The sequence below is a fragment of the Trachinotus anak genome, unplaced genomic scaffold (assembly GCF_046630095.1).
Source record: "Trachinotus anak isolate AG129_WGS33_773 ecotype Australia unplaced genomic scaffold, CSIRO_AGI_Tana_v1 ptg000013l, whole genome shotgun sequence".
In the NCBI taxonomy this organism is placed as follows: Eukaryota; Metazoa; Chordata; class Actinopteri; order Carangiformes; family Carangidae; genus Trachinotus; species Trachinotus anak.
This window is the reverse complement of record NW_027273864.1, coordinates 22,668,332-22,812,510: the sequence shown is the minus strand read 5'-3', so window position 1 is coordinate 22,812,510 and position 144,179 is coordinate 22,668,332. Positions and strand designations below refer to the sequence as shown.

General features: G+C 40.2%; 9 protein-coding genes, 1 long non-coding RNA gene and 1 other non-coding gene across 15 annotated transcripts in view; 7 read left to right on the top strand and 4 right to left on the bottom strand.

Moving 5' to 3' along the window:
- Positions 1-11,430, bottom strand: part of slc12a5a (solute carrier family 12 member 5a) — a 154,350-nt gene extending 142,920 nt beyond the window's left edge. For both annotated transcript variants that reach the window (XM_071494612.1, XM_071494613.1), the window contains exon 1: positions 10,733-11,430. In XM_071494612.1, the coding sequence (XP_071350713.1) occupies positions 10,733-10,892 (160 nt within the window). In that variant the 5' untranslated portion in view covers positions 10,893-11,430. The remainder of the gene's footprint in view (positions 1-10,732) is intronic.
- Positions 11,431-12,875: 1,445 nt separating this feature from the next.
- On the bottom strand, positions 12,876-18,382 carry LOC139630848 (uncharacterized). Its single transcript, XM_071494621.1, has 6 exons — positions 18,224-18,382; positions 17,866-18,014; positions 17,667-17,740; positions 17,244-17,342; positions 15,602-15,700; positions 12,876-15,384 (listed from the first exon to the last, which is right to left on the bottom strand). Exons 1-6 carry the CDS (start codon positions 18,329-18,331, stop codon positions 15,209-15,211), a joined length of 705 nt encoding a protein of 234 aa, XP_071350722.1. The 5' UTR covers positions 18,332-18,382; the 3' UTR covers positions 12,876-15,208.
- Positions 18,383-22,057: 3,675 nt separating this feature from the next.
- On the top strand, positions 22,058-23,937 carry LOC139630839 (adenosine receptor A1-like). Its single transcript, XM_071494603.1, has 2 exons — positions 22,058-22,404; positions 22,711-23,937. Exons 1-2 carry the CDS (start codon positions 22,076-22,078, stop codon positions 23,282-23,284), a joined length of 903 nt encoding a protein of 300 aa, XP_071350704.1. The 5' UTR covers positions 22,058-22,075; the 3' UTR covers positions 23,285-23,937.
- A 4,928-nt stretch (positions 23,938-28,865) lies between these two features.
- On the top strand, positions 28,866-30,239 carry LOC139630838 (adenosine receptor A1-like). Its single transcript, XM_071494602.1, has 2 exons — positions 28,866-29,278; positions 29,585-30,239. Exons 1-2 carry the CDS (start codon positions 28,950-28,952, stop codon positions 30,237-30,239), a joined length of 984 nt encoding a protein of 327 aa, XP_071350703.1. The 5' UTR covers positions 28,866-28,949.
- Positions 30,240-30,655: 416 nt separating this feature from the next.
- On the bottom strand, positions 30,656-35,289 carry LOC139630841 (uncharacterized). 2 transcript variants are annotated; one of them, XR_011693230.1, is made up of 5 exons: positions 35,052-35,289; positions 33,669-33,797; positions 33,343-33,535; positions 33,143-33,259; positions 30,656-32,867 (listed from the first exon to the last, which is right to left on the bottom strand). It is a non-coding gene; the product is annotated as an uncharacterized lncRNA (long non-coding RNA). The 2 variants fall into 2 exon arrangements; XR_011693229.1 differs by having other exon boundaries at positions 30,656-33,259.
- nat8l2 (N-acetyltransferase 8-like 2) lies at positions 35,052-39,142 on the top strand. Of its 2 annotated transcripts, none has more exons than XM_071494604.1 (2): positions 35,052-35,343; positions 37,729-39,142. In XM_071494604.1, exons 1-2 carry the CDS (start codon positions 35,149-35,151, stop codon positions 38,410-38,412), a joined length of 879 nt encoding a protein of 292 aa, XP_071350705.1. In that variant the 5' UTR covers positions 35,052-35,148; the 3' UTR covers positions 38,413-39,142. The 2 variants fall into 2 exon arrangements, with proteins under 2 accessions (XP_071350705.1, XP_071350706.1); XM_071494605.1 differs by lacking the exon at positions 35,052-35,343 and adding an exon at positions 35,353-35,493.
- A 29,550-nt stretch (positions 39,143-68,692) lies between these two features.
- cyp24a1 (cytochrome P450, family 24, subfamily A, polypeptide 1) lies at positions 68,693-75,959 on the top strand. The gene is made up of 12 exons (XM_071494590.1): positions 68,693-69,064; positions 69,275-69,465; positions 69,594-69,687; positions 69,781-69,874; positions 70,433-70,524; positions 70,911-71,022; positions 72,558-72,703; positions 73,446-73,612; positions 74,291-74,369; positions 74,710-74,907; positions 75,034-75,145; positions 75,475-75,959. The coding sequence occupies exons 1-11, from the start codon at positions 68,807-68,809 to the stop codon at positions 75,142-75,144; spliced, it is 1,542 nt and encodes a 513-aa protein (XP_071350691.1). The 5' UTR covers positions 68,693-68,806; the 3' UTR covers position 75,145; positions 75,475-75,959.
- Positions 75,960-79,242: 3,283 nt separating this feature from the next.
- trnat-ugu (transfer RNA threonine (anticodon UGU)) lies at positions 79,243-79,315 on the bottom strand. Its single transcript has one exon. It is a non-coding gene; the product is annotated as a tRNA-Thr (tRNA).
- A 1,788-nt stretch (positions 79,316-81,103) lies between these two features.
- LOC139630975 (nuclear factor of activated T-cells, cytoplasmic 2) lies at positions 81,104-91,841 on the top strand. The gene is made up of 10 exons (XM_071494880.1): positions 81,104-81,602; positions 82,355-83,336; positions 83,536-83,707; positions 84,298-84,500; positions 85,039-85,211; positions 85,627-85,767; positions 87,338-87,393; positions 87,703-87,835; positions 89,062-89,685; positions 91,302-91,841. Exons 1-10 carry the CDS (start codon positions 81,476-81,478, stop codon positions 91,346-91,348), a joined length of 2,658 nt encoding a protein of 885 aa, XP_071350981.1. The 5' UTR covers positions 81,104-81,475; the 3' UTR covers positions 91,349-91,841.
- A 907-nt stretch (positions 91,842-92,748) lies between these two features.
- Positions 92,749-96,342, top strand: manbal (mannosidase beta like). Its single transcript, XM_071493741.1, has 3 exons — positions 92,749-92,916; positions 93,905-94,099; positions 95,878-96,342. Exons 2-3 carry the CDS (start codon positions 93,950-93,952, stop codon positions 95,986-95,988), a joined length of 261 nt encoding a protein of 86 aa, XP_071349842.1. The 5' UTR covers positions 92,749-92,916; positions 93,905-93,949; the 3' UTR covers positions 95,989-96,342.
- Positions 96,343-97,925: 1,583 nt separating this feature from the next.
- On the top strand, positions 97,926-121,166 carry LOC139630370 (proto-oncogene tyrosine-protein kinase Src-like). 2 transcript variants are annotated; one of them, XM_071493737.1, is made up of 13 exons: positions 97,932-98,071; positions 107,223-107,504; positions 109,522-109,621; positions 110,712-110,729; positions 111,786-111,884; positions 112,155-112,258; positions 114,853-115,002; positions 115,127-115,282; positions 115,761-115,940; positions 116,838-116,914; positions 117,043-117,196; positions 117,440-117,571; positions 118,125-121,166. In XM_071493737.1, the coding sequence occupies exons 2-13, from the start codon at positions 107,231-107,233 to the stop codon at positions 118,331-118,333; spliced, it is 1,653 nt and encodes a 550-aa protein (XP_071349838.1). In that variant the 5' UTR covers positions 97,932-98,071; positions 107,223-107,230; the 3' UTR covers positions 118,334-121,166. The 2 variants fall into 2 exon arrangements, with proteins under 2 accessions (XP_071349841.1, XP_071349838.1); XM_071493740.1 differs by lacking the exon at positions 110,712-110,729 and having other exon boundaries at positions 97,926-98,071.
- The last annotated feature ends 23,013 nt before the right edge of the window (positions 121,167-144,179 follow it).

Below are 144,179 nucleotides of genomic sequence, written 5' to 3'. Positions count from 1 at the left end.
TGTATCTTTTGTTTATCTTCTGAAATTTTAATAAATTTAAATTGTGGCAAAAACTTTTTATGACTGAAAAATATTATTTTGTCTGCTGTAAAAATATATATATATATCTATATGCTTAAATGAACTCAAGTGAACCTTACATTGGAAAGATGGGAATACACAAAAGAAATACAGACCATATTGACCAGTGTTATGTTAATTGCTGTATGCGTCACATAATATTAAATGTTTGGTATTTTACATATACAGCACTGACAAACACATATCACATGGCTAGAACAAAACTGCAACATATACAACACCTACACTGGCAGAAGTAGGCCTTATACCAGCCTGGACTGTATTCATCTATATAAGTGTATTCTACTGGACTTCAACCATTTATGCAAAGTATTCCATGTGGACAATTCCACAGTTTTAACCATTGTTTGTGCACTGAATACATGTACACTTATGTATGCATCTGTTTGAATGCGTAAGTGAGTGTGAGTTCTTTGAATGAGTTATTTGTGCATTGGTGTTGTTTTCCATGTGATTTTGTGAATTTGTTGCTATTCCGTGAAGCATAATTTTGAATAAAATGAATACATGAATAAATAAAAGCCCACTATAACAAATGCAATGTAATAATGTCTTCCATGAGAAGGTAACAAAAATCAAACTCAGAACTTAAAGTGATTAAGGTAATGGAAGAAGCATAACACTAGCAGCAGATGCACTGTTAGGCTCATTTGTGTTATTGCAACCACACTATGCCCCACACAGTCCACCTACTTTTATATTAAAGTGTGTGTGTGACACCAAGCATTGCTACATTCTGTTGAGTTGAGTCGAATACAGCTGTCACATAATTGTACTGCAGTGACTGCAAATAAAAAAAATATTTACTGTACTGACATTTACTATTTACATTTCAACCCTGCAAGGAGCAATATTTTTGATTATCATTAATTGAAATTACTTGCAGTACTGCCGATCCCACTGTGAATCAACATGACGCATTGCAGTTCGAAACAACACAGTGTTTTGGGTAGTGAACCAACAAAACCAAAAAATACCAGTTCATGTAATGGGTTTGTTTTAGCAGCAGTACTTTGCGGAACAATGCCAATTTGATCAAATCATCACAATACACTTTGACTGAAAGTGAATGTATACCGAATACTGAATTGTAGCCCATGCTGGTCTAAGACTACTAATAATGTTGAACAGAGCAGGTGTCTGTACTGACAGACTCCTAATGGCAAGGACTGTTCCAAACACTATTTAACAAACAACCTATGATTCTTCTTTCTTTGGAGAACGGAACTGGGTGTTGTAGTGAGCTGTCAGAAAAGCATACAACCGATTTTTAAACATTAATATCCCAGGTCTCCTTGTAGTGCCCTTGTAACTATAACATAATTGATCTGGGGACTATAAGACAATGAAAGGTATTCAGAAATCCTGTTTCATCCAGGCCTGATCTGCAGTCACCCTCTTGACATTGTGCAGTGGCAGTGGCATGCATGATAATAGTGATGGAGAGTGTGTACCCACAACCAAGCGCAACAAGCTGACAGAGCCTTTGGACTGTGGAAAGAAATGGACTGTGGAACAACTCCAGGGAGGCCCTTCTCCCTCTTGCCTGCTGCAGCACTATGGCAACTAGCCCAGTAGCCGGCCAGCCAAAAAACATTATTAAAATTCACAACACAAAATTCAAATTGAAAGGACATAATTAAAATTCATTTAGCTAGTGGCGCAACTCTTACATCATATATCTTGTTTACAGTTCATCTTTTCAAAACAAAAACTATGCCTCTATGCCAGTCTCAGCCCCAAACTCTTTCCCAGCCAGAGAGAGACAGAGAGGGAGACAGAACAGAGTGTATGCAGCAGTCCTGAGGGACAGGAAGGCCTGGTATGATTTCCGAATACCAGCCCAGCCCCATGGGGATCCATGACCTGCATCTCTGGCCCGCTGCTCTCTGCCTCCACCGCATGCGTAGCTGGAGCGTGTACTGCTCTCCAGATCAGACCAAAATAACACACACACATACACACACACACACACACACACACACACACACACACACACACACACACACACACACACACACACACACACACACACACACACACACACACACACTCTACAGCAGTATGTGTAACTTACATTCTGGTGGCAGTAATATATTCTGGCAAACTACGCCTAATAAATGATCATACTGCCCCATTAAAAATAATCTTGTCCCTCCGTCATGTTCTCCTTAATATCTCCAGAAATGTTGTTGATATAAGCATATTTTTTGGTGGGAAACATTATGGAAAACTTTGCTACACAACCCCACGTTTAGCTGTTAGATGTGAGCAGAAGAGTCCTGAGAGACTCAGCTGCCCACAGATCCTGATGGTGTTGAGCCGAGAGAGGGCGGATCCCACAGGACTAATAAATAAATTCAGAATGATGAAACTAACTGCAACACCAGGATGTGCGTCTGTGACACATGCAACGCAAGAATCAAACGCTCAATAAAGGCAAGTCACTGGGAGGGAAAAGAGAAAGTGTGAAAGACAGAGGGCTGAGATAGACTGCCTTCACAGGAATGAGATAGAGACTAATAATTTCATCCTGCTTAATTCTATTATTTGTATTCTTTAAAGGTAAAATCTTATCGTTTTGTTTTCCTTGCAGGATTTTCTAAAAGAGCCTGACGCACTGAATCGGTGTGGGATATTAATGTTGGTGACTATGTGAGAACACAGTGTAAAGGTTGCAGACCAGCCTGTGTGTCGCACAACGAGCCGCGGTTGCCTAATCTGTGGCCCTGTGATGGATGTGTCATCGTCAGAGTTGCGTGGTAGAGGAAAATGTTCTACCTCTCCCCACTGATGTTTCTTCTCCTCCACTCTCCCCGTTCGTCCCATGTTAGTGTCAATGAGGACTGCCCTGCAGCTTGCCTGCATGTGAGGAGGATTTTGTCACTTTCTATCAGTTGGTCCCGTTCCTGTTCCCTCACCACACACACACACACACACACACACACACACACGCACACACACACCTCCCCCTGTTTGCAGACAGAGTTACGTAACAGCACAAGGATTTCTAGGCTAAGGGAGGTTTACTACACCCTCTTATGCTGCTACCTTTTTCTCTCTCCCCTCTGTCTTCTCCCTCTCTCTTACGTCTTCTTCTTCCTCCCATCCTCACACACAAGAACACACACACACACACTTTCTCATCACTTGCCATACACTCAACACACACCTTCCATCACGCACATAGCATAGACTGTTGTGTAATTCACTGGGTTCTTGATCCGTCTTCTCATATCAGGTTTTCCTACCACATGATTCTGACTCAAGGGAATATACATAGATGCCGGCAGTCTTGATTAAGAGAAAGGACACAACTGCCCCCTGTTGTCTCAGCAGAGAAACGCACACGTCTGGGTCACTGCAGAGCATTTTTATTTCTCACATTCACCCTTTCCAATTCATATTTTCTTTAACACATTTTGTGCATGCAAGAAGCTACAGTTAAAACTATCTGTTTGTTGTACACTAACATATCTATCTTTAATTTTTTGTCAAGAGGTTTAGGTTTTGACTAAGATATCTCGAGCAACCAGCAGCCACACACACAGCATCAGTCTTGTGTGCCCACCATTAAAACGTTAAATAGGCTGCCCTCTGCTGTCTGCTCAATGTCACCACACCTCTCTGCCGAACCACATAGTGTCCTACCCCTGAAGGAGCCTCTGATCATTTGATTCAATTTAAACAGCTCTTTTGAAAATTAGATAGGGACTGGACATACATAGGTAATGGCGTATAAGTCGTATTGATCTGAACTGTATTGATGGTTCGCCCTTTGATAGAAAAAGGAATAACAGGGTGAGTGATGGTGGAGCAGTTATGGCATTTAATGGCTGGCTAGATTACAAATCAATGGCTCTTCTGAGGGAGAAAAATTCAGCCAGTTAATGGCATTACTGCAGGAGCAGGATAGATGGGAAAGAACACAAAGAAAGGTAAGTGGAAGGTTGAAGATGTCTCCCAGGTCCACTCTAATGTAAATAATACAGACCTTACATGTTGTTTAGGCAGTAACTGGAAAAGAAACCAAGGTAATTGACTTTTTCTACTAAATGAAAATGATGATCAAACAGTACTGCCAGTTTCATATTTGGAAGCTAATAAAGCAAAATGTAATTATAATTATTTAGTGCTTTAATTATTGGTCTTTCAAGATGTTGTCGTCTCACTCACTACCGTCAAAAATGTCTTTCCAGCTGAGCAGCCCCATAGTTTTCATTGTGCATTGCATGGTAATGTCAGTCAACATTAAGCTAATGTAGTATGCAGACATCTGTGTGGACATTTCCAATATCCACACAACATAGTAAAAATACAGATAAATGTGTGGAACTGTGACACAGATGTTAGTCAACAACACTATTACAACTGGGATACCTGATAAAAAGAGGGACCAGGTGCAATGAAAACAGACCAATAGCCTTCATATCCCCGACTCCCACCACTGATACAATATACAAACAAACACACACACATCAGTTAAAAAAAAGACTGCATGTATTCTGTCTTCACAGCTGTGCGTTGGCATTTTGTTATTTCTGAGAGACGGTATAGCTAGTCAAGCGCTAAAGGTTACAAAATCAGGCCTGTAAGTGACAGGCTCCCATGTTCAAATTCCCAGCTCAGCTTTGATAATGTCGTTGGGAAAGATTCGAGACAAGAGCATGCCACCATGAATCTTAAGGAGGGCAATCCTGAGAAAAAAAAAAGAGCAACTTAAACTCTCCTGGTTTTCCTGAGGTGAAGCAATTTTAATCTCATTAAACTGCTAAAAACCTTAAGATGGTGACTGATTACCTTTTTGTTTAGAGCAGCCTATAATTATATAACTGTTGAGCTTATTCTATTGCACCCCGGAGGTGTGTTTGTTTCTCTATGCACACAATAACAACAGGTGGCGGATTAAATATCAAAAACACCTCATGGAAAAGGACTTTAACTCTGCAATAACAATCACTCAGTGTTACAAAAGGTGGCTCATATTGGACTGAATGTCACAATGCCAATTAGATGTAAAACCAGCACTATGATGTTATTTCAAACAACACTAGACAACTCACAGAGTTCTTAAGAAGTCAAATGATCTGGGCCTACGTGATATTTTCAACTGGTGCAATTTGCAGTGAATTTCATTAAATTATTATTTTTGCAGCCCCCTATAAATTTCAACAATAAAATCCAGCTGTTATCCAAACAAAATCACACATCTCAGACCTAATCTATTTTTGTAGAAACAGAATAAACTTAATCTGTAGTTAAATATACACAATTAAGACATGTCCTGTTTCATGACAAGATAAAGTGGCTTTCCGAGGGTTTATAAATATTCCATAAGAACCCTGATCAGGGGGCCACACTCTTCCCTGGAGTGACTTAAACAGCCACCCCACTATATTAATCCTACAACAGGAGTCTTCCTCAATAGGCCTTTGTGACTAAGTATCTGTGTTCACCATCGGACTGCACTGCTACATCAAAGAGGTTGTCTATTATTTATTCATTACTGCACAGGGGCAAAAATGCCTGAATAAACACAAAACAATCCTGTATCTGGTCAGACAACAGCTCATTATCATGGAGGTACAATCCCTGGCAGCTACTGCTGGATATTGTGTCAGTCGAATTTGAGTGAACAATATTAATAATAATAATAGTACATGTAAGTCTGCTGATATTTAATTATCAATGACTCCACAAAAAGGCCAAAACCATTAACCAAAGAATTTATCCTCGTAACAAGTATTGCCTGTGTACAGCCCGATACATCTGTGCCAGAGACCTCCATTGTGGGTCCAAATATGTTAAAAACACATCAACAAGCCAGACAGCTACACTGGGAGCTGTGTTTATTACTACAGTATGAACATGGGCAGTATAGTTTTTTTCTTGAGTCAGTCCCACATACATCATCCTGCTGCAGAAAATATTCCCCTACAAATTCACTATTTACTCCTGTTTAACTAATATTAGCTGAAAACAGTGCTGAAGCTGAAGACAGGCTGTGAAAGTCAGAAAATATTGAAAGATGGACTAAAACATTGTTTGGTTTTGTTGACAACAAGAAACATACAGAATATTGCCGGCCTTATGCACACCACGTCTGCTGCGCTTCACACTGGGTTTGATGAACAAAGGCTACAAAAACAAGATGAAACCACAAAAAGGTGAACACAGAGTAATCCACTGTTTAAATTAGCGTCAAAGGAAATCTATAGGAAATTGCACACTTTTTAATTTTAAAATTGACTGACACATACCGAGTGGCAAAAGTATACAAACATTATGTTCCTCTGGAAGAGAAAAAATACATATATCTGTTTTTGCTGCTATCATGAGATTATTAGGTTGTGTTGTTGTTGCGATTATGACCATTGTTGGCATTATGCTTTGTCATTCTCTTCTGGACTGCATTTGCTTTGAAGGAAAAAGGACATCCTGACACAGATTAAACCTCGGCCAAGTCGGCCCCTCTGCTCATGGACCAAAACACTGAGGATTAATTGGGTTACGGTTATTAACGCTGAATGTCTGTATTTTTAGTTCTAAGCTCCTCTGCTACAGCAGTCAATAAAACTAAACCTCAAGTACATACAAACAGATGCTCATAGACAAATTTTGAACTTGTTTGAGCAATCACGGCTTGGCAGGAAACCGAAACCACAAGAGTCAAGGACGAGGAGTGCATTAATAATAGATAGCGTTATAAAAGAGACCAGCCAAATTCACCCAAAATAGATCAGACATACAGAGGTCTGCTCACTCAAATCAAATCTGCATTTAATTTAGGCAGTTGCACTGAGCAAGGTGAAGGGATTAGGGAGCAGATTAACTCTTGTCTTTTTAGCTGCTCTATTCAAGGTTTTTATTCTAACAATGGATCAAATTACAACATGTAATGTAGAAGGTGTCGCTCTCAGTGACAAATCAACAGATAATTATCACTCGACTCTGCAGTTCCCCTGAGCGCTACAGAATGTCTTGGCCTCTTTTAGCTCACTGTTTTGGATTTACAGCATGAAGCTTTACTGTTTTTCTTTGGTTCATTAACCTCATTTCTAGCCACAAGAGGCAGATATTTTAGTGGGAAAAAGCTTGGATAAACACAGTCTAAACTACCTAAACCAATACCAAACATCAGACAGAGAAAGTTAGTAACTCAGTGCAGCATTTAGCAGCAGACAGATATTTCTCTCAGGAGGTGGTGGAGACTAAGCAGAGCTAAAATATTGGACTTAATGTTGGACCTTCATTCATCATACAGACAGAAATATGAATCCAAATGAATGTTTATGTTGCTCTGTGCCTGCTGGGTGTGTGAATAAACACAGCCAGCGGCTTTCTGTTTGCTAACATGCTCAACATATGAACTTTATACGATTCTTTTCCATTCACAGTTTTTTTTTTTGTTGATTAGTAAGCATTGTCCTTGTCCAATAACCTAATAAAATAAATAATATGGCAATGTTGTGCTCACAGCTCCCTGTATCCAAGTGGCCAAAAAAAAAAACAATTAATGTAGGTTTGAGTAACAATAATTTTTACACAAAAAATCATTGTCAGGTTCAAGCTCCAACTCCAGTTCTCTCCAAAGCAGGACATCGCAGTTTGTCCATTTTTCTGAACTAGAAGCAAAACCGTAAATCAGCATGCCAGGTGTGATTTAATAAAATTTGAGGTTTCTGAATGACATGCAACTTTTAAAGCCTGCCCTACTTCGCCAACAGCTGGGTACTGTATGTAACATCCAGGCAATCTCTGTGGCCGGTTCCACTGAGAAGATATATCTCTTGACACCACTGCAAGGTCAAGGGCAGAGAGGGCACTTGGCAGCCAGACGAGGATCTTCTGTAGCCAGTCATCAACCACACTGGCTGGCTGAGCTGACTGAGCTCACACCTCCCTCTGGATCAATAGAAACAGGATCACGGCTCCAGGCCGGGGGGAAGAATTTAGATATTGCTCCTTTCCAACAGCTAAAATAAGAACAATTCTGAAGGATGCTTTGGTTGACAATGGAATTATTATTACACAGCAGGAAAATGACAACAAATGGCATAATTACATTGATAGAACTGTACACAAACACACCCTCTACATACCCTTTCAAATATTTAGGTATATTTACACAAACCCCCTGTTTCAGCAGAATCAATTCACATGCACACACACACACTGGAAGAATGTTTGTATCTAAATTGGTATACCTATTATTGTGCACTAGAGCTGCAATGATTAGTTGATTAATCAATAAGTCAATCAACAAATAATTTGGATCGTTTCTTTGGGAAAAATGCTTCTCAAATGTGAAGGTTCTGATTCAATTCATCTTGTATGATAGTTAACTGAAAACCTTTGTGTTTTAGACTATTTGTCACATAACACAAGGATATATGTCACTTTCAGCTTAAGGAAATTGTGATTTTTCACTATTGTCATTAACATTTTACTGCCAGAAAATAATTAACCATTTAATCAATAAAGAAAATAACTGCTACTCACAGCCCTTATACACACTTCTATCAAATTTAGAGAAGCAATAAGAAATTTCCTATTAGCTTCACACATATATACCAATTTGATGTTCATCTATGATTTAACTCTGTTCATTTACAACCATTTCAAGCAACAAGGAACCAAAAAAGAAACAGTAACCAAAAAAAATAATAAAATCACACCATCCGAGCAAGAGATTGATTTCATAATAGTACTTGGTCCATGTGAAGTGTTTTTACCTCACTGCAAGACCATTTGCAAGATAACTCTGGTAAAAATGTACTGTGTCACCATGGCAACCAGCAAAGTGGATGCAGATACGGCAATCTCCACAAGGCTGCAGCTCAGTAAGAGCATAGCATATATGAGAGGTAGTCCTTCAATAAAGCGCTCCCCATCTCTCAAGGGAAACACAAGGAGATGGTTACATTTGTTCCTACTGACCCACACAGCCATCTCTCTGTCTAGAGAAATGATTGATACACACTGGGGCAGTCGGGTGGAGAAATGCTGAGGGGGCATTTATATGTCAATTCACCTGCACACGAAGAGAGGGTGGTATGTTGTGAACCTCACAGGCTTTCTGAAGCCACATGAAGCAGTGACAGGGAGTAATTAAAAGCTTTCATTCCTCACCCTAGCGTTAGCTCGTTTAACGGTGGAAATCAGCCAACACTACTGAACCTTGGTGCTGCAAGAATGATGTCAGGACAAGGAGATGAGATGTAATATGTCCAGCGAGAAAGGTAAGTATAATACCATAAAGTGTAAGGACTGAGGAGAGTGATGTAACTTCAGAGAGAGACAGACAGGTAATAAAAACATATGTTGTGACAACTGTTCACATATTTTATAGTGTTTTTTATCAGTCCAACAATGCTGGTCACAGTTTTATCCAGTTAATAAAGAATTAAACTGAATTGAAGTTTAAGGCTACAGTACTCAGTAGACTTCCAAGCACAGCACAGAATATAAGAAGCAGCAAACCTAGAACTGCAATAAAAGCGTTTATGTGAATCTAGGGAGGTAGGCCAGTTAAGATGAAATTTCATTAATATAGCAGCTTTTATAGATTAAGCACAGAATGAAATGTATTGATTCATTTGCAGATAAATCTTTATTTGCACTTGACTGGCCCTGAATGATTGCACTTTTCCTAATGCTAATGACTGGAAATGGTAAAGGCCTTCATTCCTGGCCCAATGGGAATTTCAGCCACCACTTAGTCTGCACTGCTGCATTCAGTTCAGACAATAACTGACAAGGACCTTGATTATTTCAATCAGGCAAGTTGGTGGCAGGATTGAACCACAATTGCACCGGTTCCCAGGAGATATGGCTGGGGGAAATGGACATAATGTAACTGTGGGTTTGACAAGCACTGGAATTGTCCTGTGTTTTATGAACTAAATGGGCCTATGCACTAAACTCAGCTTTGCAAGCTATGATTTCATAAAAGCCACAAGACTTGAATGTACATGACAGTAACATCTCCTTTCTAGCACCAGAAAAGCAAGTAGTTTCCCTGATCTCAAACTATGGCTTCAAGTGGTATGTCAAAGCATATTGATAACATTTCGAATATGATGTTATTATATTATGAATATTTTGACTGCCTGAATATAATAAAAGCATAAAGCCTGTGAATCAGGTGACAAGTAAGGCTAGGGTTAGGTTTTTGAGATGGAGATGAAGAGCATGGCTATCAGTTGTCTGAGGGGTTATAAGGAAATAAAACGATGCCCTTCAGAACAACCACTGATGACAAATACGTTTAAATAGATGCAACAGTAGCAACAACATGCCTGAGTCATACCACATTAACAGCCCATATAAAAACAAAGCAAAGCATAACACACATTGCTTGTCAACATGTGCATGCAACTTCCAATATGTTGCGCCCTGCACCTGTGTAACAATACAAATATTGTACAAAAGAGACATAACAGAAAAGGTACATTTTGTTCGTTTTGCAGTGCCTCTGCTGTTGTCCAAACCGTGCCCTGTGAGGCTATTCAAAATTCAAGTCACACACATCTGTCGGTAGACAATGTGGTGTCACTGAACAGGAGTCAAGCATCAAGACTGCTAGCATATAGCCCACAGCTAACAAACAGCGTTAGGATGAAAGAAGCCGGCGTGAGTGTCTCCCTACCTTTCAGCACCACCACCACCTCGGTACCGGCAGCATCTTCCCCCTCCGCGCCGCCGCTGGTAGCGGGCTCGTCTCCCTCGAACAGCTGGTTCACCTCCCCCTGGATGTCTGAGGGGCGCCGGTCGCCGTCGCTCTTGGAGACGGTGAACCTCTGGCTCATGGTTGTCGCCGGTGAGACAAGCGACGGGTCTTCTTGCCACGGTGCGGGTTGACGTGGACGGACAAAGGCAAGAAAATGCTTTCGCTTCTCTCCCTGTGTTAACCCACCTTCGGTGCCTGTGAAGCTTACCTCCGACCAGGCTGACCTGGGCGGACCACTGCTCTTTGTCGGGTAAATCAGATGTGTAATGCCGGGTGGACCATCTCATCAACCGGTGTCTGCTGGCTGCCGCGCACCTGGGTCCTAGAGCCGATGGTTCACCGTCGAAAGACAACGTAAACACACTTCACTAACCACATAAAAACGCTTCGTGATACTTAACGTAGACACATAAAAACTCATACGGTATTTTTTTTTTTTAATTAAACGTTTGTTTTACATTTTTTATTTATTTTTATTTTAATCGTAGCATTCAAAGCCCCTCTACGTTTCTGAGTCGGCGTTGCTAGGCAACCGCAGTCGCCCAGCCAGCTGCAGTTCACTCGTTAGATTAAGTTGAAGTTGTTTTACTGCAACAACAGTTTAAGTTTCCAAAAGAATGGAGTATAGGAGTTTATTATATTATTTAATTATCACTTCCCATCCACTAATCCTCCAGTAAGGTATCTAAAATCTGTGTTTAAGTACAGTACTTGAGTAAATGTAGGCCTACTTAACCCTATAATGCCAAATGCATCAGATTTGATACAAGCATTTCTGAGGCCTATTGCATCACCTTATGGTAAAAACTTCACTCAAAACCCTCTTGTATCCAATCTGATGCTTGTCTTCCAGCCCCTGGTTGAGACCTTTATCACTACAACAATTCAAACAGCACATGGGACAATCCACCTTCAGATAGTTCCCATCTCACTGCATCAAGGTAAAGAAACTTGCAATTTTCTTTGAATTTTTTAGTAATATTCTAACATGAACACTTAATCTGTTGAAGCAAGTTATAATTACATTTTTTTTTTTGCATTTTAGTATGTAGTAAAATCGTGTATAAAATTTTGAAAAACCTATATGCAAATAATTTTTTGTAAAAAGGGCCAAATAAAGGTTCCAGATTCAAGAAATCAGAATTTTCTGTCCATTATTTCTGGGGTCGGGCATTACAGGGTTAGCCCTCCTGTTATGTTCCGGGTCAAATTGACCCGTTTTAAAGTTTGAAGATCTAGGAAAAATAGTTAAAAGTATTTTTTCAGTATGAAACTTCTTCTGCTTGCCTTAATTAGTGTAATCAACATATAGTATGAAAATGGTTCATCTCACATATTTGTTTATATCAAAATTTAAATGTTATGTTTCAATGTTATGTAAAACTATTGTGTTTCATATGTTGGTCTTTCAAAAGCAATAAAGTGGTGAAACATTTAAAAAAAAGTTTGAACATGCATTTTTTTTTAATGAAAACGAGTGAATTATCCTAATTGAACCATTACCTGTTAGAGGTAAGGAACACCATTGCACTAAATATTGATAGACTAGTTAGTAATGGAGTTAGTAATGAAATATTCACAGTGCTTGTTAGGATTTTTTTGGTTTCGGACATCTTTTGGATAATTAAACATGCACTGGGTCAAACTGACCCGGGAACACCACTGCTGTTCCTGACAAATGAACATAACAGGAGGGTTAATTAAATTCCACCACTGTCAGCACCAGGCTATTCTCTGTAGAATTTGGGTTTACATATTTTCATTTATCATCTGTGCCAAAGTCTAGTTTTAAGGCCTGAATTGTTTTAGTTCGGTGCAAATTTGTGTTTTATGAAATTACTTAAAAAATGTTTTCAGTGTGTTAAGAAATGAACAGTTAGAATAACTCTGACAGGGTCATATTATCTCTAACTATGAGGCTGCCACCAATGATCAATGACGGTTAATTTCTTTCATAATTAATGGATTGTTTAGTGCATAAAATGTCAAAAAATAAATAAATAAAATATAGTGCAAAATGCCCACCATTATCCCCTGAAGGCCAAGTTAACATATTCAAATATCTTCTTTTGTCTCAGCAAAAGTCAAAAACCCAATGTTGAATTTACTCTCACACAAAACAGAGAAGTAGCAAATATTCATTGTACACTGGTTAAAGGTCACATTGGACTCTACATTATCCTTTAAAAGTCATATGGAAAAGATGTCAAACTTTGTCAAAATCTAATTTACAAACTTTTAAGCAAACCCAGCAATTTCTCAGAGGTAATGCTGGCAGTATGTTTTTACACTCAATGTTTTTTTTCACACCTTAAGTATTGTTTTACCAGCTGGTCATTTACAGGAGGAACAACACTTAAACAAGCAGAATCATTTTTCCATAAAAGATTTTGGTAAAAAAAAAAAAAAAAAAAAAACCCAAAAATACCCTCATTTCATCATTGCAATATACCATAAAAATATGATCTATTAAGTTTTGAGAATTTAAAAAAATTGAAATATGCTTGATTCATGTTTAAGGTTTTGCATAGACTTATCCCACCACCTTTAATGAATTCAGTAATCAGAGGGCTGACAGTGGCACAGGGACAACCACTAGAGGGGACTGTGAGATGCCCGATAGGTGCACCACATTTATACAAACTGTGCTGTCACTAAAGGGAAGAAAATATTGGAGTGGCTTACCACTTGTAGTAAGCAGTGTCCTACAAATCCCACCTTCAAGACATGTTTTAAACATTGGCCTTAGTCAAACCAGATCCAGATTCAGAGCTGCAAAATGTATGTCTTTTTATTTTAAATATTTATTTTTTAAATATTTGTGTATTGTTACTTGTAATGTTTTTTTTCCTTATGTTACCTGCCTAGGGAGTACAGATGTAAATTAGCATCTTGAAATTTTTGCTCTAACATTTAGGTAAAACAGTTAATCAATTATAAAAAATTGTTGCCAATTAATTTTCTGTCAATCAACTAATAATTTCAGCTCTAAAGTACTGTTGGTTTCTGTGATGAAGTAATGAAAGTAATGAAACTGCCATGTGTAGTGGGAGACAGTAGGGCCCAACAACAAATTTTGCCGTGGCACCATGCAGGAGGTTAATATGTTTATGTTTCTGCCTCTCATGTATTAGCATACATTCGCATCACAGAGGTAATCATTGGTCTCTGCCAAAGATAATACACAGCTGTTCTGATGGTATTTTCATAATCCTTAAAGACTCTGCTCATCTAATATCAGATTACCTCTGTGACCACAATGTACACTACTGTGTATCATAATAACCAACATTTTGCAGAAAAACAAACCTGGCTACTCATAATTGCTGCATAGATCTTACCAGTAACCCAGAGGGCAGTTAAAATGGCAAGGTCATCTTTCTTCCTCATTACTTTTTCATGATGTCTGAGAACAACCACAAAGAGGTTGACCCCAAGTCTTTTAACGAGGTGCTCATGGTAGATCAGTGTAATGTAGGGAAGGTGTTTTTTTCATTTAATAGTTTGCTCACAGCAGTTAAGCTTTGTGAAAGGTGGTGATTTTCTGACTTTTTTTTGCCTCATTTTCCACCTTTCAGAAATAGCCTAGAAATATTTATTAATGCAGGAAATAGCTTGTAGCCTCTTACTTCATTGTACCCTGTACCCCCATGTTTGAAGTAAACAACTTCGTAGCAACATAACACCTAGAAATGGCTTCTTTGCAATGTGACAGCAGTGGTTGATCATCTTACACTTTTTACTGTTTACACATAATAAATTACAGTTCATAAATTACACTAAAATATTGACACTTTTGAACCAAATTAGCACTATAATGCTTCATCTAGTTGTTCTTAATGCCAGATCGTATCATATGAGCCCTCCTGGCACCTGATGTCAATATAACATCAGAAAGACGTTTGACTCTAACCACTCTAATGTCGGACCAATGTTAAATTTTGGTTGGAAATGAAAATCGGGTTGACATCCAAACCCATGTGACCTTTGGAAGACGTTGGATTTTGGTGACTGAACAACACAGCGTAAAACAAACAACAAAAACAAAATACAAAATATCAACGTAAGCTGTCGTCAGTATTCTACGTCAAATTAAGGTTGGCATTAGACGTTGTCCTAACATTGTATTTTGGTCACCCGACATCACAACCTAGATTCAACCAAATACCAACATCTAATGATGTCAGTGGTCAGCTTCATGCCTGCAAGGAGTCTAATGAAAACACAATTATATGAATTATATGAAAACATATATGAGTTGTATTAAAATGTTAAAATTAAAAGCTATATTTGTGATCAGTTGATTACAATGTCATTTAAAAAACTTGCTCTTTTTCATTGGTTGAGTAGTTATTAGTAATTGGCATGAGTGAATATTTATTATAGTCCTGCCCATCATAAGATATTCCACATTTGCTGAAACCAACCAAAGGCCACCTTGCAGTAATAAAGAAGTCTCTCTAAAATGCAGTTCAGCAGCACACTATCCAGTCTTTGAGAAACCATGTTCCATATTTCTGGAATATCAAAGTCAAAGTCATCATCTTCTAGGGAATTGCAGTTTTCATATTCTGTGCAGGGAACAAAAAATGAACATAACAATTAATAACAACTCCACAATAAATTTAATCACTGTGAACATTGCGCACTGTGGTGCACCAAAGTTGACAATGCAGAGAATAAATGGTAAGAATCACTATCTTGGTACAGCCCCACCCTACTTCCTCTGTTTTCATATACTGACTGGAAAGACACCTTACTTTACACAAACATGCTTCCAAGACTCACCGTGATCTGTGCTGAGGACCTCCGGTTTGTACCAGCCAAGACATTCTGTCTGTGTCGCAAACTCCTTCATCTCAGCAGCAGTGACGGTCTTTCTCCTACCTGTTAAACAGGTGACACATTTGAGATGAGAACCTTGTAATGATATTCTGTCTTGAAATGTCTGCAGTATATAGTATTCACTTTAATCGACACTACTGCACACACAGTATATTTTAATTTAGATAACATGCTATTAAAAGCCTAGAGATAGGTATATCAACAATATACAGTACATAAAAAACTCAAAATTAGTTAACGATATTTTTAGTCATGTTGATGCATGACATGGCTCTGGGATGGGAATGTCAGTCTGCTTGTATGTCCACCACTTTGGTCCAGATTCAACAGCTACTGGATGATTTGCCATGAAATGTTGAACAGACATTGAAATTCTTCTCTGAATGAATCGTACTGACTTTGGTGATCTCCTATAGTGGCTACAACTTATATTTTACAATAACAATGTGACAATGTGAATGGGGTCACTTGCAGTGATGAACCTAAGAATTATCACCTTAATCTGCCGCTCCCCTCAGCTTGACAAAGCCTTATAGTAACTTTCAGCTCGTTGTTTAGGTGTCTGGCCACAACTTTACTTTGTTTGGTTCACTCTTGTTACTCTCATAGGGTTGTTTGTGGAGCCTGTAGCAGCTAAAAGTCCAAGTCCAAATGAAACCTAATGTTGCTCCACAACTGCATGATGTGTAAATAAGGTTTTCTGGCATGGTTGAGATATCAACCTAAAAGGTGGTGATGTGTCAGTGCTGTGTTCACAACTTGTTTCCACTGACCCCAAGTGGCCAAAAAAATTCTGTTAATGCAGGTTTAACTTTTCAAGCAGTGCTATCAGATTGTCTATACTTTTCATGTAGTGTCACCAGCTTGTCTATATCTTTGGTTTATGACTATATACACCTACAAAGCTATCACATTCCCATCAGCCCCAGTACTAGGGCACACTAACACATTAAACTAAGATGGTGAAGACACAGATCAGCTCACAATAGCAACTTGTACTCAGGTCACACTTGTCCACATAATCAATCATGACTCATGCATTTTATGAGTTTTTCGAAGATGAGTAAGGCAGTGAACATTTTTGCAGGAAGGAAGTTTGGATCTTTACAATCCTCTGTAATTCTTTAACGCACCACAGCATGCGTCTGTCAACTACAGGCGTGTGATGCACAACATAGGCTCTTTACACATATTAAGTTGGAAACTCTAGAGACTAGAGAATTGATTTGGACTCTAACTAAAAGATTTTGAGACTTGACCCTAACTTGTGATTTGAAACTCTTGAACATCTCTAGGCGAGCATAGTAAACATTACAGTATACCTGCTTAACACCAGCATGTTAGCATTGTTATTGTGAGCATGTAGTCATTTCGTAGTACAGCCTATACTGTAAGTAAAACACTAAAACCTGTAGAATGCTAGTATTATTTCACTTCATTATGCAGTTAATCTAAGAAATGATAGTGTTATAGTTTCCTCCTGCTTCCTACAGTGTCAGTGACATATTAGGCTATATTTTACTGCATATCAAAATGATTGGGGATACTATTACATTTTCTTATCTCATCCCTCTGTTTTCCTTACTGAGAAGCATCAAAATGGTAAAGGTGTCACCCCCTTTCGTGACGACGCAGTCAGGACAGCCACTTTGCAGCAGCTCAGATAGTTCATCACTAGTGTCATCTGTTGGAAACATAAGAGGAGTGTGGATGGAAATAACACATTAAATGTTTTACATTACAAATATCATGTCATATTTAAATTAACACTTCATCTGCATTAAAATGTTGAAGACAAATATCATTATTCACACACATTTGAAAAAAAAATCCCACAAAAACGTACAAAAAAGTACAACAGCTCTATTTTACATTGTCCTACAAATGATTTATTTTATGATTTTAACACAGCGTAAATGTATCCCAGGTTTAGCACAATCTCTGCATTGTTTTTAATGTCTAAAGCGACACACACACAGTGAACATGGTATATTTAAAAAACTCTTACTATTGTTGTCAGCGTCAAATAAGGTGTTGTTCCCATAGAAAAATGAAGAAGTATCATTATCGCAGTATCCATGCCTGCCAAGGATTTATTGTAGATTTAACAGAACTATACATGACATGGTGATATATGATGCACAAATGCACTGACTCTGTGAAGCATCTTACTTTTAAAGATTGATGGCAGTGAAAAGGTTGCTTACCATTTAGACAAAATGCTAACATTGTACACGTTTGGTGTGTTGCTTGAGGTAATATCCAATGCAATACTAGGTGAAAAAACAGCATTCAACAATCCTGGAAGCAAACAAGTATTCGAGGCCACAGCTATAACGTACCATCTCCCAGAAAACTGAAATAACAGCAGAGGGGAATTTCATTTATTTATGTATTTTGACTTCAATGTTTGGCAGTAACCTGAAACCTTCAATGTGAACTGTTTTTCCATTTTCAGGAAAAAGAAGCGTAGCATAAATAGATTCAGTAGGTTCAATTTAGTTTTGTCTGATAAAGACTGCCACAAAGATTCAGTTTTAATTATGAATGTGGAAGGAGACTCACATCTGGATCTCTGTCCACTGGCTTCAGCAGCTGCTTACATGCCAGCAACGCAGGCTGGCACACTGAGGTGAGACTCAACACAACAACAGCAACACACAAAGTCTTCATTGTGGCTCCGATGCCTCTCTTGTCTCTCTCTGGTCTGTCTTATATTGACACACCGACCAATTATTTTGTGGCTCGTCTATCCACCCCCTGTCTGAGTGGGCACCATGCAGTTATAGTAAACTAAATGTTAACCTTTAGTGCTATGCCAGTCAAATTTAATGTTTGCTCATCAAACACACGGCTGTCCAACACAGTTCTGAAACAGGAGTAAAGGGACATCCAGAAGTCAATGACTGTTTCATGTCTAACAACCATCCAGTAATTGTGATGGTCTCAAGAAATCACTCAAACACCCGATCTAAATAAATCTTTCATGAGTAAACTATCAATTGTCTTCTATTGATATCCTCTGCTGCTCAACCTTTTAAGGGTTTATGGAGGCAAACACCTTTCCCAATTTAGAGTTGTGTACGAATGACATACTTCATTGACTTTGAAGCAAAGAAGAAATTGATCAATGCCCGCTGAAAACAGACATTAAGAAAGTGCATTTTGTCAAATGTTGATCCACTGAGCTGATGTAGTGTCATAGCTGACTGCTTGCTAAGCCTGGACCCCCTTGTCACAGTGCTGCACCTTAAGGTTTCTGTTCTTGCATTACACATATAGATTTACATTGCTAGTGGGGGCTTATATACATCTCACAATTCTTAGTCATTTTTGAAGCAATGGTTAAACTATTTCAGACTGAGGAAGAAAAGCCTGGCTCCCCATTTCAGCCAAGCAACTGTTGCTTGAGCTAATGTGGGCTCTATGAGTTGGTTGGAAACATTGTTTCTGGCTGACTCTTCAGTGTTTCAGCTGACTCCTTTTTAAACTCAGTAACAGGGCTCTTAAAAATGCACTCGGCTACAATATAGGATGCAACTAAAACTCCATGTTAACGTTACATGAGGAAGGGCCTTTGAGATGGGGACTATATCAATTTGTGTGGCAGACCTAATGCTGTATCTCTAGTAAAGTCACCCAAATCTAATAAAGAGCAGGACAGAGCTGCTCCCATTAGGATGGCACCCTGAATACCACATAGTCCACAGGAGACAGGCTTGCACACTGAGGTGAGAGTCAGCACAACAACAGCAACACACTACGTTTTCATCATGTCTGTGATGCCTCTCTGTCTCCTCCTGTCGACTCTCTGAGAGAATACATCACCCACGATGCTGAATGTGAACCCTGAATGTTTGCATTTCCAGCTATGTTTACATAACTATCTGAATGAGTTCTACTGCTGCTTTGAAAGACAATGGGACAGGCCAACCCATGCAACCTCCAGACCACAAGCTTCTCCTCCCTTTACTTTAGCAGGGGCCCTAGCAGGGGCCCTGGCACCTCAACAACTAGCCACATCAGAACCCCCCTCCTCCTCCCCTAACAAAGGAACGTCTCTCTCTATCCTGGAGAGAGATGTCAACAGGCTTTTTAAGAAGCAGAACCCCCGCAAAGCAGCCGGTCCTGACTCTGTCTCTCCATCATCCCTGAAGCACTGTGCTGATCAGCTGTCTCCAGTGTTCACGGACATCTTCAACACCTCACTGGAGACCTGCCACGTGCCAGCCTGCTTCAAATCCTCCACCATCATCCCTGTCCCCAAAAAACCAAGGCCCACAGGACTAAATGACAACAGACCCGTTGCCCTGACCTCTGTGGTCATGAAATCATTTGAGCGCCTTGTCCTGTCCCATCTCAAATCCATCACTGACCCACTCCTGGACCCCCTGCAGTTCGCCTACAGAGCCAACAGGTCTGTAGATGACGCCGTCAACATGGCTCTCCACTTCATTCTCCAGCACCTGGACTCCTCAGGGACCTATGCCAGGATCCTGTTTGTGGACTTCAGCTCTGCCTTCAACACCATCATCCCGGCTCTGCTGCAGGACAAGCTCTCCCAGCTGAGCGTGCCTGACTCCACCTGCAGGTGTATCACCGACTTCCTGTCTGACAGGAGGCAGCACGTGAAGCTAGGAAAGCACGTGTCTGACTCCCAGACCATCAGCACTGGATCCCCGCAAGGCTGCGTTCTTTCTCCTCTGCTCTTCTCCCTGTACACCAACACCTGCACCTCCAGCCATCAGTCTGTCAAGCTCCTGAAGTTTGCAGACGACACCACTCTCATTGGACTCATCTCTGATGGCGATGAGTCTGCCTACAGGTGGGAGACTGACCATCTGGTGACCTGGTGCAGGCAGAACAACCTAGAGCTAAACGCTCTGAAGACAGTGGAGGTGATAGTGGACTTCAGGAAAAACCCAGCCCCACCCACCCCCATCACCCTGTGCGACTCCCCCGTGGCCACTGTGGAGCATTTCCGCTTCTTGGGAACCACCATCACAGAGGATCTCAAGTGGGAGCTAAACATCAGCTCCCTCATCAAGAAAGCTCAGCAGAGGATGTATTTCCTGAGGCAGCTGAAGAAGTTCAACCTGCCAAGGACTATGATGGTGAACTTCTACACCTCCATCATTGAGTCCATCCTCACCTCCTCCATCACCATCTGGTACGCTGCTGCCACGGAGAGGGACAATAACAGACTGCAGCGTATCATCCACTCTGCTGAGAAGGTGATTGGCTGCAATCTTCCATCCCTCCAGGACCTGTACGCCTCAAGGACTCTGAGGCGTGCAGGGAAGATCGTAGCTGACTCCTCCCGCCCTGGACACAAACTCTTTGAGACACTCCCCTCTGGCAGGAGGCAGCGGTCCTTCAGGACCAAAACCTCTCGCCACAAGAACAGCTTCTTCCCGTCTGCTATCAGCCTTATCAACAAGGCTAGAGAGCCCCACTGTCACTGATCCCCCTGATCCCCAATTGCACCAATCACCAGCACAAATTCCTTGTATGTGGAAACATACTTGGCAATAAAACTGATTCTGATTCTGATAACAAACACATTGGCATGCAGGCATTGCAGTTCCCAAACTGGAGGAAAAGAAGTGAGGATCTGATTCACGAAAGAGCATGGTGTGTTCACTCTCACGGTCAGTTCTTCCAAATTTCTTCAAGCAAGACTAATCTCTAATTTCCCAAATTGATACTTCCACTGATTCTAAGGAGGTTTTGAGTGTGTTCATACTGAAAAAGTGACAAAGTGAGGCATATTCAAAACACACAGTATGCATACTAAATGGGATCGATATTTGAGTGTGCTTTTGAGGCATAACTACTATTCTCCACTATGCCATGCCCAAAAGAAATTATGGAGGCACTCCTCACAGATGAAATAAGATAAGTTATGGATGATGGTGAAACAGCTCCCAAAAGCTGTAAGAAATAGATCAGTACATTTTATGATTATGCCATTATGAACATTTTATGTCTGTTTGGGAATTTAGTCAGCTTAATTGCTTTGATTGACATCCAACATTGCACCTGTTGTATCATTTCCAGTTACTTTATTAATTTTTGTATGTTTTTCGGTCAGGAAAGTAAGTACCAAATTTCAGTAACAGTTATTAACAGTCAGAATCACAAAAATATCTGGTCTGATGAATCTTTATTTTTGCTGAGGCCAACACAGAGCAGCCCCTGATCTGCATAAACACAACATGAACTACACCAGTCCAGCTACTTTCAGTGGGTTTCTTTCTGATGTATATATGAAACTTGATTGCGGCTTCCTCTCTTGCGACTCAAACCCCCCCCCCATTTACATACTGCGAGTACTTCCTCAAGTGGATATTCAGACACAGACATTCAGACATACTACACCAGTAACCATCAAACATTAGGCAGTTAGGAGGCACAATGGTTGTGGGTGAAATTATCTACACGTTGGTGGAGGTGCTCATTGCTGTCAGCTGCTGTTTGGGTAATTTTTTGGTTATTCTGGCTCTGTGGACCAGTAAAAGCATTCAGCTGCCCACCTTCTGCCTGATTGTCTCTCTGGCTGTTGCTGACTTTATGGTAGGCTGTGTAGCCATACCGCTGGCTGTGGTGGTGAACGGACGAGTGAAGACTTCATTTCACAGCTGTCTCTTCATCTGCTGTGTGGTCATCCTGTTGACCTTAGTCTCAGTTTTGTGTCTTACGGCTATTGCAGTGGACCGTTACCTCCGGGTGTATATCCCTCTCAGGTGAGATCATTCAGACAACTAATGCTTACTGAGATAAAGTAAAGTTGCACTGATAAGGTGAGGGATTCGGTTTTATCCTATGCTCAATACCTGAAGTGGTGTGAGGTGTTTTGGATGATAAATAAGGCATATAATCAAAGGTTTTACATTTAAACACACTATTTATGTGGTTTGCACTAAATGATATCATTTTTATTCAGATTTGGTTGTACTATTTTAAATCATTTATTTTGTAACAGTGCAGTCAGAAGCACAAATACATAAGTTACTGTTGATTATAACAGTAGTTATTGTTTTTCTCTGTAGGTACAAAAGGACTGTGACACAGAGACATTCATGGCTCGTGGTAGCAGGATGCTGGTTTGTTGCAATACTATTAAGCTTTATTCCCATGCTTGGATGGTACAACCACGAAACCTTGTCTAATTCAGTCAACTCTACCATCGTCTGCCAGTTTATAACTGTGATCCCCATGTCATACCTGGTCTACTTCAGCTTTTTTCTCTGCACTTTGACACCTCTGTTGGTAATGACTGTATTGTACGGCTTTGTATTCTTTACCATACGAGGGAACCTTAGAGAGAAACCAGGCAACGGTGTCCAGCAACAATCTCTGAACTACCTGAGGAAAGAGAAGCAGCTGGCAGGATCTCTGTCCCTGGTATTGGCCCTGTTTGCACTGTGCTGGTTCCCTATCCACATAATGATCTGCATTGTTTACTTTAATGGGACAAATGTTCCAGAGATAGCTTTCTATGTGGGCATCCTGCTTGTTCATGCTAACTCAGCTGTGAACCCTGTTGTGTACGCGTTCAAAATACAAAAGATCAGGACTGCATGCCTGAAGATCTGGAGACGGTATATTGCACGTGCTGAATAAACTCAAGCATCTCACACAAGCCAGACGATAGACAACAATCTCTGCAGTAACATTAACAGTGTGGCCAAAAATGTGTGACAGCACATTTCTTAACAATCCTGTCTTTGAATAATGACTATACAGGCACATTGTTGAATACAAACATTAATACAATATTATCTTCGACTCATCAGTATGTATTTTATTGAGCTGTCTCATGTTTTATTTAAGAAAATCATTTGAAGATAGTTTATCAATTCTTAACCGACATACTGTACTTTTACAGCTTTGGTTAGCAGTGTGACACTTTTATTCTGCAGGGCTCTATTTGCATTTTTGACATATATAAGTATTTACTTCCTATGTGCCATAAACAGTTTGGTGTTCAGTTTTGCCTGCTGTCCATCTTTGAGCTACGCTAGACTATAAATATCTACCTGTATAATGTATTATTTCTATATTAAATGCACAAGATGATTGACATTTTCAGCTAGAAAGTAAAATGGCAAACACATGTACTTTCCAAAAAGTGTTCTATTAAAGATGTAGTTTTGAGTCTCTCAGGAAGTGAGAATGTCTCACACATTTTACCACTTAAATAAAAATACTCATTTGAACTCGGCTTGTACAGATGTTGTTTTAGCCAGAAATTATTGAAAAAAATATTACTTCAACTGATTCATGATCATTTACCTTAATTTCAAACATCTAATATGTGCTGATATGAGCTTATTTTCAAAACAAAAGCAAACTATGCATGTTCAACAATTCCAATAATCTGTCAAAATGTGTCACATTTCTTTACAGCAGCTAATCTGGGACATCTGTTGAAACATAAGAATAGTGTTGGTGGCTGTATTACATTGAAAGATAATCATCAACCACTTTCCGCTTGTGGCTGACTACAACAACACACTGACCTATAAATACTCTCACAAGTCTCTGTTCACTTCTGTACAGCTGCCACATACTGCAGCATTTGCAGACCAATGACCTTCAAAATACATAATTTTTAAATTTTCATTTATGAATATGAAATGTAACAAATAATATTAAAAGATTAGTAACATACATTTCACAATTCAATTTTGTGTTTTCATCTAGGACGTCAAACACTACATGCTTCCAAAATAATAGCATAATCAAATTTTCATAAATACAGTTGAGGATAAAACAATATTCAAAAAGAGTCTCAAAACTTTATGTGGTCAATTCAGTGGTAAACTCCTCCTGTTCTCTTCTATCCTCCCTGTTTTGAGCGCCACTTATTTGTTTGGGCTTATTAAACATTATGCTGTTAAATGAATCATCTAGAACTTGCTTCTTGCTAAAACCGTGAGAAAAAAACTGACATCCACTACTGCAAATTATCAGAAATCACAAGAAGCAAGGTCACTGGTCAGATTAGGATTTCTCAGCCGGCCTTACTTCATCATTTTTGAGTAGAAATTAACCAAATTAAAAGTGGTAGGTAGAAATAATATAAATTTTTCATTAAACATGCAGTTTTGGAAAATCTCAATAAAAACAATAAAAGTATCAGACTATCACTCAAAACCGTAAATGTGATGGGACCCTAACGGCTACTGGGCCCCAGTGCAGTACCATTTAAATGTCATTGATTTAATCATAAATAAGAATGATGTTGAGATGTGTTTAATTTGTCCACCACATTCAAATCATTGAGGGTAGGCTAAACATGTAATGCAATGCAGTTCAACAGCAGCCTCTAAAATAATACAGTTGAATCTTTTGCTGAATGCAGGGGTATGAAATATTGGTCTTTGGTATCAAAAATGTGGGAGGTGCAGCAATTTTAGAAACGTCCTTCTCCCTGTTTTCCTCTGTATTCAGTTAACATTGGAGCCAATGGGGCAGTGGGATACTCCTGTCGCTCAGAGGCCTAGATTCTGACAGAGAAATGATGATGGAAGAGTGAAGTCTATGGCCATGAGGACAAGTTAAACAGAACAGTTTCTCCTCTCTTTTCCCGTTATGTTACTCAGTCCAGCTGTGAATATTCCACCACATACACACTAATGTAAAAATCTGGAAAGGTCCAGAAACATTTATGAAACTTGAACTGTCACTGTGTAAAAACTATGCACGGGATTTAAAAGTTAAATACAACCAAAAATAAAAGAAAGTTTCAAAACATTTTGACTTTCGATTTGAAAGTATGAAGGAGTAGAAGGGTTTGAAAAATGCATGAAAAGTTTTGGAAAACTGAATGTAATCAGACACATGACATGAAAGAAAAGAGGAGTCAAGAGGACCATCTTAACAAAGAGCTGCTGCTCAACCTTTTAAGGGTTTATGGAGGCAAACACCTTTCCCAATTTAGAGTTTTGTACGAATTACATACTTAATTGACTTTGAAGCAAAGAAGAAGTTGATCAATGCCCGCTGAAAACAGACATTAAGAAAGTGCATTTTGTCAAATGTTGATCCACTGAGCTGATGTAGTGTCATAGCTGACTGCTTGCTAAGCCTGGACCCCCTTGTCACAGTGCTGCACCTTAAGGTTTCTGTTCTTGCATTACACATATAGATTTACATTGCAAGTGGGGGCTTATATACATCTCACAATTCTTAGTCATTTTTGAAGCAATGATTAAACTATTTCAGACTGAGGAAGAAAAGCCTGGCTCCCCATTTCAGCCAAGCAACTGTTGCTTGAGCTAATGTGGGCTCTATGAGTTGGTTGGAAACATTGTTTCTGGCTGACTCTTCAGTGTTTCAGCTGACTCCTTTTTAAACTCAGTAACAGGGCTCTTAAAAATGCACTCGGCTACAATATAGGATGCAACTAAAACTCCATGTTAACGTTACATGAGGAAGGGCCTTTGAGATGGGGACTATATCAATTTGTGTGGCAGACCTAATGCTGTATCTCTAGTAAAGTCACCCAAATCTAATAAAGAGCAGGACAGAGCTGCTCCCATTAGGATGGCACCCTGAGTACCACATAGTCCACAGGAGACAGGCTTGCACACTGAGGTGAGAGTCAGCACAACAACAGCAACACACTACGTTTTCATCATGTCTGTGATGCCTCTCTGTCTCCTCCTGTCGACTCTCTGAGAGAATACATCACCCACGATGCCGAATGTGAACCCTGAATGTTTGCATTTCCAGCTATGTTTACATAACTATCTGAATGAGTTCTACTGCTGCTTTGAAAGACAATGGGACAGGCCAACCCATGCAACCTCCAGACCACAAGCTTCTCCTCCCTTTACTTTAGCAGGGGCCCTAGCAGGGGCCCTGGCACCTCAACAACTAGCCACATCAGAACCCCCCTCCTCCTCCCCTAACAAAGGAACGTCTCTCTCTATCCTGGAGAGAGATGTCAACAGGCTTTTTAAGAAGCAGAACCCCCGCAAAGCAGCCGGTCCTGACTCTGTCTCTCCATCATCCCTGAAGCACTGTGCTGATCAGCTGTCTCCAGTGTTCACGGACATCTTCAACACCTCACTGGAGACCTGCCACGTGCCAGCCTGCTTCAAATCCTCCACCATCATCCCTGTCCCCAAAAAACCAAGGCCCACAGGACTAAATGACAACAGACCCGTTGCCCTGACCTCTGTGGTCATGAAATCATTTGAGCGCCTTGTCCTGTCCCATCTCAAATCCATCACTGACCCACTCCTGGACCCCCTGCAGTTCGCCTACAGAGCCAACAGGTCTGTAGATGACGCCGTCAACATGGCTCTCCACTTCATTCTCCAGCACCTGGACTCCTCAGGGACCTATGCCAGGATCCTGTTTGTGGACTTCAGCTCTGCCTTCAACACCATCATCCCGGCTCTGCTGCAGGACAAGCTCTCCCAGCTGAGCGTGCCTGACTCCACCTGCAGGTGTATCACCGACTTCCTGTCTGACAGGAGGCAGCACGTGAAGCTAGGAAAGCACGTGTCTGACTCCCAGACCATCAGCACTGGATCCCCGCAAGGCTGCGTTCTTTCTCCTCTGCTCTTCTCCCTGTACACCAACACCTGCACCTCCAGCCATCAGTCTGTCAAGCTCCTGAAGTTTGCAGACGACACCACTCTCATTGGACTCATCTCTGATGGCGATGAGTCTGCCTACAGGTGGGAGACTGACCATCTGGTGACCTGGTGCAGGCAGAACAACCTAGAGCTAAACGCTCTGAAGACAGTGGAGGTGATAGTGGACTTCAGGAAAAACCCAGCCCCACCCACCCCCATCACCCTGTGCGACTCCCCCGTGGCCACTGTGGAGCATTTCCGCTTCTTGGGAACCACCATCACAGAGGATCTCAAGTGGGAGCTAAACATCAGCTCCCTCATCAAGAAAGCTCAGCAGAGGATGTATTTCCTGAGGCAGCTGAAGAAGTTCAACCTGCCAAGGACTATGATGGTGAACTTCTACACCTCCATCATTGAGTCCATCCTCACCTCCTCCATCACCATCTGGTACGCTGCTGCCACGGAGAGGGACAATAACAGACTGCAGCGTATCATCCACTCTGCTGAGAAGGTGATTGGCTGCAATCTTCCATCCCTCCAGGACCTGTACGCCTCAAGGACTCTGAGGCGTGCAGGGAAGATCGTAGCTGACTCCTCCCGCCCTGGACACAAACTCTTTGAGACACTCCCCTCTGGCAGGAGGCAGCGGTCCTTCAGGACCAAAACCTCTCGCCACAAGAACAGCTTCTTCCCGTCTGCTATCAGCCTTATCAACAAGGCTAGAGAGCCCCACTGTCACTGATCCCCCTGATCCCCAATTGCACCAATCACCAGCACAAATTCCTTGTATGTGGAAACATACTTGGCAATAAAACTGATTCTGATTCTGATAACAAACACATTGGCATGCAGGCATTGCAGTTCCCAAACTGGAGGAAAAGAAGTGAGGATCTGATTCACGAAAGAGCATGGTGTGTTCACTCTCACGGTCAGTTCTTCCAAATTTCTTCAAGCAAGACTAATCTCTAATTTCCCAAATTGATACTTCCACTGATTCTAAGGAGGTTTTGAGTGTGTTCATACTGAAAAAGTGACAAAGTGAGGCATATTCAAAACACACAGTATGCATACTAAATGGGATCGATATTTGAGTGTGCTTTTGAGGCATAACTACTATTCTCCACTATGCCATGCCCAAAAGAAATTATGGAGGCACTCCTCACAGATGAAATAAGATAAGTTATGGATGATGGTGAAACAGCTCCCAAAAGCTGTAAGAAATAGATCAGTACATTTTATGATTATGCCATTATGAACATTTTATGTCTGTTTGGGAATTTAGTCAGCTTAATTGCTTTGATTGACATCCAACATTGCACCTGTTGTATCATTTCCAGTTACTTTATTAATTTTTGTATGTTTTTCGGTCAGGAAAGTAAGTACCAAATTTCAGTAACAGTTATTAACAGTCAGAATCACAAAAATATCTGGTCTGATGAATCTTTATTTTTGCTGAGGCCAACACAGAGCAGCCCCTGATCTGCATAAACACAACATGAACTACACCAGTCCAGCTACTTTCAGTGGGTTTCTTTCTGATGTATATATGAAACTTGATTGCGGCTTCCTCTCTTGCGACTCAAACCCCCCCCCCATTTACATACTGCGAGTACTTCCTCAAGTGGATATTCAGACACAGACATTCAGACATACTACACCAGTAACCATCAAACATTAGGCAGTTAGGAGGCACAATGGTTGTGGGTGAAATTATCTACACGTTGGTGGAGGTGCTCATTGCTGTCAGCTGCTGTTTGGGTAATTTTTTGGTTATTCTGGCTCTGTGGACCAGTAAAAGCATTCAGCTGCCCACCTTCTGCCTGATTGTCTCTCTGGCTGTTGCTGACTTTATGGTTGGCTGTGTAGCCATACCGCTGGCTGTGGTGGTGGATGGACGAGTGAAGACTTCATTTCACAGCTGTCTCTTCATCTGCTGTGTGATCATCCTGTTGACCTTAGTCTCAGTTTTGTGTCTTACGGCTATTGCAGTGGACCGTTACCTCCGGGTGTATATCCCTCTCAGGTGAGATCATTCAGACAACTAATGCGTACTGAGATAAAGTAAAGTTGCACTGATAAGGTGAGGGATTCAGTTTTATCCTATGCTGAATACCTGAAGTGGTGTGAGGTGTTTTGGATGATGAATAAGGCATATAATCAAAGGTTTTACATTTAAACACACTATTTATGTGGTTTGCACTAAATGATATCATTTTTATTCAGATTTGGTTGTACTACTTTAAATCATTTATTTTGTAACAGTGCAGTCAGAAGCACAAATACATAAGTTACTGTTGATTATAACAGTAGTTATTGTTTTTCACTGTAGGTACAAAAGGACTGTGACACAGAGACATTCATGGCTCGTGGTAGCAGGATGCTGGTTTGTTGCAATACCACTAAGCTTTGCCCCCATGCTTGGATGGTACAACCATGAAACCTTGTCTAATTCAGTCAACTCTACCACCGTCTGCCAGTTTATGACTGTGATCCCCATGTCATACCTGGTCTACTTCAACTTTTTTCTCTGCACTTTGACACCTCTGTTGGTAATGACTGTATTGTACGGCTTTGTATTCTTTACCATACGAGGGAACCTTAGAGAGAAACCAGGCAACGGTGTCCAGCAACAATCTCTGAACTACCTGAGGAAAGAGAAGCAGCTGGCAGGATCTCTGTCCCTGGTATTGGCCCTGTTTGCACTGTGCTGGCTCCCTATCCACATAATGAACTGCATTGTTTACTTTAATGGGCCAAATGATGTTCCAGAGATAGCTTTCCATGTGGGCATCCTGCTTGTTCATGCTAACTCAGCTGTGAACCCTGTTGTGTACGCGTTCAAAATACAAAAGATCAGGACTGCATGCCTGAAGATCTGGAGACGGTATATTGCACGTGCTGAAGAAACTCAAGCATCTCACACAATCCAGACGATAGACAACAATCTCTGCAGTAACATTAACAGTGTGGCCAAAAATGTGTGACAGCACATTTCTTAACAATCCTGTCTTTGAATAATGACTACACAGGCACATTGTTGGATACAAACATTAATACAACATTATCTTCGACTCATCAGTATGTATTTTATTGAGCTGTCTCATGTTTTATTTAAGAAAATCATTTGAAGATAGTTTATCAATTCTTAACCGACATACTGTACTTTTACAGCTTTGGTTAGCAGTGTGACACTTTTATTCTGCAGGGCTCTATTTGCATTTTTGACATATTTTAAGTATTTACTTCCTATGTGCCATAAACAGTTTGGTGTTCAGTTTTGCCTGCTGTCCATCTTTGAGCTAAGCTAGACTATAAATATCTACCTGTATAATGTATTATTTCTATATTAAATGCACAAGATGATTGACATTTTCAGCTATTAGTAAAATGGCAAACACATGTACTTCCCAAAAAGTGTTCTATTAAAGATGTAGTTTTGAGTCTCTCAGGAAGTGAGAATGTCTCACACATTTTACCACTTAAATAAAAATACTCATTTGAACTCGGCTTGTACAGATGTTGTTTTAGCCAGAAATTATTGAAAAAAATATTACTTCAACTGATTCATGATCATTTACCTTAATTTCAAACATCTAATATGTACTGATATGAGCTTATTTTCAAAACAAAAGCAAACTATGCATGTTCAACAATTCCAATAATCTGTCAAAATGTGTCATATTTCTTTACAGCAGCTAATCTGGGACATCTGTTGAAACATAAGAATAGTGTTGGTGGCTGTATTACATTAAAAGATAATCATCAACCACTTTCCGCTTGTGGCTGACTACAACAACACACTGACCTATAAATACTCTCACAAGTCTCTGTTCACTTCTGTACAGCTGCCACATACTGCAGCATTTGCAGCCCAGTGCCCTTCAAAATACATAATTTTTAAATTTTCATTTATAAATATGAAATGTAACCAATAATATTAAAAGATTAGTAACATACATTTCACAATTCAATTTTGTGTTTTCATCTAGGACGTCAAACACTACATGCTTCCAAAATAATAGCATAATCAAATTTTCATAAATACAGTTGAGGATAAAACAATATTCAAAAAGAGTCTCAAAACTTTATGCGGTCAATTCAGTGGTAAACTCCTCCTGTTCTCTTCTATCCTCCCTGTTTTGAGCGCCACTTATTTGTTTGGGCTTATTAAACATTATGCTGCTAAATGAATCATCTAGAACTTGCTTCTTGCTAAAACCTTGAGAAAAAAACTGACATCCACTACTGCAAATTATCAGAAATCACAAGAAGCAAGGTCACTGGTCAGATTAGGATTTCTCAGCCGGCCTTACTTCATCATTTTTGAGTAAAAATTAACCAAATTAAAAGTGGTAGGTAGAAATAATATTTAGTTTTCATTAAACATGCAGTTCTGGAAAATCTCAATAAGAACAATAAAAGTATCAAAGACTATCACTCAAAACCGTAAATGTGATGGGCCCCTAACAGCTACTGGGCCCCAGTGCAGTACCATTTAAATGTCATTGGTTTAATCATAAATAAGAATGATGTTGAGACGTGTTCCTTTTATTTTGTCCACCACATTCAAATCATTGAGGGTAGGCTAAACATGTAATGCAATGCAGTTCAACAGCAGCCTCTAAAATAATACAGTTGAATCTTTTGCTGAATGCAGGGGTATGAAATATTGGTCTTTGGTATCAAAAATGTGGGAGGTGCAGCAATTTTAGAAACGTCCTTCTCCCTGTTTTCCTCTGTATTCAGTTAACATTGGAGCCAATGGGGCAGTGGGATACTCCTGTCGCTCAGAGGCCTAGATTCTGACAGAGAAATGATGATGGAAGAGCGAAGTCTATGGCCATGAGGACAAGTTAAACAGAACAGTTTCTCCTCTCTTTTCCCGTTATGTTACTCAGTCCAGCTGTGAATATTCCACCACATACACACTAATGTAAAAATCTGGAAAGGTCCAGAAACATTTCTGAAACTTGAACTGTCACTGTGTAAAAACTATGCACAGGATTTAAAAGTTAAATACAACCAAAAATAAAAGAAAGTTTCAAAACATTTTGACTTTCGATTTGAAAGTATGAAGGAGTAGAAGGGTTTGAAAAATGCATGAAAAGTTTTGGAAAACTGAATGTAATCAGACATGAATGAAAAGAGGAAAATGAAAAATGAAAGAAAGGAGGAGTCAAGAGGACCATCTTAACAAAGAGGAAGTAAGAACAAAAACTTTGACATGAAAAGCTGATCCTGGAAGGCTGAACACAGACATATGATGTATCCAGAATTACTCGTCCATCAGCGCCCGGGCCTCTTCAACTTTCATGTTCAACTGGTTAACCAACCTGGCTTTCATGGCCAACATGGCGACTTCTGCTGCTTTTGTAAACAAATCATCTTCGGGGAGGGAGGATATGAGAGGATGGAGGCAGAGATAATACTGCACTCCCAGTCAAAGTCTGATGTCAGTGCAGTATAATCTGTATAGTCGTATATTCAGAACAGTGAGGTCTGTTGAGGCAGCGTAGAGTCGAGCCTGCTCTCTGTGGGTCTGCGCTGAGGTTGTAGCCTCCCTCTTGGTACATCTCTGCTACTCTGGCCACCGGCAGGTAATGGGGCTAATCCTGCATCCCATCAACCCCCCCCCCCCTCGTTAGAGTCTGTTATGTTCAATGCACTGTTGTACCAGTAAATCGTTTCTTCCCAATCCTGCTTTCAGGTTAATTTAAAAGGTAAAAAAGTAAGATTTAACAAAACAAACAAAAACAGAAACACTAAAAATGCTTCAGCTTCAAATTGACCCTGTCCTAAAAACCAGTATTATCATGAATATTGGACCAGGACTCATCAGGACTCATCACCTTTTTAACTCAAACACTTCATCTGCTTGAAACCTCACCTGACAGACTGACTCCCATATCAAAGGCTCTGGCCACTAAACTCATAAATAGATGTCACCAGCCTCGGCAGCAAGTAGAAGACACTTGAAATCTTTCATCCTGTTTCCTGCATTATGCTTCAAACAGCACAAAAATGTCAGAATACATGAGGTAAGGGTGCAGCCGAGGAATAAAATGCAAAATATATACTGCATGGTACCTCCAGCTCCATGTCCGTCAGTATGTGATGAGGCAGCTGCAGACAGCACAACTGTTCCAAAGCAACAACAGCCTCCAGCTCCCCACGCAGGGCTGCTCTCTCCAGGCGCAACATGGCTGAATCCTGATCCCCCTGCTCATCCTTCTAACAGAATCAAAACCGCTTCATGGTACTGCACCATCCCCAGGTGGACCTGCAGGGAGATCCAGAGTATATTCAACACACAAACCTACTGTCTCAAAAATCAGCGCGCTGCAGCAACAGGTGGGTTCAGACTTTCACAAGACAAGACTCAGTTAGCTGATCATTATGAAAAAAAAAAAAACCTTTCCAAGGCCTAACTGGCCAATCTCCTTCTGCAGCAGAGTGTTGAGATATTCCACCTCAGTGGCCAAACATGATGGTCGGTGGACATGAGCGGGAGATGAATAGCAGACGCACTTCTCCTCTGTCAGCTGGGTAGAAACAGACAGACAGACACATGGAGGAGAAAGTGACCATCTGTTCTTCACCTCAGTGATCTGAAAACAAATCATATGATAAAACTGAAAAAAAATCACACTCCATTTTCAGGGATGTACCAAACCAGAAAAGTCTGCTTGAATCTTAACTAACGCAGATCAGCTTCACTCTGGGGAGTACACACCCCTGTTGGCTTGTCACTCAGAGAGCGCAAGATCATGTAAAGCGCGGGTATAGGAGCACACACACAAAACTATTATGGCGAGAATCATGAGCAAGATGGCAACGCTGTTGAAACAGAGAGAGTGAGTTGAAGTACACAGAGAGAAACTGAGCTCCGTTTCCTCGTACATAACCTGCACTGTGAATCCCATGTTGTTCGCTCAGCTCAAAAGTTCACTGGAAACATCCTGCAGACAAAACTACATACCAGCTATGGAGGTGGTGGAAACCGTGAGGTAACACCGTTCACAATAAAACCAGCCTAAACCCAGACCTGATCTGCAAACTGCTGGACCTCTGCCTAAGTAATTGAAAAAATGAACAAAACTAAACGTTTGTAATTATCAGTTTTACAGACGTCTGCTTTGACCTCTGAACTTCACACCAAATTTCTCAGGAAAAAAAAAAAGCGTCCAAAGTTTAGTCCAAAGTTGAGGAGTTTTTATTTGTTGAATCATGCAGATCACGTGATTGCAAGGTGCCATTTTGGTTATTTAATTTTAAAGGTACATATCATGGATGTATTATAAGACCAGGTCTTATAATACAATCATTTTGATCGCTTTTACAGCAACTATTATGCAATAACATAAAATCATGGTTTCTCTTATACACTGATATTTCATTTGCAATACACAAACGTTTGTATTTGCCCATTTTAGACTCGTTTAAATCGCTCATCAACAGGCACAGACCTCAGCAGCTCACAGGGGCCCGGCTGCCCTCTGCTCTGCGGGGCTGTGGGGACCTCTAGTGACGGGGCCCAAGCGCCGCTCTGGAGCTGAAGCGTCTGCAATGTTCAGTCAACTTAAACATGTTCCTACAATTTAAACATGCATTTTCTTGGATATCATGTACTCAAATATTAAACCATGACAACCATATAGTTTGAATAGTGTGTGTGTGTGTGTGTGTGTGTGTGTGTGTGTGTGTGTTTGCTGCAGGAGCTGAGTACATTTGCCCCCACAACCTGGTAACTTGCTTTTCAACAGGCCACTCCAGGTGCAATATGTTGCAATTGTTACCTTGTGCATAATCCTGCGTGTTTATGAATAAATCACTGGTTTAAGTCCTTCCTATAACAGATCACCACCGAGTCCTTCTGGCTGTGTCAGTGAATGAATGAACCTTAGACCCAACTGCATCCGGTGTCATAGATCATGGAGGCTGGGGTTTCTGGACAACACAGTGTGTTATAGTAGTGGTCACTGCAGACAACGGGTGTTCACTGCCGTTTCCCCAGCACAGACTCTGCAGCGGCTCTATCTCCGACTGCTTCCCCCCCCCTGTACTTCGACCCTGCATAAAAATAACAGGGTAAGTCTTTACAGATCAGGTCGTGGTTCTGTGAACGTCTCCCCGCTGAAGTGAACTTTCAGACAGATGCACCGTGGCTCACTCCAGCCGCGACAGGTGGACTGTGCAGGTCGTCGGCAGGGACCGTTTTCTACGAGTTGCCTCGATAATGTAAGAAAGCGCGTGTTTTCCTTATAATGCGACATTATAACGTAGCTGCGAGACGAAATCATCCGTGCTGCGTTCAAGCCGTGTTACCAGCTGACAGTGTTACAGGCAGGTTTCTGCTGCAGGGTTACCTGCTGGTCTGAGCAAAGTCTTTAAGCAACTATTTATATCACTGTTACTATTTATAGCTGCCGGTTTGAATCAATGTCCCAGCCTGCATTTCAACTTTTATTCAACGTCGAATCAAAGCCATGCACCGAGGTTGAATCAACGTTGAATCAGGTTTCAGTTTTGTTGATTTCACGATGTTATTTCACCGTCTTACTTTTCAATGGTGATTAAACTATGGTGATTACATATCTCGTTTTCAACTGTTACATGCAACAAAGGTAAACATTGACAAAAAAACTAAACAAAACAAAAAAACTAGAAAATCACCAGTGTTACTGCTCCAGGTAATAATTAGTAAATCCTTTCATCCATTTTCTGCTGCTTATCCAGGTACATGACATTATTGGGAACAAAATTATGACAAAATCAATAAATTCATGCACTTGGTAAATATTCTTAAGTAGTATCATTCTTTGCTCCTTTTGACTATGAAACAGGTATTAAACTGCATTCTGTGTGGTAGTGTGTGCCTTAAAAAAAATCTTTAACTTGGTGAACCCTGCAGAAACCCTGTACTGTGGCGACAGTTCAGACTGGGACTGGAGATTGTTTATAACACTGTAAAAGAACTAATGATTGTCAGTTTTCTTGCAGTGTCCATAGTTAATATTTGAAAGATGATCATGTGACAGAAAATCGCTTATGGATGACCTGGTCTTGGCTTTGATCTCTGAGACACTGCAGGGAGCAAAACAGGCGCAACAGATAGTTATACAATGATGATTTGTTTATCCAGCTGGAACTTGTAAATGTTTGATATCTTGATAATTGACTTAAACAAGCTGTAAATTGTCAAATTGTTGCAGATAATGTTTTTTGTCATTCAGATGAGTATATTTGTTTTCAGCTCGACCCTTATTACTTGTACTGGACCACTATCTGCGCACAAAGTCCTTTCCAAACATCTGCCACGTTAATGCACTGAAGTTGTTTCCATTTGCAGATGTTACTCATTAAATGTTACATGTTAAACATCAAGGACACAGTTTGTGAGGCTACAATGACCTCGCTTCAATTTTAAATCTTTATTTCTTTTTCTCAACATTGCCGTATCCCCCAGTTCTCTGTGTGAGGATTCAGGTGAGCAGTTAATCATGGCCGTGGTCACGATATAACTACTTTGTACAGTGTGTGATATGGTTGAAATGAGTATCACAATAGTAAAAGGTTAATGTTTCTGATGTCATTATATTTATGGTGTACAAAGTGGCATAATCATTATAACAATTATGGTAATGCTCAAAGCACCAGCCAAAACTTTTCCCACATATAAACTTGCTCTAAAAACAAGGGAGGAAGTGCTACCTGGATCTGATGGTAATGGCAAAAACCAGACTCTGTTGATGCATGCGTCGAAAAAATACCAGCACAAGACGGAAAAAAAACTAAAGGTGCAAAAAGCCTTTATCAGGGTGGCCACAGAAGACCAACACGTGCTGACCCACACTGGTCTTCCTCAGAGTCAAATAAATCTGAGATCCTATAAGCACACATGTAACTTTCTACTGCAACATCTGGTTCCCTCAACGAATGAACACTCCAATAACTTAATGTGTTAGATTAATTACAGTTAAATGCATTCAGCACATTGGATTTGCTTGGAATCACTAATTTGTGTATCATCAAAATATGAATTCTATAAATAATTATATTGAATTATTGCTTAGCCCCACAACTATATTTTAAGTTGTTAATGCCTAATCAAACATTGTTACTTATACAGCCATGTTTTCAGCCATCTTAAACAGTGATTACACAAATAGACAGATGTGCTAGTTTCTCAATTATGTGGATTTATTGCTTCTCTTTGTCATATATGATAGTAAACTGAATATCTTTGACTCTTTGGGTTTATGACTGATTGTTGGAAACAAGAAATTTGTAGAGACCACCCCAAGCTCTCGGGATCAATTTTGAAGATTTCATAGACAAAAGATTAATTGAGAAAAAAAATCATCAGAGAAAATGATAATGAAAATAATTAGTTGTAGCGTTAACAAGCTTATATTTATGGATTTACCTTAAGTGCAACAAACTTTAATCCTTTTTTTTCTGATTTCCCTCTAGTCCCTCGTGGTCATGAAGCTGGTTATCCGCCGGTACCGTCCTGCAGACAAGGACACAGTGCTCACTCTGTTCAGCATCGGCATCCTGGAGCACATCCGTCCCTGTTTTCACAATGCCATGACCAGGCCTCTCTACCTCGCCATCACCCTGGCGCTGTGTGTTGTTGGCTACCTCCTCGGCTCTTTGATAGGGGCTGTGGTGATACCAGGAGTGTGGGTGGGCGTTGTCTACTACTCCTGCTATGAGCTATATGCCAGCTACGTCAGGGAGCGACTCCGGACAGACATGCAGGACATCCCTGGGAACTATCTGAGCAGGCCGGATGACTGTTTCTGGGTGGCTGAGGCTGAAGTAGATGGGAGGGTGCAGATCATGGGTATGGTGGCTGTGATGGCCAAACAAAGTGGGAAAGAAAAGTACGGCGAACTGTTCAGAATGATCATCTCACCTCTGTGCAGAAGAGTGGGCCTGGGCTTCAGGTTGGCTCAGATTGTGGTTGAATTCTGTAAGGAACAAGGCTTCTCCAAGGTGGTGCTGGAGACCAGCTCCACCCAGACAGCTGCTGTGGCCCTGTACGAGAAACTGGGGTTCTGCCACATTCTCTCACACACCGAAACAGAGGCTCCCCTGTGGGTTGTGACGCTGGCCAATGTCACCGTTTTAAGAATGGAAAAACAATTGTAGGCCTGAAATAACCCCGATCAGCTACTGTGTTGCCACAAACACCTTCATTTCTTATCACCATTAAATTAACTGCGCATTCAAAAGCTTCCCTCATCCCGCTGGCAAATTAGACACAATATATTGTGAGTGCATTGTTATACCATTTATAGAAAATGTGGCCTATGGATATATAATGTCATTGGTCATTATAGCATGGGCTGAAAAAGGCCTTTTTCATAGCAGACATTTTGACTTGTTATGACAGAAATAGCATAGATGTTACAAAGTATACAGACAGGGCTGTGGATTGTAAATTATAAACAGTAGAGGGCACCAATTGTCTAAGTAATGCTGAAGGGCTTTTCTGTGTGCAAATCAATGGTTTCTACAGTACTGCATTCACAATATTTACAGCACATGAGTCATTCAAAGTATCTGTAATATATATGTAAATATTCTAGTAAGTATCAAAGGAAAGTAACTAAAGTACATTTACTCAAATAATTCCATTACATTTAGCTACAGTTGCTGGTTACTTTGCAGATTCAAATTTTACACACAAAATACATGATCGTCTTGTAACATGGTTTCAATCAACAGCACAAAGTAGTTCAAATCAGCTAAGCCATGACCCTGGACACTGTAATGTATCAATAATAACAATCGACTACTGTGTACTTTTACTTGATCCTTGTACATTTTGCTGATAATGTTTTTGGACCTCTACTTCATAAGAATTTTGGATGAAAGATTTTACTTGTCCTTGGGATGTTTTCACATGGTGTTGATAGCCTATTCAAGAAAATGATCTCAATATTTCCCCCACCACTGACCAGCGACAGATGACGCTGTATCATTGATGCAAGTGGTGCGAACAGATTGCAGCTGTCCTAACGGTGAACTTGACGGGACAAACGTTGTCTTTTTATGTTTCACAGCTCACTGGGACATTATGCAGAGGCTGCAGAACCACAATATCATACTGAGTCTTGGTGGCATTTTAGTTTTGTTATATTTTTACTTTTATTTCTAATATAACTTTAAGTGTGGGACAGCAACATGAGGATGTGGCTGAGGTCAGCAAACATCAGAGACAGATTCACAGTTACAGCACATTACACAGGGGTTTGAGCATTATTGCCAGAAACGTATTTTATGATGTGCAAAGGCCCTGCAGGAAATTCCTAATTTTGTAGCTCATAATGTTGTGTTGGGTGGTAACTTTAATAGGCATAGTGTGGGTGCTGTGTTTTTTAAATCACTATGTGTAGAATCTTCATTTAATTTTATAGTATTGTTCACATTATTCTGTTTTTTGTTTGTTTTAAAATGAGACAGTCCTGTTGAAAATTGGTGTGGTCTATTTTGCTTTCAGCCCCTTTAGCCAGGTGCCAGATTTTGGCCAACTGAGTGATTGATGCTCTTCAAAATAAAGTGTCTCATGCTAATTCTTATTGAATATCATAATCAATAAAAAAATCACAGATATAAAAGGGAGCAAATATCTTTCTAGTATGTGAGGTGTGTTGTGTCACACGTGTGCTGCATGTGACACAGCAGTCACCTTAGGTCAGTACTAGAGCTGCCCCGAAGAGCCTTTGTGTGTTTAGTTATTTACTCTCTGTTTGAAGATAAATGCAGAGAAGTTGCATAAACCTGAAGGCTGAACAAAATATCCAAGCCAATTTACTCTGGTGCCACTTGGTGGCAGTAAGGCTACATTTGTATTGAATGAAAAAATATTTACTTTCTTCCATTGTGACATAAATTTTTAATTTAAGAGGTAAGATTGGGTCATATTGGATTTGTTATTTTTAGTTTTAGTTTTTCACTCTGCTATGTTGAAATATTGCAATGCTCTTTTTAAGAGAAGAAAACAACACAATTCCATAATTATGTTTTTCTGACTGTAAGAGGTGATGCTGGAGCTCTTTTGTCATTTTTGAGGCTGCTTAAATTTCAGTCAGTGGGTTGGCATCTTCAAATGAACACAGTTCCTCCAATGAATGTATGAATATTTTCCATGAATTCTGAGACCTTTCAGAGTTAAGGAATGCTGCAATACAGGCAGAAATCAAGACCACAAAAGCAGCAGGAGAAGATTTACGGTAGTGGAATAGAACTGAGTGCAGTTACTCAAGTAGCCTACTGTACTCAGTGTACAGTTTTCAGGTACCTGCATTTTACTTGAGTATTCCCATTTTCTGCCACTTCTATTTTTTACATCTTTGAGTAAAATATTGTACTTCATTCCAGTTCATTTATCTGCAGTGCGTTGCAGAGTAAAATTTTGCATGCAAAACATGTTATTGATTACAATGCATCATTTAAGAATTAACTATCCACCTCAACCGTGTAGCTAAAACATTAAAACGTGTCTCTTTCTTTCTGATGCATAATGTACATTGTTAATGTACATTTATCTTTTAAAGCTTATGTCCTGAGGCACATGTACATAATAATAAATTATTACATTATTATTATAACAATATCAATACAGGCTCTTTTTAATGTACATTATGCATTATACACTCTTCTGATAATAATTCTGTACCTTTAAAAGAAGGTAAATGGATGCAATCCAGACCAAACCCTATTAAGTAGAACTTAAATTTTATTTTAAATTCTTGCTCAGTGGTGGAAAGTAACTCAGTACATGACTTAAATACTTTTTTAAGTAGCCATCTTACTCAGTCTACTCGTTACCTTATAATTTTACTGTTTTATTTTAATCCTCTACATATATTCAACTGCTTTAGTGAATAGTTAATTTTCAAATGATGATTTTTCTAAACAAAACATCAGCTATATGGATCAGTTTAATACATATATTGTATTGTTTTAAGTTAATATATCCAGCAGTAAATAGAATAGTTACAATTAGCCCCATCTAGTCATCTGGTTGGTTTAGGTACATGTAATGCATCAATAATAAATATAGCCCCATAATATAATAATAAAACATTGACAAGGACCAGTGAGTGCTTTTACTTTTGATAGTTCAAGTGCATTTTGCTGCTAATCCTTCTGTACTTCTACTTACAGTGCATCCGGAAAGTATTCACAGCGCTTCACTTTTTCCACATTTTGTTATGTTACAGCCTTATTCCAAAATGGATTAAATTCATTTTTTACCTCAGAATTCTACACACAATACCCCATAATGACAAAGTGGAAAAAGTTTGCGTGAAATTTTTGCAAATTTATTCAAAATAAAAAACAAAAATATAGCATGTACATAAGTATTCACAGCCTTTGTTCAATACTTGGTTGAAGCGCCTTTGGGAGCAATTACAGCCTCAAGTCTTTTTGAGTGTGATGCTACAAGCTTGGCACAACTATGTTTGGGCAGTTTCTCTTGTTCTTCTTTGCAGAACCTCTCAAGCTCCATCAGGTTGGATGAGGAGCGTCGGTGCACAGCCATTTTCAGATCTCTCCAGAGATGTTCAATCGGGTTCAAGTCTGGGCTCTGGCTGGGCCACTCAAGGACAATCACAGAGTTGTCCCGAAGCCACTCCTTTGTTATCTTGGCCGTGTACTTAGGGTCGTTATCCTGTTGGAAGATGAACCTTCGCCCCAGTCCGAGGTCCAGAGCGCTCTGGAGCTGGTTATCATCAAGGATGTCTCTGTACATTGCTGCATTCATCTTTCCCTCAACCCTGACTAGTCTCCCAGTTCCTGCTGCCGGAAAACATCCCCACAGCACGATGCTGCCGCCGCCATGCTTCACTGCAGGGATGGTATTGGCCAGGTGATTAGCGGTGCCTGGTTTCCTCCAGACATGACGCTTGGCATTCATGCCAAAGAGTTCAATCTTTGTTTCATCAGACCAGAGAATTTTGTTTCTCATGGTCTGAGAGTCCTTCAGGTGCCTTTTGGCAAACTCCAGGTGGGCTGTCATGTGCCTTTTACTGAGGAGTGGCTTCCATCTGGCCACTCTACCATACAGGCCTAATTGGCGGAGTGCTGCAGAAATGGTTGTCCTTCTGGAAGGTTCTCCTCTCTCCACACTGGAGCACTGTCAGAGTGACCATGGGGTTCTTGGTCACCTCCCTGACTAAGGCCCTTCTGCCCCGATTGCTCAGATTGGCCGGGTGGGCAGCTCTAGGAAGAGTCCTGGTGGTTCCACACTTCTTCCATTTACGGATGATGGAGGCCACTGTGCTCATTGGGACCTTCAATGCTGCAGGAATTTTTCTGTACCCTTCCCCAGATCTGTGCCTCAATACAATCCTGTCTCGGAGGCTCTGACATGCACTGTCAACTATGGGACCTTATATAGACAGGTGTGTGCCTTTCCAAATCATGTCCAGTCAACTGAATCTACCACAGGTGGACTCCAATCAAGTTGTAGAAACATCTGAAGGATGATCAGTGGGAACAGGAGGCACCTGGGCTCAATTTTGAGTGTCATGGCAAAGGCTGTGAATACTTATATACATGTTATATTTTTGTTTTTTATTATTAATATATTTGCAAAAATTTCAAGCAAACTTTTTCCACTTTGTCATTATGGGGTATTGTGTGTAGAATTTTGAGGTAAAAAATGAATTTAATCCATTTTGGAATAAGGCTGTAACATAACAAAATGTGGAAAAAGTGAAGCGCTGTGAAAACTTTCTGGATGCACTGTCAGTAACATTTTGACTGTAGGACTTACTTCTATACTGTGGCATTGCAACTTTTACAGAAATAAATGATCTGATAAATGTCTTCTGTCACTGCCAAGAGGCTGTTTTCCTAACCTTTGCAGAACATTTACACATCAGATCATTTTTTGGAGAAAACAAGTGACCCACACCTCAAAGCCAGCCACCCACACACACACACACACACACACACACACACACACACACACACACACACATACCTATCCCATGTGTGTTTTTGTGCTGACAGTCAACTCACTCAGCAGGACAGAGGGCTGTTGGCTCCATTGAAACATAACCATGCCACAGTATATTACCTTATTTACTACCATATGGAAAAAATCTGAATGGATCCAATCAGGCTTGTAATAAATGTTTTATCTGTAGTTCCCATTGATTTAATGTTGCTGTTTTGACTTTAAAGGCCCTGTAAACTTATTTTTCGCAATCAGCCTCTTACTATTTATAATGGGATCCTACAAGAACACGTTTTGTTTGACAGTTTTGTTGTTTTGACATGAGGGATTTCTGTGAGCTCTTTTCACAGGTTTGAAGTGAGTAGGGCTCATGTACAGAAACATGATGTCGCATACATCTGCGTACCATCAGGATTACATATATTTTCTGAGTTTGTAAGTGCTACTCTCTTAATAGATAAAAATACCACAAGATGTCTTTTTAAAACGTTATTGTTGTGTGTTAAATCATGAGTTTATAACGCTATAGAGATATAATCAAATAATAATATTTTCAAATGACAATGTGAGAAAGGGTCTCTCAAAGTGATGAAATTATGTGAACTATGATGATGTTGAGAATTCTTTCAAGTATTGAGATAGGTCACTCCTTCACTTCATCTGAACTCCCAGAGCATGGTAATGTCATCCTGAAACATCTCTATGGTCAGGTACCTAAAGATATGATGCCCCCTTGTCATGAAAGAAGTAAAAGTAGTAGTAAATACTGGAAAACTTCACTGCTTACTGCTCACTACATACTCCAGGCCCTATTGGCATATGAATCTTACTTTAACCAGGTCAAGCGCACCGCTCAAAATCTTGCAGGAAGATGGGGAGCACAGTGTGAGTTCATGGCAATTTGCAAAAGAGGAGTGAAACCCTATTTCTTTGCATTTCCTGAATCTGTGTTAAAGTGTATAAATGTATAAAAACAATACACTGTGTTTTTACATGGTGTTATCTGTACTTTTAGATAGCGCCAGGTTGTCTGCCGCCGTCCACTATTTACTGTACAAAGCGCCAAGCTTCTCTCTGCAAGAAAACAATATAGCATGCTGCCATAACTATTCCTTTACTTCAATCCAACATGTCTATGGAAATACAGAAAATAATGCAAAATTATGTTTATTTCCTTAGGAAATGTTTTTCCTGTATTAAAATTTTTAACTAGTTTTATTTGTTTTAGTACATACACTATATTGCCAAAAGTATTCGCTCACCTGCCTTGACTCGCATATGAAATTAAGTGACATCCCATTCTTAATCCATAGGGTTTAATTTGACGTCGGTCCACCCTTTGCAGCTATAACAGCTTCAACTCTTCTGGGAAGGCTGCCCACAAGGTTCAGGAGTGTGTTTATGGGAATTTGTGACCATTCTTCCAGAAGCGCATTTATGAGGTCACACACTGATGTTGGACGAGAAGGCCTGGCTCCCAGTCTCTGCTCTAATTCATCCCAAAGGTGTTCTATTGGGTTGAGGTCAGGACTCTGTGCAGTGGTGCACAGTCCTGTTGGAAGAGGAGGGGGCCATCTCCACACTATTCCCACAAAGTTGGGAGCATGGAATTGTCCAAAATCTCTTGGTATGCTGAAGCATTCACAGTTCCTTTCACTGGAAGTAAGGGGCCAAGCCCAGCTCCTGAAAAACAACCCCACACCATAATCCCCCCTCACCAAACTTTACACTTGGCACAATGCAGTCAGACAAGTACCGTTCTCTTGGCAACCGCCAAACCCAGACTCATCCATCAGATTGCCAGATGGAGAAGCGCGATTCGTCACTCCAGAGAACGCGTCTCCACTGCTCTAGAGTCCAGTGGCGGCGTGCTTTACACCACTGCATCCGACGCTTTGCATTGCACTTGGTGATGTATGGCTTGGATGCAGCTGCTCAGCCATGGAAACCCATTCCATGAAGCTCTCTACGCACTGTTCTTGAGCTGATCTGAAGGCCACATGAAGTTTGGAGGTCTGTAGCGATTGACTCTGCAGAAAGTTGGTGACCTCTGCACACTATGTGCCTCAGCATCCGCTGACCCCGCTCTGTCAGTTTACGTGGCCTACCACTTCGTGGCTGAGTTGCTGTCGTTCCCAATCGCTTCCACTTTGTTATCATACCACTGACAGTTGACTGTGGAATATTTAGGAACGAGGAAATTTCATGACTGTTGCACAGGTGGCATCCTATCACAGTACCACGCTGGAATTCACTGAGCTCCTGAGAGCGACCCATTCTTTCACAAATGTTTGTAGAAACAGTCTGCATGCCTAGGTGCTTGATTTTATACACCTGTGGCCAGGGAGGTGATTGGAACACCTGATTTCAAATATTTGGATGGGTGACTGAATACTTTTGGCAATATAGTGTATTAAAAAAATGTTTAGTCCACTTACTTCACAGAGGCAGAAATCTTCACCTTGATCGACTTTCCACAACCCCATCCTTCACATCCCTGTACCCACAAAACCAACACATGACACTTGTTTTGAGTTCATCTCTACACACATTTCGGGTGAATGACACTTGGCAGCTCTCCAAAGCAAAGAATGTGATTGAGAAACCCAAGGTAAAGTTACTCCTGCCTGTGTTATAACACTTGGCAGTGTTTTTGTGTGCTCTATCTCTCCGTCAAAGGCTTTGAGTTCAACACTTGTGAAAAAGCCAAACAAGATGGCAATACTGAATCTGTGTCAGTTGTTGAAGAGGCTGAGGGCACAAATATCAAGGTTTGTGCTGTTAAAGGCCTTGAGAGTCAACACACAGCATGTGTACACTGTGTGATATTATCTAAAGAGGGGAAAAACTATTTTCACACTGTACTTTTACAGCTGTGTCAGGGATACATCTTGTGATCATGAATAAGAACAACGTCTTTGTATAGCACTTTTAAAAACAAGTTATCTGCATGAAAAAGACAAACAAGCTACAGTTCATTAAATCCTAATGAGGATGGGGAAAAAACATTTAATGGAAAGAAAAACAGGATCACAGAAAAAGTAGCAAGGATAGTAATTTTAATTGTTTATGTTATGTAATGCAAATTAAGTTGCATCACTGTTAAAAATTCCCCAGAAATCTTTGATTTCTCTCATATGAATAAAGATGCATGATGGAGGCCTCTGATAGTCCAGTGAGTTCTATTGAGGAACAATGTTCCTGGAGCGACTTCAAGCAGCACGGTGAAAGCAGGGATGAAGTTTTACATAATAATTAAACCAGTCTGGTCTGGGGACCTCATTATTGCTTCTCTGCTCTTTGCAGATGATTCGCTTCCTTGGGCTTTATCAGACTGTAACCTTTGACATTCACTGGGCTGGAGCAGCCCGGATGATGGTTTTCATTCTGCCAGAAAACAGTGGATTGCTCCCACCAGATTGGGAGCGAGTTGCTGCCCCAAGTGAGGAAAGCCTTGTTCATGAGTGAGGGTAAAATGGAGCGTGAGATAGTAAGAAAGAGCTGAGAAGGATGGAAAAGCTCTTCATTTACCAGTTGATCTATATTCCAACGCTCACCTATGGTCATGAGCTCTGGGTAGAGTCTGAAAGAATGAGATTTCAAATACAATGAGCAAATAGCATCCTCCGCGGGGTGGCTGGTCTTGCCGAGAGGTTTTCTCAGCGTTTTCTTTTTAACAGTGCACGTCTCCCTCAGGCCTCAGTTGTATTGATTTTTGGATTGAGCACCCATCTCTTGAGGGTGCACACAACTATTCTACATGGCAATATTTCAAATAAATGGTTTGAGATATCTGTGTTCAATATGTATATTAGAATTGTAAAACTAGGCTGGGGTGAAAAATAAATGCACTTATGATCAAAATTTTTTTAATTTTTACTGAGAAACTTTAGGCCAAATACAGACTTGCTTTTCTGTAAAATTATAGCAAACAGTTTAATGAACTAAAACCTCAGCAAATAGGTAAGGCAACACTGGAAGATGGAAATGGAGGAAGAAATCCAAATTTATTTGTGCCTCAGTGCCTTTGCTGGATGGCGTGTGGATCAATAATGATGAACCTGTGGGATGTTTAGTTTCAAAGATATTGGGTTTGGGCGTTGCTGTAACATCCCTCTGTGTGTCTTGGAGGTATCTGTGAAGGGTTATGAAATCTTTGACACACCCCTGCTGTTGGCCTTTTTACAGACATTGTCAACTCTCCATGCTAGATGGTCTATAAAAGATGACTAGCATTAAAGAAAGACAAAGATGAAAGCAGAGAAATTAAATGTCTATTATTCTCTGTGGACAAAGAGACTGTATAATTAAAGGCTCAAGTTTATTTTCATCCATGTACCATATATCTGAAATAGACTGTACCTTTATATTTATCTTTAATTTATTTATTTTTGCTGTTGTACCTTTATTGGGCAGTGACAGTGCAGATACAGATAGAGAAAAGGGGGGAGAGAGGGGTATGACATTGAACAAAGGTCCCTGGTTGGATCTGAACCAGGGACATTGCAGTTACACAGTGTGCATCTGAACCAGTGGGTCATGGATCTGAACCATCTAACCTTTATACAGTACTGTTCAAAAGTACAACACTAAAAGTAAAATTCTTACCTAATAGTTTGTATTTATCAGCTAACTCTCAGCTAACTAACAGAAAAACCTAAATCAAATCAATATTCGGTGTGAGCACCCTTTGTCTTTCAAACAGCTCCAGTTCTGTGAGGTACACTTGAGCACAGTTTTTCAAGGTATTTAGCAGGTATCTTGGAGAGCTTGCCACAGTTCTTCTGTCTCTTCATGTGATCCCAGACTGACTCCATGATGTTGACATCAGGGCTCTTTTGGAGTCAGAACATCTGTAACAGGACTCCTTGTTCTTCTTGTCACTGAAGGTAACTCTTTTTGACTCTGGCTGTATGTTGGTGGTTGGTGTCCTGCTGCAGAATGAATTTGAGACCAATCAGACGCCTCTCTGGTAAAACTACTTGATGGGTAAGAATCTAAACATCTAAAGTGCCTAAAACTTTTTGCTCCCAGAATAAGAGCTCCACCTTAGCTTGCATAGTCTCAGTGTTGCATCATCTGAGGTCAAGAGACCAAAAACATACAAGAAAACAACTGTAGGTTCCAGCCTGCCTCATTCAGATGAAATTAGCACAACTCATAAATGAGAAGGTCATGAACTCGTGTTTCTCAGCGTAAGAAACCTTATAGATTTTCATCTGCTGTTTTGATCAATGTAATGCAACTGTTGCATTATCTTACACAACAGACACCCATTTGTGCGTGTGTCCAACAAATGGAACATCTGTATGGTTTCACAACAAGCTGCTAGTCACACTGGCAAAAATCCTCCAATTGCACAAAAAGGGAGAACAAATGCCCAGGTACACACACACACACACGCTAACACACACACTGAAAAACACACACTAATGCACACTGATATGAGCTCACAACTGCCAAAATGTGTAATAGTTATTTGATCAGGTCATGTTGACAGATCAACCCTTTAATGATAAACAGATGGACATCTCCTCTGTGCTCCCCAGGAGGCAGCAGAACGCAGGGCCCTAACTTCCTCTGCAGGCTGTTAATGGAGAACACGGCTCAGGTCAAACAAATAAACAAGCTGCTGGACACGCACAGAAACCTCCCAGCTCTAAGTTTACCATTTGTGTTTTTTTTACCGTAAATGGGCGGCATGAACAAAATGTTTTTCTGACCCTGTGACCTTCTGAGCCAAAGGCTTGATAAGGCATTAGAGGATGTCAGTTTAAAAAAAGGACCATTCAAACAAATTTTACTCAGCTTCTGAGGAGATAACGGACTGTGACTTACTGTAAAAAAAAAAAAAAAAAAAAAAAAGGGTACTTTTCTTTTATGTAAAGGCGACAAAAGAGCTAGACAATACTGTTTTTATGTAGGACATATATTCATGTCCTACATGATTTGCATATTGATGATCGATGCATTTTCTTCAGAAAGTATTGAGACGCCTTAACCTTAACAAGTTGTGGAGATATTTTAAGAAATTTCACGTGAGCTCAGTTTGGAGTACAGTAGCAAACAATATGAAGATGTTTGTAAAGTAATTTTGTTGCATATTTTTCATGACATTTATTTTTTTTTACATTTGCAAATAATTTCAAATATGTGTTTTCACTTTGAAAAAAATCCTTATTGTTTTTATGGGTGACAACAAATATTTTGATGCAATAAAGTGTGAAAAAAAGTTATTTCTATTGTTATTAATAAAATAAAGGCTTCAAAAATGTACTGGTCCTTTTTAAAGAAAAATGAAATATTTTATCATGTAAATAACTGATCTAATCCGCACTTGTCTTGATTGCTTTATGTCTTATGTAAAACACTGAATTGTTGTTAAAGTAAACTTACCTTGTTCTGGTCTTTTTTTTTTGACGATATCAATGTGTGTTCTTTGGCAGCTGAAGTTTTCTCAGTTGTGGTGGACCTTTAGATGTTTATGCTTTTAGCTTAACTCTTAAGCCAACATGGATGAGAGGTCATAAAAGCATACAGAATTAAGTAAAGTTTGACCATTTTCTGTTCCATTGACAACTGAGCAAAGTAAATCTGCTAATGGGGACCATGCGACACAATATAAGACCTGAAATGAAAACTCTTCTGTATAACCTCTTTTCTTCCTGAATTCCTGGTTTTCATTTCTTCTAATCCTGTATAGCAGCAAGAAATGAACTTTTAACTCTTTAACACACTTTGTTTTGTACTGTCAACTACACACTGTAACTCAACACAAATGACAGCAGTTAAATCAGGCCCCACCGAGGCTTAACTTAATGCTGAACAGAGCCAATTAAAATTTTACAGTGCTCTTTTGGAGAAAATGACTTCCGCTACGGTGAAACAATATTTACCACCCAATAAACTGTCACTGATGCATTGTTAAGAGAGACTACACCTCACAACTTTTACGAGAAACTTTTACCAGCAGTTAAACTGCTTGAAATATTCTTCTGATTATAGAAAGCTGAGCCACAGAGATGTGAGACACTGCTCTCTGACTAACAGCCTGTTTTTCTACTTTCTGTCCATAGTCAAAAAAGAGCACAACAAGTTTACAGCGGATCAGAGTCCTCCAGTCTGAGACCTTGAGGAGGTGGTTCAGGGAGAAATCGATACGGTTAAATGAAATACAGTAGCAAAAACAGAGTTAGGAAAGAGGGAGGGAGATGGAGAGAGACACAGAGGAGAGTACAAACACACACACACACATACGCGTTTGTGTTATTACGCAGTGAGGGGTTAATGATCAGATGGGCAGCCTCATCGTGTGTAATAACATCTGTGGAGAGGTCAGTCACTCTGTGGCCCCGCTGGCCCCCGACAATCATCCGACATGGACGCACAGGGAGCCTGTACACACACACGCACGCACACACTGTACACATGTAGTTCATTCATCAACATTTACCAGAAACAAGTAAAAGGGAGTAAATGACACCTATTCCAGCATCTCTCAACCGGCTTCCTGCCTCTTTTAGAGCTGATTTAACATTTTTATTGCTAGTTTACGGCTGACTGTCTCTGCCTCTGCACTCCTTCTGCCTCGGGTCATTGAACACTGTAGTATTAAATGTACCTACAGTTAAGACAAACAAATCATACTGGTTCGTATTTACCAAGATGGTCAGAGTTAACAGTGCTGATGGTTTACAGTCAGTTTAATTCATCAAACCAAACAGTCAATGAGTAAAGCTTTTTTAACCTAAAATGCTTTTACACCTTCTGGCCAGCACACGTTTATTCATTTCATAGTTGGCTAGTAATGTTGAGGGACCAAGGCAAAGTCGGCCAGGCAAAGCTGGCAACTGCCTTGGGGCCCCACGCCACAGTGGACCAAATAACCCCAGGTTTACTCTATATCATCTGGTTCTAGATCATCCGATGAATCGCAAACTTATTCGAAATTTGCTCCACTACCTACAGTAAGGTGGTATCACATCATAGAAGTACCATAAGGGTGTGAACAACAATTATTTTCATTATCACTGTAAAAAATGTTGGAAAACGGTGAAAGTTTTTGATTCACTGTAGCCCATGGTAACATATTTTTATTTGAGAAATACAGAAAAAATAATATTTTGAGTTTAAGATCATAGAAAACCACAAAAAAGCTAAAGCAGATCTTCACATCTGAGAAGATGCATTACATTTTTGGCGTTTGGTTAAAAGTGACTGAAACAATTCAGTAATTAAAATTGTTGTCCATTAATTTTCTGTCACTCATCTGATTGATTAATCAACAAAAACAAATTATTGGGCCCCCACAGAAGTTAATCTGGCCATAAGAGGGACTGAAGCAAAAAAAAATGTTAACATCAAATATTTCAGTATTTTAGCTTGAAAGTTAACACTTAGTGTTTAAATTGTATGATGGAAGTGGGAGCGGATTTGAGAGCATTACTTCCTGCCCACATTCTTCTGTGTATTGTTGGGAGTATTACAGCTAAATGCATTGAGAATGCATTGTGTTGTGACATGATGGCAAAAAAGACTATACTCCTAAGTGTAAATTCAAAAACACAAAGTTGTTGTATTGTGAACGCAGGTGAAAGCTGTTGGTAAGTGTCCAAACAAAACCATTATTTTATGTGATTTACTGGCAGTTATAGTGCTAAAGCAAATCTGTGTTTATAGACTGATTTTAATGAGGGAATAAAGCCCCGTTTGCATTACAGACCTTCCCCCTTAATCCACCACCTGCTTCAAAGTCATTTAAGGACCTATTATAGCTTTTTTGGGAACTTTAAACTGCCACAGATCCTAATCCAGATACTGAATCACAGAAATCTGCAGGAACCAGTTCTGAGGCACATAGCCTGGAGGTTTGCTTTGGGTAATTGTCTTGTTTAAAAATAAATGATGGTACCACTAAGTACAAACCAGATGGGATGGCGTGTCGTGGCAGAATGCTGTGGTAGAGATGCTGGTTAATTGTGCCTTCAATTTTGAATGAATTGCCAACAGCGTTACCGGCAAAACATCCCCACACCATCCCACCTCTACCTCTATGCTTCACAGTGGGAACCACACATGCAGAAACCATCTGTTGTCCTTTTCTGTGTCTCACAAAGAAAAGGCAATTTCAAATTTGGCAATTTCAAATTTGGACTCCTCAGACCAAAGCACTGATTTCCAACATCCATTCCTTGTGTTTCTTGGCCCAAGCAATTCTCTTCTGCTTACTGGCCTCCCTCACTCACTGTTTGGTTTCTTTGCAGTTGACAGTTGAGGCGCTCGGTGAGGTGCTGGTAATTGGCAATTTCTGAGGCTGGTAACTCTGATGAACCATTCCCCTGCAGCAAGTCTTCCTCTCCCGGGACGGTCCTCATGAGAGCTGGTTTCATCACAATGTTTGATGGTTTTTGCAACTGCAGTTGAAGATACATTCAAAGTTCTTGCAGTTTTCCAGATTAACTGACCTTCATTTCTTAAAGTAATGATGATGTCATGTTTCTTTACTTAGTTGAGCAGTTCTTGACATTATTTATTTATTTATTTGGTTCCCCATTAGCCACTACCAAGGTAGCAACTACTTCTCCTGGGTCCACAGGACACAGGACCTAAGATGGATTAGTACAGTTGTCCAATAGGGCTATTTACTGTATACCAACACTACCACAACACAACACAACACAACACAACACAACACAACACAACACAACACAACTGATGGTCTCAAACACATTTAGAGGGCAAGAAATCCCACTAATCCCACTAATTTAAGATAATGCCAATATAGTGCAAAGCTGTCGTCAGGGTAAATGTTGGCTACTTTGAAGAATCTAAAATATGAAAAAATACTTTGTTTTTTTAAACCTTTTTTATTTACTACATAATTCCATGAGTGTTTTTTCATAGTTCTGAATGGGTAGTGTGTCCAAACGGTACTGTACAGGTATGTAGTGGTGGAAAGTAAGCACATTTACTCAAGTAACTGAGTACAGATTTGAGGTACTTGTATTTTGCTTTAGTATTTCCATTTAATGGTACTTCATATTTCTACCCCACTACATATCAGAAGGTAATATTGTACTTTTTACTTCACTAACTTTATCTGAGAGCTCAATTAAGATTTTACAGCAACAAAAACACATGATAAGCTTTTACATTGTGATACAAAATCCTGTTTAAAAACAGCATTTGGGTAGTTAGGGCCCTGTGCCATGTTCCACCAAAGAAAGACTTCTGTTGTAAACTTCTCACATGTGACGACAACTCCACCAGGGCATTAGGTGTCCCTGTTTCTTTCTGTTGTCTTTTTGTTTGGGTGAGGAACGCAGGGAATCAGCCTGATGAGCTACACCTGGGCCCGGTGTGCCCGGCTATCAAAACCCTCCCCATTCTGCAGCCTGGATCATTGCCTGTCTGTTGGTGTTGCTGCATTCCCTGGCAGACCAGATAGCACCTGTGGCCTTTCTTTTCTTTATTGTCATACTTGTTGGTTGACCTAAATCTTATTTTCCCTTTTTGTAAATAAATTATTGAAACGTATCTGCCACCTCGTGTTGTCTCTGCTTTTCTTGTCCACCCACTGAGCCAGGCTCTAACACAGTCTCAGTGTGGTACAGTAACTGAGGTCCAAAGAAGTCAAATCATCCAGTATTTCACAAAAAGCAAAGATTATCTGAGAAAATCTGAGGAAAAAGTACAAATTTGTGTAGCAGTGATTTTTGCTATGACCCTTTGAAGGAGCCTGAACCCTATACTGCTACCCTATAGGACTATACTGCTTAACTGTATATAGTTAAACCAGCATCACCTGGACCAACCACAACAGTTAAATACTACTTATGTATATATATAAAATGTCATACATGATGATTTCTCAGTCACATGGACCGACTACTTTTTACTTTTGATACTTAAAGCATAATTTGTTTGGTGCATGAATGCAGGATTTTTACTTCTAATGGAGTATTTTTACATTGTTGTATTGGTACTTTTACAGGTTAAGTAAATGTTTTGCATACTTTTTCCAGCAATGTGTTGGAGTTTACCCATTCTGCCCCCTCATTAATTCATTTACTCTCGTTAAAAAAGTTACTGAGTGTGTAGAAAACATTGTGGAGCACTGATATAGTGAAAGAATGAAAATAAAAGCTCCTTTTTCCCTCTTTGCTTCCATATAGTCATTTTGTGTTAATGTGGCAAGTGTTGACTTTTGGTGCGTAAGGGGAGGGTGGGAGAGTGGTCTATATACTTTTCTTTGCCTGTAACATAAACAGCAATGGAAATGAACCACAGAAAAGAAAAGAAAATCTATCGCATGTATTATATGTTTGCTGTTTGTTCATGTAACAGACAGATAAAGAGCTGCTGCTCGTATGAACATCGACAAGAAATACGACTCAGACATAGGTGGTCTCTCCCACCTCGGTTTGTAGAGGGTAAGAGGTTTTTCAAAGCAGTACTGCATGTCATCACTGTCACATCTACGCAAATAAGTGTTGAGGCCACCTTGGGCAAAGTGGGTGTTGGTGGTTGGGGGGTCGAGGGGGATATCACTTTCCACCCTGTTGGCACAGGCAAGGTCAACCAGTGCATGTTTTTTAGCTCATTCACTCATTTACCTATCACTACCACCCCTTTCACCCCACACACACACACGCACACACACACACACACACACACACACACACACACACTGAGGTTGCAAGAGTTCAGAGCAGGGTACACAAGGACCCCTCTGAACTCAACAAGTTGGCTCCTTTTGCAAAGAATATCTCACCTTGCACAGCTTGTAACAGAGCAGAGTCTCCGTGCCCTCCTTACCTCATACACACACACACACACACACACACACACACACACACACACACACACACACGTACGTAAAAAACACAGCTTAATATACTGCCATGCTTTCCAAAACAACAGGGTTAGCCCTGCCCATGTGTACTAAACACCATTTTAAAACCCTCTTTTGATCAGACTGGATGACCTCGGGGCTTTGTTGCTCTGCGACATCAACACACAGCGCCGGCACGGCCTGCACCCTGGCACCAAAGCCAGACAGATGTTGTAACAACCAGCGTGAGTGATGAGCTGGTTGAAACCACATCAGACTTTGTAAACACGAGCGAAGATGACAGAAAAACAAGAACATGGAAAAAAACAAGAGGAGAAGGCCTGGGAATGGTGCAGAATAATCACATGTGTAGTCATGCACAAGAAACCTGCACATGTGTTAACACATGCGTGCTTGGTTCTTCTAGATATTACTTTTCAAGCATGTGTGAGCACTTGTGTGTAGCATGTGAAAAACACAGTACAAACATACAAATAGGTGGCAGTGGAAAAATTTGTTCTTTGATTGTTTTTGTGAAGCACTTTTCATGCAAGTACGAAGTCATTTGCAGTGGAAGGGACATGCAATAACAAGATGCAGGGTGTTATAAGAACAAGAGCAAAGAAAAAAAACATACACAAAGATAAAAACATGAAAAGATATCTTTTAAAAACCGATAAAACATTCAAAGAAATAGTAATACCAAGCCAACAATTAAAAAACAAAACAACAAAAAGAGATGTAGAAAAACAACAAAAATATTACATCACAGAATAACAGTATACTTAAAAACAGACATAATTTAAAACTTTGAGAAAGTTACAAACTATAAACTGAGTGATAGGACTCTCATCCAATCTAACTCACTAACAAACAAATATACAATGACAATAGATGAGCCCCACTGATATATCACATAATATTATGTGTGGCTGAACAAAGGGCCATAGCTGTCAGTGGTTTATTTTGTATGCAGCTACTTGTTGCATAATATAGAATAGTTGTTCTTTTACTTTGAAATTTTTTTTAAGTTCGTGTAGTTTAAGATCAACAACCACTACACAGATATTCATGACTGACCAAATAACACTCCACAGAAAACCCAAAACTTCATATTTTAAACCTTCTAATATTACGGACACACATTCTTGTGTTCTAACATCACCATGCTAACATGCTCATAACAACAATGCTAACATGGTATAATGTTCACCGTCTTAGTTTTTCCTGTTAGCAGTCTGTTGGCTACAGACTGTGGCTGATGGGAATAGTTAGTTAGTTAATTTGTTTTGCCGATATTTGGTTTGAGACAAATTAAAAATTCGACTTGAATATGAACAGTTGGGGATCACAAGAATTGATACAATTCATCCTGAGGGGATCATGAATGTTTTGCTTGTACAAACCTTCATGGCAATCAGCCTGGTAAATATTGAGACATCCCCAATGAATAAGTGAAAATCTTGATCTGCTTTTGGTGCTAGATACAAAGTAAGGGGATCATTAAGGAACTGGGAATCATTCTCTGGGTGCAGTGGTTAACACTGCTGCCTCACAGCAAGAAGGTTCTGGGCTCAAACCCCTGGGCCTGGGCCTTTCTGTGTGGGTTCCCTCCGTGTACTTTGGCTTCCTCCCACAGTCCAAAGACATGCACCTTAGGTTAATTGGTGGCTCTACTAAATTACCCGTAGTTGTGTGAGTAAGTGTGTGTGGTGGTTTGTCTCTATATGTCGGCCCTGTGATGGATCAGCTGGGATTGGCTCCAGCCCCCCCCCCCCCCCCCCGCAACCTGGTTCAGATAAGCAGTATAGAAAATGGATGGATGAATCATTCTCTGGAGACCATGAATATCTGTATTCATGGTAATACATATAGTAGCTGTTGAGATATTTCAACCTGGAGCAACCAACATTGCCATCCCCCGTGTATATAAGAACCGGTGCATGTTCTAGCCCAGGTGCAACATCTGAAAGTTCAAATGTAATGCATGTTCCTGGTGGCTACAGTTACTGTATTTAACATATATATAGAACTCAACAGATATAGATATAGAAGTCGATACATTCATATAAGAAGTTGTGAGTAACTGTAGAGGTTAAGCCAGCTTTATACTGGGGGCTCTAAGTCCGACAAGCCGAAACTGACAATCTGACATTCTCACCCTCTTCACTTCATGATGGCCTGCTGTGCACAGATGAGAAAGGCGTCAAAGTTTGTACTCCTCTATCTCTCTTTTTAATTTATTACACAATTATTCGTAGCACTTTTCATTTGAGTTCAATTCTATGATTGTTTTCCTAAAGAGATTGTCTTAAAATGTATGTTGTTATCCCCGTATTTAAAACTATGTCACGTCCTCCCCTCTCCATGATGGCCAGCTTTTCACGCCACCTTCCAGTGATGCTGTTTGGCACAGACAGAAACACCTTTGATTTCCACCATCTTAAGAGCTAGTTGTGATAGACTATAAACCATCCTTAGAATCAGTAATAGGCCCATCAAAGAGAATGTGGAAGAGCTCAACGGAAAGGATTGTTCTTCTTTTGTGATTTAGGAGAGGTCTAAGTGCACCTCCGCCTCATCTTTGAACACCACTTCCTAGGTGGTCTGATCAGGCAAAATTGTAAGTAAACATCATCTATTGACAACAGGAAGGACGTGTACACCTCCCCACTGATCGCTGTTTTTTTTTTTTCTGTTCTCCCTCAAGCCTTTGCCCTGATAAGTACAGTAAATCTGCATGAAAAGCAAACAAAACACTGCCTTGCACGACTCCTCTCTTCAGGAGTAAAAGTAGTTGTAATAACTTGCTGTTCCTTCATCTTTGCCCACATGCGAACACCTACCACACATGAAAAACAAAAACACATTTTTGCACTAAGAGCCTCTGGATGTTAGTGGGAGTCAAGTTTGAGTTACTGCACTGTCTCAACATGCTTGTTTTGATGGCTTTTATCTCCATCTCTGAGTTCCTCCCCTTGTGTTTACTACGTCATTGAGTAATGTAGTTCTTTTTCCCAATGAAACCTAATAATGTTACTGTACGCTCAGGAATGTTTTCCATCCGGTGAGTGGCAGGGTGTGTTCACATCTCTTTGCCTGTCCCCAAAAAGCCCCCGTTTGAGGCTCCACTGTTTGCTCTCTCTCTTTATGAATGAGGAGTAACATGTCACGCAAAAATGAAGGTACAACATTTCGAAGAAGTGTGCGTAAGGCCTCTTCTCCGCAACCCAGTGCTCTGGTTACAGTTGTAACAGATGTTAAATAAGAGCAGAACTGTCCATCATTCAGTAGTAAACAACACTGTCCTACAACAAGGAGGACACTATCCTATCCTATCCTTGACACTGACACCATTTCATCTCTTAGCATGCACACTCTAAATAAAGAGCAATATAACCAAGTAGTTACTCTACTCGTGAGCAGATGGCGGTGGGGAATCAGTCAGCCAGCTCATGTGGAACAAGCTTATTTATATGTGCAGTATGTACAGAGGAGTTATTTGGCATCTAGGCTCTGACCTTGTCACTAAGTAAACAGACTAGGGAGTGACAATAGTATTCTGCCCACTCCAAAATCACATTAGATACAACGCTGATATGCATAGATATATCGACTTGTGCTCGCCCTTACCTTAACCTGACCCCACTTAGTCATCTCTTTGACGCTTAACCATAAATTAACTGGTCTAGCTGCTCTACAGAATTGGACTAGGGAACAGACTTGGACTGAAGACCACCAGTTAAGGCCAGATATTGGACCTCAATACTTTTTGAATACCATCTAAACTGTGTGAAGGTTAAGAATGTTACTACCAGTGAGTGACAACAGGCCAATTGAGTTTCCGTTGAAGCGAACATCACCGAGAATAATGATGTAGATGGGCTGTGTGCAAGACATCAAACAGTAGTTTTGTATTTGTCTGTCGGAAGCTCTGTCACAAATGAGCATTTTTATCCAGTTTTTGAGCATAATTTTCTTGCTGCACTTTTAGATGTTTTATCTATATTATTTATAATATTTTAACAAGGTAAAAGATTTTGTTAAGTTTTATGATTGCTTAGTATATGATCACATTGAAATCTCCCTTTAGACACTTTCCACTTATCTATTTGCTCATAATTTTTTTACCAACAATTAAGGGTGTTCCACAAGGTTCAGTTTTAGGTTCAATTATTTTTACAATTTATATGAATAGTGTTATTTCATTTTTAACTAACAACTTTGCACATTTGCATGCAGGTGATACATTATTGTATTGTATTGCCGACTCTGCTCAGCTGGCTGTAGAAAACCTGCAACGTTCTCTAAACTGTACATAACTTTTAATCCTTTATTCAATGTACATAAAGTTTATGTTGTTGTCTAGAGCAAGACGTAATGGTAGCAAAAAATGGTTCATGTTTCCACCATACAAGGATCCTACATTGTGAGTTACAGAATACAAATACCTTGGTATTTGGATAGATAATAAATTAACTAGGACTGTCAGCATGAACGTGTTAATCTGGATGAGATTAAGGTCCAAGCATAACACGTTATTTTTTAAAATCATGTTAATCATGTGCCGCCAAAGATTCTTTATTTTACACCATCACTGCTGCTGTTACCAAAAGTTTGCAGAGCACTATGTTTTAGAATCTTTGGCTTCTACTATTTATTTTATTTTATTTTATTTTACTTTTTTTCTGTCTTTTTTATGCCTTTTTATTTATAGGCACAGTGAGAGAGAGACATGAAAGTTGGGGAGAGAGAGGGGATGACAAGCAGCAAAGGGCCACGGGTCGGACTTGAACCCTGAGCCGCTGTGGTTAGGACTAAGCCTTAATGGTATGCGCTCTACCAGGTGAGTCACCGAGGCGCCCCCTGGCTGCTACTATTTTGACCCTTTGACACACCCTCACTTATTGTCAAGCTGCAACATACACTTCCTAAAAAGATTTTACATCTTTGCACAAGTACAAGATACTTCATGGCAAGTCACGTCTATGGGAGCAAGAGGGGGACGGTTCCAGTGTGCATAACGGGGCGTGCCGGGAGACCTAAAGTGTTTAAATCCAATGCATAACTTACCCAGAGCTTGTCAACAGATAAATAAATTATCAGACATCTTCATAATTATACGTCAGACATGCTAACGTTAGCTTCTAGTTCAGACAGACTGATGGTTATGTGTTGTCAAGCAAGAAAAAACAGTTCTGAAATGCAAAATAATAGAATTTTAATCATGTGATAAAACATGTGATTAATCACCATTAACTATTGAAACTCAGATTAAGAAAAATTTGACAGCCCTAAAATTAACATTCAAATATCATATAATCTTGTCAAGAAATTACAACAAAAACCTGTTTTTTTTTGTACAGCAACTTTCCTTGGCCTTTTAGGATAGTTAAATAGTTTCCCCTCTGTTATGGATTATAGGGATGTGATTTATAGACATGCCTCTGCCTCCACTCTTAAACCCTTGGAAGCTGTGCATCATTCTACCCTTAGGTTTCTTACTGGTGATGTTTATAGTACTCATCATTGCATCCTGTATGAAAAAGTTGGGTGGTCTGTCCTAAGGATGTAATTTGTTTATCTGCAAGGCGCTTATTGGGAAGCTGCCATCATATATCACTTCTATGCTATACTGGTGCTCTGGGTCATATCAAACTCAGACTAATGGCTGGCTTTCACTGCAAATCCCTCAGGTCTGTGGTGAGCTTGGAAGATCTGCTTTTAGGTTTTATGCTCCAACCACCTGGGACTCTTAACAGTGGTAACCCTTTGGCCAATTTAAATCTGTGATCACAAATCATACAGCTTCTGTTTGTAACTGTTTAAATTGGTTTGTCTTTTGTATGTGTCTGTAGCCTTTACTTTTAATTAACTACAGACATTACAGAAATTTATGGTTCCCAGAGGATGGATCCTAATGACTTTGGTAACCCCTTGAGTTATACACTGGCACCACTATGAGGTTGACATTTGTGGTTCAGTATGAAATACCTCAGCAACTGTTGGAAGAATTTCCATGAATATTGTGTCAGACAATCCTGTCCCCTAGGGCAACTGACAGGTTAAATATTTAATTTGTCAAATACTTGGTTTATGGCAAAACACCTATAAAACTAAAGGCATTCCTATCAGCCTCAGCTTTACTTTTGAATATTGTACTAATTAGCAAATATTAACATGCTACCATGCTAACCTAAGGTGGTGAACATGGTAATAGTATAACTTGCTAAGCAACATGTTAGCATTCTGATATTAGTATTTAGCTCAAAGCAAAGTTATGGCTAAATACAGCCTAATGGAGATGTTAGCATGCATACAGACTCTAAAGATCCTTTTCCACTGGTCCAAAAACCTGGCCACTCATCTGGCTTTAGTCGGCTTTTTCTGTGCAATGACGTCTTTCATGACACAAACACCGCAATCAGATCTGTCCTAAATCAGACCTCTCAGGTAAATTCAGCTGGCAGTGTAAACGGAGTCAGATGTCTTTTTTAGTGGGTTTAAAAAATGTGCTTCACAAGCTAACTTTGGTGCAATTATTCTTGGTTCACAGCTTGGTTATCACATTCAGACTTTATATCCCTAATAATGGCTCTTTATTAAGATGCAAATAGCACCTGTGGATTTAAATGAGTTATCACAGCTCAGAGGAATACTTTAAAAATATTTTCTAAGAAATGCCAAGCTAATGGTGGTTGGTTACAAAATTACGCATGTGACTGTTTCTTAAACTTTAAATGGGACCTTGATAGAAAAACTTTGTATTAAACATACAAATTAATGTTGACTTTTTAATAATAATAACACTGGTTACTTCACAGTGAAACTTTACAGATTCAGATTCAGTGTAAGCTACACTACTGAGCTTTTCCTGCTCAGTAGTGATCAGGGCCAGCTGAAGGATGGTTTCTTTATTCACTAACCACCATGAGACTCCAATGAGGCAGTGTGAGGCATGTTTGTCCACTGCATACCAAACATGGTGGGAATTTTGTTGTGCAAACCCCCCTGTGTTCTGCCATGCATGGCCTCCTTTGAATGCCCACCATCAAGCAGAGTGACAGGACATAGGTGCATGATGATGTCTGCCCAGAGCTTCTGTTTATAATAGATAACAGAGGCAGGGCAGTGAGTTGATGAGGCCATGGGGGTACACTGTATCTGGGGGTCAAAACTTTGACAAATTTACCTCTGAGGTGCGGGTCAGTGGAGGGGTCAAAGTGTACCAGAGTGTGCCAACGATCTAATCAACAAGTTGATTGGGGCCATGGCAGCAATGGTGACATAATTGTTGCAGACTAACCACAGTGTGGTGCATATTCACTAATCACTAAGAAGTACTCTTTTTGCATGGGGAGCTCACTTGCTTACTACTTACTGAAAACAATTAAACATATATAACAATTTCAAACGAACTGATGTTAAAATGACATTATAGCACTCTCATAATCTCAAATTAGGACTTTGCTGAATGTCATGTTACACAATATTAACTGAAAACAACGTAAAACAAGTGCTTCATAGTAACCATTGACCTTGTCAAATACTACTGCACTTGTTGCACTTTTTCACTGGCCTTCACATTCTTCAGACGATCATACCTGTTAACCTATTGGCTCCGTGTATGCAGAAAGTAGGGCAGCACATACAGTAAGTCAGTGTCTTCAGCTGCATATCATATCACACTGACTTCTACCTTTGGTCAGATAGTCTTTGTTCTTTCAAGGTGGCCCTGCCGTCTTACCAGCAGAGTAAATACATTACAATCAAGAACAATCAGCCAGTGAGCGCTCCTCTCACAGTGTTCATGACCCACATCTAAACATATATATGTCATGTTAAAGATGCATTAAAAATACAGTGCATTTAACACAAAAATATGTGTGGGGACACGCCTTTCTTTCTGGAAAATTTTTTAAACTTGTTGGACTTCTTTTCAAATTTCAGGTTACAACTGTAGATAATGTGATTTGTTCACGTGTTTATTGCAGCTGGAATGATGATTGAAGGTTGACTGACATTTTTCAGCCATGTTCAAACAAGACTTGGAGTTTACAGCCATGCTAGCAGCTCTGTGAGATAGTTAACTACGTTCACTATCTCAGATGAGGGCAACATTTGCCAGTTAGCTGGGACTGGATAATACAAGTACAATTACAATTCATCTTTAGGGGAGGATAAATGTCTGAGCCAAATGTCATGGCAAGCCATCCAATAGTTGTCATGACATTTCATTCAAAGCGGCAAATGTCAACATCATGGTGCTAGTCCATCTATGTTGAGATATTTTGCTGGATAAGTGAAAACTTTGACCTGCTGGTGGTGTTTGAAGAAAAGTCAGGAGATCACCAAAGATCACAAATCCACCTAAAAGCTAGGAGTTGAGATACTTCAGTCTGAACAAAAGCGGTGTACTGACTGACTGATTGTCACCACTAGAGCCAAGCTGTTAGCATGACTAAAAATCTGTGGGCCATTCCCTCTGAACAGCAGTGAAGTGTAATGTTAAACATGCTGAATTCCATTTCTCAATACAGGAGTATTTCTTTGGTAAAACATAAGAACCCCACTACTTCCAGAAGATCAGTCAAACACAGGAGAACAGACAGAGGTCGCTTTTCATGGACGTTATTATCAACATGACACAAAAAAAACAAAATTCTACAGATATTATTCATAATAATTATCTAGATATTTCAATATTTATTTTGTAAAGACAATCATTTCAGTCAGATACATTGCTCTGATTTTCCAGGAAATTTAATTCACTTCATTTGCAGACCTTTCTCAACTCTACTCCCCTCAGTGACCTCTGCATCTCTGGATCTGTGCTCACTAGCAGCAATTCACCTCAGTCACCCCTGACTCTACTAACTAATCTCTTTTTAAACGAATGAAACAGGAATGAAATCACACACATACAGAGCCTTTTTGGAAAGAACTCTACGAGATTTTCGCAGCTTGTTGTCAGGAAACATTTTGTTGTAACATATTTTACCTCAGGCACGACTTTGATGTTGCTGACTGACATTTGAAAAATAAGCCCCTGGCCTCTCTTCTGGCCTAGCACTCTCTATTCCTTGAGCTTGTTACTATCAGAGAGGAGGGAGGTGAGTCCTCCTCCATCCAGGGAATCCTGACCCAGATACTGAGCTGCACTTTCCCTCAACAGTGCTGAATGCAACAGCAACCTCAGTGTATGGGAGGAGGTCAGCAGGTTCATGGAGATATTCTTCCTTACTAGTTCCAACTCCAGCCCTTCCCCATCATCTCTATCAGTAGGAATGACCTACTTTCTCGCCGGAGTCAAAAATCTATAGGCTATTGTGAGACCCATCAAATAAATATAACCCTTGTTTGTCAATGTCACAAATCTTTATTTTTCATGATATTAACACTGGCTCGATGTCAAGAATTTTAATGCTCAAGGCCACACAGAAAATGTAACGAATTGGGGCGCAATGTGAAACTGTGAGGTGAAAAGGCTAAATGACAGATAGTTGTCAAGGAGTTGTTAAACAGCAACAGGGGAAATGTTTTGCCTTCAATGTCTATTACACTACACTACACTACGCTACACAATTTAGGAACATCTCTGTCAACTCTCTAAGAACCTGAGCTGGTGTGATAAAGGGCAAAAAACACATAACAAGAGGGTGTAGGATGTATTACCTCACTCCTGCTCTGTTGTAAATATTTTCATCCTTAGTGTAAGGGTGGGCTTCGGGGAAAGGGGCACCTCACATTCTAGGTCAGCACCGTTACGTGACCACTCAGGCTGATGTGACTGCATGAAGCTTTTCCATCTCTACTAAGGATCCCAACTAATCTCCTCCTCTGTGGCCTCCAGGAGCATGGTGGCACATAAACGTGTCCTTGTGCTTTCATAAAATGAATGTGCATGCATGACTGTGTCTCTCCTTCGCATGTTGCTACGGAGCAGCCTCCACTTCAAACCCAATCACCGAACTCACTGACCTGTCAGTCAATTTGGATGTGAGCGAGTTTGAGTCATCAGGTTTGCCTGCCCTGTGTGCTGATGACTCCGCTGCTGCCTGAGAAGGTCAGCTGCCCTATATCTCAGTTCATCACTTATCTCTCTGCCGGCTGATGTCCCGACTACAAAGCCCTCACTGATTTGAGTGTAAGAAACAGAGAAAATGGAGTCGGACTGTAATCAAAGTGATACCTAAACGGGGAGATGATGAGACGAGAGCCGAGCTGTCAGTACGTCAAGAATCAGGAGGAATTCAGTCAATTTAGGAGTTGTCAGCTTTATTTGACACAAAGCATCTAGCCACCACTAAAGAGGAGAGTGTATCTGACACTAAAGATATGAATCTAAAAAAGAAATAAGATAGTTCTCTTTCATTTTTCATGTCTGAAACATATTATAATAACTTGATTTATGTTTAATTATTTATTATTTAGTCTTTTCTGCAGCCAAGATGTATAGATATAGGACAAAGGATTTTTTCTTTGTTGTTACTTAAATCCTGTACATTTTATCTGTTGTTTTTTTTTTAGATGAGACTGTAAATACCCTAAATAAGTTCCCTCTATTTTGTGTGTTATGTTCCTGTAAACTCACCAAACTAGAGGAAAAGAATTAAATCACAAATCACAAAAAAGAAAAAAAAAACAACGAAAAAACATTTTATTTGACTGTTTACATTTTTCAAAATCCCATAATTACAGTTTCTTCTAAAGTTGAAGATTTCTCCATAAAGTGTCCTAAAATTGTATTTGACATAGACATCATAAGCAGCAGAGCTTATGTCTGTATTTCAGCTGATATTTAATATGGCAGTGTCACCGACCTTTGATGAAGAAACTGAACAAACACACATCCACATATTTATTACGATCCAACCCTCAGTCACTTATTCTACACAAGGCCATAGAGGAGGGTATTGCGTAGTACTGTTTGCTTACAGACAACATCACGAGAAAACATGTTTTCTCTATCACTTGCACCCCGTGCGGTGCCAGCTGTCAGTGACACTGCCAGTGTTACCTCGTGTTCAATACGCCAGACCAGACCAGGACACTGCGAGGTTGAAGTCCTGGGATAACGCCTTGCTCAACAACCTGCTGCTCTTACTTTTTGCTGTTTAGGTAATAACAAGAACAACATCGAAAGAGTGGATATTTTCTCTTCAAATTATGGCCATACCTGATGTTCACCACTAATGTGTCATTACTCTGTAACTGCCTCTAAATAAATGCTGGCTATAGTAATATTAAACACCCATAATTCCATAGATTGTTTTTTCTTTTTTTCAGTTTTGTTAGTAGTGTACTTCAGTGCCACATGTGTTTTTCACAATGTTGTAATGAAATAGGGCTGGAAATATTATTTCCATTATCTGCTGATTATTTTTCTTCATTGATCAACTTTGTATTCTTTAGTTATTTTAGTATAATTTTCCTCTGCTTGATGACAGAAGGTGCACAGTACTTGGTTGGTAACAGAATAAAGTATTTAAAGGGGCATTCCATCAATTTTACATGTACTTTTTATATAAATTTTTATGCCTCCAATAGCTACAGCTGGAGGCATATTGTCATATCTGTATATGACTCAAAGATGTACGCACATACATCCGTCCCATTCTCGTGGACACGATATCTCAGTAACACCTTGTCAGAAAATCTTCAAATTGGGCATAAATGTTCACTTGAATTCAAGGATAATCTTTCATCTATGTTACATGGTTTTTTTTTCATCATTTTAAATGTATTACATTTCATCGTTAATTTTAATATGTCTCCTACTGTTTCCACTTTGTTTTTACTGTTCACATTTGAACTGTTTATCAGCTTGTCAGTCACCTGTAAACCACATGAACTGCATGAACTTGTACCAAAGATGCTATACAAATAAAGCTTGACTAACTGAGTTTGATTGATTGATGAAGTTTGAAAAACATGGATATTTACCTTGCCAGAGGGTTCTCATAAAACATTTTGAGTGGCATGACGCAACAAGTCCTCCAAACTGAATAGCAAAATAAAGGATTATGAATTAAGTTCCACATTTATTATTGGCAGTGGAGTCACTGCAGGAGGTGGGGGTGGTGGATAGTGAGCTCATATCTGCTGTTATGTCCTGTAAAAAATGACCCCATATGTGTCAGCAGCTTATTACAACCCATAGTTACGTTTTATTGTTAGGCGGCCTATAGCAACCTTAGTAATTAGGACAGGAGCAAAGGAGGAAGTGAGGCTACGTAGTATAAAGATTCAGTGTTGTTTCTTTATTCCATGACCATTTTAATGATGTGTTTATTACTGCAACATGACGAGTAAGGACCGGCGTGCCCGCTAATGGTAGCCTACACTTCTATAGGTCGTATCTGAGGGTATCCACTGTGGGTCGTATCCACTCCGGTGTCTGTATGATAAATTATAAGCAGCTAGTTAGCTTAACTCAGCATCAAAACTAGAAACAGGGGGAAACATCTGGAAACATCTGGAAACATCTGTTCAAAGGTAACAAACCTGCCTTCTAGAGCCTCTTAACCTCAGTAATCAATACTTTATATCTCATTTGTTTAATCAGTACAAAAACACTGTGAAGTCACTGTGTCCAGCCAAGAAATAGCCCTGCACAAAACGTATGTAAAACTGCAACTTTTTGTTTTTGCAGTTTTCTGTTTGGGAGGGTGGAAGGTGATTGATGTGTGTGTTACACCTCATTCACTCGCCAATATACATCAAACAGCAGTGACAGTTCAAGGTTGTTCTGATGCCACCTGAGAGTCTGTGAATGTGTACTTTAATAGGGTAACAACACAGGGCCCCTGCACATGTTATTTAAGTCATACCAGCTCTGGGGAGGGGGGAGTGTGTGTGTGTGTGTGGGGGGGGTGCTCTCTCTCACCCTCTCTCCCTCTGTATGTGTGTGTGTGTGTGTGTGAGTGTATGGGAGCAGGGGGAGAGACAGGGGTTTCACTACAGGTAAACCCATCAACTCATCCAAATTGTGCTGAATAAAATGTAGCAAATGATAAATTTCACAGCTTAATCCATGTGTTATCCATGTAATCCAAGTGTCTACTCCTGTTTCTTCGGCTCTGCTGAAAAATCTTGAGCAGATTATGAAATCCAATGAGAATTAAAGGACTATCAAAATGTCTGCAATAGTAAGATATCTTATTGTGTATTTTAATCGGGTTTTAATGGGCATATATGTGCAATTATCAAAAATGCATAAATGATAATTGCATTGAAAATGCCCACCTTCACCCCTCCACAAAGAACACACACTCCAAAACACAAGCAGAGCAAACACACACACACAACCTGCAATCTGTCAAATATTTGCCCACGGTGCAGAAGTGTGGCAGTAGTATTTGCTTTGCCAAAGTTTCGGTTCTTCCAGTGGCGGGTCGCTCTGAAACGCGGTTCAAGCGAACCGCGTCACCTCCGCTGTGGCCTGTGTGTTTATTTATAAAGCGAGGGAGGGGGTGGGGGGGGGGGGCACTTCCTCGGTCTATCTGGGGTCATACGATCCTCTCAATGTGGATCCATAAATGAATGGTGGGCTCGACGGCCACACCATGCAGGACCGGTCCCTGATTGGTTAGGTGCACAGCAGCAATAAACACTCTTAGGGTATATATAATGCGCTAAGGTGTGACTGTTCCAAGAAACGAGGAACCCCAGAGATAATAAAGAAGAGCTGCTGTTCAGATTTTTTTTTTAAACACAAAGGTACGAGTTTGAGGATGAGGGCTCAGATCCAAAAAGTTCCTCAGATTGTTGAGCTGCTGAAGAAGAAGTCTGTCGGGCTGCAGCACTTCAAACCAACATCCTCAGTGTGCGTCCTGGAGGAGAAGGATGCTGTGGAGGCTGCGCGGTGCCCTCACGCCGCCTCCAGAGCGCACAGTCTGGACTCGATCCCGGGACCCACCAACTGGCCGCTGGTCGGCAGTCTGGTTGAACTCCTGCGGAAAGGAGGTCTGACAAGACAGCACGAAGCACTGGTACGGTATTATTACAAACTTCTCTAGACTTCTCTTGTCTTTTTCTGTTTTTTTTTTTTTTTTTTTTGTTTGTTTTGTTTCTGGTTCAGTATAACCTATTTTCTCCAGTCAATACCACAACAAAATGAATAAGCAAAAATAAGTGTAAAGACTTTTAATGTTAATCACATTTGTCTGACAGATTAATGACAACTAAAATGCTGTTTTTAGGTTGACTATCATAAGAAATTCGGCAAGATTTTCCGGCTGAAGCTGGGCTCTTTTGAGTCGGTGCACATCGGCGCACCTTGCTTGCTGGAGGCGCTTTATAGGAAGGAGGGGAATTACCCGCAGAGACTGGAGATCAAACCCTGGAAAGCATACAGGGACCTGAGGGACGAGGCGTACGGACTCCTCATCCTGTAAGTAGGCTTTCGATTCCCTTATTGATACCTAACACTCATCAGGACGCTCTTTGAGGTTGAAGTGGAGACACGGCTGTTTTACATTGAAGCCCATTAAAGAGGGGGTCCACACTGTTGGTTCGCAGGGAGGGCAAAGACTGGCAGAGAGTGCGGAGCGCTTTTCAGCAGAAGCTCATGAAACCGACTGAGGTGGTGAAACTCGACGGCAAAATAAACGAGGTGAGGTTCTTGTCTCTGAAACAAAATATGTTACTTACATTTATTTTTGAGCTTGTTGGTGATCAGCGACCGACGCTCCGTTTTTCAAAACAGGTGTTGATGGATTTCGTTGGAAGAATTGGAGACATAAATGACAACGGCAAGATTGAAGACTTGTACTTCGAGCTGAATAAATGGTCTTTTGAGAGTAAGTTCAGTTTCGTTTTTGTTCGGTTATTCATTGAGGCTACAACTAATTTTTTGCGACCTATTTATTATCTCCTCAAATAATTATTTGGTCCATTAACGCATCTAAGAAATAATGAAATTTACAATCACAGCTTGTTAAAGGGTCATTTCAAATGTTGCTAACCCAAAGATACTTAATTCACCATCACAAACAGACAAACTGGGAACTACAGGGAATGTTTGGCATTTTACTGAAAACATGACGTAAATGATTTGTTGATTGTCAAAACAGTTGCCGATTAATTTTGTGATTAATAAAAAAATTACAGACAAATAATTTCATCTCTACAATTCATTATTTTGCTGTATGCTAACATTACTGCTTTATTGTAATATTAGATCGTATTATATAAAATCTTAGTGTCTATAGTCTATAGTCTATAGTATGTCTATATTATATTGAAAATGAAATCACTGGCTTCAGATTCTTCAGATTCACAATAAATGTCTTTCTGTACCTGTCCATATGTTTAACTCGCGCTCTGAATCACACTCTTTGCTCTCCTTTGTCGTTCAGCCATTTGTCTCGTCCTCTATGACAAGAGGTTCGGTCTGCTGCAAGAGAAAGTCAACGAGGAGGCCATGAACTTCATCACAGCTGTGAAAACAGTGAGTACCCTGGTTATTATTCCTTGCACAGTAGCAGTGTGTACTGGAGGAGAGGGCACTTGTGATGATCTGTGAGACACCAGGGCAGACCGCAGGTCGTCAGGTTCACCTCAAGCCGAGGTCAGCTGAACCGCAGAAGTTCAGTGCCTGACTGACACTCTCGCTGTACTTACTGGGATTTACTGGGGCAAACCAATATCATCCACAGTCGAGAGATGATAAGTGAAGGTTCACAAAGGTCTCACGGGGCAGTGGGTGCAAGAAGAAGCAGAAAAAAGATTGAATCAAAGATTTTTTTTTAGTTGGGGGGTGAGGATGATTACATTTAACAGCTAATCCTTTTCTCTCTTGCTCTGTCCACTCCCATGCTTTGTGTCTCTCTGTAGATGATGAGCACATTTGGCATGATGATGGTCACACCCGTGGAGCTCCACAAGAGCCTCAACACCAAAACATGGCAGGACCACACTGCGGCATGGGACCGCATCTTCAGCACAGGTACAAACAGAGGCACAAGTTTATACTACACCACAAAATTACACCAACAGAACAGTTTGTACCAGGACTTTGGACTCCTCTGTGACAAACCTGTGTGACCTATGTGATCACTGGGGGGTCACATGAAAGCAGTGTCGCGTCTACACCTTTGTGTGTCATCTAATAGCGTTTAGTTAGGGGTTAGGGGTTAGCAAAAAATGTGTATTGATAACACATGAACTTGCTTTATTCATGCGTCATTTGGTGATACCAGGCTGATCCGAGCTCACTTCCAGTAAGACCGGAAGACAGGAAAGCACAGAGGGCGGGCAGGAGTGAGATTTGAACCAGGTGCTTCAGTGTGTTGTGTACTTGGCACTCTGGATTGATGTCAGCCAGAGCTGTAGTAAACCACATGACCTAAGAGGGAGAAATCTGCCAAATATTTGTAGTAGCACAAGTTGGGGGCGAAACATCAAGGGATTAGAAGATGATTCTGGTTGTGCTGTTTACTCGTCTGTAGCCACTCATAGCCTCTCAAAAAACCTACACACATAAACGCACATTTTCCCAACACTTGGTGGCAAAAAGTCCATGTAGGGAGCATGAGTAAGAGTGGGGTAGTTTCTCTAATTTGTTTAGTGTATTTATAGCTTCAAGAGACTCCAGCTAAATTTATTCAATTTAGTTCGTTTTGTGCGTCATGTGATTTAAATGATGCTCGGTACTATAAGCTTATGACTCACATAAACAGTCACAGATCAAACAAGTTCAACTGGGAGAGCAGTACCGAAATAGCAAGGCATCACCGGCGGCTTACAATCTCACACAATTCAGATCATATGGATAACAATGTCATGTAAGAACAAACACCAGACCAACACATTTAAAAGTAGAAATTTAATTTCACACACTATGTGTACAATGGATTTATATACGTCTATGATGGCAACAGCTGTAGTTGAAGACGTCCCTCCCATTCTTGTGAATATGTCAGGAACACCTTGTGGGAATTTCTTCAAAACATTTACTTGGACTCTAAGATGAACTGATTAGAATTTGGTGGTCAGAGGGTGAGGTCACCATAACCTCACAAAACCCATTTTCGGTCATAACCCAAGAATTCAAATGCTATGAGATAACACACTTAATACCTTTTATTAAATTCCTTCAAAGTCTTTGCAACAGATTTTATATAAGTCTGAACAAATGTGACTGTATCACAGAAAACTGTCTGTATATTATTGAATTTTTACTATTGAATTTTTACACCAAGGGCACTAAGAAAGTGGAGCAGTAATGATAACTTGAAAGTAGCCAAAAGGAACAAGACTGATACACACTTAACGCTCCATAGACAGTTGAGTGGTATAGAACCAAATATAAGCAACTTTTGTAGAGGTGTGCATAAAGTAATTTTTCAAGGAATGAAAGTAGTATTTCGTCTACGTCGAGTGAATAGAAATGCCATGACCCAAATCACCGTGTATCAAACATGTGACTTAATTTCAAGGAAATCAGTATGTTTACATCTTTGCTGCTTTGTGGTTCCTCAGCCAAAGTCTACATCGACAAGAAGTTGAAGAGGAACGCAGTCAGAGCTCCTGATGATTTAATCGGTGACATCTTACACCACAGCTGCCTTTCAAAAAAGGAACTGTACGCAGCCATCACAGAGCTGCAGATTGGAGGCGTAGAGACGGTGAGTAATATTTTGTACCACAAAGAAATATGTTTCATTCCCAGACATTGTTCCAGATTTTTGAAAATTGGCTGATTTACTTTCTTTCCGTTAGATAAGAAGATTGATACCTTTCTCATATCTGTTAATTCAATAAGAAGCTATAGCCAGAAGCCACTTATCTTAGCTTAGCATAAAACAACTAGCTCTAATTGGCCTACCAGCACCTCTAAAGCTCAGTTAACCCTAACCCTTCAGAAAGAGCTAGGCTAACTGTTTCCCCTCCTTTCTAGTCTTTGTGCTAAGCTAAGAGCTGTAGACTGTTATAATTCACGGTCAGATAATGTGTTTGAGAATGGTATCAATCTTCTCATCTAACTTTTGGCAAGAAAAAAAATAGTGTTTCCCCAAAATGTAAAACTCTGTTCTGAACATAGTCCTGAACACGAGTTAACCTTTTAAATGTTTTACCTTTCGCCTATTTTCCTTCAAGTGGGGAAAGAAAATAAAATGGTTCAACCTCTAAAACAAACAGGTGCTGAAGTTACAGTGCTTCAGAAGCAGAAAATGAATGTGGTGTGGATGTAACTGAGGAGCCTTTGAGGAACCCCATACATTCCCCAGCTCCTTTTCAGGACCCCACTGAGGAATGTACTTAGAGTAGCTGCCTCACTAAGTGACATTTCCTCTCTGCCTCTTTCCTTCTCTCTCTCTCTCTCTCTCTCTCCCTCTGTTTCTCTCTCTCTCTGTTTATGTTTCTCAGACCGCCAACAGTATGCTGTGGGCTATTTTCAACCTGTCACGTAACCCTGGCGCCCAGAGGAGGCTGCTGGAGGAGATTAGAGAGGTGGTGCCTCCCGACCAGGACCCATGTGGAGAGCATATCAAGAGCATGCCCTACCTCAAAGCCTGCCTCAAGGAGTCAATGAGGTACAGTACAACAGGGTCATGATGGAAAAATAAAACAGCTCCTGGCTCTCACTACAGTTGCAGTTACATTATGAGCAAGGGGAAAAGTTATTTTGATTTATTCCATTTCCAATACATAAGTTAATAATACATTTTGTCCAAGGCAAATATATACAGCAGATGATCAAGTTAAAAATGCTGTTAGCTGTACCTGACATTACATAGCATTTACTGATTAATTTAATTGATCTAATTAGTCAGCAGCTTCAAATCAGACTCATTGGCTGCATCATGATTTCGCCCAGTACCACGGAGATTAAGAGGGGACACTGACACACATGACTGACTCAAAAACAAGCTTCATGAGATAAGGTGGCATGACTAGCAACAGCCAGTGGTCCCAGCTTAAAATTGACCGTGTGGTCACGTTCAGATCACTTCCTACCCCCTGCACAGTCTACTTTATCCCTTCTTCTCGTGCAGTCACAAGTTGTCGTACATGTTATTTAAGGCTAATACCATAACCACATCATCCAGGGAATGTATTTGACCTCCAACTGGAGATTATATCTAACCTCATCTTGTGCTGAGAAAAACACAGGAATGTGTTTAGCTCCTTTTAAACAGCTTAAACTTGGGTGTCATGCTATATTACAGCTTCAGTCCATATTCCCATGTACTTTTTTCATATTCTTGCAGGTTATCACCATCAGTTCCGTTCACCAGCCGGACCCTGGACAAAGACACTGTGTTGGGAGATTATGCCATTCCCAAAGGCGTAAGTGGCTTAGTTCTTAATTACCTGACGTGAGCAGATTACGTTCTTGTATTAATTTACATTTCACTGATGAATAAAATTAAGCATGTTAGAATAACCTGCTCAAGTACTGTACAAAGAGTGAACGAGCATGTGCAGCTCAGCAAACTTTATGGAAGGATTTGATTTACTGGAACGAGGTCTTTATTGGACTTTAGTCTTGTAATCTACTGTACTATCTATTTCATTTCTCTTCGGCAAAAAGTGAGAAATCCGGTACTGTGCTTGTAATTTTTGAGTAGAATAACACAAAACTGTTAAAAAAAAAAAAGATTTAATTGTTATTTTCCTCCATTCACAGACTGTTTTAATGATAAACAGCCACGCACTGGGCTCCAATGAGGAGTACTTTGACGATGGGAAGCAGTTCAAACCTGAGCGCTGGCTGCGAGAGAATAGCACCATCAACCCCTTTGCCCATGTTCCCTTTGGCATCGGGAAGAGGATGTGCATCGGCCGGCGGCTGGCAGAGCTGCAGCTGCAGCTGGCCATGTGCTGGGTAAGATAAGACAAGTACAGTTCAGCTCAGCTCAGTTTATACACTCAGTCAACAGCCTCTTTGTCTCATGAGACTCTTAAAAGGTGAACTGATATGACAGGACACTTCTGCTTGGCTCTCTTACAGTTGGTCAGAGACTATGAGATTGTGGCCACAGATAATGAGCCACTCGATGTGATCCACTCAGGACTGCTTGTTCCTAATAGAGAACTGCCGGTCGCCTTCATCAGGAGATGAGGTAAGAGGAAAGGTTGGATCTCCAACAAGCAAATAGCTCAAAGCCAAGAAAAAGTCAGGCACATGACTGTTTCCCCCTGTTGCCAGTCTTGTGCTAAGCTAAGCTAACTGGCTGCTGGCTGTAGTGTCATATTTACTGTACAGACATGACAGTGGTATGACTCTTATCATTAAACTCCAAGAAAGAAAGTAAGAAAGAAACTGTTGAACTATTCCCTTGAGTCTGATATTTATTTGTAGTCTAGTCCAGTCATTCACTGTAACTACAAAAAGACATCAAAACTGTATATTCACACTAATGAATTATTTCTTCTTTCCCTGCCCTCTCAGGCTCCATATTCAACTCTTCTGGACATAGTGACAGAAAGATGATACCTCTGTTTCCATGGCCTCATGGTCGAGTGACTCCCTGTATTGCTGCTGTGTAAATAGAACATAAAGACAAAAGAAATTATTATACATGTAATCATGCCATAAATACCTCAAACTTATTTAAAACTATTACTTATGACTGTTAATTACTGACCAAAATACCAGTTGTTATGTACAAATTGAATGTCGTACAAAGGCAGCTGTCCACAAATCTTAACGTAACGTCCTCATCTTAGACATGTGTATGTAAATGTCAAACTATTCAGGCTTTTCCTTGTTAAATATATATATATATATATATATATATAGGTGTGTAGGTCACAATATGTTTGTTTTTCGTTGTGTATATAAGTGCAATTATAATATTATAATATTGTAATGATGTACATTGTTTTATGTAGAGACATATTTTATTCACTGAAATAAATACGCTAACAAATGTATTTAAGACACACAGCCTGTGTTTATTTTTCTAACTGGTGCATTGCCAAGTCTTGGTATTAAAGTCTTTGGGTGATTTGAGCTTTCCATTGAGTTTGACAACTCAAAAAATGAAGTTAAATGAGTATTGAAAAGCTTAGTTTAGCATGTAAACGAACTGCTGTCTTTAGAATTTGGCTCAATACTGGATTCAGATCATTATAGGTTGATTCAAACTTCAAGCTTAATAGTTTCTCTTCTAGGCTCTTTCATTTAAGGGATTTTAAAGGCCTGAAAAGGTGAAAATATCAAGTATTTGACAAGAAAGAAGACGAACATCCGACTATCACTAACACAGGCTCAGTAACACAGGCTCACTTACTTTGAGCTAAAAGCTAACAGAGCTATCATACTGATGTAAAACAGCCACAATGTTTGCCATCTTTGTTTCGTCTGTTGGCATGCTAGTATGTGCCAATTAGCACTAAACACAAGCTACAGTAGAGGACCAAAGTGGCTCACTGACCACAAAAACTAAAGAACTATAAATGGTGGTTCTCAAATCATCATCAATAAAAACTAGTCATCCTATCAAGTCTGTTTCTGTCTGTAAATCTAATTTTCTCAAAAAAAATGTACATGTACTTGTTTAAAAAAACTCACTCAAAATGAACAAGAGCTCAGTGTCAGTAAAAACTGGAATTGCAGCTTTGCAAAATATGCAACAAAAGTCACATCTCAGGTCATTTTCATTTTTAAAAATGTTTGAGATGTGTGTGTTAGCAGCACGTGTCAAAGTGCAGACTAAGCAGGTTTCTCTTCAGCCTGTGGTGGTTTATTTGCACAGGAAACAAGAATAACTTGAAAAATGCCTTTAAGGACTGATGTAAAATGTTTTGCAGTGATCTTCTGACATCAGAAAACCACAAGTGTACGTGATGAATTACACCTGCAACATGCAGCATATTTTGATCGAGAAACAGTGGGATTCTAGTTAAAGCAACCACACTGAAAAGCAGAGACATTAGGTTTCAACAATGCACATGGATGATATGTTGATGGATACAACTATCAGGCTGTTTTTTTTCTATTTCAAGCAGGTACAAGCACAAATGATTGATTGCATAAGCAAGCCTATTTATAGACACGTCTGTGACTTTCCTGTTAACAGTGAAGTATCTGTACTTGAATCAAAGTTGAGGCCCTGGTGAGGATCAAACTCATGACCCCTGATTTACAAGACCAGTGCTTGAATAGCTGAGCTACACTAGAGCCTCTTTGTATCTTTGCACTATGACATCCAGTCAGTGTGATGAAGGGGGAAAGAAAAGACAGACAAGATACAGTATCTTCATTACACAGCACTAAGTATGACTCAGTGACACCACAATGTGGTGGTTACAAGCGTTACTATGTAAATGTTTTGGTTATGAAATCTGCAGTAAACACATGAATGCAGAAAAGACATACAGAGATACCGTCTGTGTTATATTTGTGTTGTTTAATATCAGCCTCTGTCACACTGTTTTTTGTTTCAAACCTTATCTAATCTGTCAGCTTTGGTTCATAATCAGTAAGTGTCAATATGTGTCTAAGTATATCAACCTAATCCTACAATCTTAAAATCATGTTACACAATATTATTTTCTACTGTTACTGTATTAATCACATTGGTTAGGATAAGAAGTGTGTTATGAGGTGAGGAGCTTGTACTTATTGCCTACTATAATTAGAATGAAAACTATATCTAAAATAAACCCTAAAGAAAGAAGGAAGAAACAGAAAGGGAAAGTGTCAAAGGACAGCTAGTGAATTTCAGCATTCAACAACTCTGCTCCATCCCAACACAAATGGGTCAAATGCATTTATTCAAGTACTGAGCAATGAGGTACATGTACTTTATGTTAGTATTTCTATGTTATACTTTATACTCTACTGCAGTTCAGAGCAAGATGTTTTTATTTCACATTCATTTGAAAGGCGTAGTTCACTAATTACTTTTCTGACTTAATCACAATACATTACAGGTCGATTATTTACAAAACAAATTGGAAAGCTTTCTGAAAATAACAAGTAATTTGAATTAGTTATATGAATTAGTTCAATTAGTTGTTCTCAGTTTTAATTGACTTTTCATGAAAAACAAAATGTTCAAAGCAAATGCTAGTAAATATCTATTCATCATTCAGTTATCAGGGGAGACTCTGTTCTTCATATATGCTGTATTGTATGTTTGTTATAGACACATTCTACGTTTTGTAGGTTTAGTTCACCTTTTATGGTCTGACTAAGGTCAAAAGGTCTCTAGGCTAGCTTAGCCTAGAACCACAGAGTGGTTCCCAACCTTTCTCGCTCATGACTCCTTACAAAAAAATCTGCACCTGGCTGGGGCCCTTTCTTACATCATGAGTTGTCACCAGAGATGGATGATTTTCTCCTTCAAACTTCTCACATGGTTTCATTTAAATAACTCTTTGAGGTCCCAAGAGATAAAACTCTCTTTGTGAAGCAGAGCTTTCCTCTTTCCTGTGCCATTAACCATATCATGACCCATCAAATTTACATTTTGACCTTCCTACCAAACAGTACAGTTAGTTTTTTACTGATAATACCCATGTACCTTTACTTAAGAACAATTTTAAATTTGCTCTGTGAATTTCAAAGTGGCTTGAAGAGATAAGCAACACCTGTTCTCTGCGTCTAACACAACACATCAACAATTACACATCAACTCACACCTTGATTGGTGTGAGTCTCACAACTCTCACATGACTCGCATGTGACCTAAAGTCTCACATGTGACCTCAAGTGACATCCACATGTGAAGGGGTTAAAAAGCCTCAGTCTGACACTCAAGACCATGAGGCCTCTCAGAGACACTAACATGTAAACCAAGGTTTGTCCCTTTTTCTAATCATATGTATACTGACACGAGTAATACGGGTATATAATTCATATGTAATGATCACACTAATGATAACAAATGTGTTTTTCACTTAACTCGCGAGGTATCTAGCCCTGCAGAGAATAACATTATATTGTCTTTGTCCAAAGGAACTTACAGTAAGTGCATTTAATTTATGAGAAAATTTTATGGTTTAGTTTATCTTTGAATTTGGTTAGATTTTTTTTTTCCCAAAGGAACTACTTTATGCAAAAGAAATTGTCAATATAAAAGCTACTCAGAGTGAGAGCTGTGGATTGGCCAGTACATCAGTAATTTAGTAGTCTATTTACAGAAAGTCAAGTTGTCCACTAACCTTCTATGAACCAAACCAACCTTATGGTGGACATAACAGGAACTTAAGGCCCTAGTGAGGATTGAACTCACGACCCCTGGTTTACAAGACCAGTGCTCTAACCACTGAGCTATAGAGCCACATGAATACTATAGTGAAACCCACTCAGTGTGATAAAAGCCTGAGCTGGGCAAGATATGGCTAAAGATATAGTATCTTCATAATATTACATCAATGTGATGGAGAAATTATTTTATATCTTTTATATCTTTTATATTTTTTATATCACACGCAGGTTATGGAAAAATACAATAATCTAATTAATTATGTTACTGAAATATTGTTTTAAATATGTCAACAATGTGTAAAGTACTGGAAGTGAATGATCAATATTAACCTGTTTTGTGTGGGGTTGGAGGTGAAAATCTCAAAATATCAATCCACAACTATAATATCTGCATTAATGCATACTACAACAGGTAGGTGGGTTTTTTTTCTGTTTAAATGTTGGTGCCAGACCCCTTAAATCAGCAGCAACACAAGTTGGGTGCAAGTTGGAACTGTACAATACTCCCACTCAGTGGCCACAAGCTGCTTGCACTTGCTCCTTTATTTGATTTTACCTTCTCATTTTAAAACTGATTTCTTGTCAAATTGGATTAAAGTAGGTTCAACTTTATTGAGTTGTTCAGATTAAACGTTGAAAGCCACTGAAATGCAAAGGAATATTATTATTTACAGCAGGTATGAGTAAAAACTACAGAACAAGTGCTATACCGTATAATATGTGCAATAGGCATCATACACACTATATATATGACATATAGTAAGTACTGTTTATTTGAAGTGGCTGGAATATGGGGAATGGGGACTGCATAAGTAAGCTTCAGAGGCAAATGTACAGTATAAATACTGATCTGAACAGTGTGTGTGGAATAGTTTACACTGTGAAAAACTGCAGTGGTAAGTAACGCATACTGTGCAGTATTACTATTGGCGCTGTAAAACACGAAATAAGAAAAAAAGGCTATATGTAACTTAAATGACCACATATTTGATGATAAAACAAGAAAAATCGTCAAATGTAAAAAGCGTGTGAATAGTAAATTCATAGTGATCCTTCAGGATTTCCATTCAATACAATTTTATTTATTCAACTAAAATTATTCATTGACAGATTTAGATTAAAGTTAAAAGAAAAGAAAAAAATGTAATCAAAAAAAAAATCTAAAATCTAAATGTCTAAAAATAGGTTTATAATAGACCAAAGAGAGCAGCAGACTAGGTGAGACGGTTTCTACTCAGTAGACCAACCAAACTTTTAAACGTGTGTGTGTGTGTGTGTGTGTGTGTGCGCGCGCGCGTTGCATCTGCTGTGCTATGAGACAAAATTTGCAGCATATGTTCTTCATCTTTTTAAAACTAAAAAATCTTTTTTTAATATGCAAATCTGTTTTGATGTAGTTTCTTAGCCTGGGGACAGTTACAATAACACGTTGCAACTGTCCCCACCCTATCAGCCGTGACTTCACTTCACTTGACACATGCCAGAAGTCAACAAAACAATGATTCAAACTAAATAAGTTTTGATCAATTAATACTGATTACTGACAAAAATACAGCTCATGAAAAAAATTACTTTTATACCTCCAAAAAGTGTTTTTTTTTTTCTTTTTTCCAATAAATGCAGCGGTAGATGTTGCATATGTCCTCCGTCTTCCTGCGGGGGGAGGGGGGGGGGTTAACTCAGCGTTTGCAGTGTGAGTGTCATCACTGTAGCATGTTTCTGATTGGAGGAATAAGAATTGCTGCAACCGTTCCTCACTGTAATATCACCCCCATATATCCTATATCTAACCTTTAGGGAGCTAACTTTATATTTTATTATATGTAGATACTATCACCCCGCTTGACTCACACAGGAGGAAATAAAGGCTTTGTTTGGAGGTTTTGCGGGGTCTGAGCTGCACTCACTCACTCACACACACACACACACACACACACATATAACGCAGACACACACCTCCCGTCTGCTTGTCGCCATTATCAGTGACAGGAAGCGTCAATCGTCTCTCATTTTTTACATGTCGCGGCTCTGGATGTTTTATTTCAGCAGCTGCTAATGATTTAAACGCATCTTGGAAAAACTATTAAAACAACTGCTTTTTTTTTTTCTTTCTGTAATTAACCGGCCTTTGCACGGAGCTGAAAGTGATTGGCGACTTAAAAGATATTGGAAGTTATTATATTGTAGTTAAGGTGTACTTGTCGAGAGGAAATCTGTGTATTCAGAGCTGGAGATGACTTCTGGAGGTTTGGGGCTCACCGAGAGCCTGGGTCCAGACATAAGTCAGGAGGAGTTGGACTTTTCCGACCTGTTTCTGTATAATCCACCTGAGGAGGATTTTCCTGTTGGCTGCGTCAAAGGTATGTGTGTATATATGCAGCAATTTTTCCTGCTTTTGTAAAGAATCAATGCAGTATCTCCTCTCTAATTACATCGTGATCATTTGTTAGGGTGTAATCATCACCACGTAAAGATGGATGCGTGTTGAGTTTGTTGTTTCTCTGTAATGAAGTGGCTCAGTGAGTACTTCGCTGTCAGGCACTGATGTCACACTGAAATCCTCCTTTCACTGTCCTTAAGGAGGCAAAAACCCTCTTTCCAACTTAGGAGTTATATTTTTGGAAACAGGGTAAAATGGGCATGTGCTGTCTTTTTCAGTGTTAAGAGGAGTTCAAATTTAAATTCCACCTCCACTCAGAAGCATGTTTCACTTTACTTCACTTGGATGTTTGACCTTCACTGTGCACAACCATTTATGTGCAGTGTGATAGCAGAAGACAGTTTTCTCTGTGCTCATCTTCAACGTGAGTTTGATTTACTGACAGCACTAGTTTATTTGATTCGTTTGGAAACCAAGCGTGGTCCAACTTACAGAAGAGTGATGAGGAAACTAGATTTTTTTTTCAGTGAGAGCAAAGACTATATATTTTAGATTTTTTAATGAGTTAATTGAATATTTTTGGAGAATAAACATATCCAGAAATGTTTTTTTCTATATGTCTCAATATGTCTGGAAGGGGATCTTTAAATTATCTCAAGGTATTAGTAGTTGTCAAGTATTCGTGTACTTAAAAAGTGTGCGCAAATTAATCCTTACTTTTGATATTGACAGATGATCCAGGAACTCTCCTTCAGAACAACAACCAGCCTCCTCTGCTGGTGGTCGAAGATCCCACTGCGTACATCTCCACCTCCAGCCAGCCAGTCTCCACCCAGAACCCCTCCTCTCAATGCCCCACCACAGATAACCTCTCAGGGGCTGTGTTTGACTCCTTGGGGCTGGCGTCAAGACCAGGGAACATACCTGCCCCCAGCCCCAGGATTGAGATCACTCCATCAGGCGACTCTCTCAGCTCGCACACCCTGGAGGTGAGCCCCAGCTCCAATGTCCGTGGAACCTATAGGGAGTGTGTGAGCCCTGCCAGCAGTAACTCCTCCACAGGATGGCCAGCAGAGTCATACTCTCCCGTGGCGTCACCCTGTGTCTCGCCTTCCGTCGTAGCTGGGGTGGGGTTTTCTGCCTTAGACCTCTGCCCGGGCCTCCAGGGCATCCACACCTCTTCTGCCCACTCCTCGCCAGGAGCCTCACCTCGCAACAGTGTCACAGATGAGACCTTCCTCCAGCCACAACACCAGCGTACTGCTGCACCACTTCCCCACCAGCGCTCCCGCTCTGCCTCACCGCATGGAAAGCGTGGCTATGACCATGCCCACGCCTGTCAGGGGGGCACTCCTGTCAAGCAGCGCTCCCGGAGCCCCAGCCCCATCCCCTCGCCCCATGAGCAGCAGGGCTCCCACCACCTCCAACAATTCCAGGCCCAAGCTGAGTTTCAGACCCAGGTTCAGGCCTCCATCTCAGGCCTGGAGGAGGACTGGAGCCTCAGCTCCAATCTATCCAGAGCAGTGCCCTCTGCAGTGGGGCGAAGTGCACATGGGCAACCCCAGAGACAGGACTGTGTGTATGGACAGGTATATGACTGGACCATTGAGCAGGACAGGATTGGCAGGGCAGGACCTGAGATCAAGTCTGACACCATCTATATGGTCCCAGCTGTGTGGCCTCCTCCTCATCCCAGCCATCACGGAGCATTCAGGTGTGCTTTATGACTTACAGATAATATATCTCTCATAAGCACAAATGAGAGATTATTTATATTATAAATGCATGTTTGAATTGATAACTATGAATGAAATGTGAAATATTGTGCATTTTTTTTGAGATTTTTAAATTTATTTTTTTGTCATTCTCTGCATTTTTCTCTCTTATTGCTTTTCTCTCCGTCTTTTTCCCAGTCGTGTCTCTGTGGCACCGCTTCCCTCTTTAGAGTGGCCCTTACCCAGCCAGTCTGGTCAGTATGAGCTACTGATCCAGCAACAGCCCAGATCTCACCACAGAGCTCACTATGAGACTGAGGGCAGCCGAGGAGCTGTAAAGACACCTAAAGGGGGGCATCCAGAAGTTCAGGTGCTTCTTTAGATTCCTGTTTGGAGAGTGTTGGGGTTTACATGTGTGTGAATGAAGCAAGGACATAGAAAAAGAAAAGGATCGCTCTCAATTCACATCTTTGTCACTGCCATTACCCTAGGAAAGAGCAGTATGAGTAAGAGGTTGTAAATGTGAAGTGGTATTTCCTTGATAATGTGTTTATGTAAAGTCGACAGACATGCAAATGAGAGAAAAAGCCTTGTGTCACGATGACATTACTACTCCCACAAGGGCAATTTATTAAAGGCATGCATTGTTTCAATCTGCAAAAAAAAAATAATACACTATTAGTTACAATTAAGGTATACTTACATACCATACAGGTATTGGTACATGGATCAACTTTATTTACTTCTCTGGTGAGTTAATTAATAAGCCATTACTGTTGGTTTTCCTGGCACTGCTGCACAAAGGGGCTATGCAAAGCAGTGTTCTTGCTATACCAGTTAGACAGTGACCTGTGAAATCATCCCCACAGAGATTTTCTCTGCAGTCGTGAACATTAATAGGATTGTAGTTAATTTAATTAAGTTGTGAAGCTCGCATTTGATTTTTTTTCCCCTCACCAGCTCCATGGGTATCAAGGCACAGTTCCACTGGGGCTGCAGGTCTTCATCGGGACGGCAGATGAGAGGCTCCTGAAACCCCATGCCTTCTACCAGGTCCACCGCATCACCGGGAAGACCGTCACCACACCCAGTATGGAGAGGATGATCAATGGGACCAAAGTCTTAGAGATCCCTCTGGAGGCAAAGAACCACATGAGAGTGGTGTGAGTAGAACCGAGAGGGCATGGGAGGCAAAAATAAGTAAATCACAAATGCACCGAAAGAAGCAACATCAATTGACAAAAGATTTTTTTTAAGACAGTTGCCCCTGAACTCATGCATTAAGCAATCGTCAGTCACCACTTTGGTGTTTTTGCACTTTGTCTCCCAGGGTTACAGATGCAGAGTAAAGTGAGTTGTTGGGCAGTTTTTTTTGGATTTTATATTTATGAAGATTGAGAGTGTGTCAAATGCTTGACTTTGGGTCTATACTGGGCCATGGTGGCTATTGATGCTAATGCCTGCTGCAAGGTTTTTATAATTTTTCCTCACTACAAGTTGTTGTTGCTGCTGACAGAAACTTGAAATGCATCACTTCCTGTGTGCCAAAGAGTTTTTCCAGGAAAGACTTACGAGATACAGGGTGTTTACAGCTGCAAATAGAGATGCTTTGATGAATTTAATGTGTGATGAGTCACTGCAAAATGGCAGCAAAACTGTTCTGAACCCCTTTAATCTTATCTGTTTTCTTACATTTCACAGGATTGACTGCGTAGGGATCCTGAAGCTGAGAAATGCAGACATCGAACTGAGGAACGGTGAGACGGACATCGGACGAAAAAATACACGAGTGCGTTTGGTCTTTCGTGTCCACATTCCTCAGCCTGGAGGCCAGCTCGTGTCTCTTCAAGTTTCCTCTGATCCCATTGAATGCTGTAAGGAGTGATTCATTCATGATAAACTAAATTTTTTTTCCCTATCCCTGATTCATTTTGTCCAATTTAATGCATTTATTTATGCTACTGTTTAAATGTGTATGCATAAGCTTAATGCCCTTTCAAGCTACTTAAAAGTATGGATATATTGCTTTCTTACACATGAATTTGAATTCATAGGCAATGAAACAAAATCTTTGATTATTTCAGTACAGTCAGGGGTTTTGCTGCCGTGGTTGTCCTTGGTTCGGCCGAAAGTTGCAACGGCTGGCCTTAATGTGGATGTCCAACTCAGCAATTCTGGATTTTAATGATCAAAAATGAAGAGTGGCCAAATGCCCTGAAAAATTTTCCACTAGATGTTTTCTTACTCCTGCTTGGTCTTTGATACAGCTATGTCTTCCTGTTTCTGCAGCCCAGCGCTCAGCAATGGAGCTCCCTGCAGTCGAGAGGCAGGACCTGGACCGATGCTCAGTACTCGGTGGCCAACAAATGGTCCTCACTGGACAAAATTTCACACCTGACTCCAAGGTGATATTCTCTGAGAAGACACAAGGTGAGGAAGAGATCTTTTTTAAGTTAGTCAACCTCAAGCCAAGGGATGTTACAATTCTAACCTCTAACATGTTTATTCGTTTTGTAAATGAGGGTTAGGTGAGCTACAGCTTTCATAAGCCTGTGAATATTCTCATTTGTCCAGGTCATAGTATCTCAAAGGAGTTTTAAATCGAAAGCAACTGGACTTGGTTATTTGTCTAGGAAGACGCTTTCATGTCAGTATGGTAAATGTCACCAGCCTGTTAGCTTAGCACAAAAACAGGGAGAAACAGCTAGTCTGGCTCTGTCCAAAGGTAACAAAATCCACCTACCGACACCTCCACCTCTGTAGCATTATGCTAAGCTTAATTAACTAACTGGTTAGCTACCTATTACCATCCAGAAATGACAGTACAATGAATCCTCTCTGGTCTTGAGCGATTCCTTAAACATATAATTGGCACAATTATGATGTAATTGTGACTATTTATTATGTGTGTGTTATGTATATATTTGGTTTCCAAACTGGTTTCTGCGATTAAAATAGACTATTATTTTTTACAACACCCACTTACTTCCTCCTTATGCTTAAGTGTATTCACCTACTCATATAGTATTTGTATTTTCAGATTATTTGCATATCGCCTTGGCAACATCAACTTTCAGTGACACACATCTTCCTTTAGCCCCCACATTTAACTCTGACAAAGAAACCATTAGTTTAAACTTTTACTGTCCTGCTGGAGAAAACTGTTTTATTTATTACTACATGGAAATTTCTCACCTCGTTACTGCACCTCTGCCCACACACAATTGTTGGGTTACATGTTTGAGAGCAGGATGGGTACAGTTGACTGCATGTAAAGCCTCCCTGATGCATGGTGTGGGGTTTTATGCAACAGGATGTGGTTTGACAGACTGATAAAGATTCAGACCCAGAGCAGAGGCTTTGTTTTTTTTTTTTGTTTTTTTTTAAAGCGTGGGTAGAAAAGAGAAACAGCAGGTAAAAACCTGGGTGGGAATGAAACACTAAACCAGACATAAAAGAGAAAGCAGTTTTCCACTGTCTTTGTATAAATGTGCTCACTAACTCTACTGTAAACTAAAGACAGGATTGATGTCCTACAAATGAATTGTTAACCCAATCAAACATGTTTTCTTTTTTTTTTCTTTTTCAAACATGCTTTTTATAGCTTGATATTTGCCAAAATACACATTTACTTTCTTGCCAGGAGTTTGATGGGGAGATCAAAGTAATCTGGCACATAACCTCCAGTACAAATTTGTTGTTCTGTTTTTTTTAAGGATTAAGTGAACAAGGTATAACTTGTTAATTAGTGAGTTTAAAAGGTGCCAGTAGGCAGATTTGGACAGAGCCAGGCCTGCTTTTTCCCCTCTGTTTTCAGAGGCTTTAAGCTAAGATAACCAGCTACTGACTGCAGCTACATATTTCTTGTGCAGACATGAGCTTGGTAAAAATCTTATTATCTAACTCAGTTAGAAAGTAAATACTTGGATTTCCAAAATGCAAAACTATTGTTTTAAACTTCTACTTTAATACCTGAACCCTGTATTCTCTCTGCTTTTAGACGGGCAGCAAATCTGGGAGGTGGAGGCCACTGTGGACAGAGACAAAACACAAGCCGTGAGTTAATTTCCACTTATCTGTACTGAGAAATTCATTCAGGCAGTAATGTATTTTACAGAACCAATGTTGCACTTTTTGTCATTAAGTCAACATTCTCTGGCACAAGATCATGCATATTCAAAACAGAAAGCAAAATACAAGATCTATGACCACACTTTTCTGACTACGTCAACGTCTTATTCAAACAATTATATTGTTGATGCTGATTTTGATCTGAAACTCACATTTGGGACAGCCTACACCTTTCTATTGTTACATAACGGTTTGTCTGATCTTTTTTTCTGCTGTGTTGCAATCCTTGTGTAGAACATGCTGTTTGTTGAGGTCCCTCGGTATCGTGACCGAACCATTTGTCACCCAGCCAAAGTCAACTTCTACGTCATCAATGGGAAGAAGAAACGCAGTCAGCCTCAGCACTTCATCTACACTCCTGTGATAGGTATATATCTCAGTTAACTCAGGTCTGTCACTACAGGAGGAAATGGGTTATCTCTAATGTTGGGAAGGTGGCCAAAAGGTTAACAGTTCCCACCTTGAAGTTGGTAGGAAAAGTCAGGACTGGTGAGGAAATATTGTTGTCACTTCTAACAACAGAAATTTCATCTTGAAAGACTTCATGCAACATTAGTTCAAGCTTAAACTTGTTGTTAATGTCGCTGAAAAGAGGCCCATCGCCTTATTAAGTCCAAGTTAGATACTACAGGAAATTGCAACACGTGAATCAGATTAAATTTAACTGCTGCACAATTAAAGGAACATTTCAATCTGAACACAGCCAAGGGGAAACTTTCTATGATCTTCATTTTAAACTGATGTTCAGTTTTACAAGAAATCAGTCCCAGTCACAAGAAATCAATCAATCAATTGCTGTTTGCAGTAAACCACACTCACAACACATGTGTTTTTGTGGGGTTGGCGACTCTCACTTGTTGTCACGGGAAAAACCTGTCACTCCACTATCGTTTTTGCTAATGTCTCTTCACCTACATATAATACTCATATCTGAAATTTAGACACTCTGTTCAGCACATTTAAAAAAAGAATTTCAGGAAACACAGAACTCTGTTAATTGAAGTAGAACTAGATAAGGGCGATGATAAAAGTGGATAAATGAAAGGAAAGTAAATTATAGTGCTTCATCGTGAAACATCGTTTGAATTTTCCCTCAAATGATTCAATCCGTGTAACATCTTAGGACTCACTGATTATTTGTAACTATGGTAGCAGCTCTAGCAATGAAATATCAGAATGAAATATCACAACAATTATTGGATGGATTGCCATGACATTTTGTACAGACATTCGTGATCGAGGGGAGAAGTTCTAATAACTTTGGTGAGCCCCTAACTTTTCCTTTATTGCCATCATCAGGTCAAAATTTTGCCCAGTACTTTGGTTTTTGACCAGATACATATAAAACCCATAACATCCCCATGAGCCTCAGCTGTTGTACTGTGTGTTCAGTGCTAATCATGAACATTGTACCTGTTAAACATCAGCATGTTGGCATTATCATGCTGATGTTACCTTTGACCTCACAGCACCACTGTATAACCTCACAGAGATTCTCAGTTTCTGTGCTTGTAGTCTAATCAGTGAGCTAATGATAGAATCTATCTCATCTTTCAATGTGAAATAATCTTTGTTTTTTTTTTTAAATTTCAGCTATTAAAACCGAGCCAGTGGATGACTATCAGTTGAATTCATATGGCTACTCAGATAATCAGTCATTGTCTGGCCTGTCAATGAAGTCACTCTACCATCACCTGGAGCAGGAAAGCAACCTTCAAGCCTTGAATGCCTCTCCCGCACTGTACCATCTAGCCACCGTAGACCCCAGAGCCTGCATGTTAACATCTAATCCACTGGATGACCAACCAGTCTATTACCAGTCCAGAGCCAGCACTCTGATGAACAGTCCCGTGCTGTACCACACCGCAAACCAACATTACAGTAGCTGTGGTACCACCCTTCTCGGGGGTTCCACAATGGCCTCCCACCCTGCCTCCACTCCAAGCCAGTGTGTCAGTGCCAGAACACCCATGGGAAAACTGAGCGAAGGCCCTCAGGTTGGTGATTCATTTGAGGCTTGTTTGATGTCAAGACATCAGAGTTTTGTGCAGACAACACTGCCACTGGGGAAATCACCACCTTCAAGATACATCCAAGGTCAAGCTCAAGGGAAAGCAGTATGCAGGGTAGAGCCAAGTAGAGGAAACCATGAAGAGCAGACTGCAGAGAGGGTCACAGTCAAACAAGAGAACCTCAGCTATGCCTACCTTGAAGATGGTGAGTATTACTGTTATAATCTGGTCTCCTAAATGGTTCAGTGTGCTGCGAAAGAAATGCAGAATGTTGTACACTGACTCGTCAGCTCTATCCCTCACACCTTTTCGACATCAGAACTAGGGGAGCAGTGCCTGACCATTTTTGTAACTTTTCAAAACCAACAGTACGCTAATCAATTAATATCACGAGGTGCAGACAAAGGCTTCTGTGACCAAGACTCAAGTCAAGTCGGTACCTTGCCAAAAATTGGGAACATATCGTTTAATCAGTTTGGTCCTGGGTCTGGGTCTTGTCTGTTTGATTTCTAATGGAGTTGTTTCTTTCCTTGGTTTATCGTTTTGATTTTGAAAAGTTCTTGAGAAGCTGACAGATTGCGAAAATGTTTGGCCTATTCGTAGATGTTACATAATTTATTTTACACCAGAATATGAGACAGTACACTACTTAAAAACCTCTAAAAATAACAAGGTGTAGAATGAAATGTGGAAGCTTGGGGGATGGGTATTTGTGGTCCAGTCTGCAAATGCATACAAGCATGCTGCAATTGTATGCTTGCAAATCCCGCCCTGTGGTTTACTGTTGGGCCTTCCTATCCACTTTCCAGTCTGTTTCAGTCTGACTTTCACTCTGTCACACACATGTAAATGCACACACTTGCAAAAGCTTCACGAGCACATCCAGTCTCATTTGAAATAAATGTTTACGACTTGCTTACGATTTCTGATGTATTTTAAGTTAATTAAGGAGAAAAAGGCGACACCACTATGAAGTTAGAGACCAATCTACTCTGACCTTGTTTGCAATGGGGAAAGTTTCTGTTTACACCTTTGTGATGGAAGATAGAAACAGGAAGTGTACTGTATAGGCAAATACATGCAGACACACCTGTGGTAAAGAGGGGAAAAAGAATGCAGCAATGACCTTTGTCTCTGATGCAGGCTTGAATAATAGTGAAACTTTAGGAAACCATTGACAATCTGTTTTACTTTATCTGTTTTCCTTCGTCATTGTTTATTGAGCTTATATCTAATATAATAATGCTGTTATTTTTTCTGGCAAGATCATCACTTTTGTTAGGAAAGAGACCCGTGATGTCTGAGAACCACTGCTGATAATAGAGACATCTTGTGGACATTTATGTAATTGCAATACTTCACGACGCTGCAGAGAGTGCAAGTCATCATTGGATTGTGTGAAATTACAAAATGTCTGGGGACCTCCTTGTGGCTTTGTCAACTAAGGCACCAACCGCAAACCTCAACCCTTGTTCACGTCCAGGTGGACACCCCAACACACTCCCCCCTCGTTTCCTATTGTCTTTCTACTGTGAACCTTCATATGAAAGCATAAAATCCCCCAAAACAATTAGACTTTGACAATAAAAATCACACACTTGGACACATGAGATGAAAGCAACTCTAGTTTTGACTGGAATTGCTTCTTTTTTCCACAAACAAAAATGTATGCCATAAGAAATTTTAAAAATCCACATAAATGCATTTTAAAACCTTTAGATATACTAGATGGATTTCCTTTATAACCATCTTGTCTCGCTTTATTTTTACATTGTTGTGAACATTTAAGTTGCTCATCCCTATTTTCTGAATGTTTTGCAGTGAACGACATCATAAGAAGGGACCTGAAAGGCCACAATGGAGAGTGAACCTGGAGGCCTGCAGCAGCCCTGCTTCCCATCACATTCAAAGTTTAGAAAGTTAGCATTATCTGCCAACTTCAGAAACTATAAAATTCCCATCGTCTCAGAGGAAGTTTTTACTTGTAAGACTTGTAATAAAAAAAAATTAGACCAGGTTGGTGGCAGACACTTAAGGCAAACAATAGAAACTAAGAGGCTTATGTTGACTTTATTTCAAGATTACATCAAGTTTCTCTGAAAGTAGGAAGGGTGGTTGTTCATTCCAGACTCAGTCCTCAGCTACAAAATCTTACATTAAAAAATGAGACAGTTCTCTGTTCTTTTGTTAGCCTTCAGTAATGTCATACAGTTCAGCCTTAGTAAAGATGTCGTACTATATACTGTGTGTCTGTATTGTGTCTTTATTTTAACCAGTTTAACTTCTCTCTCTTCATATTATTTGTGCAATTGCTCTTTGTAAGCATGTATAAAATATTTTATAATAAACAAAATCTTTTTATATGAATCAGTGTGTTTCAAATATTATCAATTAACATGCTAAAAAAAAAACTAGTACTACTGGCTTTAACTTTGAAATGACTTTTTGTTGCATTAAGTCACATTTAAGACACCATAATGAAGTTGATTCAATATATCACTGAGAAGACTCCACTTTTAGTGTTGAACTGCTACACCATGTAAGTTTTTTGTCCATTAAAAACTGCTGGGCAATTCAAACTATATTAGAGCACCAGTTCATCAGTCAAGTTACATGGCCAGTAGTAAAAAAAACAACAGCTGTAAGACACGGTAGAATAAAAAGTAGTAGATGTCTTTATGATGGTTATTAAATGAAAAATGTAGCTTTAAATTCAACATACATGTAATAAAATAATATCAAACCACAATTTCTGTGTGTAGTTGCCGAACCAAAATAAGTGGAGGACTGTCTCAGATTATTCATTACAGAAAGAAAGGTATGCATTGGTGTGTTTTGCAGTCTGTGGAAGAAGCATTTTGCTTGATGAAAGAAATTTGCCTCACTTTATTTATTAATAGATGGTTAAAAGATAAAGTCCACACCTGTATTAATCCACTCCAGTAGGCTACATTGCATTGCTACATCTTTTTTTTTTTTTTTTTGATTTTCTCTTTATGTTTTTATTCTTATTACCGGACGAGAAACACATTTTACCAATAAGACGTTTACGTGAATCTGTTAATCTGAGTTATCGGTCTGCTGGAATGGCATCTGGTACAACTGCAAAGTCACTTGGAGTTACGGGAATTTCGTAAATTCCGTGTATTTCATCAGGGTTGAGCAGGTTTTTGTGTCGCTGTTTCAGTTTTTGAGGTTAAAACACGAACACTAGGGGGGGGCATTCTCAAAGCAATCATTTACCGGATCGGAAGCGGGTCATAGATTTGTGACTTCACTTCCGGGAAGCGGAATAATTTTTTTTTTTTTTTACCTCCCTTTGTAAGCGCAAGTAAAATTTTTCTCGATAGTTTTCACAGCCTCATTTATTCTTTACACCGGTTTTGGTGTTTGCATTCCTATAAAGAAGAAGAAAAGCGAAATCTTCCGGCGAATGGTGAGGTTTTCTTGCACACAGACACAGAACTCGCAACATTATAGCCTCTCTGCGCACAGCACAAACACCTCTGCACTGAAGAATGTTTGACAGCCTCTGTTTTGCAGGTTGTAATGGCTGCATCCTCATTAAAAAAAAAAAAATACAGTAACTAAATTCATGAGAGCGGAATACGCCTGATGATTTTTGTTGCAAGATTGTCAGAAATTGATACGTAATATTAGGTAGAGCTGCAGTGACCGGTCAATCAATTGACAACTCCTTTGAGAGAATGATTATTATATATATTATTATTCTACTGTAACCATTTTTCCAATTTTGTGACAATTTATAAACCAAACAATAGTGTGAATAATTAAGGCAGATTAATCAATAATTAAAATAATCATTACTTCCAGCTCTCTTCAGTGTAAGTCGGCCTATATCTACAAATGTGAGGGAAAGTGTCGGCACCCCTGGGAAAATTACACTCTTTGTTTATTTTTGAAGTGAAATTAAGTAAGTTATAGGGACAATTAACTGACCGCGCATCTTTAGGCTTTAGGAAACTGTGATTAACATTTTTCACTGTTTTCGGCCTTTATAAACCAGATGATTAATCAATTAATTGAGAAGATTGTCTGCAGATTAAGGGTGGCATGGTGGTGCAGTGGTCATTACTGTCGCCTCGCAGCATGAAGGTTCTGGGTTTGGACCTGGGGCCTTTCTGTCCCTTGCCCATTGTCAGCTGGGATTGGCTCCAGCCCTTGCAACCTTGCATGAATATGTGGTATAGATAATGGATGGATGCTATGTAGATTTATCAATAATGAAAATAAATGTCAGTGGCAGCCCTACAGTAAATACAACACCTGCAGGAAACTCACATTAAAAGGCAGCCTTTCTCCATGTTTTTATTTCATTAACTTAAAATATAGAAAAAAAACCCATGTTAACCCCTCAATACACCACTTTTTTAATCTTGCTAATTGTCCCCTTGTTTACGCAGAGAGGTCACTGAGGGAAACGTAACAAACAGCCAATCAACAGCATCATGTCTGCAGACCTGGACCTGTCCCCTCCAGAGGTTCCTGAGCCTACCTTTCTAGAGAGCGTACTGCGCTATGGGCTGTTTCTGGGTGCCATCTTCCAGCTCATCTGCATCCTGGCTGTCATCTTCCCTACATCCAAGGGGCATGAACAGGTAGGTAGATATCAAGAGGAGGAGAAGAGCGGACATTGTGTTGAAATCTGTTCCTCCTTTGAACTGTGTTTCCCCTGCTGGTGCACTGATAACAGTTGGGGTTAGAGGTGCGTTTGGGCTCAGGTTAAAGTGAGGGAAATAAAATTGACTGGGCAACGGACTTTGACACAAAAGGGCAGTAATCAAGACATCGTGTACAGTAAGTTTTTTTGTCTGTCATGATTGCAAAATGTGCCCCTATAAAGTGCTTTGATGTATCTGCCAACTTGGTGTTAATATTTTGTAGAATTCAAGCAATTCTGTGGACTTACTGACTTTCAGATGCATTATATGTACATATGTTTTTGAGATTTGACATCTTTTTCTTTGATGGATGACATCAGAGGAGCAAGAAATAATGTGGAGAAATAGGGGATTGATATGTAACAAATGTTGCAGTTGAACCCGGAACATCACCTCACATCCTCATGCTAATCAGCTTTTCCATCAGGACACATTGTCAATCTAGCTTTATAATCAGACCGAGCTGCTGTTTTGTTTTCAACGTATCACTGTGTTTGAATAGTCAAAAAAATAGATGTGAGCAGCAGTTTTGAGGCCTGGAACCAAGATAGTGTCAATCAATTGCTTAGTCAAAATTAAAAATCTTATATCAAAACCTTATTCAGACACTTTGTGAGGGGGTTTGAATGCTGATCATTTTTCCTCAGTATGACCACATTGGTTTGAGTTGATTCCTGCTCGCTGCAACAGTAAAAATACATAAATTTTATTTCTGACAGAATGCCTGAAAAGGGTAAAAAAAACCACTGTTGCCAGAATTTTCAAGAGTAACCCGACTTTGTTCTTTTCTGCATAACTCCAACTAGGAGTTAAATTCATTTGGCACAAGAAGACATTGCAGTTCTGAGACTGTGCAAAGGTGCTATGCAGCCAAGTTTACTAGGCTTCTAGTCTTTAGTCAATGCAAATGACTGGTGTTTTATCAGACACATATCTGACATCACAAAATGGCATTTTTCAATATCAACATGCCTTGGTAATTTCTGATTTTCATATTTAATCAGAAATACTCTGCTTAGTGCCTCTACTTGATGTTAAACCAGAGAAACAAGACATGAGAAAGAGTGGTGCTGAATATCCATGAAGACAGAGCCACCAAGGGCTAGTTTCTCAATCTCTATACTAACAACTGTCAGGAGAGATTATTTATAGACAAGAGCAATTAAATCCACTTTCTAATTATTCTATTTTCAGACATCATCATCAGATGCACTGATTACTCTCCACAGTATGTCGCCATTTCATCCTTTACAGCATCCTGCTGTCATTCTTCCCTGCTAGAACAATAGGAAAGATTGCACTTGCAGAAACAGTGCTGACAGAGGGAAAGTGCTGAAACGCCTGAATTTCTTTTGTATGGTGCGTTTGTCCAGAAACCGTCCATGTAATTCAGATTAATTAGAGACTGGAAAACTGCAAACAGAAGAACTATGTTACCAAAATGTATAATTAATTTTTATCACAAATTACTAACACCCTATGTGCAGTTTACTGTTCAAAACACAAACTGTTTCATGACTAGATTTACACAGAGATCGATACCAAATACTGTATTCATGAGGGTCAGTCAGCAAAAGCATAATCCAAATACGTCTTCAAAACACACTTATCTAATCATGCTTAGCTGTCATGTATTTTCACACCACATTTCAATGACTCAGGGGATTTCTTTTGAAATTGCAGGGTGTTATATGCTCCATGTGTTTGCTCTACAGGAGGAGACTGAGTCCACTGATGGCAAGGCTGCTGAACAGATGAAGAAACCTAAAGGACCAGCACCTCAGATTCGACAGAAACCAAAGAAAGAGAGCAAAAAGAAGCGATAGACAGCTGTGTGTGTATGTGTGCACGTATGTGTACATACACGTGTTTGTGTGTGTACTTTTTACGTGCTTGTGTGAATGTGTATGTATACTAATCAGTGAGTCAACATTTGCAGATATCCATAAAACTATCACTACAGGTACATACATAACACTAATGTATTACAACAATAAAAAATTATGTGCACTGAATTTGAGACACTTCATAATGACCATAAACTGTGTCCTATTAACATTTAACACAGTATTACAAAATGCATTGGGTATATATTTTGCTATTATTTTCTTTTATAATTGAATATCATTGATTGAATTGTATTTGGATTACAACAGACAATTAAATGCATCATGCAGTCATTCACCCTGGTTGTTTATATTCATTGGCAAATTTCAGTTTGGTTTAATAAGTCCAACAGAGATCATGTCGGGTTTTGTAATGTACTCCTTTTGTGAGGGAGAATGCACCATGACTTCTTTGCAAAGCTACTGTTTTTTGGCACCAGAATGGCCACTTTTAAGTCAGATAGGTATATGTAATTATTAAATATTTACACAATATTCAGACACAATTCACAACCCACTCAGTGGGTACAGAATTCAAGATGTAAGGATAAATTAAAAATATAAGTTTAAACCAACTGAGTAGGTCATAGTTCCAAATTATGCTTATGATGTATATATGTGAACAATTTATTTATTTAGTTTATTTTGGGGAATATATATAAGGACTCTCCAATTGTAATATAGGCCTCAAAAAGCCATATTTCACATCTGGCTCTAATATGGAAAGTACGTGTCACAATTCAACACTGAAAAAGAACTAAGATTTGTTTATGGGATTTACAACGAACTAATGGTTTTGTAATATAAATTGGTATTTGAGCTGCAACTATAAGTCAATCCAGAGAAAAAACTAATCAACAACAATTTTGTTAACCATTTTAGTTATATTCTGATCAACTTATTTCAGTTTCTCCATTGTAAGGATTTGCTGCTTTCTCTGTTTTACAATATTATCGTAAACTGAATATTTTGGGGGTGGACTCTGGAAATCTAATGGACGTTTTTAGTTTTTTCATTATTTTTTGATATTTTCAATCAAAAAAATAATCGACAATTTAGCCTGATCGATAATAAAATAATCGTTAGTTGCTACCCTAATTCACACTGCTCCTATATACACCTTAACATTTTACTCGAACAATACGAACCATGATAATAGTATTATTAATAATATCACTAATAATAATTAGTAACATTAATTATTTCTTAAGGGTTAGGGTTAGGGTAAATAGTTCCCGGCAAATAGTTCCAAAACTCAGTTGTGATTAATATTAATGCGCCAACCCAAAACTGTTAGTAACGACTAAGTGCGTGTCGCCTAGCAACCGACTTAGCCACTAAATGAGGTGAAATGAGGCAGTTGTTTTTTAGTAAATGTTTGTGCCGTGTTGTAGTAATTACATTTAACAATTTAGTCGATCGTGACTCTAGATGATTTATTTTTATTTTTTTTATTTTTTTAGAGAAGCTAAACTGGAGTGTAGTCGTGCCTGCCAACGCCTCGGTGACTTGAGCTACTTCGGCGTCGAGTTCCGCAACACGACGTGAATCTGCTTTCCACCGTAGCTGCGTAAGAAGCGTAAAATCCAGGCTCGTCACATTTGCACTCCGGCGTTTCGTCAGTGATGCACTATCCCGTGTTTTCCCCTTACGAGGCATGTCTTCTTCACACAACACCGCTTCTGCTTCGTCGCACGAATTCACCGGGCCGTCGACTCTTCCCAGCTGAGCAGACTACTTCACCCTAAGGTTTTGGTGCTTGTCCGGCCCACCGCAGCCGCCCGGCAGCTGTGCCCTCTGCTCCTGAAGGCAGTCCCCGTCATGACCTCCTCCTCCTCCTCCTCCTCCTCCTGCTATTCTGCCGAAATTCGCTAAATGGGATTCGTGGCCGGACCGAGGTTTCCACATCAACTGGCCATCAGCTTCCGTTATTATTTCTCTAATGAGGACAGCCACACGGATTTAACACGGTTCCTCGCTGCGCGTCTCTGATTTCTGGGCTGAATCTCAAGACGCGTCAAAGGTGAGTTGATCAAAGCTTGAGACGTTTCAATGCGAGACAATTGGATTTCTTTCAGGATCACCATGAGAGGTTTTGGTTTGTTGCTGCGCATTTTTATTTCATACGGATGTTTTACACACAGCGTCTGATACCCCCCCTCTCTCTCCTTCTCCTCACATTGACTTGTATTTCATTGTTGCACAGGCCATTCAGTCAGTATTGCTCGCACATTTGCTCAGTGCCACTCAGTCTGTGCCAGGGCTATGTTGTTGACGATTTCCTAGACCCTACACAAAATGCAAAACATGTTCAAATGTGCAGTTTTTTTTTTTTAATCTTAGTCAAGAGCAAATATACTCAGGGAAGACGTGGTAAATCGATTGCGCAAAGAAAATAAAGCCAACAATCCATCGAAATTCAAAATGGAGCTGTAACAGCACCTGTTTTGATTCATCAGGCCGCATATGCGCTGTATGTGAGCCGAAGCCTACGACAGCCACAGCAGCATTGTCGCCTTTTATCCCTGTTCCCATTCATAAATCCCTGTTTACGTGCCTAATCAGTTTGGCAAACACGGACTGTGGAGGTTTTTTTTAATTCATTTTCTAAAAATGTATTCCCCGTTGCAAAGACGTTATCATCTTGACAGCTGCTACTCCTGTAGGCAGCTACCACCCCACCCCTTGTTTCTTTGAAAGCAGCTTTGCTGACAACAACTGGTGTTTAATCCCGTGGAAATAGAATTTTAATTATGTGGTTAATCTATTTACAGTTGGTTTTGGGCTTTGGACATGTTCCAGCTAATTTCCATATGGCAGGGGATTCAGGTTTGCTATGATTGAGACACATTAAACATGGGAAAACTGAACATTGGGTTCTTATACTGGGCATGCATGTATACAATAATATGCTAGGCACATCTGATAAACATGAGGCCAACAAGGCATGAGACAAAAACATCCAAATTCCTGGTTGAAAGTGGTTCTTAAAATGACTTCCTCTCAAATTATGTTTTTCAAGCTGAGAGACTGTATAGTGGGTTAACATACACAATGTTCCCTTTCACTGGGCAGTAAAAGACTGATGTTGATCTTAGGGCTACTAACTAAAGACTATTGCCATTATTGATTTAATCTACCAAGTGTTGTCTCGATTAATTGTTTAATTTATAAAAAGTTAGCAGATACTGAAAAATAGGTTAACGGATCTCAAGGTGACATGTTGAATGTAGTACCATAAAAGTACGAAAATATTCCCATTTCTAACCGAAATATATCTAAAGCAGTTAATGGTTTATTAAAATTGCTGGTGATCATTTTTTTCTGTTGATCCACCTATTGATTAAACACCTAATTGTTGCAGCTCTTCTTGGCTTTAATTGTAAAACAGGGTCCAACTTAGAACATATACATCTCTTGGAAAAGAACAAACAAAAACCTAAATTTATTTCAATATCCTGTAAATCACAAAGGCTGTCTGTAAATTATATTGAGATTACATGCCGTCATTAACAAAAGCCCATGAATTTCTAATGTCTTTCTAAGAGTGTAGTACCTCTGACATGAAACAGCTACTGTGTCCTCCTTCCCCACCCTTTGCCCTCCTTTGTAGAATTAATCATTCTGTAACAGCCATTTCTCATACCTTGGATCACTTGCTTCCAGAGCCACCAGTTAAAGATGGACAGAAAACGGAAGTGGATTTTATCAGCTGAATGCCACAGTCCCCTTCTCTCCCTCCTCTTTTTCTTCCTCTCATGTGTCCTCTGTGCGCTTGTCACTGAGGAAGAGGGTACATGAGACGGGATAGCTGGGCACAGGCTGAGACTCTCTAAAGGGTGTGTGGGGTTTAGAAAAGATATTGGGAAAAGACAACAGAGAATGTTTTATTCAGGCACTGACAGTACTCAAATGGAACAAGACTTGATAGTTAAGTGACTTCCTTGTCTTTTCTTTGGCCCTTAAATCAACTGCTAGTTCAGTCTCTCCTACGCAGGCTATATATAGATGATCTGTGTATTATACATGTATGTGGACTGCTCTGTTTCATGTTATCATGCAGCATGTAGCAGAATAAGACAGTGACGCTAATGTGCCCATTTCCTCTCATTTTGATCTTGAGGGAACCATCATTGCTCCTCCCCCCCTTCCCCCCTCCCTTGAGCAAACTGTAATTTTCCCATTCGACTGAAACATTGGCTCGAGCTCCGTCACTCTCTGGAGCACAGTGGCAACTGCTACCGTCTGTTGTGATTCAGTGAGGTTTGTCATGGCCAAATGTGCTTATGTGCCAGACCAGAAATGTACAGCTAGTGTGCTCAGCTTCAGATGGAGGAGTACAAATGTTGGATCAGGCAGAGGAAACATGAGAAAGAAACCTGAGCAAAATCATGGGTGGGAACTTTTACTAATACTACAACATTCTCCTCAAATCTGAGTTGAACTTAAACATGAAACATTGAAACAGCATCTTAAGGTATCGTTAGGTATCTGATTGCTGCAACAAATTGCTGCATTTACGGTACAGAACTTAATCAAGGCTGATGGTTCATTCAGTTTGTATTATATGATGAAATTAGAAATCAGCAACTTAGTTTTCTTCATAGATAAGAGATAGACCCAAGGTAAAGGTGCTATGCATTGGAGCACAACAACATTCAGAGGATAGATTAATAATTTTTCAAGTCTCAAGTCACACTTACATAATTCTAACGTTTGGTCATTCCTGTCCATGTTTGCTCCTGAAAAAGACAAAATCCTCATCCTCAAGGGAATTTGGTGCCAAAATAACTGTAACTTTGGAAGATACCCACTTGTTTTGACAAACTCAGACAAAGACTAAATCAAGGACACCCAGAGAGCGCAGACTTCCACCAAGGCCAGTGTCAAACAACATACACCAGACTTCAAAAAAAAAAAGAAAAAAAAAGATTTAACTGCAAATCAGTTCAGTACTTTTTGCATAATCCTGCTGACAAATAAACAGATATGGGTGAAAACATAACCTCCTTGGTGGAGCTTTAGTTTGGCTGAACTACAAAACCTATTCTTACAGTTAGTGAGGACTATGGACTTTGATCCCCATCACAGCATTGGAATCACAATAAAAGGGGATCTCTCTTTGGCCTGTATGGACAGGACGGACAATTACAGTGATCAAAAACTGTTTAGGTATACATACAAGCATATTAGTGTTGTGTTAACACAGACTTTAAAGAATGTGAACCTTTCCTTTAATTCAGGAAATGGGATTCGAAATTAAAGTGGCTGTGGTTTATCCCATTTTCCAAGGCAGATTGGAGAGCATGTACAAATGCTACATGTACAAACGACCCAACCGGTCGAGGCAGACGGCCGCCCACCCTGAGCCTGGTTCTTTTGGAGGTTTCTTCCTGTTAAAAGGGAGTTTTTCCTCCCCCCTGTCGCCAAGCGCTTGCTCTTTGTGGGAACTGTTGGATTTTTCTCTGCAACAAAGTAAGGTCTTGACCTTACCCTGTAAAGTGCCTTGAGATAATGTATATTATGATTTGGCGCTATACAAATAAAATTGAACTGAATTGAATTGAATTGAATTGAAATGACACGTAATGAAAAATATTGGCCTGATGTGATGCAGTTACTTTACCTGAAAGGTGTTGAGACTTGCCTGCTTTATTATCTTACATTCCTTTCAGGCACCTGGGCTCGCTTCCTTAGCTTCCCCCCTTTCTCTCCAGTATTTCCTACTACACCCAGTATTCACTTCATGTGCCGAGACAATTTTATAGATTTTATAAGACTCAATCAACGCCGACACTGTGAGAAAGACAGAGGTTAGTGATGAGTGCACTGCTAATATTGAAGGGCTCTTGAACTCCATTGAGGTTCAGAGGTAAAGACCACTCAGAGAACAGCCTTTGAACAAAGCCTCTGTTTGCCATGAATCCTATCTAATCCTTAAAATCTCCTTTCTCACAACACAACCAGTCACACAGTATCACATTATTAAACCATATTTTTACGACACCTTTTGTACCAGAAATACATCTCCTACAGCTTTAGATTAAGAGAAATAAGAGACATTTAGAAATAATTGCAAGGAGAAAACACTTTTAACATTCATACACACATGCACCAACACAGTCAGACAGTAAATCTGTTCATTTTGATTTAAAACGCAAGCAGTGATTTTTAATATATCATAATGCCAGATGCAAAGCAACAAGAGTCTCTTTTGAAATAATATTTTGATTTGTGTCCTGGGAAACCAGAAAAATAGAGCTTCTTTGTTACCCACCCCCCCCACCCCCCCATCCCCACCCATCCCCACCCATCCCCACCCCACCCCACCTCACCCAATCTTCCTCCTCATCTCCCTCCTCGCGTCCTTCCTCCCATCCCGCCCTCCCACTGCTCAGGTGCCTGTTCTTGTTGCAGTCTCTGGCAGTCGTAGCAGTGTGGTGCAATCTGGTTCTCCCACATTCCTCCGTGCTCCTTTTGGGTGGAAAAACTCACAAGCAATTGAAATCTCCTCTTCATCATGTTTTTTTCCCATCTTTATATTTTTCCTTTCCCTCTACCTTTCAGACTTTACAGATTCAAATTCTTTGCCTTTGGGATCTTTATCTGTCCCATATACTTCTCTTATTCATTCTCCTCCATTAACAATGTTGGAAAGAGCCACATGTTAGCACTTCTTGCTATTAGGGCACACTGACACCATATTAGGAAAAGGCGTGAGGCTCAGTTACAGTGCTAGCTCTGTTGTTTACATATGCAGGCTCTGAGGCTTTCAGGGGTTCTCTGGTGTGTGCAGCGTCCTGGATAGAGCCTGTGGTAAGTGTTGGAGACTGCGCGCACTGTGACTCTCAAAGGACATGAATTCTGCCATCACTGTATTGGGATACGTTTGCAGTAGTGGTCAAGGATCATTACCTCGAGTCATCAGCGTGAGCCTTAACTTTATGATTAGTCATTTTTCAATTGACTTTCCTTCAACCGGAGGATCAGGGTTGAAATGTTCGGTTCTACTTTGCACTTGCCACTGTCTGTATAATATATAGAGCATGCAGAGGTTAGTTAATTAATCAATGAGTCAAAGAAGAGTAAGTTCTTATGAGTTATTTTTATTAGTTATATTGAAATAAATATTAAATATTAGTTTTATTTGGTATAAGAATTTGCTGCTTTTCTCGGTCTTAAAGTAGATTGAACATTTTGGGCTATGGATTATTTTTTGGACAATACAAGACATTTGAAGACATTACTTTGGGCTTTTAGGAAATTGTGATCGCATTTTTGACAGTTTTCTGATGTTTTACAGACAAAACAATTCGTAAATTAAGTAAGTAACTGGCAGAATAATCAATGATGAATTAGGACTGAACAATATGCAAAAAGAAATCATATTGCGATTATTCTGACATATTATGAATGCAATATAAGTCACGATTTCGGTGTTGCTTTATGTCTGGAGAAAATGATTTTTCAACCGGGGCCTCTCTGTAGCACCACAATACTTCATTTATAATGGTACGTTGTGACACATTTTACCTTCATCAAAAAATTTGCAGCTCCTGTGATTTGAATATTGCATTTAGCCATATTGCGATTATGATAATATTTCAATTAATTGTTCAGCCAGTAATTATCTATACTGATTTGTGGTGCATGGTGGTGCAGTGGTTAGCGCTATCGGCTCACAGCAAGAAGGTATTCTGGCTTCCTCCAAAGACGCACGTTAGGTTTATTGGTGAGTCAAAATTGCCCATAATGGGCGGCCCAATGGGGCGGAATGGTTAGGGCGCGTACCACATGAGCGGATGCTCTCAGCAGGCGAGCGCCGGTTCGACTCCTGACCGGTCCGACTCTTTCTGACTCTTCCCCCTCTCTCTCTGCCCCTTTCCTGTCACTCTCTACTGTCCTGTCAATAAAGGCAAAAAATGCCCAAAAAAATAAATAAATTGCCCTAATGTGAATGTGAGCGTGAATGGTTGTGTATACATCAGCTCTGTGATAGACTGCCGACCTGTTCAGGGTGTACCCCGCGCTGTCTGCTGGGATTGGCTCAACCTGCAACCCGGTTCAGATAAGCGGTATAGATAATAGATAATGGATGGATTTGTAATGAAATATATCATCAACCCAAAAGTTAAAATAGGAAAGAAACTACTGAATTTAGTGGGCTAGTCTGGATGTCAGTAATGGACTCTGTGGCTGACTGTGTCTGACAAGCTCTCTTTTTGCAGACAGCTTGACTTTAAATCATACATACAGATGCATACAGAAACTCAACTTAAGTTTGTAATAGTATTTCATATTAGCAGAGTAGTAGCAATAAACACAACCAGTTTTGACACAGATGTTAAATTTCCTGTTGGCTTTGTAGTGGGCCCTGTGCTATGACTTCCTTGGATCACAACACTACTATCGTATTATTTCCACACATTCATATATCTGTTCGTCTATAGATGCAGTGACGCTTCTGTAGGGTTTAGTTATATTACTTGTTTTGAATTCACAGGTATAGATGCTCAATTATTCTGCAATACATATCCAACCATGTATCTACGTTATCATCATATCCATAACCATAGTTAGATATGTTGATGCTTTGCAGCATCTTCTTTGCCATTTTAATCTACCCTTAAGCACTGTACTTCTACTATGGACTTTGATTTGGTAAATCAGCACTGTAGTTCAGTAGCAAGCTGTGGCCCAGTGATGGCAGGAGTCAGGATGAGAAAAGCTGAAGCTTCAAGTCAATCTGAAGCAACTTGACATTCAGTAAGCTAAGCTATCAGCTATCTATATGATATTTGTAGAACTGCACATGAAGATGCTGCAGTTTGATGTTTAAAGGTAAATTCCATCTAAAAATACACATCACCAGTCAAGTTTTTAAGTAGCATTGGCTGTTTGAAGATACAGCAGTTTACCCTCATATTCAAGCACCTCGAGTTTCTGTTTGTTTGCATATATCATCTGCGTGGGCTGCTAAATATATCTGTTGCATAAGTGCCTCCATTACTGCTTAAAATTAGCTAGGACTGCAATCCATCCCACTTTTCTCATATTTTCTTCCTTTCATCTCTGGGTTTTCCCTGTTCGTGAATGAGCTGATGGATGTATGAGGCGGCAGCAGCCAGCCATAGAATCCATCACTGACATCCAGACTAGCCAACTAAATTCAGCACTTTCCTGGTCACACAATTCACAGTCCTGTCCATCTTCTTCTGCAGACCTATAGGCCCATCTCTGTGTGACTCAGTGTTGCACCATGGGATACGTTAACCCCCCAGTGCGCCAGATTACATCCTGGCAGGAGTTGAATCAAAGCTTGCATGACTGTACATGTGTGCCTGGAATCGCTCATGCTCGTGCACATTCACGCACACACTCTGTAGCTGACGTGCCCACACTTCTCCACAGTGGGATCCTTCTGTGTCTTTGAGGGCTCCCATACTTGTGTAATTATGTTCTGCTTGCACATTACACTTAAAACACCCACTAAGCCTCAGCTGTCCATGCAGTGTACAACAACCACCTACACACTCTCTTTGCAGCCACTGCCAGTTCCTTTCTCCTTGTCTGTTAATAACCCTCTCTGTCCTGTCTGTCAGACTCCCACAATTGCGATGGAAACACTTACACGGATACAGTCATGTGTTGGAAAAAGGATGTTAGACACAACTGTGGTTGAGTGTTAGTGTGCGATAGAGCTTTGTTTCCCATAGACTAAGGAACAGCTGCTCACGCACGTAAACACACACACACATACACACGCGCACGCACGCCTACACATGGCGCATACACTGTCTGGAACTGAGAGTGCCTCTATTCTCAAAGGAACAAGGCTTTTTCATGAGTGTATGACTGTCTCTGTTTCAGCTGGCCTGAAATAGCCAGTCTCACATTGAGTCACTCTACAGTGCCTTGAGGGGGGTAGGATTGGGTTTGGTCCGTGAACACGGCACTCAAGCTTTCTGTGGCTACATTTGACTGTCTGAGCATGTTTGCCTTTGTCTGTGCTCATGATGACAGTGCATTCTTGACTTGTTGAATTTATCATAGGCCATAATAGATGTATTCGACATCAGGATGGAAAGGAGAAGCGGCAGGGTCCAGTAATAACCTGTAAAAGGCAAAACAGTTTCTGTCCTTGTCAATTCACCAGTAGTAACGCTCTTTTGTTTGAAGCTTTGTTTTCCTTGTAGATGCTTATTGACTCAGAACAGATTGAATCAACAGATAGGAATGACCTTGAATGTATGTGTGTTGACCGTTTCAAGGTGTCCTGTTCTCAGTTTATTTGCATGCTAAATGGTTCTAACTGAACATGGAGCCGCTCCAAAGATGGTCTAAGGTGGATTAGGAAAGCAAACGTGAATGTGAGGCTCACAGGACACATTGCTTTGGTTAAGAGAGGACAATGAATAGTAACTGAAACAGGTTCAGATGCCATTCCTGAATGAAATGGAGGTTGTGTTTTTTAACAGCTTTCATGTCCTGTCAGGATGCCTTAAAACAGTAGTTCATATTCAAGTCTTTTTTCTGGGGGTTGACATTTGTCCACACGAAACAAGATATGTGTGTGTCAAATTCAATTTGAATATGAATAAGAGTTTAAAAGTAGTCTGACATGCAAATGCCCACCTGTAAGCCACACTACGTAGCTTGAATTACAGTAGACGTGTGGGTTTTACACAGTCTACAACCACTTTTAACTTGCAAGAAAGTTAATACAGAAAATGCATCACTCAGAAAAATTTGACAATTTTTCAATTGTAAAACTTGTGGTTTTGCTATAAAAAATTCCAAAAAGTATTTAATTGGGCCTGCAACTAATGATTATTTTCATTAATTATTATCTTATTCTGTTGATTATTTTTATGATGAATCAGTGACTTGAAAGAAAAGAGGGTAAGATGCCCACCACAGTGATGTCTCTAAATGTCTTGTTTTGTCCAGTCAGCAGTTCAAAATTCAAAGATACTTAAATGGAAGGAAAATGATGGAGAAAAAAAGTGATAATTTAATCAATCAGTCGATTGTTGTTCTGTCAGTTGACTAATCATTTCAGTCCTCTTTGGCGTGTAACAGCGCAAAGGTGGTAACAGCCCAGTAGAGGCCATGTTTTTATCCCCTGGGACTTAAAGTACTGCATTCTTACTCATCACTGGCTCTCGACCCAGGTCTGCACATGGGGGCAGGCAAGAGCAAGCCCAAGGAGCCGGGCCAGCGCTCCATGAGCTTGGATGGCACGATCGGCACAGGCTCGGACAGCGGGCACTTCCACCATCTGGGCCCCGCCCAGCAGACCCAAACCCCAGACAGGAGCCCTGCAGTTGGGACAGGCAGGCGGGTGCCTCAAGGGCAGCACCAGCACGCTCCAACAAACACTCCTGAGTTGGCTCTTTTTGGAGGGGTGGATCACACAGGCACCATCACCTCTCCTCAGAGAGGACCTCTGTCAGGTAGGAAACATTGTGAGATTTGTAAATTTTGGATATGTTCATCACTACAGAAAACTGTTCAGTGAAATTATGCTATTAATGAGATTTGACATGAATGAAGTTTGACATTTCAAATAGTATCCCAGATTCATTTTCATCAACATCTCTGTTTAAAGTTACAGTCTCAAAGATTTCAGTCCTGACTTTGGCAACACCTGTAGTTACTGGTGGTAACAACAAATGCGGTTTGATATTACAGGAAATAATTGACCTTTTTCCATCACTATGAGCAACTGTGATCAGATTTTATGCTGCACGCAGCATGAGTCTGTGAACAGCAGGGAACAGTGAAACGAGCTGGCTACCTTTCTGAGAAGTTGGAGGTGTGCAGCCTGTCACCTGCAGCTCTGCAGCTAACAGCTCGCTGCTGCTGTTCCTTCTTGTTCCATTACTCTCTGAGAATTTCAAACTGATCTGCTGTAAAAACATGACACATAATTGTCATCTCTGTCATTTTGTAGACGCACTTTTGATGAACAATAGTTTTAAGTACGAAGCTCACTGACAAACACGCTGCATTTCCTGTAATTATCCCATAATTTGTTTTTCACCAGCTTTTGCTTGGCAACAACTTCAGAGAGCATTTTTTACAGGAATGTCACAGACACAAAGTTCCTTATCCTGCAAATATATAAATATTGCAATACTTTCATCAGGGGGCCATATGCTCAACCATCATTGTGTTAACTCATTTGGCTATAGTAACATTAATTTAAATGAAAATCTTGAAGTTTACTACTTTAAAGCAACAGTTCCATTTATTTGCTTTCATACGAAGAGTTAGATGAGAAGTTTTATTCTGCTCCCTTGTCTGTTTGGCAAATATGAAGCTGCAGCCAGCAACCAGTTAGTTTAGCATTGAGTCTGGAAAATCTCTATAGCTCATCATGCTTTATCTTATTTGTGTAATCCATGCAAAAACCAAAGTGTAACAACAATATATTTACCAGGAGCTAAATCTCTTCTTTTAACCTTTGGGACAGGCTAGGTGGTTTTCCTGTTTCCAGTCTTTGTGATGAGCTAAGCTAGCGATTTCCTCACTCCAGCTTCCAGATGTGTTATCAGTCATCTTATCTAACTCTTGCTGTGAAAGTATATTCCCAAAATGTACATTAATTTTTACTTGAATTCCCTAATTTACCAAAGTCCTTCTTTAAATGTGAGCAACAAATTAGAACTAAAGCACTTATCTCTGACTTATCTCTAAGTCAACCCCAGTCTGAGACTTGCTTTCAGTTGGAAATCAAAAACGTTAAAAAAAAGTGAGGTCCAAGAGTCTGAAACCAGTGGGAAAGTGGTCTCAGGCACAGTCCCACATTTGTACAGAAAAATAACTGAAAGCTGTTTCCTTTTCCCACCATCTACTGTCAGACACACTTCAAACCTTGTTTTTGACTTTGAATCTCATTGTGTCACACTGTCCAGATCTTACTTGACATTGAGCTGTAATGTGTCTAGACCAGCCAGATGGTTAGGTTAATGTTGCACCATCCAGGCAGCAGCGGGGCTGCTGGTTATCAGGAGAGATTCTGCTGGCTGCCTCCTCCTGCCGTGCATCTAATGACCTGATCAATGATTAACTGGAGAGTTCCCAGGTTTAGATCACAGGTTCATTAACAGGAAGGTGTAGAGCGCTACACAGAAAATAGAAAACCATTCGCATGATGGCTTTGTCCTTCATGGACGATCGGTCACAAGCAGTCTGAATGTCGATATTTCTCATTTGGCCTTGACAAATTGTTTTATACAGATATGGAGTGAAGGCAAAATGGATTTATAGCTTTACAGTGGATAGAGCAAATTATTATCATGGGGCAGACTTGCATTATGGAAGTTAGATTGTGGAAGTTAATGTGAAGGGGGCGTAAAGGGAAGTAGCATCGTCTTAAATTACATTGTTCCCTAAATACATATTTCCATATGTGTGTGTGTGTGTGTGTGTGGGCGTGTGGGCGTGTAACTGTGTTGTTTCTTGCAGGAGGTGTCACTACATTTGTTGCGCTGTATGACTATGAGTCACGGACAGCATCTGATCTGACCTTTAGGAAAGGCGACAGGCTGCAAATTGTCAACAACACGTAAGAATCGAGTCATCTGTCTCTCTCTCTCTCTCTTTGATGCCACAACTTCATAAAAATCAAAATGAACAGATTTGTTGACGCACATGTGAGCGTTAGCGTGCACATCGTGTGTGTGAATGAACACAGTGGGAGTCAGTAACTGTGAAGCGATCCAGACAGCAGAGTCTGATACTCCCCATCTGTTGACTAAAGCAGAGCAGAATGGCACTTTGCAAACACATTCACAGGGCAACTGTCATCATCGTAATCTTTGAGAACCTTTGTAGAGAGCCTGCTACAGCAAGATGTACACTTGCATTCCTTTCCTCTACACAGATAACACCTAAAAAATGTGTTTTCCTGTTGGATATCAGCACATGTTGATTTCTGTCTGTGCTGTGGTGGGATTCCCTTAGAAGGAACAGAATGTAGATTTCATGAGTAGGAAGAGAAAAATTATATGTTTATTTAAAAGCTATTTCCAAGTGAAAGCATCTGGAGCATAATTTTCACACAGGTGTTTGAAATCAGGATAGTGGTGTTTTTTTGTCTTTTTCTACACACTCTTTCCATAACTTCCTGCCATGGTCTGCTGTCCTTTATATATAGTCTGGCACTACATAGCAGGGCTGAAAATATAATGAATTCATTCTTAATTAATACTGGACAATGAAACAGTACATCAGCCACATTACAAGCACTACTTGGTGCATGAAAGTCTTTATATAAATTTTTTTATGTAAATAATGAATTGGAAGCAGTGAGGCTATATCTGTGAGACTATAAAGTGAATCCAGAAATCCTACATGATATGAGCATTTGATAATTAATGGAAAGTACATTAGAGATACTTCTATCGTAGAATTGTGTAAAAAAAAAAAAAAAATTACAAACTGCAAAGAAATGGAAAGTGGAACTTTAAAACTTTAAAAACCCTGCGGTTCGTGCAGCCCCACTGTGTAGTCCCACAGCATATCCAGCTCCTCTGCTATCTGTCTGTGCTGTGCTGCTTGCCTTGCTGTGTCTCTTTGCTTTGTTTTGATGTGTCTGCTGTGTCTGTTATCTCTCCCCCCTCTCTTTCTTTCTCATGCTTCATGGTTTCTCCTAGGAAAAAGTACAGCTTCAGGTCAGTAATACTCAATGCAATAAAAAATCTCACGCAACGTTTTGTTCACAGTCCCTTCGCCGCTGCACGGATTTGTATGGTCAAGCTCATAGTGTAACTGCAGTGAATTAGTAAATATTAGAGATAGAGATTTGGTGTTCTAATTTACTTGATAGGTAACACATCGGTCTGGATATACAGTTAAAGGCCTAAAATGTAAACTGAGGGACTGCAAGTGGAATAAAAGGTTGTTTGTGTCTGTCTGTTTCCTTTCCTAACATTGTGTTTTCTTCACATCCCTCTGTGCACTAAGGTGTGATATGAAATTTGTGTTGTAAAACCCCAATCTTTGAGCTTCCCCTGTTTGTAAAGGACGTTATAAGTCTTCAGTCAAATTTCAGCTTGTGTCAGATATACTGCAGGCAGATCAAGTTAAGTGGTTAGATACTCTAACATTGAGAGGGGTCTTCTTATCAGCAACAAATCCAATGAAAAGATCAGAAACGTCAATGAACTGATCCCACCAATAAGTGTTGTCTGTGTGTGATATGGCTTATTCCTCTGTGCCATAGTCTTTAGTTGTTGTCTAAATCCACACTGTTACAATGGGTGACTTATTCCTTGATTATAATGAACAAGTGCATTGTAGCTTAATTTAAGTCAATCAAACATACTCTTCTTTCAAATACTTACTAACTAGGTAAATGTATACAGTAAGTAGTGTAGTGTAACAAATAAAGCTAAAATCTGTTACAAAAATACTGAACCTTTTTAAAAATGAAACTATGCATTTGTGACTCATTTTTAAAAAAGGAACCAATTGGCTAGAAACTGAATGCCATAGACAGGGTAAGGAAGTCAGTAAGTATTCAATTATTGTTGATTTTTGCTTTTCATGGGATTTGTTGACATAAAAAAATATAGAATAACAACAAAGTTATCTTTTAAGAGTTCTTCCGCTACCATGTCTAAACTTGCAGATCATTAAACCAGGAAATACTAATGGTTGCCTCGGTCAGTTTCTGTTTGTTGTTGACTATCTTGCTCACTGTCTGTCTCTCTCTCTTTCTGTCACAGAGAAGGGGACTGGTGGCTCGCTCGATCCTTGACGACAGGCGAGAGTGGTTACATCCCCAGCAACTACGTGGCTCCGTCCGACTCCATCCAAGCAGAAGAGTACACTATCCTCTACTTGTTTCACTCTTGCAGTTTCTTTTACAGTTTTTCTTCCCTACAGAGAATTAAAGTCATTTTCAGTGCAGAACCTGAATATAGTTTTACTCTCTTTGCATTATGATGTTGCATACATAACAAGGCAGTGTTCTACGAGCTAATATAAAGAGAGAAAAAGCGTGTGTGTGTGTGTGTGTGTGTGCGCGCGCGCGTGTGTGTGTTGCTCAGTAGTAGCTTGTCGCTGATCTTATTCTCCGTGGCCCACTTTGGCAGGTGGTATTTTGGGAAGATCACTCGGCGTGACTCGGAGAGGCTGCTTTTGAACCTACAGAACAGACGAGGAACCTTCTTGGTGAGGGAGAGCGAGACCACTAAAGGTGAGAGAGCAGACATTTGCATCATTGCAGAGGCTACAGTCATTAACGATGGTCCTATCAACTCTACTGCCTTTCTCAGTGTCTGGTCGTAATTATCTATTATGCCACATTTGGTTTTCAACATATGGCACCTTGTTACTAACACATAATGGGCTGGTGAGGAAGTGACAGCACATGCTTCACAAAGCTATTCAATGTACAGAAGGTTACTTTTAAATGTAAACATACTGGAGACTGGTCTACTAAGTTTTACCATGAACAATTATTTTAAAATGTCATACTCATTTGATGATTACCTGTTTATCAAGATAAAGCAATTTATCTTAAAAAAAAAAAAAAAAAAATGCAGTAATGAAATTGTGCATTAGAAGATTGTCGCTCAGAATAGAGTTTATGTTACAGCGAATAACAGATTAGTCAACTGAAATAAAAATGAATCTCATCTATTTTGAAAATGTATTAATTGTTTCAGTGGTTGCAACTCTAATCAAGTTGTACAATGATCGGTGATTGTTACTGAGCAACAGACAGAGCTTTTGAATTGCGCTTTGCCTGTTAGCAAATGAATGCAATATCAAAGAAAACTCTACAAAACATGTTTAATGAAAACCAGAACTTTTTACTTTGCACTAAGAGGAAGTCATGACACTTTCTCAGTGTCCCTGGAGCTTACTCCACGCAGCAGATGTGATCTTACTTTGAAATAAGTAGCTCTTTAGGGACTTAATTAAGGGGCAGAACCTCGTAATTAAGTCATTTGTTAACTTTCACACAGGCCTATGGTGCTATAATCTTTGTTCTCTGGGCTTGTGGAAGAGTTTTACGTCTTTCTCTGAAAGTCTGGAGCGAGAGCTGGTCCCTGTGACGTAGGTGGACTCTTTAGGGGGTTGTTTTAGATGAATTGTGGTGCAAAGTGAAAAAAGTTGAGTGGAGTAGATTGGGGCTTGTGAATGGAGAGGGGTGAATCACTCTGCCTGAACTAGGTCAGCCTAGGAGGGTGCTGGATTTCCCCCCGGCTATAAGTCTCTGTTCTTTCAACACAGAGACTTGTAGCTGCGCACACACACTCACTCTCACATACAGTACAAACACACAGAGGGGAGGAGAAACAAGAAGAGGGAGAGGAGGAGAAGTTCTGGCCAGAGGTGTGCTGTCCTCAGAATACCTTCTTTATTAGACGTCAAATGTGAGGTTAACAGTTGACAGATAAGCAGAAGTCTGTCGCTCATGTGATGTATAAAGCATAAACCATGTTAGACTGTGCAAGATGCATCTTATCATTTGTAGGACTCAGGACAGAAGCACAAAAGTCCTGACCCACTTTAGATCTCTAATCCTAGGAGGTGAAAATCCATCATCTAATTCAGGGGTCAGAAAGTAAGTTTTGCTTCGGGGCAATTTTTTTTTTTTTAATCATATATCCACTATTTCAGAGGTCTGTGAAGCAAGCAACAGAACCTTCAGTACTTCCTGTCACAACCTTTCATATTAAAAGCTAAAATCTTAGAATTACAGCAAAAAACCCCTAACTTTCTTGGGCTTTTATTTTGTGAACAAAATCACTAAAGAGGAAGTGATTCTGTGGGTAATTGTTGCTGCTATGACAGAGATCTATTGTAGAACCTGGTGCTGTACGCTGATGCCTGATGTGATGTTTGTGTCTGTCATTCACTCTCAGCATGGATAAAAGTGTAGGCTAATAAGCATCTTCAGGTGGGAGTAGATTCTCTATTTTGACATTAGCTACAGCTTAATGTGAGACTGTCAGTTTGATATTGTAAGATTAAAAAAAATAAAAAAAATCTGGTGGAGCAGATATTATTTTTTGCGGGCCAGTTTTGGCCTGTGGGACACCAGTTGCCAACCACTGATCTAAGCCTTTTTTCTGGGTATTTGTGGCCTTCATCTTACACAGATGAGCAGAAAAATGCCTTGAAATGGGTAAAATGTTGCTGTAGTTGTGTCCATTCATAGTGTGAAAGTACCTCTAGTTGATATACTCTCAGTTCAGTGGATTAAATCTGTGGGAAGTGTCTTGACTGCTCTGGCTTTTCTTTTCTGATGAGGGAAGAATAGTGAACATCAGTCAGCAAAACTCCAGATCAAAGACAGCTGATTTTTCCTTTTTCCTTTGCTGTGGAACAACCTCTCTGTGGGGCTTAGGTTTGTTAAGTCTTTTCAGTCTGTTGACTCAACTTCTTAAAATACATTTTTACAAGTTTGATTCCTGTTCACAACTGTAAGGTTTTTATTTTTATTGATATTTTCTGATTTTATATAATCTATTGCTTTGTTGTTATGTCATATTCTCTTAACATTTATTGTTTGAATGCTTATGAAATCTAGTTTTCTGAGAAGTTGCTGCAGAAAACAAATTCATTAAACTGGGTAAAATCAGACTTCACTGAGCAGTGGGCCATCACCCAATGATATAAAGGCTTAGCTGAATTTCTTTGGCCTTTAAAAGGGACTAATACAGTCTTGTCAGGCACAGCTGCTAGGAAACTCCAGAGAGCAGCTGTCACACAGGCCCAGATACGCCTGGTTTTATTGTTCTAACCTGTTCAGAGTCTGTTGTCTTTTCCTGTTCACAGGGGCATATTGCCTGTCAGTGCTGGATTATGACAACACCAAAGGCCTGAATGTTAAACATTACAAGATCAGGAAGCTGGATAGTGGAGGTTTTTACATCACCTCCCGCACCCAGTTCACCAGCCTACAGCAGCTAGTCTTCCACTACCGCAGTGAGTCATCAAACATGTCTTTTTTCGAACAGTTAAGAAATGCAACTAGCTTTGATAGTTGACCTTTTTGTAATGCTGTTGCGCTTAACCTGCCCTTCCTCTTTCATTCTCCTCTCTGTTTCAGAGCACTCTGATGGGCTGTGCCATGCTTTGACAGATGTGTGTCCTGTGGCCAAACCTCAGACCCAGGGACTGGCCAGAGACGCCTGGGAGATCCCCCGAGAGTCCCTCCGCCTTGACCTTAAACTGGGACAGGGCTGCTTTGGAGAAGTCTGGATGGGTTAGTACTACGTACCACCTCTTCCCAGATTAATTAAATTAATCCCTCAAACAGGTTATGCAGTGAATGCACAAAATATGAGGATGAATTGCTCTTTTCGTGAAGTGCACTGATTAATTAAATCCTGGTAAAAACTATTATAGCTAATTCTTTTCTTATTAAAGGGATGGTGTAATATTTTCAGCAATGGGCTTATAGGGGAACATTGATACCTGATGTCGATAAAATAAAAGACTAAAATCAGATCTGCACAAAGACTAGAAACAGGGAAATGGCTCTGTCCAACAGTTATAAAAATTATAAGACTAGCACCTCTAAAGATCACTAATTAACACGTTTTTGAAGTCTGAACCCAACTATTATTGGTGTATTTCCCAAAAATTGAAACTGTTCCTTTAACTCTACATTATGTCAGGAGGAGATCAAGAGCTTTATTAAAGTTTATATACCAAACTTAAAGTGCTGTGTTTTCTGACAGGTACATGGAACGGTACAACGCGAGTAGCCATTAAGACCCTAAAGCCTGGCACCATGTCTCCCGAGGCCTTTCTTCAGGAAGCACAGGTCATGAAGAAGCTGAGGCACGAGAAGTTGGTCCAGTTGTACGCTGTGGTGTCTGAGGAACCTATCTACATTGTGACAGAATATATGAGCCAAGGTAATGGATATCTACTTGCCTCAGTGCTTTTTTGGTGCCAAACAAATATGTATGTAGCAGTGTCAGTTAAGTGCTAAAAGTGAGCATCAGAAGCTATTCTTTGCCTAAATGAAATTTGTCTTATTTGCTTTAACATTTAACAATATTTAAGGACTTGAACTTCTTTTGTTAAATGAAAATAGGTTTTGTAGAAAATTGTTAACATTTCCCAAAGTAAGTTATCCAAAAAAAGGATTGTTGTATCGGTACTCACGCGTAAGGATTAAATTATTTTTAAACACGATAGTGTGTCAGGTCAAGACAATATCAGGAACCTAGGCACAATAGCTTACAGTCTTCCACTCTCTTTTACATTATCCCTTTGTCTGCCACTGTGTGTGTGTGGCCTTCAAAAGGAGAGTAATCCCTATTGCTGATGTATTTACATAAGAAATACAAATCTGATTCCTAATACGTGAGCAAAAGTAATAAAACGGGCAAGGAGGAATTATCTTAACACAAACCATCTCCTAAACATACACATAACCACATAACAGGCTCTGTGGCAGTTAACTGAACAGTCCACTGGCTTTTTGTCATCTTCTCACACAACTGGAAGGATTTCTTCAGATGAGGTCCTCTCACAGTGACTGACTGGGGATACTGCCCTCTGCATGACACAGGGATTTCTGCAGGCTGTCTGGGCTGGTTGTTATGGTGATTAATTGGCTCCAACAATTACACTGCCAGGGTCTTTTCTACAATACGACTATCTTATAACAATTGTTTCAATGGTTCAAAACACATCTAGATGTTGCGCTTAGTGGTTCTAGCAGTTACTTGCCTATTTTAATTTGTGTTAATTTGTATCAGCTGTATTTATTACTAAGTACTGCAGTTTTGGTTTTGCGTTCACAGGTAGCTTATTGGACTTCCTTAAAGGGGAAGCAGGAAAGATGCTTCGTCTGCCTCAGCTGGTAGACATGGCCGCTCAGGTAAAATTACATAAGGGTCACTCACATTATTATGGTTACATATAACCACCCAGAATTCACACACTAAAAATATATAAATATTTACTAATTTAATTTCTATACAATCTCTCTCCCCTCACTTGATCCAGATTGCTGCGGGCATGGCCTATGTGGAGAGGATGAAGTATGTCCACAGAGATCTGCGCGCTGCCAACATCCTGGTGGGAGATAACCTGGTGTGTAAAGTGGCTGACTTTGGTCTGGCAAGACTCATCGAAGACAATGAGTACACTGCTAGACAGGGTAAGTTCACACTACAACTTTCCACAACAGATTATTCTTTTGTTTCTTGGGAGATCTTCTCCATGAGAGAAAATCTAAACAGACATGATATTGGAACAAGGACTCTTAAAGAAGTCACAGAGAAGTACAATGATAACTAAGGAATTGGAAAGACATATTCTCAAATGTAAGCATGTTTATTTTATTCTACAGTATGTTGCATTTACATTTTTATTTTTTATTTAAATTCCCATGATCCTTTAGGAGCGAAGTTCCCAATCAAATGGACAGCGCCGGAGGCAGCTCTGTACGGTCGCTTCACTATCAAGTCAGACGTCTGGTCCTTTGGTGTGCTGCTCACAGAACTGGCAACTAAAGGCAGAGTCCCCTACCCAGGTAAAGCCTCCATTAACCAACAAAGACTAATAATAATACCCACACAGTTCCCCACTCAAACAAGCGTTTCTTTGACAAAACATGAACCTGTTGGATGACAACAATTAGTCCAGGAACTGAAAGGTGGATCAACAGAAAATCAATCTTTTTTTTTTTTTTTTTTTTTCAAGTAAGAATATTCTGGGACCAGCTTCTCAAATGTGAGAATTTGGTTTTATTTCTTGTCTTATGTTATTGTAGACTATATATTTTTGGATTTTGGGCTGTTAGTCAGACAAAACGATCACCCGGTGCTGTTGGATATTTTGATAGGCATTTTTCAAACAAAAATGATAAGTGGATGAATTGATTATGAGATAGCCCATAAGACCTAAAAATGATAAATTATTGAATGGATTATTTAGTATTTTAGGGATGTAACTGATAAACATGAAGCATTGATTATTTTGCAAATTAACTAATTTCATCCATCAGATTTACTGCATTAAAGTAACTTAATAAGAGGAAGAAGCCCTTTCTTTCCCTAAATCTAACATCCTGCTCCTTTTGGCAGGAATGGTGAACCGTGAGGTGCTGGACCAGGTGGAGCGCGGCTACAGGATGCCCTGCCCGGCCGAATGCCCCAGCTCCTTACATGAGCTCATGCTTTCCTGCTGGAGGAAGGACCCAGAGGAGAGGCCTACATTTGAGTACCTGCAGGGCTTCCTAGAGGACTACTTCACCTCCACAGAACCCCAGTATCAGCCTGGGGAGAACCTATAGAACCACATACTGAACCGAAACCGAGGGTCAAGAGCCTCAACACAGAACGATCTGCACTAACCGACCTCAGAGGAACGCCTGTGAGAGGATCTGAGCCTGTGAAACTCACCTGGGAGGAACTTGAGATTCTTCTGTGGAAACAAAACCGAGACAGGAAACCCCCTCTGTGCCATTAAGGAACTGCTGCAGAAGAACCTGGAGAACCTCCTGCTTGAAAGCACTCACTGTTTAGTTTAGGTTCTCCCATAGGAATGAGGTTCAAAGCTGTAAGAGGAGAACTCTTATTGGACAAATTTGGATTTGACTGCGGGACTACGTTTGCGGGTAAATGTTTTTGAGAGGTGCAACTGATGTGGGAGGAACCAAATCAGGATCCACAGACAGAGCAAGAGGGAAAAGAAGCAGCCTCCTGTCAAAGAGAGAAGGTCAAGGGAGGATATTTCAGTCAGGCATGAGCTGTTTAGCAACACCTCCCTCTTTCCCTCTTCTGTCATGTCTCTTTACCCTCGTCTGCTACCTTTTCCGCCCACAGAAGAGCACTGCCACCGTGGCTCAGGTGCCAAAGGAAAGTCTGTCTCTCTTAAAATGTCCTTTATCTCCCTTCTGCCTCTTTCCTCTTTCTCTCTCTGTCTGACTTTCAGTATCCCTCCACTTTTCTCAAGTGCTGCTTCTTCAAAGTGTCTCCAAATAACTCAGCTCTGGAACTCTACTTTGCATCTTTATTTATGTTTACTTGGACAGTATACGTCCTGGGGTTTAAGGTTTTGGTCAGTTGCAGACAAAAGATCCTGATATCTCTTTACAATTTCCATGATTATCAATAAGCAAGGTTGTAGAACCATGGTAGTGCCAGGTAAATGTACTCTACAGGCAGGTTCTGTAATGCTGAAAATTAGGACATTTCAATTCAAATTTGAGGCCTTTATCTTGTGTTTATCCTTTTTTTTTTCCCCAGCTGTACTTCTTGAAAAATGCTGAACTGCCTTTGTGGCTTGCTGGATCCAACCTCAATGATTAAAGCTGATTTTGATGCAGATAGTGTTTGAATGCTTGTCGCTTTGATTGAGTTTGATTTAACTGGAAAGTTGCATTGAAAATAATCAGCACTGTTGTGGTGGCAGTACGGAGCAGTTTTAATAGTTACCAGCTCATTTCTTCAGAGGCATCAACGGGGTAACTGTCATCAAACATTTATGTGACCTACTAAGATGCTGATCCAAACAAATCATATTACTGTTTAATATCCAACTCAGCTCAAGATGGGAAAACCCTGAGAGTAGAAGCCTGCTGTGTTCTGTGCCAAACAAATCACATTTCTTTACTGCTGTGTATGTATATACTGTTTTATTATCACAGGCTTTCTTGGGGTTTTAGTTCTTAAACAGGCAACTGTTTACTTAAAAGTTACAATGAAACTCTGCACCATTTCCCCAGTAAACATCATGTTAGTGAGTGGACAGATGAACCTGTTACCTCACAGCTGTTGTGACCATAAAAATATGCAACCAGGCAGCCCTAATGAAACTGTAAACCTTTAATCAGGTAACCCCAGTAAAACTGTGTTTATGGCTTAACTATACGAGTTGATTTTGAAACCAGTTAGCATGCTTTTGTGCCGTTCTTCTCTTGACCATTGGCTGGGTTTGTATTTATGCTGTAATGTACATCAACATGTGTATGTTTACTCAAGGTTCAGCTTAGGTGAGGCGAGGGAGGGATCATAAACAAACTTCTGAACATTTGTGCCATCGACCTATAATAAATTTTTTGATATCTTATCCACTGCTGCCAGTTCTCACTGTCATACTGTACATACTGTAGCTCTTTAGGGTTGGTTTTGTATCATGTACGCCACTTTCAAATGGCAGATATTTATGTTGAGTGTCACACATTTCACAGTGGTTTGGTTTATGACGTAGTTGATTCAGCAACAGTAGATATGATTATAGCTTATTACCAACAAATACTATGAAACCAGTCATCAAAGTATGAGCCTTGCAGCAATAAGAGAGAGGATATCCCATGCCCACCAAAACCCCAGAATTATTATCCATTGATGATGAATGATGACGGCTAATTTAATCAGTAATGTGGACGACTCTGAAACCACAATGACAAGGGAGTTTGGGTTGTTATATCATCTGAAAAATGAGGTCAAAGATGTAAATAGTATCTTAAACAAATGACTGTGACTATCATGTAATTTGTTTCTGTATAATTTTATCTTTAATTGCACCTCCATGCTGAGGTTTTTACAGTGACGCACGCCTGCTCCCAAAATCTTTTAATCATAAGACGCTGATGTACATGAAGCTTATGGAATGTTTTTTGTTTTTTGTTTTTTTTTTTAATATTGGACTTAATATAAAATGATACTCTGTGTGCCATATCTGCAAAAGACAATTAAAAATTCGACTTGGTACATATATTTTCAAGAACATGTTCATGATCAGTGCTGGGAATTACCCTCTTTGTTCTGACGCATTGAGCCACCTGTCAGTCACTGGGACAATGTGGAAGTTGATGGGCTCATGACAAGTATGAGTAGCCAAGGTCTGATTGGATTTTTCTGTGCCATATTAAAGAAGTGTCTCAGTCTTTTTTTTTCTTTTTTTTTTTTTATAAATCTATGCAGTTTCAGTCTGGCATTCCTGCAATTTTATGGCCATTTTATTCTAAAGTCAAAAACGATGATCATTAACAGAAGGTGTGAGCATTTTGTAAGGACTTCTTTTGTCTCTTTTTTTTTTGTTCTAATGTAACGGGATTGAAATGGGTATTGTGCCACTTTATGTTGATCTTATGTTGTGCAATAAATTATATTTCAAATGTGTTTTGATAAGGGTGTGTGCTGGTGTGTGTGCTGTCACTCAACCTGGAAATATCACACTTTGAGTATAGCGATGACAATGCTGCACCACAAGCTGCAAGTTGAGAGAGGTGAGACATTGACATTGTAGCTGGAGGCAGTTGAAATGTGATTACTGAAAAAAAAAAAGCACTGAAAGGAGATGAAATGTTAGTTGAGGCATTGGAAGCTAGAAAGAAATTGCCAGTTCAAGCACATGAATTTAAAAATTATAACGGCTGAAGCGTAAGCACTGAAGACCGCTGTATCACACATTGGAAGAGCTGTGGAATTTTTTTTTTTGTTGCTGTGCAAAAGTGAAGGCCTGAAACCTGGAAGGGTTTGAAGTGTCAGTCAAAGTGTAGGCAATGAAAGGAGCTGAAATGTCAGCTGTCAGTGAGTGTGTGTGATGTGTCAGTATTTCTGGGACACTGAAGCAAAGAAGAGGGAAAATTTCATGAATGAGATCAGTTTCTTCCACGGTTTGTGATTTTCAGATCAGACTAGGGTGGACAACACTGATTTTCATTGGTATCGTGTTGTGACAACTTAATGTTTCCAAGCAAACTGTGATTAAAATCTGACAAAGTGAGATGCAACAGCTTTAGTATTACACATTAACATTTCTTCTGATATAATGCAGAACAATAGAATTCCGGTGTTTAAATTCAGTTTCCACCCACAATAATCTTTTGTCTGTGCAGACTCATCTCGCTTCCCTCTGGGTGTGACATCTGACCCCGACTTCACTGAGCAGCTGAAGTGTATCGGTCCACATGGGGGCAGTGTTTGTCAGGAGTACCAGGAACGCTCAGCGGCAGGGGAGCAGCAGGGCTCGGTTCAGCTGTGGACCAGCAGTGGCAGACTGTAACCCACCTGCTGTGGTGGCCTCCACTAAACAACATTAACCTTTGGTCGTCATTTATAGACAGCGTGATGGATGACGGCCAGTGACATATTTTTCACTAAATCTCACTTATGGCGCTGCACTGTAGTTTAAAATTCATTGCACATGGGAGGACCTCATTGGCACAGTGTTCACATTTTCTCCCTCTTTTGCTTTATGTCAAAACCCCCATGAAAGTAACTGCAGCTGTTAATTGATAACAGATGAGTTCTCCCTATATTGGCTTGAATCAGTGGCCATATTGAGCCAATCGTCAGCTGACGTTTTCCCACTAATGAGTAGCTACTCTTTCCTGCGGTTTTTTGCTCTGCTTTGACTGGGAGCAAAAAAATATCAGTTGATAAAGTGCTTCATTTCTAACAAGACACTGATTTAGTGAGGGGAATGTTGATCTAGTGTCTGAGCCAAATGGGAACTAATTGGTGCCCAAAAAGATCAATTAGTAACTTTATTCACCCGGGTGTTCATTTGTGTTTATGAACACATTGGTATGCACAAGCACAGTATATCTGTGTGCGTGTGTGTGTGTGTGTCTGGCTGTTGTTTTTCCCATCTGCTGAGCCACAGTGCGAGTCATTTATCTCAGTTATCCAGACAGTGTCAGAGCTCCATCTGTGAAAACAGTAAACACACTGACTCACACTCTCTAAGTGACTGCCATTGATACTAGACAAGAAAGCACTGCAGATACACACATGGATATGGTGTGCCTGCATGCGCGCACACACGAACACAGAGGGCTACAGTTACAGTTTGTTTTCATCTCATTACAGTGACAGGAGCACGGCAACCTCAGAGACAAGCTGGATAATAGTGGTGTTTTGTTTTTCCTTTTTCCTTTTTTTTTTTTTTCCACTAATGGTCCAGGTTGCCCCCCTCTTTCAAACGATCTCTGGCGTACAGTCAGGGAGGGAGAAGATATCAGAGCCGTTTGCTGCTAAATGACCCGTTACAGTGAAATGATGGTTTTGTCAAAGTTTCTGTTTTTTTTTTTTCTTATTTCCAGTGTCTCAAGTGTCAGTCATCCGACATTCACGGGAAAAGATTAAGTTTGCACCAGCAAACATTTTGGCAAAGTGACATTAAATATAACAGTTAACAAAAAACAAAAAACTCAGATCAACTTAGATTTTGGTTCACGTCTTGGAATAGACTTTTTCTTATTTATGGTTCGGCAGATGTAATGTTTTTTTATCCAGGTGGTTAGAGTATTTGAGGATTGTGGCGATACCTTCACAACTGTAGAAAGCATTGTTTAAAATCTTCAAGTGTGTTTTAGAAAAACAGATCTGAGACGAACCAGCTGACTGAAATGTTATGCTACAGTAATGTGGAAGAGTTGTGAACTGGAGTTACCTGGGGGTTTGGAACCAAAGTGATTAAGTATTTAATTAAACATGCTCCTGAATTGTGAGACTGCAGACACAGTAGTACATCTGCATTTTGGAATAGCAGCATTTACTAATTAGCACTAAACATTCAGCTCAGGCTGATGAGAATATCCTGAGCTTTCAGGTATTCACTCATGAACCAAATTATAGGACAAATAAAAATTTGACCTGATGATGGTGCTCGATGAGAATTCAATGGATCATCAAATTTATCATGATTCATCCTGAGTGGGACGGGAATGTCTGTAACACCCTTTGCAAAGTGTGCGAAATAAAAACACAAATAAAAGCATAAACACACAAACAAACACACAGTCCTACAGCAGAGACAAAGGGAGAACAACAACTTATTATGGCACAAATGTATAATAGAACAAATTGCAGTGCAAATTTTCTGTCTGTGCACATGTATGTGTGTGAGTGTGCGAGCTGTATGTAGCACACACACACACAGTCAAAAGAAGTCAGAAAAAAGATCCTCGAACTTTCCTGACAGCTCACAGCATATTTCATTTTATAGAGCATCGTTTTGATCTTCTTCAGAAACTGTCAACTTCACCCATCCTCTGACAGACAGGAGGCGGGCAGACAGAAGCAGGGCAGTCTGATGGTTTCATAACACCAGTGTTTTGTTTTTATAACTTTCTGGAAAAAAAAAAAGTCACGATGAATTTGTAATTATTGTAAGAGCAGCTTCCAAAAACAAGATGCAGTGAATGAGGTCAGTCTGCTCTGGATGGATCAGAGGACACTCTGCTCCAACACAAACAGTGGTAGAAACTAACTAAGCATCATGCTTGTACTTGAGTATTTTCATTTTCCTTTAGTTTATACTTTTATTCCACCATATTTTACTTTCATTTCTTTAAGAACTGCAGTTATTACATGTAAAAAAATTGATGCATTGTTATTGATTGAACCGCCCTGCAGTAGTTAAAACAGCCCCACCTCAAACAACTACAACATTAAAGTGCTACTTACATGCAAATGCATCAATAATGATATAAAATATATATCACTGACAGGGGCCAGTCTGCATGACGAGTACTTTTACTTCAGACCAATTGAGCATAATTTGCAACTAATAGTTCTCTGCCTTTAATATTGAATGTAGGACATTTACTTGTAATGGAGTATTTCCATAGTGTAGTATTTCTACCTGCCTTTCTACCTATTTCTGCCTCGGTGCAGATACCAGTGAATGAGCTGGGTAAAGTACCATTGTCTGTTTTGATGAATTTTTAACTGAAATCCTTTTTCACTTCCCTCTCTCCAATCCAATGACTCATCTTTGCCTTTAACCTCCTAACTCTTCTTCCTCTTCCTCCCTCTCTGTCTCTCTCTGCACAACTTCTTTTCCCCTCATATTATTCACTGCTTGAGCCTGCAGAGTGACCTGCATGTTCTCCATCATCAACTAACTTCAAACACAGAAGATCACTCAGCGGCCTGCACGCGCAATCCTTTCAGTTTCCTCTTCAGGACTCTCAGAGGCTCTGCAGGATATACAGTGTACAGCCTGTGAATAGAAACAAGAGATTCTTTTTGATATCAGAGGATGAACAGGTGTGCAGACGCCCCCAAAACTTTAATCAGTCTTCCTTTGTTGTGAAGTGCTGTGCTGTGTTGACAGAGCAGTTAGGAGCCCAACCTGCATGACTGCCTTGCAATTTTCCTGCCAAGTCGCCACAGGTAATGAAGCTCTTTGTAGCATGAAGTTGCACTCTGTAGCTATAACCGATATCATTCGCTGTGGCAGGAGAAATTACCCTGCGGCCCAGTTCTGACTTGCCGACGAGAGCTGTGTGGGGACAGTTTTGATACGCATGAAAACCTGCACATACATCTTCAAGAGACCTGAAAATATGCCCAGCGTTTTCCACTGTTTTGATGTCGGAGCAAGAGGGGGATTTAATCTCTCTTCAATATGGACTCAAAAGGAGTTATCTCAAACTTTTTCGTTCCTTTTCCTTAGTTTGTTTTGGGAAGTTTAGCCCAGGTTGCACAAAAAAAAAAAGGTCTTTCTGTTTGTAATAATCGGTTTGCACGGTTGCCAGGCAAATCTGTCTGCTTTTATTTCATCCCATTCTTTGCAGCGTGCTTGTGGTATTATGACTTAGATGGATTTATACATACACGCACACACACACTTCAATGAATAACACAAGAAATCTGCTCAATACATCATCCCATCACCACTCCCTCCTTTCTTCTTTCTTTCGTCCTTTTTATTAGCCATGCTGGTGGTATGTCTAGAGGTGGCAAAGTCGGTCGATCACCACTTTCAGTCCAGACTGAAATATGTCAACAACTGCTGAATGGATTGCTGTCAAGCTTTGTGCAGACATTCATAGTCCTCGGGGGATGATTCCTACTGACTTAGGTGATCCACTGACTTTTCCTTCAGCACCACCAGGAGGTCAAAGTTTTCATTTATCCTGTAAAACATGTCAACATCTACTGGATGGATTTGAACCAAATTCTTGTTTCCAGATGATGAACCCTGATGACTTTGACTTTTCCTCTAGCGCCACCATGAGGTTCAGCTTTGTGATCTTCAGCGCTACGTCTCAATGACTATTGAATGGCGTGCTGTAAAGTTTAGGACACACATTTGATCATCCATCACCATCATTAGGTCGAATGTCACGTTTTCAATGCTTTATGACTACATACTCACAAAACGAATGACACTTCCATCAGCTTCAGTGCTAAATAACAAATGTAAGCACCTTAACGTGCCAAACTGAGACAGTGGACATGGTAAACATACCTATAGATCAGCACGATAGCTAGCTTTCTGTCTTTGTTTCTTTCAACTCTCCCTGTACACTTTTCTGCCTGCTCATAAATCCTCCCTCCCTTTGTCAGCTCTCCTCCCCTTGCTAACACTTTGTCACATTTCTCTTTCCCACTCTTCCATTCACTTATCACTGCACACGCACTCTCTCCCTCCTACCTGTCTCTTCTATCTTTCTTTCTCTCTTTCTCTCTCCTTCCGTCTCTTTCTCTTGATTTTAACATCTTGCTGCGATATTCATGTTTCAGGCCTTACTGAGACCATCCGCTCCTCAACCGCTCCCTCCACTGTTATCCATCATCCTCTATTGGTCCATTCATCACTTAGCCAGGACGCTATTGGTTCATTCATCAACCAGCCAGCAGCCCCACAGTTGTGGACAGCAACCAGCACACAGGGCCAAGAATGTATAAGCTCAGAGTTTGGTATCTAATGTTGCACGGCACTTGAAACTGTGCAGTAAGTATCTGGGGAAATTTTCCCAGAGCAAGACTCCTTTGATGGAGACTATTATAAAGTACTCAGCATTTTGAAATAATGCTCTATTAAAGAAAAACAACTGCGAAACTCCAGCAGTTATGATACTGCAGAACCTGTTTTCTTGCTTTTATTTCATAAGGGCTCTGAACGGTGAAACCTGTGGCTGATTAGTTTGTCAGGTAGTTCCACACGTTTCCCTGAAGCCAGCATGAATGTGAGTGTAACACCGGGTGCTGAGAATTTATCTGCATTCACACCAAAAATATTTATGACTGGCTGCCAGGCATCTGTTAAAATCATATAAGAGAACACCTCAAACATGATGTTGCCTTCAAATCCAACTTGTGAGGTCGGACTTTTGGCATGGATGATCAAATACACAATATGCCTGCTGTTCAAGTTATGTATGTGTTTCCCAAGCTGCAACTCCATGTCCTCCGGAAAATGGAAATAATAAATCTCCATGTTTATTTTGTATGACACAAGATAAATACAAATATGTTATGAAAATGAATTATGAAATAATCCGAGACATTAAATATAACTGATGACAAAACTCATCAGCTTCACATCTTACAATTTACTGTTTGTTATTTATTGCTCACCAGATGTAATGTTTTTTAATCCAGATGGTCAGAGGATTTGAGGATTGTGGAGATACATTCACTTCAGATGATAAAAGTATTTAAAACAATTATTTAAAATAGTGCTAACAGGCGCTATAAGTTGTGTAACTTAATCAAGCTGTAGCAGCTAATCTCTTTAAAGTCTGCACGCAGCAGGAAATATCCACAGGCTGGCCAGCCAACAGGCTGACTCCAGTACATAAACAAATCTGGCAAGCTCCAAAGCGCCTCTTTGACATACAGGCTGCAATTTGACATGAACGTGTGTCGAAGGCATCGAGTCGATACGAGAACTGGTATCAGCATCAGCCGAGTCAGGCCAGTTCTATGTGTCTGCAGTACTGAGCAGGCTCAGCAGCGAGCGCACACAGCTCTGTCAGTCAATCACCACCTGCACTGTTTAAATCTAAACCTTGTCACAAAGTATCCAAGCGAGTTTTAAGCACTATTAAAGATTGTAATGGTTTGTAAGCTTTTGTCAGTTTCGAGCTTCAGAGTGCAAGCATATGGCTATTTCCTGGAGGCAGTGTGAAAAACATGAAACGTGAAAACACCAGCAGAAAAGATTAGTTCGCTCATTTAGCTCCAGCACTAATTAACTGACAACTATCACTGGTGATAATTACTCCAAATGATACAAATGACTCCAAGCTAAATGTTTGTCTGTTTAAACGTAACTCCTTCTGTTTGCCAGTGGTAAGTGAGCCTGGTGTTTATGGTGGTATCTGTAAGTGCAAATACTGAAAAATAATGAACTCACCTCAGCATGGCCCATTATTTTTGTGTACCAGGGAACCTTATTACTGTGTCTTATCGCTTCGATAAACTCACACTGCCTACAGAGAAGTTTTATGGATACAGCTGGTTCAGATGAGATCCATCCTCATGGAAAACCATCATATTTCTAATATACACACCCAGACACACACAGACTCCTGACATTGACAGAAAGGCACCCCTCTGGATGAGGCACTGCTGCATTCCTCTTGTCACACATAAATGTTTGCACGTGCTGAGACCAAACACAAAAACACACACATACTGACACAGATACGAGGTGCAGGGTCTCTAAAATACACACCTCTTCACGCACACACACCCTCACACTCACGCACACGACCACTGAAACTATTAAAAGAGGCGGACAGGGATCCTAACAAGCGCCAACCTGACACCATTTCACATGTTGCACACACAGAGACTATATGTAAACTAAGCCAATATCCCCAGGTGATATTAATTAAAGTGCGAACATTTTTATGCGTCTATTAACGCCTCTGCTCTCAGAGGACGCAGCTGTCTCAGTCTCTGACAAACTGGCTGGCTCATTTGCAAGTCGATGTCCTCGTCTCACTCTCAACGGATGAACCTTCTGACCCCCCCAGAGTGCATGAACAAAAGATGGACAGAGAAATATACACACGTGTGTGAATGTACAGTTTCCATATTTGTTAGCGGAAATGTGTCATTCTGGAAAGTGGTTTCGTGTCAACACAATCAACTGAAAAATGTATAACCCCCACCCACCACCCTCACCCATGAACTGAGGGGTCCCCACTGAAGGTTGCAAAAATTCTTTAACCCCTGGGCTTATTAAGCCTTTTCATCTTAAAAACAAGGTGCTTTTTATCCATTTCAAACATTTCTGAGGTGTATGACTTTTCTACCCGACTACAGTGATATGTTTGTGTGATTACTAAATGGGGCCACAGCCATACCAAGAATGGAATATTAATATATATATTAATATTCATCTCTTGGTGTTTAAAGGCTGGGTTTCGCCTAAATTACAAAAGGCATATTCCCTCTGTCTAGTGGTATCTAACTATTATTTAGTTTTGTTTGTCATCCAAGTTTCAAATATCAGTCTGAAATTTCTGCCAACATTTTGATACAACAGTTTAGTGAATGAAATTTAATTTGTGGTGCTGAGAACATTGAAAAATTACATTCAACAAGACAAAGTGTCTACATTCATGGCAGCTCTGTGAAAAGTGAGTTGTTATTGCAGTCATGGGGGTTATGTAATTCAGTGGAAATCATTTTAACATTTTAACTCAAAACGACAAATATCAGCTGTGTGAGGTTGTCACGGCGATGCTTCAAGCTAAATGCTAATGTCAGCATGCTAATGTGTTTACAATGAAAATGCTAACATGCAGATGTTTAGCCGCATGGAGATTCTGGAGGAAAAGTTATAGGATCTCCAAAGTGACTAGGATTCATCTTCTTGAAACCATGAATGTCTGTACAACATTTGGTTCCAATCCAAAAAGGATATGTTGAGATATTTCACAGGGTAAATAAAAAATTTCACCTGCTGGAAGAAAAGTCGTGAAGATCCCCTAAGTCAGTAGGTTTCATCCTTTGGAGACGATGGGCTTTCACGGTAATCTGTTCTGTAGTTGTTAAGATATTTTATTTTGGACAAGAGTGGCGGACTGACCAACCCACAGACAGCCACAGTCATCCATTCAGCACACAGTATTCACTATTCACTACTTAGATCCAGTGTCTAGCCATGCAGACTGTTTTGGTTTTGTTTTTCCAAGTTGTGAGATGTCTAAATCTGCCAGTTATTTATGATAAGCCCCAGATTTTGCTTGGAAGAGTTGTCTTTGGAACCAAAAGAGATAGTCCCCATGAAAGTTGTTGACTGCATGTTTTGTGGTGTTCAGGGCAATAAAAATTTAATTGAGCAGCAACGTCTCTTCCCAGAAACAGAGTCCCTCGTTACTTGAGATAATCCGCACTGGGAAGGAGGCAGAAAATCTCATGACTGTCTCAGTCCTGGACAAGTACAATAAAAAAAAATCTACATAGTAAAACACCACCACAGATAATTTTTCCTCTGAATTTTGTTGAACTGACCCTTTGAAAAATGTCAAAACACACTTTCCTTGGATAATTAATAGGCTGAATATTCTGAATATGTTGACATATCAGGGTCAGTACTTGCTTTTGACACTTGGACAGAATACAGAGTTTGTCTGTGCTTACTCCTGTACTGTTACACTGTAATGAATGAATGTGATGGCATGTCTGTTCCTATACAGCAGCCCATATATCAACCTGTGACCACACAGCCTCCAGTGGTGTGACACAGGGCACAGCTGAAAGTCTGGTGCCAACATCAACAAGGGTCCCCTTCTGCGTCACATACCCCCCTGCCGCACCTGTCGCTATGTGCGTGTTGCATATGTGTGTATGTGTGTGTGTGTGTGTGTGTGTAAAGCACGTAACTGAAAAGACATGTGGTGCTCATACACATTCCTCCTGCCCCACTCATGAATCACTCTGCCCCCGCCTCTGCAGCCACTGGCCCTGGGGTCCTCAGAGAGAGAGGAAGGGAGATGGGAGGGCGGGGTAACAGCCATGCTTTATGTATGTGGCGTATGGTGCTATCTCCTCATCCTCATCAGTTAGACTGCTTTGATATTACATATGGATGTCATTACGCAGGTTTTATTTGAGGACAGCTTTTTATCTGTGCAGGATGCAGAAAGAACAATCTGATTAGGGAGATATAGGAAAACGCACATGTATATCGAGAGTACGTTTGAGTGTTTTTACTGTTGACAACAGATAAACTCCAGCTGGCTATGATGTTGCCTAAGGAGATTATGAAAGCAGATAGCATGTTATGATAATGCACACAATTATAGCCGTTAACATCTACTTTCCTTCAATGTCCCCTTTAAATGACATCATGGTTGTTAAAATCAACTTATTTCACTGTCTGACAGAAATGTACAGTATGTATACCTCACAAAGCAATAAATGAAATATTCAGACCCAATATTCAATACAGCCCAGTATACTGGTGTTTGGAGGGGAGGGGGGGGTGGGGAGGTGGGGGGGGGGTGGGGGGGGTGGGGGTGGGGGGGGGGACCCGTGAAACCCGCTCACTGGCACCAGGTCAGCCTACACTATGTCCAACAGCTAAATCAATCATGTTATCTTGCCACATATAACATAATATATGTGGCTCAGTTCTGTGTGATAGGATAGTTTGCAAAAAAAGCCAATCTATGTGCTAATGGGAATAATAGCAAGCATGCTATTAAATATAAATTTTTATTCAGTCAAATTAAAGTATTCTTAGGGGGATAATAATTTCTCTACAAAATATAATCTCTAATCCTCTTATAAAAAATATCTCATGTCAGGATCATTACAATTTTTTTAACAAGCCCCTTGAGGAGACTAAGATGAAAACATTCGGTATGTATTTTTAACCTTACAAACAAGTGTTTTTCTTTATAGCAAAAGCCTGAACTTCATCAAAACACTATTAAAACATATACAAGAGTTTGGGTGATTCACACTTTTGTATCAATAATGAACATGGCTTGTGCAGTTTGTAATCACTTCATTGATGTCTTCCTCCTTTGAGATTTGTTGTTAATTAAAAATATACAACAATGCCAGGTCTTCTCCTTTAAACTGTCTGCAGTTACTCCTGATGAAACTCATCTAAGACTGTTCTACTGTCTCCTGAAACCCTGACACTTGCTGCATCCCGTCCACTCACACTCTCCCACAGGGGGCCCGACGTGCCAGGGACACAATGTCAAATTCCACATGGCTGAGCTACCTGGCCGGGTTATTATTGGACCACATGCCTGACAAGACTGCAGGAGACAAAGAGCAACTGTGGGGCTGATTAGCAAGGTGCTGGAGACAGACAGGAGGTCGGGGAAAATCCCTGACAGGGACCAGACACAGTCAATATCACACAGGGAAAAAGTTCGAGGAGTTTGTAGTATGACAGAGACAGACACGGATAGAACAACCAACCAAAGTGAGATGATCTGTATGAAAAGGCACAAACAGAAATCTTCAGTCTTGAAACTGATTTTAAAAAAAGTAGAAGGTTTGGCATTTTGTGTGTGATTTGATCTATATTATTGGCCTATGTCAAACAAACTAAACTAAAAACTTGTCACTTTGTTGGGGTCTGCTGACCAGTTAAAATGCTTTGGCTGCTGTCTGTACTTGCTGGTGTAGTTTTATGAGGAAAGTTAATATCAACTACAAGCAAGCAGCAGAGAAAAGTGCTGCTCAGTGTGTTTAGCCAGCACAGTCCTCCCAACTGCTCCACTGATGCTGAACACACAGTCCATGATGTATTTACTTGTCCTTGATCAAGACAGTGGAAAACCAAGTGGAAAAATATGATGGAAAAAAATCACATTGATCTTTTTTTTTCATGTTTTAATTAGAGGAACAACACAGTCTGCTCACGGCTCCACACGGGATGTTTTCATTTGCTGCTGTTTCTCTTCAGTTCAGCAGAAGCTTCAGCGGATGTTTACATTAATGCTTCACATACGTCAGAATTTATGGAGTTTCCGTTGCATTTTGCTTTTATCAGAGCTGTTTCACTTGAGCTAAGCATAAAAACCTTTTTGTGATATCTTGAGGTTTTCTCAGTGTTTCCACTCAAATCTTTTTTATGTGCAAACTGAAAATGCAAGTAACAGGTTGTTTTTGTTTGTTTGTTTTGACTGTTTCTTCTCTGCAGATATTTAAAGGGTTTCACAAGAATCCAATAAGGATCTTTAAAATTTGCCATCTAACAGATGATCGTTAACAATTAAGCTGACCACAATCATTTCATATTCCACAAAGGAAAGCATTTTTCTAAAAAGCGTATTTAGGCACTTTCAGAAATGTTTTCACTGGACAGACAGTTCATTTTTCTGTGCGTCATGTGTCCAGGAAAACAAGAATCTGAGATGATATTTAGGACGGCTGGAAGATAATCTGCTGCCAAAGGAGCATGAGATCATCTCTGAATCAGCAAAGCTATGATCCATAATAACCACATATTACAGCCAGACGCTGTTGTGTTTGGAATAATATGTGACGATCCAGTGCTCTTGTTTCTGCAGGGCAGCCTCTTCTCACAGAGAAGCTCATATACTTGTGACCTCCTCTTCACGTTCAGGCCCCCCTCAGGCCTCCTCTTCCTCCTATTCATCCTCCTCCCAGGTCAAAGATCTAGCATAAGCAAGAGAAGAATAAAACCTTTCTTGGGAGAGATGGTCAAATGGTTTGTCGGGGAGGCTGGGTGAGGAGGAGAGGAGAGGAGGCCAAACACAACAGATGTTCGGCTGTGGACGTTTGGCTTTCAGCTGCAGTGGGGTGTGAAACGCAGAGATCTCAAGGTGATTTACAGCCAACACTCCTCTTCTCCTCCTCCTCCCCTTTCCCTTCCCTTCTCTCCTCTCTTATCCCTCTTCCTCTCCACTCATCTTCCTCTTTCTCCCACTCTCCTCTTCCTCCTCCTCCTCCTCCTCCCATTCTCACCTCTCCCTTCCTATCTGCCTCGTCCTCCTCCTCTCCGCTGCCCCCTCTCTTCTTCATGCTCCTCTTCTCTCCTCCCTTCTTCTTCTTCTTCTTCCTCTTCCTCGTCCTCTCATCTTATTTCCATTCCTCCTCCTCTCATCTCTCCCCTTCTCCACTCATCTTCCTCCTCTCCTCTTCCTATCTCTCCCCTCTCTGATCTTTCTTTAGTATATACAGAGATTAGAAGGCTTCATATATTTCCTAATCTTATTTATGGCACAAGATCACCTGTCATTGCAAAAACTGCATATTATTGTATATATCAGTGATATAACTCAGCAACAAACATCTTGTTTATCAGTTTAGAGCAAAATGAAGTCAGTTTGAGACCCTTTTATCAATGAATTGAAGGCTTAAGTTATCTCAGGTTGAGTTTGGGAAATGATATGTGTTTAGATAGACAAAACTTCCCCCTCTGCCTGCAGCTAGCAAATGGAAATCATTATGTGTGGCTGGATGGTTTGGCTGCCTGAAAAAAGCCTGACTGTCTCTGTGACTGACACTCTGGACTACCCTCTGGCTCTCAGATGGAATTTGTGATAAAGCAACGGGTCCAGAGGATCGTAAAGGGCCTCTCTACACTCCCTATCAACCTGGACCACTGTTAAGTTTCATTATTTTGTTTGGCAGCTGTTTATCTGTATTTATCCCAAATGCAGCGAGTCCTTGTGTTTAACGCTGAAGATTCCCATCATGCAAACAGTAGAGTCTACATGCCAGAGTCTGATAAGGTCTGAAAAGAAGATAATTAGCTCAGACCTCTTGTTTTCTTGTCACGCTTTCCATGCAGCCCTGCTCCTGACCTATACTTTCTCTCAACCTAATCTCTGTTTCCCCTCTCTCTTTGTCTCCTCACCCCTCCTCCCTCCTTCCTCCCTTTGCTCTTTGCTTTGATGTACCTTGTCAGCATCACTCCCTCTTACCCCCCGTCCCTCCCTCCCGCCTGCACCAGACACCCTGGTTAGCCCAGATTACAGGGTGGCGAAGGGGAGCAGCCAAACAAAATAATCATTTTCTATTGTTGTCTATACATGAAAAGTCAGACTCGTGTGTTTTGTTTTTGTGTGTGTGTGTGTTTAAAGGGCTGGTCCAACCAATCACAAAAAAAGATCCAGTGGTGGGAAAGTAGTTTACTTGTACTTTACTCAAGTATTTTCATTTCATGATACTTTATATGTAGAAACAACCACAATTTTGGAGGGAAATATTGTACTTATTTCTCTATTGCATTTATTTAAAAACCAATACTAAATACTACCATAATACAACAGAGTTTACATACAAAACATGTGAAGAGCATCTAAATGTGATGAATTGTAACACATGAAGCTCCCCAACATAAAATTAAAACTTAATTTCAATCATCATCAGTTGCAGCCTGATAATATGAACTGCTGCTCACACATTAATGCATCACTGATAAATAGTCACAGCCATTTTTCTGTAGTAACTTTAAATGTGATAATATTATTTACTCCACTACTGGAGATTTCTGCTGCCATGACGATGAATGCAACTTGGTTTTGAGCTCACTAGATTTGCAATTTGCATTAAAATATAATAGATTTAATGTAAAATTTAACATAATAAAATAAAATATTAATATCTCTTTCCACTAACAATGTCCTGTTTACTCTCCATCACCAGACACTCTTTCATATTCTAAATAGTTTCCTCGGTATGGTGATAAATAAAGAGCATGATTTGAGCTGGTGGTGTGCAGCTGTTAACAGAGAGGAACTGGCTCAGGGTGAAAAGGTCAAACAGGTTGAAATTCAGTAGCAAGTGGGGCAGGACAGGAAGCAGTAGAAAGTTGACTCACTGTGAGTATGTGCATCTGTTTTACTGGGTTTATCTTACAATGGTTGCTTGCATTTTTGCCCCCTAAAGAAAAGTCTTCAAACAACTCAAACTATTTGTTTGTTTGTCATAGTGGACACAGAGTATACACAGGAAAATTACTTTAAAGGATAAGGATAACTCTATACTTTTCTTATTGTAAACAAATCCCATAAAAGACCAAAACCAACAGTGATTGATTGATTCTATTAATAAGTGTTGCATGTGTAGCCAACTGAAAACACATCAGTGAGCCACATCGTTGCTCTTGGTGACATGTTCCTTCATTACAATGGAGACTGGCACTAAAGTTAATTAAGTCAGTCTGATTTATGTTGTCCTGCTGCTGGAGAAGATCGCTACACACCAAATCAACCACTGAATATAGCCCCTAACAAATTTACAATTTACTTCTGTTTCAGTAATGTTCCCAGCTGTTTGGGGAAAGTGTTAGGTCCTTTATAAAAATAAAAGATTCAAAGAGTTGTAAAGATGTATATCTTCAGCAGGAACAAATAGACCACAGATGGGCTGGGAAAGACTTAAAAGAGGAACTATCACATTGTTGGTTTTGGTCTTTTATATGGGATTTTTTAACAATAAGAAAAATATTACCAGACTCATCCTGTAACTATAAAATACTTTTTGCACTTTCACACAAATTATATAAGCATAAAGAGGCTTGGAAATCAACACTTTTAATGTGAGTTTTCAAGGAAATGACAGAAAACTGAGACACAAGAGGGGATGAATCATCTGTTGCACACAAGCAGGTACATCAGTCAAAGAAAAACAACCTCCAAACACAGATACTGAGAAAGACAAACCAACTAAAAGAGACACAGTACAAAAAGATATGACAACATATGCACGGTGAACACATAAATAATCAATCATCAAAAGTTCCAGCGTGTTTTGCCTCATTTAGTCTCCTCCTGTGTGTTGCTTTGTTAATGAAATTCTTAAAATGTGGCCTCCTGCAACATCCAAACAAAGCCTTTTTACCCAAATCCCTTCCTAATAATGCAAAGACTTGTAAAAGAACAAGTGAGATTTCTCCAGCGGCTAGACTGCTGCCATGGAGCTTTATCCCCCTAAAACCCAACAAAAATCTCCTTATCTTCAATCACCTCGTCTACACCGTCCACTCTACCCCAACACCCTAATCTTGACCCCAGCCCGCTCGGCCCCACTCCCCTAATCCTGACCTCCCTTTCTCCCTCCCTCTACTCCTGCCCCCCCACCCTCCCTTCCCGGCCATGTCAGTATAACAAATGCACCTCCATCCTGAAACCCAGCATGCCGCCGGGCCGTGATGGATGTGCACATCACAGCCCCAGTTTACAAAGCCTCCGTGAATAGAGCGCAGCCACCCCAGATGCTGTCAGCTGAGTCCCCCGCACCGGGCCCTTAACACTGCACACAGAGGGGCTCCCTGCTGGTAACAACTCTTAAAACCTGATAGTAGAGATGGTGGAAAACCTCATCCATAAACGTCAACCCCTTCTCTCTCTAGCCCCCACCGCTAACACCAACAGCAACCATGGAGAGTTTTAGTTCACTCGAGCACTTTATGGGGGTCTTTACACGGGAAAAACGCTGGTGTGAAATTGAAGATGAATTGTCGTCACTTAAGAATGTGCTGCAGAGACATAGAGAGAGTGATTGCTTATTTTGTTTGTGCAATAAAATTCTTTTCTCCCCCCACACTTTTTCTTCAGTAATGGCGTTATTCATGTCTACAGCAACAAGCCATTAAATTGTAAATCAAACAGGAATCCTGAGGCAGTCTGACATATCCCTCAAACAACAAAGTCTCCATCAATAACCCTTCACCTCTGCACGAACTGGCAGAATATTACATTGACTATCTGTTTCATCCCATTCCTAACTCTCCACAACCACGGTAACCTGAGCTCCGCCATGATACTGCAACTCCCCGGAAACAGGAATTGTGTTTGTCTAGCTGTGTGTGTATGTGTGTGTAGAGTAGGAAGTGGTGGATTGAGGGACAGCGTCAGACCCTAAGCCCCAAGATCAGCCACCTGTGTGTTATCAAGGGCAGTCTGGTAATCCTCCCTGCCCTGCATCTGCCCTCTTTGCCTCCACACACACACACACACACACACACACACGCTGTTTGACCTCAAGTCACTGGTTAACTCCTGCACAAAATATCACTATAACTGAGCTCTAGAAACACGCAGTAGATGATAAAATGTATCACAGAGTGTTATAATCAAACGCAATCAAAATATTTCTGGTGTGAATATGAAGTTCAAAAACCTCCCAGCTCCTCCAGGCAGCAGAGAAAATAAACCTACTTCACTTCTGATGAAGGGGATTTTTTTTTCTTTCTTTCCACCGCATAATTCAGACGTGCAGAGAAGCAAGGGAGCAGGTGAAGACCTCAGGATGCAAATCAAGAGAATATGAGCCCGACTGTAGACTGTAATTTCCTCATCAAGAAGAAAGACATACTGTCACAAGGGCTGCTTCAATCCAAACCACATCTCAACAGGTAATTAGACATCAGCCGTTCCCTCTTTAACCGAACCTACAGCAGGGTCTGTCTGAGCCCAAAACACAGGAGCCAACATGTCAACCACACACTGCAACCACAAACCACCTCGACACTTAATTTGGAATTTTTCACTTGCTCCCTCTGACCTGTTTTTGCCATTTACTCCTGCAGGCACTTCCAAAGGGGGAACTCCATTGCCGAAACATAGGTAAACCTATCCAACAAGGGAGCCCATTCTTTTGAAGGATCACTAAATTTCAGGTGTAATTTAATTCCTGCATGCCTCCTGTCCCGTATCACGGCTGCGTGTCTCCGAGGTACAACACCACAGTAAATAATGGCCTGGGGGGGGGGGGGGGGCGCTCCACCGCTACTTGCCAGGCTGTTATTCCTTTACAGTAGAGTAATCATAAAGGGACTGCAGTCATAAATATACAACGTCCAGCAGCTCTATAAAGACTCAACAGATGGGAATTACAGCCAGGCAGAGGCGTCGGCATAAATTAAACATCATGAAGCCTTGAAATAGGATGCCTATTGTTATAATGAAGTACAGAATTATACACTACAGTAAGTGCTGTATAATGTTATGGCTGGAACAAATATGCATGGACTGTGCTGGAGAAAGAAGAAGACACAGTTGTAGGAATCATAGAAGGAGGTGAAGTGCAGGACAAAAAGGACTTGAAGAGATTTAAAGATCACTTTACAATTATCGATGCTAATGAATGAGTTGCTTTAAGATAAACATAGAAGTCAGAATATGCAGCCTAGAGCCTAAAGTCAATGATCTGTTTCAGATGCTTTTACAACCTGAACTACAGAGTCCTGCACTGAGTTGGGTGCCTGCTGCTACATGATGGGTACCCAGCAAAAAGGCGTGGGTAGGAATCATCTGGATGCGGGCAGGCAGTGGGCAAAATAAACATCAGAACTAAAAAAAAACAACAGAAATGAAAATAAAAGCACATCTGGGCTAAACCAGCATAACTTTAACAAGTCTAATTAGCTGCCAGTATTTTTTCTTACTGAGTAACCCCACGACACCTTCACCCTTCAGTTCATCATCAGCATGGAAGCGAGGATGCAGCTGACTGAGAGGAGTCACTGTGGATATGTGGACGGACGATTACTGCAGAGTCAGTTACCTTTGTGTCACTTTGCAGGACATCAACTACAAGTCTTGGCTGAGGGACTGTGTGAGTGGTTTGCTCACCTGAATGGGACAGTTCATTATGCAGTGATAGAAAGCAGAGGTTCAGTCTGAGTGAGTGTTAAGGTGACTGCGTGTTCCCTTACAGATCAGATCACAAATGTGATGTGATGATGTGTTGGCAGGAAAAGGAAAAGTCAGTGGATCACCATAGTCATTAGGATTCATCCTCTGGGGACCATGAATGTCTGAACAAAATTTCATGGCAAACAGTCTGGGCCAAAGTGGTGGATCAACCTAGTGACAGCCCGACACTGTCACCTTAAAGGCACTGTGGCTAAAAACAATCCAGCTTGCATTGTATTTTCATATGGAAGATGCGAACCTTTCGTACGTATTTTTTCCTTTATCTTTAAATGAGCAAATGGACACCAATGCTGTAAATAGCAGATAATGAAAGTATGTCCCCGATTACTTCCTTGAATTTTATGCAAAGAGGAGCGACATTAAAGCTGATCATACTGAGGCGTATAAGAGGTCTTAAGAGAATTCACCTCTTGGTTTGCAGTTCGCTCATTTTGATTGTGTGTGTTGTGACAATCAAAACAAGTCGCTGCATTCTGGTCTTAGTTCCACATCACATCCTCAGGCCCCACCCTGGTAATCCGACACCACTTCCCCTCTTCAGGAGCGAAAGCAGGAATGAAATCTATCGTTTCCAGATCAGTGGAGGAGGGAGAGTAAGGGGGGGGTGAAGCGGGAGGAATAGCGTGACCTTCTTTGATCCCTTCTGAAGGTCCTCCTTGTTCCCACCCTCCCTCTGCCCGTCTCTTCCACCCTCACACGCATGTTCTGCCCTGCCAAGCACCTGTCTGCAGGTATGAAATTAGAGAGTCAGAAGGAGATTGAGGGCCTTTGCCTGCATACTGTGTTTTCTCTGGTGTCACCTGCCTGTCCTCAGCCTTGCCCCTGCTTATCTCTCCACCCTTATCTGCTCTCACCACATCTGTCAGCATCGATATCTCAAAGTAAATTATAGACTTGGAGTAGCACAAAATGGAGGCAATGATGATTACAATCAAACAAGGGGATCTGCAATCCAGATGTGTTTAAAACCAAATACATGTTCCCACTCCTGCTCTCTTTTTAAAAGGCATTGAATAAAAAGTGTGACCTAAAGCTTGGATTGCCTGTAGCTTTCCTCTCTTTCTCAGCTGGCCTTCTCTACTGAAAAGCAGTCACTATGTTCAACAAAACCCTCTCTTTAGCTCCTCATCACCTGCTGAGTGTGAGGAAAAGCCACATGATGTTAGAGGCTTTGTTTCGCAGAGTCAGAAACTTCTCGGAGTTTGAGGGAGCGAAGAGTCGTAGCTGAAGGGGAGAGGAAAGCTGCAGACAGAGATCAAGAAGAAGCTCCTGAAGCAAAAACCGTCGGTGTTAATGTCAAGTTAATGCCCCGCTGGTGTTTACATCAGCCCACACATATCAATTTATTACTTGTGATAAGGATGATGTTTAGGCTGGTTAAAGATACAAGTTGTCAACATTATCAAGATCATGACAAATTCCTGCTCCTCTTCGAATTTTCTGTTGTAAACATGTTGATTCATTCGTGGCATTTTGTTGGAATCTGGTAATCGGACACATCCTGCAGAGATGGGTCCACTCCTAGCAGAATTTAACACAGAGGGTTTGGGCTTCGTGCAGAAGTAACTGGGGGGCTTTGGCCACTTCAGGTGAGCAAAATAAGTTGTGAACACATCACTGACAAATTAGCACCTAATAAAGTTGTCACGCTGAGCATGTTAGTGTAGTGGGTCTAAGTCTGCATTGTGCTGTGCAGTGAGTACCACACTTGCCGGGACTGTCTCTCTGCACTTTGTCACAAGGTGACATGGCAACATCATAATGTCACTGCAAGTGTGGAGACACTAAACATTCACAGGGTCTCTCTTACACAAGTGCTCTCTCTGATACCATGAGCCCTGACACACACATACCTCAACAAACTTCTGTTCTCACAAACACATTTAAGCATTAAAAAAATCTGCAGAACCAAAACAGAAAAAATGTTTTTGGCGTCACAATCAAAAAAACAACAAATAACAGATTTATGTTTTTTTTTGCGTGTGTGTTTGTTTGTTGTTAAATTGCAAATGAATCTCGGATTTTCTGACGGTGCTCAGACCATTCACAATCCAGGCTTAAGGCACTCAGGGATCACACTTTTACACGCTTTTAGCCCCAACACTGTGGAACAAATCCCCCCTCAGTACATGATCAGCTTCTATGAAATGTCATTTCTATCATTTCTACTGTACATTTTATGTTGATCTTTTTATATTTTGATTTGAGGGTGGGCTTTTTGCTCTTCACCATCACCTTTTTTTCACTTGTATATACTGTATAATGTATTGTATTGTGTTTATTGTATTGTATTGTATATTGTATCTTTGGCATATGTGTAAACAAATATAATAAAATCTACCCAAAGCTTCCCAACAGACCACTACCACAGGAAGTGAAACTGCTGCTGTCCTTGACCCCAGAGGTGCTATCTGTGGTCAGGATCAGCTCTCACCTCGGCCGGCATCCTCTTGTCTTTCTCTAATCTCTCATACTGGGATCAGAGGTCTTTGCAGAGACCTCCAGTGGAATGTGACAAGTCATGAGACCACTGCTGCATCCCTCCCTCCCTGGTTCTCTCCCTATTTCATGCACAGACTGTTGAATACAGCAATAAACTGGAGGATATGAGACACAATTGCAGTCGACCTGGGTCACTTGAAATACTCGAGGTGTGTTTGATTTACCACACAAGGTACAATGGCATTGCTGTAACACTGGAAAGTCTGTGTGCCAGGCAGAATAAATCAAGCTAACCTCACATACTATAAATCAAAGCACATGTTCAATCCAGTAATAGACCTATTTTCAATATTTAAAAATGTGCTGCGTGTGTTTCATAATGATCCATTTCTGCTATTTCATGGGAGGTTGATGCTAAAAGAATGTGATGATTATGTGTTACATCGCTCATAAATCAGCTGCAGCGAGTGGGTGGCGTCAACATCTCAAGTAAGCCTGTAAAAGGTTTCGCTGGGCCTGTGGATTTAATCCAACATGACTTTTGCATGTCAGGATCCCATTTGCAGCTTGGGACAAAATTTCTTATGCCAGCTGAGGTCCCGTAAAATAATATGTGGGCAGATTTGCAAAGGCAACTGATATGGATCCAAATGGCAGATGACAGCAGCAAAAGAGCGCAGCGTTAATGTGTGTTTGTGCATGTGTCTGAAGAGCGAGCGTGTGTGTGTGTTTGTTCAAGTGTTTCCTTTATACGTGTCCGCGTGCATGTGCCCACACGCTCCCTGTAGCAGGAGATCCATCATCTGGGTCATATTACAAAGCAGTGGGGATCCTCGGTCAATTCCGGCTGACGGATGAAAAGAAGACCTAAGATGGCAGCTATGTCAATAACAGGCGCGGCCTCTGCTGACATCTGCCAGCCTCAAACCCTCACCCTCTCACCCCATTAGCTCCATTTTGTACGCTATACCAACCAGATGTGACTCCTGCCCACATCTGTCACAGCCATGACCCCACAAAGTCACCAGGGTTCAAATTCTAATTGACTTATTTAGTTGCGATTTAGATGGGAATAATTATTCAGAGCTTGCAAAACTGTTGCTCATCCCTTACAGACACATTTTTTCACCTTCAGCCGCCTGCCAAAAAAGCTCCTAAAATAGCAGCAGTGCTGAACTATACAGTATATCGCTGTAATTAAATTACTTTTGCTGAAATGTTTTATCTAAATTACAGTTTGGACGTGCAGCGTTGACTTGATTTTCTATTTTGGAAGACAATGGCATTGCAAAGTGTGTGCGAAAAGCAGCATAAATCAAGAAATCCTCACACAGCATAAATTGAAACACATGTTCAATCCAGGCAGAGGCTCATTTAAACATTAAACTAATACGAAACACTTGTATTTGGTCACAGAATGCTGCATACGCGAAAATGTGTCTCAGTTATTTCACAGGAACTTAATGCAAGTTGAGATATGAAGATTGTATGATGAAGAGCAACGATCTGGGAGGCTCCGCGGGGGGAGTTTAGAAGTGGGGGTCACATTTTTAAGGTAGCACATTCTTGTACAAGAGGAGGACTTTGCTATCTACGATCTCTCCACCAACTGAAAAGATAGGAGAAGTAAAACCAGAGATATGTCACATGCCACGAGATTATCCAACTCTTGAAGTAAAGATAGCAATAGAGCAAGCCAAGTGCAAAGTTTCCACCTCATCTCTATACATGCTGTTACAGATTTACTTCTACAGTAGACACAGTAAATTAAAAAGAGAATAGAAGCAACACAACCAAACCACAAACAGGTTTGATTCCCTCTGGGACCACCCTTATGGACCATGTATGCATCATGTACTGTACAGCCACAATACACAACAAGATGTTCTAGTAGAACTGGACTAGTGCTTCCTCAGTTCTTAGCAACTACTAACAAATTTAAAACTGGTGATTCACAAAATTGGACTGCACCATTACACCTTAATAAATGTCATAGCTAGTGAAGGCTCCAATGGCCAAGCTGAAGGTAGTGCAACATGGAAAAAACATGCAAAGAGACAAGATATGCAATACTGAGATCATTTAGAGTCATGATTGGCCACCTGGAGCATGTAAATCCAACTTATCTCTATCTGGGTATCTGGGTATTTATTTTGAAACTCTATCTCGGTATTTATTTGGAAACTCTATCTGGGTATTTAAAGGCTCGATTTCAGGTGTTACAAAGAGTTCAACTTCTCAGTGACTGAATTTAAATAACATACTGTAGCACACAATTAACTTTAGAAATGTAATGACTTTCCAAAAGAAACTAATTTACTGTTGCAGTTTTAAT

Excerpts from the sequence above, each read along its gene's own strand:
- LOC139630848 (XM_071494621.1), bottom strand. The coding sequence starts at position 18,331 with ATGAAGACTTTGTGTGTTGCTGTTGTTGTGTTGAGTCTCACCTCAGTG. Across the intron at positions 18,015-18,223 it reads CAGTGGACAGAGATCCAGAT|TTTTCTGGGAGATGGTACGT; the intron begins GTGAGTCTCCTT and ends CTGTTATTTCAG. Across the intron at positions 17,343-17,666 it reads ATTTGACGCTGACAACAATA|ATGACACTAGTGATGAACTA; the intron begins GTAAGAGTTTTT and ends TGTTTCCAACAG.
- LOC139630839 (XM_071494603.1), top strand. The coding sequence starts at position 22,076 with ATGGTTGTGGGTGAAATTATCTACACGTTGGTGGAGGTGCTCATTGCT. Across the intron at positions 22,405-22,710 it reads CGGGTGTATATCCCTCTCAG|GTACAAAAGGACTGTGACAC; the intron begins GTGAGATCATTC and ends TTTTCTCTGTAG.
- LOC139630838 (XM_071494602.1), top strand. The coding sequence starts at position 28,950 with ATGGTTGTGGGTGAAATTATCTACACGTTGGTGGAGGTGCTCATTGCT. Across the intron at positions 29,279-29,584 it reads CGGGTGTATATCCCTCTCAG|GTACAAAAGGACTGTGACAC; the intron begins GTGAGATCATTC and ends TTTTCACTGTAG.
- nat8l2 (XM_071494604.1), top strand. The coding sequence starts at position 35,149 with ATGAACCTTAGACCCAACTGCATCCGGTGTCATAGATCATGGAGGCTG. Across the intron at positions 35,344-37,728 it reads CCCTGCATAAAAATAACAGG|TCCCTCGTGGTCATGAAGCT; the intron begins GTAAGTCTTTAC and ends ATTTCCCTCTAG.
- cyp24a1 (XM_071494590.1), top strand. The coding sequence starts at position 68,807 with ATGAGGGCTCAGATCCAAAAAGTTCCTCAGATTGTTGAGCTGCTGAAG. Across the intron at positions 69,875-70,432 it reads GAATAAATGGTCTTTTGAGA|CCATTTGTCTCGTCCTCTAT; the intron begins GTAAGTTCAGTT and ends TTTGTCGTTCAG. Across the intron at positions 72,704-73,445 it reads AGATTGGAGGCGTAGAGACG|ACCGCCAACAGTATGCTGTG; the intron begins GTGAGTAATATT and ends TATGTTTCTCAG.
- LOC139630975 (XM_071494880.1), top strand. The coding sequence starts at position 81,476 with ATGACTTCTGGAGGTTTGGGGCTCACCGAGAGCCTGGGTCCAGACATA. Across the intron at positions 81,603-82,354 it reads TCCTGTTGGCTGCGTCAAAG|ATGATCCAGGAACTCTCCTT; the intron begins GTATGTGTGTAT and ends TGATATTGACAG. Across the intron at positions 83,708-84,297 it reads GGGGGCATCCAGAAGTTCAG|CTCCATGGGTATCAAGGCAC; the intron begins GTGCTTCTTTAG and ends TCCCCTCACCAG.
- manbal (XM_071493741.1), top strand. The coding sequence starts at position 93,950 with ATGTCTGCAGACCTGGACCTGTCCCCTCCAGAGGTTCCTGAGCCTACC. Across the intron at positions 94,100-95,877 it reads CATCCAAGGGGCATGAACAG|GAGGAGACTGAGTCCACTGA; the intron begins GTAGGTAGATAT and ends TTTGCTCTACAG.
- LOC139630370 (XM_071493737.1), top strand. The coding sequence starts at position 107,231 with ATGGGGGCAGGCAAGAGCAAGCCCAAGGAGCCGGGCCAGCGCTCCATG. Across the intron at positions 107,505-109,521 it reads TCAGAGAGGACCTCTGTCAG|GAGGTGTCACTACATTTGTT; the intron begins GTAGGAAACATT and ends TGTTTCTTGCAG. Across the intron at positions 115,941-116,837 it reads GACAGAATATATGAGCCAAG|GTAGCTTATTGGACTTCCTT; the intron begins GTAATGGATATC and ends TTGCGTTCACAG.